A 144,179-nucleotide genomic window follows, 5' to 3' on the forward strand; every position below is an offset into this window, starting at 1 on the left:
CGGTGAGAAACGCCCACACCGCAGAACGCCCTGAGATCCGCAACAGCCACCACGCCCCCTCACTAAGCCGCGAGCGCGGTGATTTAATAGAACTGGCCTTTGCTAAGAGAGCTGTGGACCCATAACATCACAAACCTAACCTGCATGTCTTTGGACTGTGGGAGGAAACCAACGCAGACCCGGGGAGAACATGCAAACTCCACGCAGGGAGGACCCGGGAAGTGAACCTGGGTCTCCTAACTGCCCCACCATTATTAATCATTAGGAAGTTTAAGTTAAACTAAAGAAGAACAAAAAATGGCAAAAAAAGAGAATAAAAATAAAGGAAAAAGAGACTTGCCTGGAAAGAGTCCAAATCCAAATATACTGCAAATGTCTGCAAAAACAGAAGCGAAAATCCAACACAGATGTCCAAACAATACTAACCAAAAAAAAAATGCTGCACTCTGCAATTTCAATGAACCAATGAAGGAGCAGCTCCCCAGATGCACATATAAAGTTCAATGTCAATATCAATTTATTTATATAGCACATTTAAAACATAGGAATGCTGTGGTCAAAGTGCTTTACAATAATAGAAAAACATACAATTAGCATGAATAACAAACAGAAATAAAATAAATGAGCATAAAATAAATAAATAAAGTAATGTTACATAATCACAATGAGGAAACCATCAGTATTACTGAAGGTTATGGAATGCAAGTGAATAGCAATGAGTCTTTAATCTCGTTTTGAACAGTTCAGTTGTAGACGACTCCTTTATGTGACGAGGTAAAGAGTTCCACAGGCGAGGGGCAGCAGCTGTAAAAGCCATGTCTGCCCCCCTTAGTTTTACATTTTTGCCCAGAGGGGACTGGGTGGTCTCTTGGTCTGGAATCCCTACAGATTAATTTTTTTTCTCCAGCCTTTGGAGTTTGTTTTTTCTGTCCACCCTGGCCATCGGACCTTACTTATTCTATGTTAATTAATGTTGACTTATTTTTATTTTTTATTGTGTCTTCTATTTTTCTATTCTTCATTTTGTAAAGCACTTTGAGCTACATTTTTTTGTATGAAAATGTGCTATATAAATAAAATGTTGGATTGATTGATTTGGTATGAGGGACAACAAGAGACAACTGACCAGATGATCTAAGCACTCTGGATGGCTGGTGTAAAGCACACAATTCAGATAAACAGGCAGGAGCAAGGCCATGTAAAGATTTAACAACTAGCAACAAGTTTTTAAAATCAATCCAAAAACTGACAGGCAGCCAGCGTAAAGAAGCTAATATTGGAGAAACAGAATCAGACTTTCTTGCCCCAACCAGAAAGCGAGCGGCCGCATTCAGGACCAACTGTAACCTGCGGATCAGAGCTTTGCTAATCCCAGAATACAGCGAGTTGTAGTAATCAAGGCAAGAGAAGATAAAAGCACGAGTAGATTTCTCAAGATCCCTAGAAGATAAAAAAGGCTTGATCTTACCTAATAGACGAAGCTGGAAAAAGCAACTCTTGACTACAGAATTAACCTGTTTTTTGTTTTTTTTTTAAAGAGAGGCTACTGTCAAAGATAACAGCAAGATTGCAGACTTGAGGTTTGCAAAAGACAAAGAAAGAGCCGAGAAGGCCAAGACCAATCTGGGCTTTAGCTGATGGACCCACGATAAGCACCTCCGTCCTTCAGATAACTTCTAGAGATGGCCCCGCCTCTTGGGAGTTCTACAGACAAAACACAAGGAACAAATTCACCATTAAATACATAATATATAAATCTCAAATAAGAAATAGATGTAACGTTATTAAAAGAAATTACATTGAAACGTGAAAAAAATACAAAAAAAAAAAAAACAAAGAGGAAAACAGATGGTGAACGTGTGTGTAACACGACATGAGCCATCGAGTCGAGGCCGTACAGTTTGGTTGGTCACTGCATGGTAATCGCATATCCAGATCCCAATTAGTATGTGGAGTCTTGCTGAGTGTCCTACCCCTCGTGTGTGTCCCCAGGTTTCTATGTGCAGATCTGTCAGAGATGGTGACTCCACTCCGAGTAATTCTGAGGACAGTGCAGATCTCTTGCACTGTAAACAGTTTGAATGCCAGCAGTCAGTATTAGCTGCTATTCTGGGTGGACTATTAGGTTGATTCAGTTTGATTAGTTAATTGCTTACTCGTATATTAAATATAGGTTAAGTATTGCAATCGTCCAAAAATTAAATGTCAAGATTTTGATGAATCTCAACCTTTTAGACCTCCCTGACTTTCTCGTATACAAAGTGTAGGGAAAGTATTGCAAATCCATCTATCCATTTTCCAACCCGTTGAATCTGAACACTGGGTCACGGGGGTCTGCTGGAGCCAATCCCAGCCAACACAGGGCGCAAGGCAGGAACCAATCCCGGGTAGGGCGCCAACCCACCGCAGGACACACACCCACACAACTAGGGACAATTTAGAGCCGCCAATCCACCTATCCTGCATGTCTTTGGACTGTGGAAGGAAACCGGAGTATCCAGAGGAAACCCACGCAGACACGGGGAGAACATGCAAACTCCACGCAGGGAGGACCCGGGAAGCGAACCCAGGTCTCCTAACTGCGAGGCAGCAGCGCTACCACTGCGCCACCGTCCTTTAAAACGCAAGGTTAAAAATGCAGAAGTTAACAATGCAGTCTCTCACTCCCTCGTTATTCTCTCTGGCCCACCTCCATCTAACTGTCTCCCCAGCTCACCATTACTCGCAGCCGCGGAGACCCAACAGTCACGAGCTCCTTCTGTCAACCTTGGGGCCGGCTCTACGCTGGGGCAAGGGGGGGCAATGCCCCCTTAAACAAACGTCCTCCCCCCTTAGATCAAACTTTTAGAAGCTGAGAGAGAAAATAATAGATTACCCACAAACTGAATATGGACAAGATGTACTACATTATCTGAAAAATCCACTGGAAAAGGCACAAATGAGATGATAGGTTTCACCTCCTGTTTGCTCTTTCCCTCCGTGCACTGTTTGTCCGCAGAGATCCCCCACTCACCTTCCCCCCAGCTAAACATCCAATCACTGTTAGTATGCAAATGACCCGGTGTCAGGTTTCTCAGTAGGCAGGGCTGCGCAACAGCGGCAGGCTTTGAGGAAGCAGCAATCTCTGTCGTCAAAATCATAGCGACTCGCGAAATAATTAACAACAACTAAAAAATACATCTATATTTGTACAGTCAATGTGGGAGTAGTCCATTGTTCTTCTCACAGTTTCAGTCTGGTAGAGAAGTGTTTCTTTTTCGATCCCACAAGCACCACTGCTGCTGCATAGAGCTGACTGGAGGACCCGTGTCTGTCTGTCAGACCCCGACACAAAGCCCCACCCCAGCTTTCAACTCTGCACTCAACAGTTTTCTCGTTTCATATACTGATGTAATCACAGCGATTTTAGTAAAGCTTAATTACTTTCCTCCCCAACTTCCAGCAGTTCACAAAGGGAAAGTTAATGCTGTGAGATGCATCCTTTTTCCCAAGCTTTTAAAAAGTGTGACGCTGCCCCTGCCTGTACCAATAGCAGTAGCAATGATCAGAGACAGCAACTAGCATGTCTACTCCTGTGGCATCAACAGGCACTGCTTCTCCTGTACCTCTGCCAACAATTGCTGCCCCAAAGCAACCCGCTCAGCTACCCAGTGACTTAAATGGCGATACACCATCCCAGCCAATACTTTACCCCAAACGTGTATTTAGTGGTACAACATTAAGATCATTCAATCCTGCCTGGTACCGCACACGACCATGGCTGGAGTACTCTGTTGTGTGGGACACATGCTTCTGTTTCCCATGTCGGAAATATAGCAGCACAGTTAATGATAGGGATGTAGTTTTTACCTTAACTGGTTTTAACAACTGGAAAGCAGCACTTGATCGAGACAAGGGGCTACAGAGGCATGTGTCCAGCCACAACCATGTGCATGCTTCAACAATCTGGACTGAGCATAAAAGCAGAGAGGCCAATTTGGGGGCTGTGGATTCAATGTTGGTTGGTAAAACACAACTTGATAAAAAAAACATTATTATGTCAAGAGTATTGGTAGTGCTATAAGGTTTCTCTGTGTAAATGAGTAGGGGCTCCGTGGGACTGCAGAAACCTTGAGACATGATGCAGCGAGTAATGATGATGACATTGCTTCAGGTATTTTTCTAAAACTGATGGAATATACCTTGGAGAAGGATGTGAAGCTAGCAAGCATTGCTAAGGGTGTCCCAAAAATGCAAAATACACATCTAAGGATATCCAAAATGAAATTATCCAAACACTGGCTGACATGGTGCTTGGAAAGGTCAGGAAAAAATATGAAAGTGCTGATTCTGCAGGGTTTTGCCTCAAAAGTGATGGGACCAGGGATAGGTGCAGTGTGGAAAATGTGTCTGTGATAATATAGTTTGTCAGAAATTCCATGTCAGAGGAGCATCTTATTGGGTTGCTTGACTTGCAACAACTTGATGCGGAGTACATCACCTCTGAGATGCTGTCACACCTTTCTGATGCTGGCCACAGTGCTGACAGTATACTTAGCCAGTGTTATGATGGGGTACAAGCGCTGCTCCAAAAGAAGCTTGACAGATATGTCCCATACATCCACTGCTACAACCACCAACTGCACTTAGTGGTGCTGCATGCCATGCAGAGTGAGCCGTGTGCAAAAAGATTTTTTAGCCTATCTAGTTCACTCTACAACTTTTTTTTTGTTTGTTTTAATTACTATGCCAACCTTTTTTAGTTTTGTAAATATTGGATATATTGAGAGGTTTTATTTTATTCTTACTTTATTTTGCAAATTTATTTGAGAATTAGGCCATCCAATTAAGATAATTTTTATGTTGTTGGTTGTAAAGATCTGGATGGATATTTTATTTTATTCTTTATTTTATTTTTTTATTTTTCAAAACTTGAATTGATTTTTTTTTAAAACTTGGCCTACCCTTTTTAGTTTTGTTAGTACTGGCAATAGTGAGAAGTGTTATTGTTGGGTTCGACTATATTTGATATAGGCCATCCAATTAAGGTAAATGTCATGTTTTTAGTTGTTATAATTTGATGAGGAATATTTTATTTTACTTTTTGTTGTTTTATTTTTCAGTTTTCCTCCTGAGGGATTGCCACCTTATTGTGGTCAGGGGGTTTGCGTGCCTCAGTGACCCTAAGAGCTACACCAGCAGAAGCTTAGCCTTCAGGTGGGACACCCAAGTTGGACAGGTCTTAGGGTAGAGGGCTGACAAAGTGCAATCCAATTACATGACATAAACAGTTATCCAGAGCACCCCCACCCCTTTCCCGCCTCCGTCGTCACCATGTGCCCCCTTCACATTTCTGTCTGCCCCCTCATATATGCCTGTCTAGAACCGGCCCAGGTCAACCTCCGTCTTGGCCTCCAAACGGACGTCACTGCCAGACCGACGAGGTTGGCTCTCCTCCCGTGATCTTTCGCGCACCCGTAGTCGCTCCTCAGATCTGACGGGATGACACCTCTCCTGCTCACCCCACTCGCTAATTGTCAGTGAGGAGAACTAGCCCCCAAGAGCGCCTCCATCCAACACTCCTTCGCGGGGGCCCCGCTCGTTCTGTCTCTATCTTTTAAGGTGGCCAGATCATCCAGCCTAGACTGCCATTGCCGTCCTTTAACCTCCTTCCATATATATATATAAACTGCTCAAAAAAATTAAAGGAACACTTTGAAAACACATCAGATCTCAATGGGAAAAAGAAATCCTCCTGGATATCTCTACTGATATAGACTGGGTAATGTGTTAGGAACGAAAGGATGCCACATCGTTTGATGGAAATGAAAATGATCAACCTACAGAGCCCTGAATTCAAAGACGCCCCAAAAATCAGAGTGAAAAAATGATGTGGCAGGCTAGTCCATTTTGCCAAAATTGAATTGCATCAACTCCAAATTGTACGCAGCACTTTGTATGGCCCCTGTGTTCTTGTATACATGCCTGACAACATCGGTGCATGCTTCTAATGAGATGACAGATGGTGTTGTGGGGGATCTCCTCCCAGATCTGAACCAGGGCATCACTGAGCTCCTGGACAGTCTGAGGTGCAACCTGGTGGCATTGGATGGACCAAAACATAATGTCCCAGAGGTGTTCTGTTGGATTTAGGTCAGGACAGTGTGGTGGCCAGTCAATGGTATCAATTCCTTCATCCTCCAGGAACTGCCTGCATACTCTCACCACATGAGGCCAGGAATTGTTGTGCACCAGGAGCCACTGTACCAGCATAGGGTCTGACAATGGGTCCAAGGATTTCATCCTGATACCTAATGGCAGCCAAGGTGCCGTTGTCAAGCCTGTAGCGGTCTGTGTGACCCTCCATGGATATGCCTCCCCAGACAATCATTAGCCCACCATCAAACTGCTCGTGCTGAATGATGTTACAGGCAGCATAATGTTCTCCATGGCTTCTCCAGACCCTTTCACTTCTGTCACGTGCTCAGGGTGAACCTGCTCTCATCTGTAAAAAGCACAGGGCACCAGTGGTCCATCTGCCAATTCTGGTATTCTATGGCGAATGCCAATCGAGCTGCATGCTGCTGGACAGTGAGCTCAGGGCCCATTAGAGGACATGGGGCCCTTGGGTCACCCTCATGAAGTCTTTCTGGTTGTTTGGTCAGAGACATTCACACCAGTGGCCTGCTGGAGGTCATTTTGTAGGGCTCTGGCAGTGCTCATCCTGTTCCTCCTTGCCCAAAGGAGCAGATACTGGTCCTGCTGATGGGTTATGGACCTTCTATGGCCCTCTCCAGCTCTCCTAGAGTAACTGCTTGTCTCCTAGAATCTCCTCCATGCCCTTGAGACTGTGCAGGGAGACACAGCAAACCTTCTGGCAATGACACGTATTGATGTGCCATCCTGGAGAAGTTGGACTACCTGTGCAACCTCTGTAGGGTTCAGGTATCGCCTCATGCTACAAGTAGTGACACTGACTGTAGCCAAATGCAAAACTAGTGAAGAAACAGTCCGAAAAGATGAGGAGGGAAAAATGTCAGTGGCCTCCACCTGTTAAACCATTCCTGTTTTGGGGGTCATCTCATTGTTGCCCCTCTAGTGCATCTGTTATTAATTTCATTAACACCACAGCAGCTGAAACTGATTAACAACCCCCTCTGCTACTTAACTGACCAGATTAATATCCCAGAAGTTTCATTGACTTTATGCTATACTCTCATTAAAAAGTGTTCCTTTAATTCTTTTTAGCAGTATATATATATATATATATTCTCTCTCACGATTTAAGGTGTACCTTTATATATACACTTCTGCCTCTGTGGGCACAGCGTCTTAATTACACACCGAAGGAAGCCAATGAGGCAAACAAGAACGACACGTGCAGGTGCGACTCGCTCCAATCGCCTCATTAACTCCCCGCGGTCGTGCAATCGCGCCCACGGAGAACGACACGGCTATACGGTTTTTTAAAAAAAAAAAAAACTGACTTTTTTTCGGAAGCCGCGGACCCGCTATAGCACAGCATTAAAGTTCATGTGGGTGTAAAGGTCGGTGTCCCAATACTTTTGGCAATATAGTGTACATACATGGTACAATAATTAGACAAATATTTCAGCTTTTCTTTATAATAAGAAATTATTTTACCTCAGTGAATGTAAAGCGAGTATGGGTGCAGAGGCAAAGAGCGTACTGTAAAATATCAAAGGTCTAAATTACCTTCTCAGACACTGAAAGATGAAATGTTTCAGAAAACCTGACACTTCCCATGAGCGTGAGGATGCCACAATAGTTTCCAGTGGTTTGCCGAGGAAAGTCCTGGAAAGAAGACAATATTGAATAAGTAGAGATGTCAGAAGTGAATGTTGTGTACAATGCCAATCAATGCAACAGATGATGTATAAACGTTAAGCAGGCAACACTCGGAAAGAAAAATGTTCACCCATCTTCTCAGTACATGGTCCGGGGTCAACACGGCATGCAATTTGTCTGAAATATCAGATGGGAAGACAATATTACATTTCTGCTGTTGATGAAACAACCGTGTCTCTAAACCTTAAAAGAACCTTGTACCCAATAGAAGAAGGCCAAAACTGGAACCTCTGACAAAAGAAGGTCCACAACTGAAACTATAGAACAAGAGTGCAACTCGAACCGGTTACCACAGAACAAATAAACAATTATTTGACTTTCAGGGTGTCTTTGAATTCAGCCCTTTGTAGGTTCATCATTTTCATTTCCATCCCTTTGTTCCTCACACATCACCATATCAGTCCATAGCAGTGGAGAGAGCCCGCAGGATTTGTTTTCCATTGAGATCTGCCGTGTTTTCCAAGAGTTCCTTTAATTTTTTGAGCAGATTATATATTATATATATATATATATATATATATATATATATATATATATATATATATATATATATATATATATATATATATACACACACATACACACACACTCACCTAAAGGATAAGGAACAATCAACCAATCAATCAACATTTATTTATATAGCACATATTCATACAAAAAAATGTAGCACAAAGTGCTTTACAAAATGAATACAAAAATAGAAGACACAATAAAAAATAAACATAAGTCAACATTAATTAACATAGAATAAGTAAGGTCCGATGGCCAGGGAGGACAGAAAAAACAAAAAAAACTCCAAAAGCTGGAGAAAAAAAATCTGTAGGGGTTCCAGACCACGAGACCGCCCAGTCCCCTCTGGGCAATCTACCTAACATAAGTCAAACAGTCCTCTTTGTATTTAGGGTTTTCATGGAAGGACCTGATGATGATGGTCATGTAGACTTCTGGCTTTCAGTCCATCAATGTTGGAGCATCAGGATGCTTTGAGTAGGTGGTGGTGGCGCAGGCCGCCAACACAAAGAAACCGGAAAAAGAAACAGAAGAGAGAGTTGGGGTCAGTACGGATTTTAGAGCCACTATGAATAGTTATTATGATGAATTGAACATACAGAGTATCAGGATTAAGTTAAAGTGAAGTTATGAGAAGGCCATCTTAAAGTAATGTGTTTTCAGCAGTGTTTTAAAGTGCTCCACTGTATCAGCCTGGCGAATTCCTATTGGCAGGCTATTCCAGATAGATACTAATACAGTGTTTGACCCCCTTTCACCTTCAGAACTGCCTTAATTCTACGTGGCATTGATTCTTTAGGAATGTTGGCCCATATTGACAGGATAGCATCTTGCAGTTGATGGAGATTTGTGGGATGCTCATCCAGGGCACGAAGCTCCCGTTCCACCACATCCCAAAGATGCGCTATTAGGTTGAGATCTGGTGACTGTGGGGGCCATTTTAGTACAGTGAACTCATTGTCATGTTCAAGAAACCAATTTGAAATGATTCGAGCTTTGTGACATGGTGCATTATCCTGCTGGAAGTAGCCATCAGAGGATGGGTACATGGTGGTCACGAAGGGATGGACATGGTCAGAAACAATGCTCAGGTAGCCCGTGGCATTTAAACGATGCCCAATTGGCACTAAGGGGCCTAAAGTGTGCCAAGAAAACATCCCCCACACCATTACACCACCAGCACCAGCCTGCACAGTGGTAACATGGCATGATGGATTCATGTTCTCATTCTGTTTACGCCAAACTCTGACTCTACCATTTGAACGTCTCAACAGAAATCGAGACTCATCAGACCAGGCAACATTTTCCCAGTCTTCAACTGCCCAATTTTGGTGAGCTCGTGCAAATTGTAGTCTCTTTTTCCTATTCGTAGTGGAGATGTGGTACCCGGTGGGGTCATCTGCTGTTGTAGCCCATCCGCCTCAAGGTTGTGCGTGTTGTGGCTTCACAAATGCTTTGCTGCATACCTCGGTTGTAACGAGTGGTTATTCCAGTCAAAGTTGCTCTTCTATCAGCTTGAATCAGTCGGCCCATTCTCTCCTGACCTCTAGCATCAACAAGGCATTTTCGCCCACAGGACTGCCGCATACTGGATGTTTTTCCCTTTTCACACCATTCTTTGTAAACCCTAGAAATGGTTGTGTGTGAAAATCCCAGTAACTGAGCAGATTGTGAAATACTCAGACCGGCCCGTCTGGCACCAACAACCATGCCACGCTCAGAATTGCTTAAATCCCCTTTCTTTGCCATTCTGACATTCAGTTTGGAGTTCAGGAGATTGTCTTGACCAGGACCACACCCCTAAATGAAGCAACTGCCATGCGATTGGTTGATTAGATAATTACATTAATGAGAAATTGAACAGGTGTTCCTAATAATCCTTTATGTGAGTGTATATATATACACACACCAGATGGGGGTTGATAAATATTTATATCGCTGTACTTTTTCATGTTATTATTTACTAGCTCATTCCTATTTCATTCATTCATTTCAGCTCCTCCACATTATAGATGCAGGCATGTGCATTCCAAATTAAGCCTGTTTATTATTAGTGTGGTAGATGCAAGTTCAAATTGTCTTCATCAAAAATCAATAGTCTGACATGGAAAATGTCAATGAGTCACTCAGTTTCTAACCCTTTTAGCCCTAAACAGGGTCACAGGTTGGGTTTGGGGGGGGGGGGCCTGGGCAGATCCCAGCCAGAATAGGGTGCAAGGCAGGAACAAACCCTGGACAGGGCGCCATTCCGTAGTAAAATGTAAATGAGTGTAATTGAAAATTATGATGTCATTATGCAAATTAAACAGCCAATGACAGAAAGGTAGCCCCGCACAAATAGTTCATTTAAGGTTGCTGAAGACGAATTAGTATTTTCACTGTGAGACTTTTTTCTTCCTCTGCTGCATTGTTTTTTTTTTAACCCTTTCATTATAAATCTACTCACTTAGAATTTGTTAGAGAAGGCTACTGCCAAATATAATATTACGTTCAATTTGTGTAAAACGAATCTAATCTAGACATTGCGCTGTACTGGCTTGAGCAGACCCCTCCTCGTGAGTGTGCGCTCTTAATTTGACTCGTAGCTCTCTACTCCATCTAGTGGATTGAAATAGAAATTGCAATGAAAACTAACGAAAGGTAATAATGTCATTATTGTTCTTAAACTTTTTTGTTTCTTTCCATCCATCCATCCATTATCCAACCCGCTATATCCTAACTACAGGGTCACTGGAGCCAATCCCAGCCAACACAGGGCGCAAGGCAGGAAACAAACCCTGGGCAGGGCGCCAGTTTAATAAAAATTGATCTACAGAATAACAATACAAGTAATGAGTAACCAGAAAAATACATCAATGTATTCCATAAATAAAAGCGACAGAATTTAAAGAGTCAAAAACACAAAATCAGGACCCAAATATAACGAGACGCCTATACGAGCTCAGACTGCAGGGCAATGCAGTTCAAGCGTATTTTACTGAATGGAGAGTCTTCGTGACTGATAAACATTTGTTTGTACAAAGTGATCTGCTTTTTCTGCTCCTTTTATTTTCATTGTCTTAAATGTATGCCTAAATAAAGTTGTTTGGAGATAACCTTGTGCATTTAATTGGTTACAAACAGTTTTAAAAGTGTGTTAAATAAAGCCTATTACAAATAAAACTTACGCTTTCGAGCGCAACAAAATGTTCACTAAAATGACCCTTTTTTAAAGGGAAACAGATTTCCAATAGTTAGCCCAGTCGTAGATATGAGCGTCCCCACCAGGAGATAGAATTGAGGGGCACAGAATAGAAGAATGTACTGAATAAAGTGTTATAAATGACTGTCCTATAATTTCAGTAAATAAATTGTGCACATTTCTTTCTGCCCGTGTTCATTTTTGCGGGCAGCAGACGGGGCCACATTACCATAGCAAAGCCCCAGCTGTGGAAAAGAATGGCCACTTCCGTGTGAAAAGACACTAAATCAGAAGACACAAGGGATTTCACGTGACAACCATGTCTTCATAACTCGTAATTCATCAGAAACATCGGAGTGCGGACATCGCCCCGGCGACTGAGCGGGAAGCAGAGCGAGAGGCTGCGCGTGCACGAGATCAACGATAGGCTAAAGATGCACGGGCAAGAAGACGTGAATACCAACGGCGGCTTAATTTCTGCACGAAACACAACGCGACCATGACTTATCTAACAGTCACTGACATCTACTGAACTCCACAAGACTCCTGCGACTGTAATGGGTAGTAAACTCACGATGGAGCGACTGTCTGCCTCCATCGTGTCACCGTAAAGGCGGCCAACAGGCACCTCAGTACGTCGCCCCGTCCTGACTACCAAGTCTGGCTTTGTCTCATGTTCCGAACTTTTCCTTCTTTTTATTGCCCGAAAGAAACTGACAGAGAACACGTGGAAGTAGGAGAAAGGACGCAAAACGACGTCATCTGTAAGCGACGAGAACTCGTGACCCCGCCCACTCACCCGCAAAGGCTTAGTGTTAGGAATCTCGTCTCTTGGACTGCGTGGACAGCTGTGTGTGGCACGCGTCTGCAAAAAGGAAAGAAGAGAAAGACGGGAGAGAAAGAGTATCGGTGAGCAACGGGAGAATCGGGCAGGGTGGGGTATAACGTGGGCTGGAATACCGGGGAGACGGAAAGGTAACGTCAGCATGAAGGCGATGAGTCCGGAGAGAGTGAGATTAACTGGGTAGAAAGTGACAATGGAGAGTCGCGGGAGTCGTTCCGTTTTAGTTGTGAGCAATACCCCTTTTTGCTCGCCCGTTTACGTTCACGCTGGCCCAGCTTTCCAGACTGTCGTGTAAGCAGCCCGCCCGTCCCGTCCTGTACCGTCGCATACCATGATTGTCATTCAGCCCCAGTTTAATTCATAAAATTGCGATATTCCAGGTTTGAAGTTCCACAGGAACGTTTCCCGAGTGGCATTTACAGTACGACTAGAGTACCGCTGGAATTTCCATGTAGACATGTGGAGGGCTGTGGAAGACCGTAGCCCAGCCTTATGGCACTGGATATTACACAGGAAGACAGCCCCGGACAGAGTACCACAGCATCACAGGCCAAATTCGCAATCCTCACACTCATATTTGATTGAACTTCCAAACTAATCCCTAAATCCAACAGACATACAGAAGACTTTAATGAAGGGTGCAAGAGAAAGAGAAGCCGTATGAGCAGTTTGTCTTGAACAAGGCCGAAGTGACACTGAGGAGGTCAGTTAATGCAGTGTGTGTTAACACAGCAATGTTAGCCACAGTCCTGCAGGTGGAAAACATTTAGTTTAGGTACTGCTAGCCATCCCGCCATTATCACAGACACTTAGTTCAGCGTTACAGTGGACACGAGCAGCAGTGGGTTTAAGACAGGAAGCAGACCTGCAGGGTGTGCCAGTCCATCACAGGACACCCTCAGTCATCATGGGTCAATTTGAGAGCTGCCAGTAGTGGACAACAGGGGGCGCTCCAACTCCCCAAAGGTTTGGACACAAGTGGGAAACTCTTCTCCCAAGCGTTTCCCATGCCACAGGAACAAATCGGCACAATGTAAAGCACAGACTATACATCAGTCATGGTCTTCTTTTCTTGGTCTCTCAATCATTGTATTCTCCTCTCTCCCGACTATGGCTCCATTCAAGTGTGGCAGGAAGCCTTTTTTATCCAGTTCCCGGAAGTGCTTGGTGATATGAAGCTACGGTTTCAAAGCACTTCTAAGTGAAGCATCAGTCCCATGAAGCAGGGCTCCACAGTCCCAGGTGGCACCCTCGGAACCCAACAAGGCTGAGTCGAAGAACTCCAATTCCCAGTATGCCCTGTGGGAATCGAAAGCACCACTGCAACCCAGGGGGAGGTAATGCCCTGTGCGTGCTCCTTCCATCTTGAGGGTGTGCCAGCTGGGCAAGGAGGCTGGCCGTCCCTCATACAGTGAACTGGACATGCGTGTGTTTGGGATGCAAGAGGAAAAATGAAAGAGCGAAAGTAAAACCTGAGACAATGCGTGACCAGGGCAGAAACAGAAACGAGCCTTCTCTAGATATTGGCAGGCAGTGTGGAATAAGGGACTTCAAAGCGTGAGGTTGTGGGTTCAAATCCCGCTACTGATGCTTTGCTCCAACTGGAAAAATAAGTGAAATGTAACTAATTGTGTCATGTACAGTTGTGGGCAAAAGAGAATGACACAAATATGAATTTTCACAAAGTTTGCTGCCTCAGTTTATATTATGGCAATTTGCATCAATTCTAGAATGTTCTGAAGAGGGATCAGATGAATTGCAATTAATTGCAAAGTCCCTCTTTGCCATGAAAATGAACGTCATCCCCAAAAACACATTCCCACTGCTGTTGTGAAGAAGGCTTCAGGGTGCCCCAGAAAGTCCAGCAAGCAGCAGGACCATCTCCTAAAGTTGATTCATGGATCAGGATCGGGGGCACCGCCTGTCTAGAGCTTACTCAGGAATGGTAGGGCAGCAGGCGGTGGAGAGGGCGTTTGCATGCACAGTGAGGGAGGATGGCCTGGTGGGTGTTAAGCATGGCAGCAAAGAAGCCAAAAAGAACATCAGAGACAGACTGATATCCTGCAAAAGGTACAGGGATTGGACTGCTGGGGGAAAGTCATTTTCTCTGATGAATCCCCTTTCCGCTTGTTTGGGGCGTCTGGGAAAGAAAAGGTGAGCGGCGCTACCATCCGTCCTGTGCCACGTCAACAGTAAAGCATCCTGAGACCTTTCATGTCAGCCAAGGCAGTGGGCTCACTCACAATTGTGCCTAAGAACGCAGCCAGAAATAAAGAATGGGACCAAAACATCCTCTGAGAGCAACTCCTCCCAACCATGAGAACTTGTGGTCGATCCTCAAGAGGTGGGTGGACCAACAAAAACCCCCCAATTCTGGCAAACTCCAAGCATTGATTATCAGGAATGGGCAGCTGTCAGCAGTCAAGATTTGGCCCAGAAGTTGATGGCCAGCCTGCCAGGGTGAATTGCAGAGGTCTTGGACTCTGCGCATAAACTTCATGGAATTGTCAATAAAAGCCTTTGAAACATCTGAACTGCTAATCATTCTATACTTCAGTGTACCAGAGAAACATCTGACACAAAGATCTCAAACCACTGAAGCGGCAAACTTGGTGAAAACCAACACTTGGGTCATTCTCAGAATGTCTGGCCATGGCTGTATTGTAAGTCGTCTTGAGTAAAGGTGTCAGTCAGTCAGATAATAAGCAATAAAAATGTGAGGGCATAAAGTGTGTGTAGGATAAACCTTCGGAAATGTGAAATGCGTTACTTCTTAAACATACTGGAGACCAAGAGCAGGCTGTATTCGGTTTTTTAGTTTAATATATAAATTATTAAAGGGCTTAGGGAACTGGAGGAGGCCAAAATGGTGGTTAGAACTGCGGCCTCATGGATTCAGCATCCTCGGTGCTCCATCCTTGACCCTCTGCTCTTCTGTGTCTCTTTGTTTCCCCTTGGCCATATCATTCATAGCTATGGACAGGGTTATTATTTTTATACAGATGATACTCAACTCTATTTCAATATTTTCAGGGTTTTCTCAGCTCACAACTTTCCTCAGTGAAATTAAAACATGGATGGAGTGGAAGTCTTTATAAAATTAAATTTCAACAACACTGAACTCCTGCAGTTTGGCATTAAAGCGCAACTCAAGACAGTGAGCTCCTTCTCGGTCACTCTTGACGGTGATCTCATTAGACCGTCTTCTGTTTCAAGGTGTCATTTCTTATTCCGCCCACATAAACCACATTAAGAAACGTTCTGACTTCCACTTCTCTCGCATATCCCCTGTTCACTCATTTTTCTCCTTTTCTAATGCTGAGACACTTGTCCCTACTTTTTTCACATCCTACATCAATTATTGTAATTCCCTACTGGCAGGTGACCCTTCTTATCTTCTATCACAGCTCCGGCTGATTCAAAACTCTGCTGCAGGAGTCCTGACAGGGAACAGCAATAACGAGAACATCACAGCCATCCTGCTTCGCCTCCACTGGCTCCCTGGATTGAACATACAATTCTATTAATAATCTTCTTCTTCTTTCGGTGGCTCCCGTCAGGGGTCGCCACAGCGGATCAACTTCTTCCATCTCTTCCTCTCCTTGTCATCTTGCTCTTTCACACCCATCACCTGCATGTCCTCTCTCACCACATCCATAAACTTTCTCTCAGGCCTTCCCCTTTTCCTCTTCCCTGGCAGCTCTATCCTTAGCATCCTTCTCCCAGTATACTCAGCATCTCTCCTCTGCACATGTCCAAACAAACACAATCTCACCTCTCTGACTTTGTCTCCCAACCTGAGCTGACCCTCTAATGTCCTCATTTCTATCCTCATCACACCCAATGCAAATCTTAACATCTTTAACTCTTCCACCTCCAGCTCTGTCTCCTGCTTTCTGGTCAGTGCCACCATCTCCAGCCCATATAACACAGCTGGTCTCACTACTGTCCTGTAGACCTTCCCTTTCAGTCTTGCCGATACCCGTCTGTCACAAATCGCTCCTGACACTCTTCTCCACCCGCTCCACCCTGCCTGCACTCTCTTCTTCACCTTCTCTTCCACAATCCCCATTATTCTGTACTGTTGATCCCAAGTATTTAAACTCCTCCACCTTCATCAACTCTACTCTCTTCATCCTCACCATTCCACTGACCTCCCTCTCATTCACACACATGTATTTTGTCTGGGTGGTCCTACTGACCTTCATTCCTCTCCTCTCATATCTCCACCTCTCCAGGGTCTCCTCAACCTGCTCCCTACTATCGCTACAGATCACAATGTCACCAGCAAACATCATAGTCCACGGGGACTCCTGTCTAATCTCGTCTGTCAACCTGTCCATAGCCATTGCAAATAAGAAATTGAACATATAATTCTATTAATAACTTATTTAAATGGTCTCACACCTGACTTACATCAATGACTTGCTCCATCACTCTGGTCCTGGTCACCCACTAAGGTCCTCTGATTCTGTGCCCCTCACTAACCTGCTAACCTGCACTCCATAGCTGACCGGGCCTTCAGCATCCAGACTTTGGAATGACCTCCCGAAATGACTCCATTCACTCCTTTAGAATAACAACTGAAAACTCATCTGTTTAGGAAGGCGTCGAAGTTCACCTGACATTCTGCCTCCTCTTTCAGTCCTCCCATATGTCCAGATGATCAGTGTAATGTGTGTCTCAGTGTTATATCACACATGATGTAAATTGTTCAGGCTTTTCTTTTAGTATTGAATTTAGTATTTTACTCTGGTTTATTGTCCTTTATTCTATTTAATAACTTTTGTATATCCTGTATCTTATCTGTTTTAATGTGCTATTCAGGACACATCTGTATCCAATGTTACATCTACCTGCTGTTTCTTTATGAGACTCTATGAAGCGCCTTGAACATGGGAAAGGCGTTATATAAATACAATTTATTATTATTATTATTATTATTATTTATTATGTTCAAATCCCATTCCTGTTGTGAAGTACAAAAAACCCAGTCAGAACAGATTAAGGGTTGGGGAACCGTCCCCGTTTACTGTGTACCACTCAAGCAGTGAAAACTGACGTACCGGTCATTTGCATACAAAGTACACACAAGACAGAGGGAGGTTTTATGGAGTCGGAACCGGAAGGATTAAACGAGGGTGACATAAACGGAGTGGGATGGAGGTGACATCGTCGCCTGGAGCCTGAAATGATGATGACATCAGTGAGGGACCGGAAATGAAGTCATCACAGGAGGACTGCTAGTGGGTGCGAAAGTGCATTGGGCTTTGTTTGTCAGGGAGGTCGTCTGCGTAATGTCCGTTTATACATTTTCGGACTTCGGGTCTTTGCGTTTTCTGGTAAGGGAGAGAGAATGGCATTAATGCACTGGAGGAAGAGGATCTGAGGGTACAGGAGTGAATGACAACATGGAGGAGATTGGACAGACATGGAGGGGCAAGGTTGTGGAGAGCCTTAAAGTTAGTAGGAGGATTTTGAATTGAATTCGGAACTGATGGATGAGCTTCTTATTTCAAATGGTGGATGAGGCTTGCCTGAAGTAAAGACTCCAGGCCTCACAAAGCTTATTCCGCAAGATTAAAAAGTGGGAAGGATCAGCCATGACCCATACAATCAAACTCTTCTAACGAGGTCTTTCCTTTAAAAAAAATCCACTTTACCCAGTGGTTGTTCTCCCCATGTCTCCAATGTTCACCCCCAAAACTGAGCTTCTCTGGTTTTCCTCCCACATCCAGACAGACATGCAGGTGACCTGAAAGTGGCTCCAGTGTGTGGGCCCCGTGTGTCATGTTAGAGCAGGGTTTACTCCACGGCCTGTTTATTTTCTGTTTTTGGGTTGTTATTTTATGTAATTTCTGTTAGATTCGTCTATGATTTAGTAATTAAAGTGGTGTTTGAAAGTTTGTGAACCCTTTAGAATTTTCTATATTTCTGCATTAATGCACTGTCCTGTACTCCCATCCCATGACTTTTCGCGCTCTGTTGGGCATATTGGGCTGCCCCCACCTAATCGTGCGTGTGAGAGACGCTGGTTAAAGTTTTCCTGTTCTCCTCATTTTAGACACCCTGCTGTTTTCCCACCCCATGCACAAATACACGTGTGTTTGATAAACTGATGGCACTAAGTTGAACTTATGGGTGTTTGTGTGTGAGTAAGTGGGCTCTTTGATGAACTGGCATTCTGAGCAGGGCTGTTCTCTTCTTCTTCTTCTTCTTCTTCTTCTTCTTCTTCTTCTTCTTCTTCTTCTTCTTCTTCTTCTTCTTCTTCTTCTTCTTCTTCTTCTTCTTCTTCTTCTTCTTCTTCTTCTTCTTCTTCTTCTTCTTCTTCTTCTTCTTCTTCTTCTTCTTCTTCTTCTTCTTCTTCTTCTTCTTCTTCTTCTTCTTCTTCTTCTTCTTCTTCTTCTTCTTCTTCTTCTTCTTCTTCTTCTTCTTCCCTTGAATGCTACGTAAGTATTAGAGGAAACAATGGTGTTCTGGATGTTGTAGCGGTGCTACTGGATATTAAAACTGCAATTCCCTGCAGTGGCTCTGATTGGTCTTCTGCTGAGAGTGCAGGTGGCTGTTGGGGTCAAAGGAGGTCAGCACGAATTTTAAAAAGGGGGCCAGAGACCAAGAAAGAAAAAAAAAAAGTATTATGTGTTTAAAGTTCCTTTCTGTCTGCTTTCCGTTGGGTTACTTGTGCCTATTCATTTTTGTCCTGGATCATTTCTTGGTTGGGGTCTCGATTGCCTGTGTACATCAGGACCGTCTGGGGATTTATGGCCATCCTGTGAAGAAAGGAGCGCTCTTGAACCGTCCACCCATCTTCACCATTTCTGGAAATACCGGTAGGACTGATCTTTAGATTCCTATTCAACGTGTGGATATCTGGACTATCTATCTTCATCATTACATTTCATCCGTTGCTGTTTCCGTTGACTTTATAGTGAGTGTTTATTGTTGTGGTTTGTTTTTGTGTTTATTGTACATCACCGTAAAGGCACTGGTGTGGGATCGATGTTTTCATTACATTCTTTATTTGCTGTTTGATTACCAGTCTGCTTTGTTTTTGTCTCTGTTTGTGAGTGCGTGATGGTCGGGCCAAGGCTGGGTGCGTCCGTGGAATCTCCACCATAAAAATAAAAAAAAAATAAATCGCCTTCTCTTCGACGGTGTGAATCTTAGCGGCACCGGACCGCTACAACGTGATGGTTATTGAACCTCCGGTGTGAAATGGGGTCTCCATAAATTGGTGGGGTGCGACAGGAGTAACGTTACCCGTTGGGAATTACAGAGAGAGGGACGGAGTTTGTGCAGATTCCATGCAAAGCTCCCTAAATACAATAACATGGAATGGGATCTAAACAAATCCAAATCATATTATGTGATATCATCATCTATTGTTAAATTTTGTTCCATACTTCTAAATTTTTTATTTTTATACTGTATTGAGGATTTATTCTGTTCTGTGCATTGTACTGTATTGTATTGACCCCCTTCTTTTTGACACCCACTGCACGCCCAACCTACCTGGTCTTTGAACTGCCTTTCCCGAGGTTTCTTCCATTTTTTTCCTATAAGGTTTTTGTGGGAGATTTTTTCTTGTCTTCTTTCGAGAGTCAAGGCTGGGGGGCTGTCGAGAGGCAGGGCCTGTTAAAGCCCATTGCGGCACTTCTTGTGTGATTTTAGGACTTGAGTGAAAATCTGATGATGTTTTAGGTCATATTTATGCAGAAATATAGAAACTTCTAAAGGGTTCACAAACGTTCAAGCACAACTAAATCTCTACAAATGGCAAGAACAGGAGTTTTACTGAACAGTCAGCATGGGCTCAGAAGAGGGAGGTCGTGTTTTACTAACATGCTGGAATTCTATGAGGAAATAACAGAAGCATACAATCAAAGTGGAGCTTAAGAGATTATTTATGTGGAATTTCAGAAAGCATTTGATAAGGTGCCACATGAGAGGGTGGGCATCACACTAAAAGAAGTGGGAGTTCAGGGTGTGATGGTTGCAGAATTGGTTCAGACACAGGAAGCAGAGGGTGATGAGGGTGTGAGGAACCAAATCAGAACTGGCCGATGTTAAGAGTGGTGAACAGCAGGAGGCAGTGCTGAGGCTGCTGTTATTTTTAAAATGTATAAATGATTTAGATAGGAATATAAGTAACAAGCTGATTAAGTTGGCAGATGATACCAAGATAGGTGGATTAGCAGATAATTTGGAATCTGTTATATCATCACAGAAGGACTTGGGTATCAGGCAGGCTTTGGCAGATTTGTGACAGATGAAATTTAATTTCAGTAAACGTAAAGAATTACACATAGGAAGGAAAAATGTGAGGTTTGAATACACTATGGGTGGTCTGAAAATCAAGAGTCCACCTTATGAGAAGGATTTAGTAGTCGTAGTGGACTCTGTTCTATCATCTGCCAGACAGTGTTCAGAAGCCATCAAGAAGGCTAGCAGAATGTCAGGTTATATAGCGCCTTGATGTGTGGAGTACAAGTCACAGGAGGTTCTGCTCAAGCTTTATAACACACTGGTGAGGCCGCATCTGGAATCCTGGGTGCTGTTTTGGTCTACAAAAAATACATAGCAGAGCTAGAAAATGTCCAAAGATGAACAACTAGGCTGATTCAGGGCTTCTTCTTTTAGCTGCTCCTGATAGGAGTTGCCACAGCAGATCATCTTCCATTTCTTTCTCTCCTCTGCATCTTGCTCTGTCACACTCATCACCTCATGTCCTCTCTCATCACATCCATAATCCTTCTCTTAGGCCTTCATCTTGCCTGGCAGCTCTATCCTTAGCACCCTTCTCTCAATATACAGGACACCCGGTGAGGGTGACCGGCACAGTTTCTTCCACAGCGTCTGTGCTAGGAGAGCTCCCTCTTAGAAGAGACAAAATGGTAGATGATTTAAAATTCCTCCTATCTGTTTTGTCTTAGAGGATTTGGGTCACCTAGGGGGGTGACGGTCATTACTACCCCACTATCAACTGGCAGACAGAGTTTAGAGGCCATTAAGAGGGCTAAGAGAATGTCAGGTTATATAGCGCCTTGATGTGTGGAGTACAAGTCGCAGGAGCTTCTGCTCAGGCTTTATAACACACTGGTGAGGCCTCATCTGGAGTCCTGGGTGCAGTTTTGGTCAACAAAAAGGACATAGCAGCACTAGAAAAGATCCAGAGAAGACCGACTAGGCTGATTTAGGGTCTACAGGGGATGAGTTATAAGGAAAGATTAAAAGAGCTGAACCTTTAGAGTATAAGGAAAAGAAGATTAAGAGGAGACCTGACTGAAGTGTTTAAAATGATGAAGGGAATTAGTCCAGTGGATCAAGACAGTGACTTTAAAATTAGATCATCAAGAACACGGGGACACAGTTGGAAACTTGTGAAGGGGAAATTTCACACAGCCATCAGGAAGTTTTTCTTTTCACAGAGGTCCACACACACTTGGAATAAGCGACCACATAGTGGAATAGACAAATAGACTTCAAGGACTTTCAAAATTCGACTTGGTGGTATTTTGGAGGAATTAGATGAATAGGACTGGCGAGCTTTGTTGGGCTGAATGGACTGTCATAGTTTTAAGTTATTCTAATGTGTTAACTACAAAGCAAAAACTAGAATTGATCAGCCATAGCTATAGAGAATGAAAGCAGCCTCCATAGCAGTCATGTGTTGTGTTCACATCATGCGTCCGCTCACACTGATGGAGGTTCTTTCATCTCTTTTGAGTTTGTGTGCCCCGAATGTGAAGCTTCAGCCTTCTGCACTTGTTTTATTAAATTTGTTTTGTTGATGTGAAGGTGGCTTGCATTTTGAGATCACAATGTACTCCTGGAGTGCTGACGATAATAAGTTCTGTAAGGTATGCTCCTGGCATCTTCTTCTAAGTACAGTAACCTCATTTTGTTATTTTGAAAGGAATTTATGGTTTGGCAATAAGGAAAATTCAATTTTTGTTTTCTCCAACTAAACAGGTTGACATTGCAGTCCTAGCCTGGAAAGTTTCTAACTTTGTTTCCTGTTAACATAAGGGTGCGTGGAGGCAATTTCAACTAAAGCTTATGGGTAAGAGATGTCAGTGGTGGCCAGCCACATGTCTGAGGAGCAGAAGCAGAGCTGAACTGAACTGACCAGAAAATAATGATGGGATTTGGCTGGAAGAGTCATCTGGGTTGTGGGGTTTGGGGAGGGATGGGGGTTGTTTACAGTCATCTCCATGTCAAAAGGATATAAAGGAAGTGGATAGGCAAGCTGAAGCACACACTCAACAGTAGGGAGTTAAAGAGACTAAAAAAAGAGGAGTGACAAGAGGAGTGCTTTAGGCAGTGCAGTGGTAGTTGTGTAAGAGTCACCTTTTACTTACAGACGAGTATCAACATCAGTTTAGTCCGGACACTGAGGCTGAAGGTATTTTGTTGATAGTTCTGAATGGCTGAAAAGTGTGACGCAGTACCTCTTTGTGCTGAATTATTTTATCTTCAGTATGTCTTAATGTTGTTTTAATTGTAATTGAAGTTTGACATATTAATACATTACAAAGTGAGTCTCTTTAAAATGGAGGTCTCAGTTTAGGTCACCCTAGCCTTTGGATATTTTACCATTACATTTAGGCCAGCCTTAATTCTACCTGTGTCGCCGATAAAATGTGGTTCAAAAATAAGAATGCATTTTACACCCGTTTTTTTTTTTATCTTTTCCCATTCTTGCTTTATTCTCAATTAGCTGGGATCTCAGGTACAAACAAAAATGTTTCATCCGCTCTTTTCCACGGTCATATTGCGATATATAAAAATTAAGCTTGGCATAAAGCCACTCACATTCTCACAGCAGCTCAATCAATAGCGTACGCAAGTTCTCAGCTCGGTTTTCCAAATTGGCGGCACCCAGCGTCAAAGCAGTGCTACTGTTCCTGTGTGGTTTCCCTTTCTTTTTTAGATCCACATCTCTGACACAGGTTTATCAAATACACCGAAATTAACTGCATATTGTTTATTAGATTAAGTCATCTGATTGTAATTAACCTGAAACAATATAATGGTCCACGGGATGGTCAAACCATTCCAAATACCATAGCTGCTTTAGCGTTGTTTCTCTCAGTGCACCACACCGAGTATTTTAACCCACTGTATCTGAGTGTGGAATCACAGCTCTACAGCAACTGATCGAAAAGCTCTACCTCGGATTGTGTTGAGAGCGTGGAAGATAATCGAGATACAGCCTGTGCCACATGCTGCCTCAGATATGTGCACAGTCTATTTGAATTTCACCCATACGGCAAATACTTCAGAGCCTTTCCTGTAGAGACCTTGTGGTTCAGAAACAGTTTCATCCCAAGTGAATCTCATCGTTCCATACAATAACAATAAAGGAATTTGATTCAATTCAATATAAGAGAGTGCGTATTTACAGATGATGATGACGGGCTTCTAAGTCGATTTAGATTTCCAGGCCCTATGTTCTTGAAGCTCTTTTTCATTTTTTAAGATGAAATGCATTAAAGTATGTATATTACATTATAGAGATACATTTTTTCACTTCATTTAAATAATGTATACTGTTAATAATGAAACATGTGGAGGGACAGTGGCACAGCGGTAGTGTTGAGCTGGCGCCCCGTCCTGAGATTGTTGCTGCCTCACGCAGGTAGATGGAATCATTAAACATGTACTACAAGAAGAGATTTCAATGTCCCTTAAAGTTTGGAAGAATCGGCATTCTAAGCTAACAGATGGTTTCACATTTATTACAGAGCTGATTGTGTGGTGGTTGGTTACGTGGAGAAAGAAAAGGAAGAACAGGAATTGGGGGTTGGTATGTTTGAGAGAGACAGTACTGCTGCAATAAATCATTTCATTGAGGGTCATGCATGGCACAGCAAGCATCTTGTGGCAGGCAGTAACAATCTCTGGATGTGGAACCAGCTCATCGCTACCATTGCACCACTGTGCCCCCTATGTTTAATACATGCTCTAATTCCTATCATCATGAAAATGATATCAAGTGTATATCTCAGTATTTTAATTATTCAGAGAGCTGTAATATCATGAATGTAATGGATTCTGTGTCCTGTCGGAGGAAGAGAAAGCCCGTTTAAGAAGCACGTAGTGATTCACACACACTGAGCACACAATAGAACACATACAATACAACGCATTTAATGTGCTACTTTAGTTACGATGGAATTTGAGAAACTAGTAAATTTAACATTGATTTCAAGATTAAGATTACAACGTTCTACTTTAATAACAAAATAAACCACAAGATCAAAGTGGACATTTTAACCTTTTTTGTTCACAATCCCAATCCACAGCAACCAAACGTTTCCCTTTTTTTTTTTTAATTTCTTTTCTCTGTACCCTAATACGCTTCCATATGACACTCAGACAGTGGGCTAAAACTCACCTTTTCACTTTGACTTTGATATCTGACCACTTCTTTTTTTTATTTAAGGCACTGTGTGACTTTCTGAACTTGAACTTTCGAGTTTCTCCGCCACTCTATGTCACTCAACCAATTTCTTTTTATTGTTTATACCGCTGCTTAAGCCAACAAATAGTACATTTTCCTTGCCTACACTTCACATTCACCAAAAGTGGGACGGCAGGTGCATTCACGTGCATTACTTTTCACGCTGGCTGGGATTTATGCAGCTGAGGTGCGTGGAAGTTGGCTTACGCATGGTTTTGTGCATCTGAATTTTTTTGTGCATACACACATTTCTACTTTTTCCGGCATGCCGTGTTTTAGTGTGAATTCTACACACAGTGTTTTACATGAGGCTCCTGGTCTTGGCTTTTGCATCAGGTAGGTTTTCACTTCGGATCTGTTGTGAACTTTTTAGACTTAAATGGAGTGTTCTCAATATTTCAAATCTGTTCTAAACACCTTAGGTGGTAGTTTTATGTGTTAACCTTAACTTTGATGACACATTATGAAGTTATTCTATCATTTTTCTGTTTACAGATAGAAAGGCGCCTGCTTCCCAGTTCTTATGGTTTTCAATGGCCTCCATGTCAGGGCTGTCCATGTGAGAAGAGAAGGCACTTGGGGAAGAGAAGAGTTTTACACAGAGTACGGCCACAGGCAAACAAGTTGGCATGGATGAAAGACTGGAACACATTAAGCAAGAGGACTGTGAGTGGAATGCACCAGAGAATTTGTGTTTGAAGCTCGAAGATTGTGAGGGAGGAATTTCAGGTTTTAAAGAGGAAGAGTCTGAGGGGGAACTGGTTCAGGTTAAAGTCGAGGATCCGGAGCACTTTTCAGTTAGTTGTGAAGTGGACAACCATGAAACTGGGCACATCTTCAAGCAAGGTTTTTCTGAAGAATCGCACTCCAGTTTACCACCATGGTTCGGTAACTCAGGACAACTACCCACCCAGCCCAATTCTATGGAGATGAAATCTGAGTTATTTGAGCTTGAGGAAAAATTCAATAAAGGAAATGTGAAAAAAGTAGAAGAGCAACAACCATCTGGGAGTGCTGGAATAAGTAAGTAATGTGATTAAATATAGAAGTGCAACTGAAAACACTTACAAATTGTAATGATGGTTGTGTTGCTAGTCTTAGTAGATGGAATTGAGAGTAAGAGACACATTTGAATAAATCTGAATAGAGACCTGACACTCATTTAGATACCTTTTCATAAAGCTGTGATTTTAGCAGTACAATATCGCAGGCCAATTAATGTTTAATGAAATGACAGAATAACATATACTGTTAATTAATTTATGCTTTCTAGATTGTACTTTAGGTAAGGGAAAAGTGTAAACAAAAAAAAACACCAAACTGCTACTTCTATAATAAAATCTGATGAAGGAATTTTACTCATTTCCATAGGCTTCTGGAATGTTCCTCTGCCAAGTTTCATTTGGATTGGCTGGTTCACTTTTAGGCCACCATATCCTGACACACAGACAGATGTTTACTTTGAAAATGGATTCCTAAAACTTGTAAATCACATTCCTTTCAGTGAGATATGACACAGTATCTGCCAAATAATACAAAGACTATGCGACACGTGTGTGTCGCACTTATTGAGGCTCGTCAGGTGTGCACACTTTTGCATCCCCTTACAGAGATTGAACCTCATATGCCAGCTCCTGAGGTGAAACCTATGACACTGCGCCACGGCGGCTGGTTCGCTTATTTGACAGGGTGAAGATTGGAGTAATACATTCTCTTTATTACTTGACAGATTCTTTATCACATATCAATAAACTGCTTCTCACAACTGAGAGGATGTTGTGGATGTTTGCTAACTGGCCAACCAACCACAAGTGTTGCCTGGTAGGTAACCACCTAGCAATCGCATTGCGATTCAGACATAAAAAGAATATATATATTCTTTTTAAGTCTGAATCACTGTCTGATCACTATAGCTCTCTATTCAGATTTAATCACATGTGTTTCCCACTCTCAATTCTATAGATCGATGGTTCCCAAACTCAGTCCTGGGGACCCCCTGTGGCTGCAGGTTTTTGTTCCAACCAGATTCACAGTCGGTGATAATGTTCAATAACAACTGATCTCATTTAAATGGATGGTCATTTTTACTCTTCCCTTATTCTGCATTCAGAAAAACACAACAGTAGGGTTTTTACATTTATTAGACACTAGCAAAATACCTGCGCTTCGCAGCGGAGAAGTAGTGTGTTAAAGAAGTAATGAAAAAGAAAAGGAAACATTTTGAAAATAACGTAACATGATTGTAGGTGATGTTTGTCACTGTTGTGAGTGATGAGTGTTGCTGTCATATATATATATATATATATATATATATATATATATATATATATATATATATATATATATATGTATATATACATACATCCACATATATATATATATATACAAATATACATATCTACATATACACATACTGTACATATACATATACACACACATATATACACAAAAATACATATATATGTATATATACACACACACACACAGCGGAGAAGTAATGAGAAAGAAAAGAAAACCTTTTAATAATAATGTAACATGATTGACATTGTAATTGTTTTGTCGGTGTTATCAGTGTTGCTGGCATATATATATATAGCTATATAGCAAAATACCGCACACACAAATTATATATATATATATATATATATATATATATATATATACACAGTGGTGTGAAAAACTATTTGCCCCTTCCTGATTTCTTATTCTTTTGCATGTTTGTCACACAAAATGTTTCTGATCATCAAACACATTTAACCATTAGTCAAATATAACACAAGTAAACACAAAATGCAGTTTTTAAATGATGGTTTTATTATTTAGGAGAAAAAATCCAAACCTACATGGCCCTGTGTGAAAAAGTAATTGCCCCCTGAACCTAATAACTGGTTGGGCCACCCTTAGCAGCAATAACTGCAATCAAGCGTTTGCGATAACTTGCAGTGAGTCTTTTACAGCGCTCTGGAGGAATTTTGGCCCACTCATCTTTGCAGAATTGTTGTAATTCAGCTTTATTTGAGGGTTTTTAGCATGAACCGCCTTTTTAAGGTCATGCCATAGCATCTCAATTGGATTCAGGTCAGGACTTTGACTAGGCCACTCCAAAGTCTTCATTTTGTTTTTCTTCAGCCATTCAGAGGTGGATTTGCTGGTGTGTTTTGGGTCATTGTCCTGTTGCAGCACCCAAGATCGCTTCAGCTTGAGTTGACGAACAGATGGCGGACATTCTCCTTCAGGATTTTTTGGTAGACAGTAGATTTCATGGTTCCATCTATCACAGCAAGCCTTCCAGGTCCTGAAGCAGCAAAACAACCCCAGACCATCACACTACCACCACCATATTTTACTGTTGGTATGATGTTCTTTTTCTGAAATGCTGTGTTCCTTTTACGCCAGATGTAACGGGACATTTGCCTTCCAAAAGTTCAACTTTTGTCTCATCAGTCCACAAGGTATTTTCCCAAAAGTCTTGGCAATCATTGAGATGTTTCTTAGCAAAATTGAGACGAGCCCTAATGTTCTTTTTGCTTAACAGTGGTTTCGTCTTGGAAATCTGCCATGCAGGCCGTTTTGCAGGCCAGTCTCTTTCTTATGGTGGAGTCGTGAACACTGACCTTAATTGAGGCAAGTGAGGCCTGCAGTTCTTTAGACGTTGTCCTGGGGTCTTTGTGACCTCTCGGATGAGTCGTCTCTGCGCTCTTGGGGTAATTTTGGTCGGCCGGCCACTCCTGGGAAGGTTCACCACTGTTCCATGTTTTTGCCATTTGTGGATAATGGCTCTCACTGTGGTTCGCTGGAGTCCCAAAGCTTTAGAAATGGCTTTATCACCTTTACCAGACTGATAGGTCTCAATGACTTCTGTTCTCATTTGTTCCTGAATTTCTTTGGATCTTGGCATGATGTCTAGCTTTTGAGGTGCTTTTGGTCTACTTCTCTGTGTCAGGCAGCTCCTATTGAAGGGATTTCTTGATTGAAACAGGGGTGGCAGTAATCAGGCCTGGGGGTGGCTACGGAAATTGAACTCAGGTGTGATACACCACAGTTAGGTGATTTGTGAACAAGGGGGCAATTACTTTTTCACACAGGGCCATGTAGGTTTGGATTTTTTCTCCCTAAATAATAAAACCATCATTTAAAAACTGCATTTTGTGTTTACTTGTGTTATATTTGACTAATGGTTCAATGTGTTTGATGATCAGAAACATTTTGTGTGACAAACATGCAAAAGAATAAGAAATCAGGAAGGGGGCAAATAGTTTTTCACACCACTGTATAAGTATGTGTCTATATGTGTGTGTATAGCTGTGGTCACTGAGTGCAAGTGAAATAAAATGTAGTCAATAAGTTATTAAACAGTAAAACATTAACGTTTTAAGAAGTACAGGTACATTGAGCACTACTGGAGTGGTTGCGGGTAAACTACATTTTAAAGACGGTGTAACACAACAGGTAAGTAACTAACAGCAGCTAAAATGTATATGGATCATCTCTCGGTAGTAGATCCCTTTTGAAAGGCGCTACATGACGGCTGTGGTATAGAAATTACATTTTCTATGTGAACTTCCAAATTTCTGCCTTACCGGCATCACCAACAATTAAATAAAATTAGTTTTGTGTCCTCTGCAGTGTTAAGAGTATACGTGCAACGCCAGCTGCTTGACTTTAATACTACTTTTTGCAGACACGTTCACATGATCAAAAGTCTGATCACCCAGTGGCCTCGCTCACAGAGTGGAAGGGAAAAAAATAAAATGTAGTTTATAAGTTATTAAAAGTAAAATATTAACGTTTCGTTCAGCTTCTTGCTACAGCAATTTTAACTCCATTTCAAAGTGATCGAAAGTCTCGTTTATAGCTCGTGTCTTCTCAGTAAACTTGTATCTCGTGAATACCGTCATTCGTGGTAGGCATCACAAACAGCAGCGGGAGTGCGTCTATAAACTTAATGTAAAGTTACGGTTCACGCCGTGCTTTGTTTCCGCAGTATCATGCATTAAGAGAACTTCCCCTTTGCTTGGAATGCAAAGTGTGATTAAATGCGTTATTTTTTTAACACGTTATGGAGCACATGCATCGAAGCTTCTCAGTTGTGCTTGTGCAAAGAAAAGGAAACATTTTAAAAATAACGTAACACGATTGTCAATGTGACCTTTTGTAAGTAGTGTGTAGAGACAGCGTTGTGTGTATTAACTTGTGGATTTTTCTGTGAGTATTGGTGCACAGCCCCTCACCAGCAATTTTAACTTAGTTAAAAAGTGATCAAAACTCTCGATTATATCTTGCGTCCTCTCATTAAACTTGTATCCCGCATTAGTCATGGGCATGACAAACGCCAGCGGCAGCCTGCCTATGAACTTAATTTAAACTTACGGTTTAAACTGTGCGCTTATTGTTTTGCTGCCTTCTCAATTATATAATGCATGATTTCTTCAGTGCTTTTTGGAGCTCTTCCTTGTTTTCTACGTCCTGCGCTCACAGTCAGTTCACGTGATTACGTGGGAGGCGTGATGATGTCACACGATACTCCGCCCCCCACGGCCATCCAGCTGAACTCCATTACATTATATGTAGAAAAATAGGTTCCAGTTATGACCATTATGCATAGAATTTCGAAATGAAACCTGCTTAACTTTTGTAAGTAAGCTGTAAGGAATGAGCCTGCCAAATTTCAGCCTTCTACCTACACGGGAACTTGGAGAATTAGTGATGAGTGAGTGAGTGAGGGCTTTGTCTTTTATTAGTATAGATTTAGAAAATTTTTCTGTTTTTTTTTTTCTAAAGCTCTTAATACTTAACTCTCTTTTATTGTTTTCCTGCTATTTTCCCCTTTTCCTATGTAGTTTGCTCCCTTCATTTTACCCTAATAGTGACAATTAACAAACAGCATAGCAGAAACCCGGGATGATAAAAGCAGCAAGGACTTCACTATCTGACCCTCTAATTAGTAAATAATCAATTAAATAACCTGGAGAAGCAGAATGAAAATAAGGCTGAAATACTGTTAATGACTTAAAAAGACTACATTTTCCCCATTTAGCTGCTTTTACATTTTAATAAAAATATACCAAACTTAGTTTCTAATTTCTAAGTTGACTCCAAAAAAACTCACTTAATTAGGCTAAGAGACCAATGAAAAACGGAAGTTGGTTGGAACAAAAACCTGCAGCTACAGTGGGTCCCCAGGACTGAGTTTGGGAACTACTGCTACAGCTTATACAGTACAGGCCAAAAGTTTGGCCACACCTCCTCATTCAATGTGTTTTCATGACCATTTACTGTACATTGGTAGATTCTCACTGAAGGCATCAAAACTAGGAATGAACACATGTGGAGTTATGGACTTAACAAAAAAAGGTGAAATAACCGAAAACATGTTTTATATTCTAGTTTCTTCAAAATAGCCACCCTTTGCTCTGATTACTGCTTTGCACACTCTTGGCATTCTCTCGATGAGCTTCAACAGGTAGTCACCTGAAATGGTTTTCACTTCACACGTGTGCCTTATCAGGGTTATTTAGTGGAATTTCTTGCTTTATCAATGGGGTTGGGACCAGCAGTTGTGTTGTGCAGAAGTCAGGTTAGTTGGATGATCATTTATTTTTCAACAGGACAATGACCCCAAACACACCTCCAGGCTGTGTAAGGGCTATTTGACCAAGAAGGAGAGTGATGGAGTGCTGGAAATGGTCAAGAAAATAAAGAAAACACATTGAATGAGGTGGTGTGTCCAAACTTTTGGCCTGTACTGTATATATAGACAGATATAGATATATAAACATGCACCAACAGAATATGTGGCAAACGGTAAATGATTTTGAAGACACGTAATATTGTTCTAAGAAAGATTTGGATGGACAGTTTGATAGTAACAGTAGGAACAATGGATAACAATGTTTGTTATTTTCATGGCTCTTAATAAAGAGTTAAGGGGCAATAGAAACCACTGGACACTGGAGGGGCTTGAACTTGAGTTTGGCTGAATCCACATGAAGGCCACACTTCATCTTCATCATCTCCATTTCTCATATCAAACACATCATCTTTACCTGGTGGTCACTGGAAGCCTCAAAATGGATGTCATTCCACAGACATTCACACTCAGTCACCCCTGCAGACACATCTGTGGTCGATGAGAGGACGATGGAGAATCTGAACAGACAGCAGGAGAATATGTGAAGTCCAAACACACACAGTGGAGAAAGCGAGAATGGAACCAATGTGTCAGGCAGCAACATTACTGAAAGTGCAACCCTTTTTTTTAATATATTTATTTTGTAGTGTTATTTAATAACATTTAGCTAAATTCTTTGTTTCATTGCAGATTTCCAGGAGAATGGCATTGTCTTTCCTGAACAGAATCAGAACAACTGGAATATAAATAAATTAACAAAAGAATCAGAGAATTTGACAACAGCCTCTTTGCAGTGCAGTTCTTTTTCTGTTGTGAGTCAAATACAGACAGAAGCCTTTGGCACTGACCAACAAGAAGTTCATAATACAGGTGAAGAGGTCTTGTGTGCGGAAAAACATGGAAAAACTTTCAAAAACAAATCTGATTGTAAAGACCACAAGACGAACCTCACAAGAGTGAAATCTCATTGCTGTTCTGAATGTGACAAAAGATTCTCCCACAGTAGCTCCCTTCATAAACATAGGCGAATTCACACTGGAGAGAAGTCATATTGCTGCTCTGAATGTGGCAAACGATTCTATGAGAGTGGCTCTCTTCAGAAGCACAAACGAATCCATACAGGAGAGAAGCCCTATTGTTGTTCTGAATGTGGTAAAAGATTCCTCTGTAGTGGCAGTCTATACAACCACACAAGCCTTCACAAAGGATTGAAGCCATATTGCTGTTCTGATTGTGGCAAAAGATTCCCTTACAGTAGCCATCTTCAGAGACATGCAAGAATTCATACTGGAGAAAAGCCATTTTCCTGTCCTGAATGTGGCAAACGATTCTCAGACAGCAGCTCTGTTCAGAAGCACACGCGATTTCATACTGGAGAGAAGCCATATCATTGTTCTGAATGTGGTAAAAGATTTCCTTATTACGGTAGTCTTTACAACCACCTAAGTGTTCATACAGGAGAGAAGCGATATTGCTGTTCTGAATGTGGCAAAAGATTTCACTATAACTGCAATCTTCAGAACCATGCAAGAATTCACACAGGAGAGAAGCCTAATTGCTGTTCTGAATGTGGGAAAAGATTCTTCAGTAAAAGCGGCCTTCATAATCATTCAAAAATTCACAGTATGGGAAACCCAGTTGCTGTTTTAAATGTGGTAAATGATTCTCCCTTTTAAATAATTACCATAGGCTCTTAAGAATCTATAGTGGAGAGAAGACTTATTGGTGTTGTGAGTGTGGTAAACGATTCCTAAACAGCAGTCTGTTTCATAATTATATAATAATTCATACTAGTGAGAAGCCTTTTAGCTGTTCTAAAAGTGCAAGCGATTCTCTGACTCCAGGAATCTAAATGACCACATGACAATTCACACTATGCGCTTCATATGAACTCCATAAGGAAGCACTAATAGGGACAATGCAAGTACTATGATGAGCCCTGGCAGCAAATGTAAGAGAATAACAACAGTAGACATGCAAAAATCATTTTATGAAACAAGCAAATGGTTCCCTCCCACACTGAAATTAAGTAATCCAAGCCATTTTGAGAATTGAACCCTGAGAAAAAAGCTGAAGCTGTATGCTGGAGGTTGTAACAGCCAGTCCAAAAAAGGTAAATGTTAAAGGCACTTACGTTTCTGCTCAAGTGGAATTCATTTTCTACAGCTACGTAGATTATAGAAGACTTCTGTTTCCTCCCCTATAAGATGGCATGTTAATGAACCTCCCCAGTACTCAGCCTGTATGTCTGATGTAACGGCAGATGATCTCAGTTATATACAAACATGAACGGTCAGATTAGATGAGATTGTTTGGAGTGTTCTAGAGGCATGTGGTTTTCTGAACGTATGTTGTAGTTCATGTTCTAATACTTGTTATTAACAGCGTAAATACATCAACTGAAAGAAATATAGCTAAGATGTATAAGCCTTAAAATGAAATGTCTTAAACAAGAAGTTAAATTGTGTGTGTGTGTGTGTGTAATATTAATTTTCTTTTCATTTCGATGTTGTGCTTTTGCTTTGAATATCACCAAAACTTAAAAGAAAACACTTGGACTTTGGGGATATGTTTTGTACACGTCGTACTCAAAGCTCAGAACCTTCCAGCAGGATTTTTGTACACCTGAAGAAACGCAGCACCATTTGTAAGTCAGAAAACGGTCAGGAGAAATTTCAGAAAAGAAATGGATAAAGCTAAAGACCTGTGACAAACTAATAGGTGTGAAAAATTATGTGCACCCCATGAATCTATTTTAAACTTATGCGGACATATAAAGATTTCAGTTTCATTTAAACAAGATAAAGGTGATGTAATTTAAATAATAATAATAATAATAATAATAATAATAATGAACATTTCACATTGCATTAATGTTCCCACCTTAATAAAAGGACAAGTGTCGGTGTGTGAGTCTGTATCAGTTTGTCCATCCTTTAGCTATGTCTCTGTTATATGCCATTTGCTTTGTATTTCTTAAAAGCAGTGCTAATCTTTTTTGATGCACCATCTGTTGGAATGAAAAATATAAGGCATTTTATCTCTATGTGCATTACAATAGAGGGTGCACTGCAGATATTAATGCTGAATATGCTGAGGTCTACATTGTTACTTGGATTTCATCTCATTTTAGATGGGTGGCACAACTAAGGGGTGGCACGGTGGCACAGTGGGTATCATTGCTGCCTTGCAGTTAGTGGACCCAGGTTCGCTTCCCGGGTCCTCCCTGCGTGGAGTCTGCATGTTCTCCCCATGTCTGCGTGGGTTTCCTCCCACAGTCCAAAGACATGCAGGTTAGGTGCTTTGGCAATTCTGAATTGTCCCTAGTTTGTGCTTGGTGTGTGTGTGTGTGTGCTCGCCCTGCGGTGGGCTGGCGCCCTGCCCGGGGTTTGTTTCCTGCCTTGTGTCCTGTATTGGCTGGGATTGGCTCCAGCAGACCCCCGTGACCCTGTAGTTAGGATATAGTGGGTTGGATAATAGATGGATGGATGAATGGCACAGCTAGGTCTATGAAAAATGATCAAATGTGCCATTTCCCTCTGTGGAGAAAGTGTTTCGTATGGATGTATTAATTGGCATTGCCACCTCAAGCTGGCATTTCCTCTAAACTGTTAGGCAGTCTGTGACATCAACTAGGATGAAGACGAATCCTTCCAGCTGTGTGATGTCTGCGGGGTGTGTTGTGTCAGCAAACCCCCGACCCCCCAGCATCTCAAAGGAATTCGGATTTGGGCTTTGACTTTGCTATTTTAGAATCTTCCATTTCTTTCATTTTTGCCCTTCTTTATTCTTTGGAGGATATACTGGTAAGTTTAAAGTCATTGCCAGGTGGCAAGATCAATTTTCGGGTCGAGCTTCAATCTTCTCACCAATCGACTCAAGTTATCCTCAAGCACCCACCGGTTCTATGAATAATTCTTAAGTGGTGGCTATGAAGGTGAGATGTCCCGGTCTTAAGGAAGCCAACCAGCTCCAAACCACGACGATGGCACCTCCATGCTTTACAGTTGTTTTCAGGTTCTTCTCATCAAAAGCTGTCTTTGGTTTTCACCTAACGTGTCTCTATATCTTAGCCTTTTGTGGCCAGAGCACCTTGTTGCTGAAGTCCTGGGGGGGTCTCGGATATAAAACCCGCTTAACCAGTTTCGAATATACAGTGGTGTGAAAAACTATTTGCCCCCTTCCTGATTTCTTATTCTTTTGCATGTTTGTCACACAAAATGTTTCTGATCATCAAACACATTTAACCATTAGTCAAATATAACACAAGTCAACACAAAATGCAGTTTTTAAATGATGGTTTTTATTATTTAGGGAGAAAAAAAATCCAAACCTACATGGCCTTGTGTGAAAAAGTAATTTTCACAGCTCCCCCTAGCGGCCAACCGAGCCCCCAACCAGGCTGCAGAGGACTCCATCTCCCATGGAGCCCTGCAGGTGGTTGAGAATCACCGCCATGGAGGCTGCCACCAAGTGTTCCGGGGGAGGTACTGAAGTGTCCATGGTGGCTCCCTCGGAATATACACAACAGGGGCATCCCGGCCGGGCATGGGACCCAGCTGTCCATTACAATATATATATATATATATATATATATATATATATATATATATATATGAACATACGTAACTATCCGAGAAATGTGCTTGCTTTTTAAAGCAAACCAACAAGGTAAATTGTTAAGAAGATGCTATCTTGCTCGTCATGTTTCTCACATGAAGGGAAAGTTTTCGTGAAAACAACAACTATACGTCTTTAACTAACGAAATGAAATACTAGTTATTCATTACGGAATTAATATGCTTTATACTTACACATTCGTAGTAAAATAGCTCTTATTATGGATAAAAGATACAGCTGAATGCATTGTTGTAAAGACTTAGAAATCGATCTAAGAGGAAGTGCAGTGTCATTAAATTTCACTTAAATGTGTTCAGTTCACAGTATAGTTTTTTACTTAGAATAAGTATAAAAAAATGTTTACATTTTAAGAAAAATAATAAGTTAACATTATCCTTAATTATTTTTGACGCGATCCCTGTCCTGTGACAGATTTTAAGAGCTGTACGGGATTTGACAATGTGCCATGACAGTGACCTGAGATGAAGACTGGACTCCTTTAGTAGTGTGTCTCTTCGGAGAGTCCTTGGGCACCGCTGGTTTGACTTTGTGTCCAATGAGCAGCTGCACACGGAGTCCCAGGTGATTGTGAGGGAGCGTCAGTTACGTCACTACGGCCATGTGGCGCGATTCCCCGAGGGTGATCATCATTGTTGAGGACCAGAGAGGCTGGACCAGGCATTGAGACGCCCACGTAACACCTGGTTGTGGCAGATAGTGGGTCATTTCCAGAGGGTGGCACTGCACCGCATGTCTGCCTTGGGGGTTGACAACTGGGATCCTGAACTGTTTCATCATGTGGTGGATGTGGCGATGCGATGTAACCAGTGCAGGCTCCCCAACCTGACCATGATAGGTCATGAATCTAACAGTTATCCCATGGCCGTGTCATGACATCTGCATAGGATAATAAAATTAAGATGCTTCTCAGATACATGTAACACTGGAACAACCTGGAGGAGAACAGGCCATTCAGCCCAAAAAAGCTTGCTGTTCATATCCATGTAATTCTGCTAAAGTAACATCAAGTCCCTAAAGTCCTCCTGTCTACCACTGGTCACTTATTCCAAGTGTCTGTGGTTCTCCGTGTTAAGAAAAACTTCCTAATGTTTCTGTGAAATTTCCCCTTCACAAGTTTCCAACTGTGTCCCTGTGTTCTTTATGAACTCATTTTAAAGTCACCATCTTGATCCACTGGACTAATTCCCTTCATCATTTTAAACAGGTCAGTCAGGTCTCCTCTTAATCTTCTTTTACTTATACTCTAAAGGCTCAGCTCTTTAAATCTTTTCCTTATCTCATCCCCTGTAGCCCTGAATCAGCCTAGTCATTCTTCTCTGGACCTTTTTTAGTGCTGTTATGTCCTTTCTGGAGACCCAAACTGCACCCAGGACAACAGATGAGGCCTCAGCTGTGTGCTAATTCCTGTCAAGTGGGCAAACCAAGGTCAAAACGCAAGAGGCAGCCATTGCTGATTTTCCTAATGTAAACAGCACAATTGACTACACACACGTGGCACTAAAAGCACCGTCACGAAATAAATTTGCTTTTACAAATGGAAGGCACTTCCATTTGATTAATAGACAACTAATAAGTGATGCTCAAATGCTCAAATTCACAAAATTGATTTGCCGTTGAAAACAGAGAGAAGTCACGCCAAATGACTCCTTTTGTTGGTTAACTGAAGAAGGGACCTCAGTTACCTCCAAAGCTTGCATTTTGTAATCTGGTCAGTTAGACAATAAAGGGGTCATTTCACCGGACCTCTCATTGAATCCTACTTTTGTAAACTGAAACACTTTAATTTAATTACTAGGCAGCTAATATGTGGCGCTCAAATGTTCAAATTGACAAATTAATTTGCTTTTGTAAACTGAAACACTTTAATTTAATTACTAGGCAGCTAATATGTGGCGCTCAAATGTTCAAATTGACAAATTAATTTGCTTTTGTAAACTGAGACACTTTAATTTAATTACTAGGCAGCTAATATGTGGCGCTCAAATGTTCAAATTGACAAAATTAATTTGCTTTTGTAAACAATGAGAAGTCACGCCAAATGACTCCTTTTATTGGCTAACTGAAGAAGGGGCCTCAGTTGCCTTGACAGTTTATATTTTGTAATCTGCTCAGTAAGCCAATAAAAGGTGTCATTTTAAATGACTTCTCGTTGCATCCATTATGGCTAACACAGTACAACAACACCCTACTTTTGTAAACAGAAAACACTTAAATTAATAGACAACAAATATGTGATGCTCAAATGCTCAAATTTACAAAATTAATCTGCTTTTGAAAACAAAAGCACTTTAATCTAATTAATAGAGAACTAATATCTGACGCTCAAATGTGTCTGACTTTTGCAAGGTTGTCCAGCTCAGCCCATGTTTATTTAACTTTATTGTTCCTAATATAAATTTGTAATAGCTTAATCAGAATCATATTTATGAACTAAGTATGCACACATGCAAGGAATTTCACTCCAGTTTTTTACCGACTCCTCCAAGTATAGTTCGATTCAGTGATGTGCAGTGAGGTTCATGGCTGGTGAGGCACTCACTCCTTCAGAGTCAGATTTACAAATATAGGAACCCAAAAGAGCGGCGTATTCACTATTAAATTGGCACATTGACTGCTGGTTGTGTTTCAGATCATATCAGCATTCTTTACACACACAAAGGTAAGGCGCATATTTGGATAAGAAAGAATGTTACATTTATAGCAGCGAGAGAGAGCATTTGCTTCTCACCCTCCATCCATTATCTAACCCGATATATCCTAAATACAGAGTCACGGGGGTCTGCTGGAGCCAATCCCAGCCAACACAGGGCGCAAGGCAGGAAACAAACCCCGGGCAGGGTGCCCACACACACACCAAGCAAACACTAGGGACACTTTCAGATCGCCAATGCACCTAACCTGCATGTCTTTGGGAGGAAACCACGCAGACACGAGGAGAACATGCAAACTCCACACAGGGAGGACCCAGGAAGTGAACCCGGGTCTCCTAACTGCGAGGCGGCAGCACTACCCTAACCCTCCATGTGTTGTAAATTTGCCAACGCAGCTCCACAATTCATACTCATTCAATACAAATCAAAGTAGTGAGTGGTGTACAAGAAAAAACAGATTTCAGTTTTGACCTGAACCGAAATATTTTATTGTTTTTAAAAGGTTTTAATTCGCTTTAATCAATTTTAATACAGACAGTTTAACAAAAGAATATTTTATTTAAGGTCAAAATTTAGTTTTTAAATATTGGATTGTTTTTTTTCTTAGTCTGATCCCTTATTTAAAAAAAAAAAAATTGAAAACCGTTTAAGGTCTTACCTTTATTTGTAAATGAAATGCATGCGCCTATCCATCTCCACGAAAGTCTCCTTCACTTTCTTGTAAAAGTCCTCCTTATTTTCCTTTAGTTTTAAAAGTCCTAATCTTCCATTTTGGCAGTCAGTCGGAACAAAAATAAAAATAAACAGCCCGCTGCAGTGCACTTGACTTTCTGATTTCGCTAACGTAGAAGAGCCGCAGCAACTAGCACTTGTTGGGCTCACATGCGCCCCCTTCAGGGCGGTACGGTACTGTTATTCTCTCCCTGTGCCTTTCACTGCGGATTTTATGTCCAATCAGCAAGACTAAATTTGTCACACACATTCATTAAAGCTATTAGCCAGATTATGGGCAGTCAAAGTGTATAATAAACGTGTCTGCAGACATTATATTGGCGACATAAATAGAGACAGCAACAGGCACGCGCCAATTGCAATCATCGACCCAGTGTGTGACGGAGAACCCAGTCCGAGGTGAGGTGAAGCTCGTCGCTGCAGCACCTCGCGTTTTCCCCTTGTATTTGAACGGGGAATGTGCCAATTCAGCGATTTAGAACATTAAGATGATTAAAAGTTATCGGAATCATAAAGAAAACAAACTTATAGCACAGACCGGTGGACACATTTATTTCATCACTAGACATTAAGCCCGTTACAATAACGGGCGCTAGAACAGTAGTGCATGAACATTAGTAGGAACAGTTTATATTAAATGGCAAGGGACCTTGACCTCATTCTGTTTCTTGTCTTAATTTTTTTTTTTTTGTCAAAAATATTTTTGCAAGAAGCCTAAAGTAAAATAATAATAAAAATAAAATAGAAACGTATATGACAATACAGTGAGTATAATTAATATTGCCTTAGTGTAAAACTTTGTAGCAATCTGCAAGACACAATATCTGAAGAAGATATTTAGGTAAAATTTTCTATTTTTTTACCTCATGAAATTTTTCTATACAATTTCATTATAGACATTTCTTGTAAATATTCTGTCTGAGTTTGCAAACAGTTTGCCTTGTTCTGGACCATCTACAACCTTGACAACAACATCTGGAAAACGTCTAACTCATGATAATGCAACAGATAACTGACCGTGGCTGAATACTGGTTCTGGCAAGTAAATGGCAACATTTTCTAAGGTTTGCTCTTCTGAGTCTTTCTCTTTTAGTGTTTTTCTGGCGCTCGTTTTCTTTTTCTTCAATCGATCTATTTGCTCGTATTTTTCTTTGTCTTTCAGCCTTTCTTTTGTTGATGTTTACTTGTTGAGCTGACCGTTCTCCCAGGAGATGTTGCTTATATAGGATTTGATTGTCTGTGTCTTTTGTCCTACTTGACGTGTCCTTTTTTTTGGGTGGCATGTTATTAGTAGATACGTCTGTGATATTTTCTCTTACAGTAATACTGGCTTGTATGTGGCTGTAATATGCATCACTGTATTGTGTGTCATTAATTTTCTCTCGCAGTAATACTGGTTTGTATTTCCGTAAAATTCCTGTAATTTTCTCTGACAGTAATACTGGCTTTGATGTCCGTAATACGACTTTAATTTTCTGTCACAACAGTGGGCAATCAGCAGAGTGTCCCCAGCAACTGATGTAATGTGTGGCGTGTAGCTGATAATTGTGCCCGTGGTGTCTCCCCAGCAAGTACTGTTTAGTTCCCCTGCAAGTATTTTAATCTGTGCTGGTGTGCAGCTGATTATTGTATATGTGGCGTCTCACCAGCAACGGATTTTATATGCGCGGCGGCGATTACCCAATCAGCACTCTCCCCAGCAACGGTGTCCCTTATTTCTTATCATTTGCGGCCGTGGCAAGGCCATTCCCTGTGTGCCCAGCTTCCAGTGTGTGCGCTTTATTTGCTTATCTTGCGCGGCAGCAGCTAGGCCATTTACTGTGTGCCCGGCGTCCAGTGTGTGTGCGTCCACAGAGCCATGTACATGGGCGGGGCACGGTGCAATGCACTGCGCGGCCCGCACATGCGCACTTCACCAGAAGACACACACACACACACAGACACCTGGACGCACACAGGGGTTTTATTAAAGAGAATTATTAGTTAGTTTTTTTTTTTCTTTTACTTTTTATGATGACAGGTGACTCCACTGATCGCAAGTCCCCGGTTGAATTACAGGCATACGCAACTGATAAGTACACACCTGATAAAAATACAAGTCATACAACGTAAACATATGCCTACAAAGCACAGTGCAGGAAATGAATAAATATATATGAGTAACTCATTAAATTAAATTAAATAAATCTGAGTGTAATTGTGGTTATTTTCATAGTTTTGAGTGAGTAATTTAAAGATATAGTACTTTGGGTACCAAACTAAACAAAGGGAACCACAACTTTCTTAACAGAATTCTTGTTAGTGAAAAAACACAATTTATATACACATTGAACCTGATATCATCACATCCAAGTAATCCAATTTAGTGTTGTGGTAACAACAACAACATTTATTTATATAGCACATTTTCATACAAAAAATGTAGCTCAAAGTGCTTTACAAAATGAAGAATAGAAAAATAGAAGGCAATAAAAATAAACCAATATTAATTAACTTCCAACCTGCTATATCCTAACACAGGGCCAATCCCAGTCAGCCCACCGCAGGGTGAGCGCACACCAAGCACAATTTAGGATCGCCAATGCACCTATCCTGCATGTCTTTGGACTGTGGGAGGAAATCAGAGCATACGGAGTAAACCCAGGCAGACACGGGGAGAACATGCAAACCCCACGCAGGGAAGACCCGGGAAACGAACCCAGGTGTCCTTACTGCGAGGCAGCAGCGCTAACACTGCGCCACCTAGCACAGGCTGTTTATTATTAAATTTTGTTATTCCATTTTTCATTTTCATCATCGGAATCCAGTTCAAGGTTAACAGGGAGCCGGAGTCTGACCTGGCAGCATCGCGCACAAGGCTAGAATCAGAGTTGGACGGCATGCCATTTCTTAGCAGGTCCTAAATATTAAATTGTAATACAGCATTCGATTGAAACGGATCTTCTGAGCAGAGAAAACCGACAGGTTTATAAATGATCCTCCATATGTCCAGTAGATGGCAGCGTTTACCTGAAGATCCGCATAGGGACAAGAGTCGCTCGTTGATGACTCGTTTTGTTCCGCTTTGTTTGATTTCTTCAGTCATACGAGCTGCGGGTCTGCACTTGAGGCATAAAAGCGAACAGAAGAAGCGAAAAGAGAGAAGAAGAGAGGGAGCGGCGAGAAAGAGGATGAGTGTCGGTGAGTGACGGGGGCATCCAGCAGGGCGAGGGGTAGAGAGAAAAAGAGGGTAACAGCACGACGGGGATGACAGGATACAGAAAGAAACAAAGACAGCTTGTGGACGAAGAAAGAGGAAAGAGTAACGAGCAGTCTGCCGAGGTGCTTCTGTGCTGATGGTCAGTTGTTATGTCCAGTTCACTTCCCCACCGATTTCAAATCTGTTCTTCAAATGCCATCGATGCTTCAAATCGCTTGAGGTCTTCTGAAGACCATCATTAGACCTCCATCATTACTTCATACTGGAACTGGACACACGTTATGTTTGGGATGTTGGAGGGGAAACCGGAGGACCGAAATAAAAAAACTGAGACGGCTAGCGACCAGGATAGTGTTAGAAATAATCCTTCTGAAGATGTGAGGAAGATTAAGTGTGAGCGGGGAAAAACACATGGAAGTGTCAGATGGGTTTTGGATGAATATTTCTGTGTGAGCAGCCATCATTTGCAGCCATTGGGCATTCAAGCCAGGTGTCTGTAGAGCTAAAGCAGAACTGTACCTGATCCCGAGAAACTGTTTTCAAGCTGAATGATATCTGGAGGCACACTAAGCCATTGACTTAGGAGTGGAGAGATAAGCTGGAGTATGGAGTCAACAGGTAGGAGTAAGAAAGATACAGAGAAAGCAAGAGGAGTGAGAAGAGGAGTGCTTTGGAATGTGGAGAAGTGGGCACTTTTTAGAGCTGCCTCTAATAACAGACAGGATCATTCTGGCAGGCCTACTATTGCCGTGGGATAGCTTGAGAGTATTTGTAATAGCAGTCAAATGTGTGTTTGCACTGAAAGTGAATTTCTGTTGGGTTTATTGTAATTGATGATTGAAATATCAATACATCACAGGCTGAGTCTTTTTAAAATGGTGTCCTAAGTTGAGGTTAAACCTGACCTTTGGATCTCTTCACTCTTATATTTGAGCCCGGTTTGACATATCCATCCATTATCCAACTTGCTATATCCTAACACAGGGTCATGTGGGTCGGCTGGAGCCAATCCCAGCCAGCACAGGGCGCAAGGCAGGAACATATCCTGGGCAGAGCGCCAGCCCACTGCAGGGCACACACCCACACACTAGGATCACCAAACCCGCATGTCTTTGGACTGTGGGAAGAAACCCACACAGACATGGGGAGAACATGCAAGCTCCACACAGGGAGGACCCGGGAAGCGAACCCAGGTCTCCGTACTGTGAGGCAGCAGTGCTACCACTACGCCACCGTGCCGCCCGATTTGACATATATTGGCATGATGAAGAAGTTCAAAGTGGTAAACACACACACACACATATACAGTATATATATATATATATATATATATATATATATATATATATATATATACATACTGCCATGGACTGCTATGGTGAAGTGTTAGGAATGAAAGAATGGTACATCATTTGATGGAAATGAAAATGATTAACCTACAGAGGGCTGAATTCAAAGACGCTCCTCAAAAATCAAAGGGAAAAAATGATACAGCGGCAGACAGGTGAGTCCATTTTGCCAAAATTTTATTGCAGCAACTCCAAATCATACTCAGTAGTTTGTATGCCCCCCAATGTGCTTGTATGCATGCCTGACAACGTCCTAATGAGATGACGGATGGTGTCCTTGGGGATCTCCTCCCAGATCTGGACCAGGGCATCACTGAGCTCCTGGACAGTCTAAAGTGTTGGATGTACCCAAACATAATGTCCCACCCAGAGGTGTTCTATTGGATTGAGGTCAGGCGAATGAGCATGGGGGCCAGGTAATGGGATCAATTTCTTCATCCTCATGCAAAAACATGAAGCCAGGCATTGTGGTGCACCAGGAGGAACCCAGGAGCCACTGCACCAGCATAGGGTCTGACGATGGGTCCAAGGATTTCATCCCAGTACCTAATGGCAGTCAAGGTGGTGTTGTCTAGCCTGTAGTGGTCTGTGCATCCCTCCATGGATATGCCTCCCTCCCCAGATATACATTCACTGACCCACCACCAAAGCAGTCATGCCGAACGATGTCACAGGCAGCATGACGTTCTCTGTGGCTTCTCCAGACCCTTTCATGTCTGTCACATGTGCTCAGGATGAATCTGCTCTCATCTGTGAAAAGCACAGAGTGACTACCAGTGGTGGACCTGCCAATTCTGGTATTCTATGGCAAATGCCAACCAAGCTCCGCGGTGCCCACTTGAGGATGTTGGACACTCAGGCCAACCTCATGAAGTCTGTTTCTGATTATTTGGCCTGAGACATTCACACCCGTGCCATGCCTGCCTGCTGGAGGTCATTTTGTAGGCGCTGTCAGTGCTCATCCTGTTTCTCTTTGCCCAAAGGAGCAAATAGTGGTGGGTCCTACTGATGGGTTAAGGACCTTCTATGAGGGGCCTTGTCCAGCTCTCCTCGAGTAACTGCCTGTCTGTCTCCTGGAATCTCCTCCATGCTTTTGAGACTGTGCTGGGAGACACAGCAGACCTTCTGGCAATGGGAGGCGTGTATTGACGTGCCTACCATCCTGGAAAAGTTGGACTACCTGTGCCACCAAACTCTGTAGGGTCCAGGTATGGCTTCATGCTACCAGTAGTGACACTGACCGTAGCCAAATACAAAATGAGTGACAAAACAGATGAGGCGGGAAAAATGTTAGTGGCCTCCATTCCTGTTTTGGGGGTCTTCTCATTGTTGCCCCTCTAGCGCACCTGTTGTTCATTTCATGAATACCAAAGCAGCAGATCAACAGCCCACAAGTTTCACCGACTTGATGCTATAATCTCATTAAAAAGTGGTCCTCTCATTTTTTGAGCAGTATGTACATATATACAGTGGTGTGAAAAACTATTTGCCCCCTTCCTGATTTCTTATTCTTTTGCATGTTTGTCACACAAAATGTTTCTGATCATCAAACACATTTAACCATTAGTCAAATATAACACAAGTAAACACAAAATGCAGTTTTTAAATGATGTTTTTATTATTTAGGGAGAAAAAAATCCAAACCTACATGGCCCTGTGTGAAAAAGTAATTGCCCCCTGAACCTAATAACTGGTTGGGCCACCCTTAGCAGCAATAACTACAATCAAGCGTTTGCGATAACTTGCAATGAGTCTTTTACAGCGCTCTGGAGGAATTTTGGCCCACTCATCTTTGCAGAATTGTTGTAATTCAGCTTTATTTGAGGGTTTTCTAGCATGAACCCCCTTTTTAAGTCATGCAATAGCATCTCAATTGGATTCAGGTCAGGACTTTGACTAGGCCACTCCAAAGTCTTCATTTTGTTTTTCTTCAGCCATTCAGAGGTGGATTTGCTGGTGTGTTTTGGGTCATTGTCCTGTTGCAGCACCCAAGATCGCTTCAGCTTGAGTTGACGAACAGATGGCCGGACATTCTCCTTCAGGATTTTTGGTAGACAGTAGAATTCATGGTTCCATCTATCACAGCAAGCCTTCCAGGTCCTGAAGCAGCAAAACAACCCCAGACCATCACACTACCACCACCATATTTTACTGTTGGTATGATGTTCTTTCTCTGAAATGCTGTGTTCCTTTCACGCCAGATGTAACGGGACATTTGCCTTCCAAAAAGTTCAACTTTTGTCTCATCAGTCCACAAGGTATTTTCCCAAAAGTCTTGGCAATCATTGAGATGTTTCTTAGCAAAATTGAGACGAGCCCTAATGTTCTTTTTGCTTAACAGTGGTTTGCGTCTTGGAAATCTGCCATGCAGGCCGTTTTGCCCAGTCTCTTTCTTATGGTGGAGTCGTGAACACTGACCTTAATTGAGGCAAGTGAGGCCTGCAGTTCTTTAGACGTTGTCCTGGGGTCTTTGTGACCTCTCGGATGAGTCGTCTCTGCGCTCTTGGGGTAATTTTGGTCGGCTGGCCACTCCTGGGAAGGTTCACCACTGTTCCATGTTTTGCCATTTGTGGATAATGGCTCTCACTGTGGTTCACTGGAGTCCCAAAGCTTTAGAAATGGCTTTATAACCTTTACCAGACTGATAGATCTCAATGACTTCTGTTCTCATTTGTTCCTGAATTTCTTTGGATCTTGGCATGATGTCTAGCTTTTCAGGTGCTTTTGGTCTACTTCTCTGTGTCAGGCAGCTCCTATTGAAGTGATTTCTTGATTGAAACAGGTGTGGCAGTAATCAGGCCTGGGGTGGCTACAGAAATTGAACTCAGGTGTGATACACCACAGTTAGGTGATTTTTAACAAGGGGCAATTACTTTTTCACACAGGGCCATGTAGGTTTGGATTTTTTTCTCCCTAAATAATAAAACCATCATTTAAAAACTGCATTTTGTGTTTACTTGTGTTATATTTGACTAATGGTTCAATGTGTTTGATGACCAGAAACTTTTTGTGTGACAAACATGCAAAAGAATAAGAAATCAGGAAGGGGGCAAATAGTTTTCACACCACTGTATATATATATATATATATATATATATATATATATATATATACACAGTAATCCCTCACTATATCGCGTTTCGACTTTCGCGGCTTCTCTCCATCGTGGATTTTAAATGTAAGCATATCTAAGTATATATCACGGATTTTTCGCTGGTTCGCGGATTTCTACAGACAATGGGTCTTTTAATTTATGCTACACGCTTCCTCAGTTTGTTTGTCCAGTTGATTTCATACAAGGGACGCTATTGGCGGATGGCTGAGAAGCTACCCAATCAGAGCACGTATTACATATTAAATAAAACTCCTCAATGACATACGATATGCTTCCGGCGCGGTGCTTCGCACACTTCAAAGCTCTAACAGCCCGTATTGATTTTTGATTGTTTTCTTTTCTCTCTCTCACTCTCTCTGATATTCTCTGCTCCTGACAGAGGAGATGTGAGCAGAGGGGCGGTTTGCTTAGAAGATACGGACGCTCCTATAAAAAATGCTGAAAAGACTACCTTCACATTGATCCCTTCATTGCGGCCGCTTTATCGTGGTGCTTCATATACTTAAAAGCCCAACAGCCCTATTGATTTTTGATTGTTTACTTTTCTCTCTCTCTCTCTCCAACATTTCCGCTACTGGCGCGCACCTTGAAGATGAAGATATGTTTGCATTCTTTTAATTGTGAGAAAGAGCTGTCATCTCTGCCTTGTCATGGAGTACAGTTTAAACTTTTGACTAAAGGGTGTTATTTTATGTCTAGAGGGCTCTAATAATGTTAAAAAACGTATTTAGAAAGTCGTAAACAGGTATTCTATGCTCTTACTGTGAAAATATTAGATTTCTAAATAAAGAATGCTACTTCGTGGAAATTCATTTATCTCTCTGGAGCGGATCAACTGCTATAAACGAGAATTTACTGTATAACTGTGCAGAGAATATTTATAAACAGTGTGGGAGAGTTTCTAAGGGCTTAAAATATATAAAAATAACCATACAAGTATATGGTTTCTACTTCACGGATTTTCACCTATCGCGGGGGATTCTGGAACACAACCCCCGCGATCGAGGAGGGATTACTGTATACATATATTGTGGCAGTTAGCCCCAGACAGACACTGAATGTTCCAAAACACACACGGTTTATTTACAACAGTCCGGCACACAACACAGTGCTTTTGTACCTTTTCTCTCCCTCCGGACTTCTCCGGCCGCCTTTACTCCAGTCCTCCCACACAATGACTTCCTCCTCCCGACTCCAGCCCTCTGGCTCGATGGAGGTGGCCTCTTTTATAATCACTTGGATGAGCTCTAGGTGCTCTCTGATGACCTTTTGGCAGCACTTTCTGGTGTGGCGGAAGTGCCGCATGAGCACCCGGAAGCACTCTGGGTGTCCCTGGTATTCCTTTCGGTAGCATTTCCGGGTGTAGCAGAAGTGCTGACATCCAGGGCTCGTCAACCCTCTGGGGGCCCCTTTGTGGTGGTCTGGGGGCCTTAATAGGGTTGAGCTTCCATACTCGGTTCCCATGGCCCCCATACAGACCAGGGCGGTCACCCTCTCGTGGCCCTGGGGAGGTATACTAGCTCTCCCGTTCCTTCCAGGCGTCCCAGCTGGGCATAGATCTGCCACAATATATATATATATATATATATATATATATATATATATATATATATATATATATATATATATATATATATATATTTTTTTTTATCTCTTTCCCTGTTTGAGACAGCCTACTGTTTCTGTGTTCAGTTGGTTTTCACTCCAGATGTTCTGAGATCTTCTTCGGCTAACAACATGGGCAGTTTTCAGCCTTTTAAATCCCTCATACCAAACCTAATTTGTAGTTTTCCATGTTTGCTAAAATCAGAAAGTCATCTCTGACATGTGCTCAAATTATTTTGGCCATTGTATTCATTAATTCTGTGACATTTACTTTGACAGATACAGTCGGACCTCGCTAAATCGAACTCAAAGGGACCAGAAAAAAATTCGACTTACGGAGTTTACAAGTAAGGGAAAATGGCGTAATATGCGCGGGTTAATCAAGGACATTATTTTTCCGGCTTAATTATTATACAGTATAGCCGTTTATTATATTGTCGTTTTATACATATACATGTAGGCTACATACTGGTACATCAGCGCTTCCTGATTGGGGGTGCTAGCAGAATCCATCGAGGAAGAAAAATGAAAAACATTATTTGTACAAAATCTTAATTTATCTATCCATTCCTAAATAATTAAATGGGCAGGCCATTTCATATCAGTGCAATACGCTGCTTGTTAAAACGGATTACTTCCGCTCTTACGCGCACTTAGTGCTGCGTGGGTATTATGAACTATCGTATGAACTCATATTTTTTCATACTTCTTCTCAAACCAAGGGGGTGCGAAATCGGCCTCGGCCGTCACAGGGGGTGCGAGTGTAAAATGAATCGGTAAGCGCTGCAGTACATGCATCTACAGTATGTACTATCGAACAGTGCAATGAAACAGGTTACCTTTAGACCTTTGTTAACTTCGCTTGGCGTTGATGTGCCGATGCATCTCGCTCATCAATCTCCTCAATCTCGTCACTGGACCGAAACACATACAATTTTTGCAAAAGCTTCCCGTCAATAGGAACATTCCTATCCCTTGCTTGCACAAACCACTTCAAAATGTATTGTTCAATGGCGGGATACTCACATTCCCTCATCCTCTTCTGATGGCCACATGACTTCTCACTGTACAGTTTCCAAATCTTTTCCTTTTCTTTTAGAAAAGTGGAGAGCGTAATTGTGGGAATGCCAAATTGCTCTGCAATTTCCACTGTCTTCTTGTCGCCCTTTTCGACGGCTCTGATGACGGTAACTTTTTCCGCGATTGACAACGTTTTAAGCTTGCGCTTACCAGTTGTCATTTTCGGGGCACGTACCGTACGGGAGACTATGGAGAAGCACACAGACACGAACACTATTCAAGGCTCCTCCCGACAAGAGACTGACAAAGGTCAAGGAAAAATGGGTTTTAAAACGTCTTTCTTGAGACAATTTGGAAATTCCAGATGCCACCCGGTTGGTTATGACTCATGGAGCACCGAAGGGATGCAGGCTATTCCAGCCACTCACTTTAGTTTTCGGACATTTTTGGTCTCAAAATAGACGTCCTACCCTCAGAGTCGCTTAATCCCTTGTGGAATGCATTAAGATAAGACTTTGCGTCCCTTTTCTTGGTTTTCTGGACCACATGTTCTGAAATGTAGCCTCAGAATAATAACCCAAAGGCCATAGAAAATTCGACTAACGGTGGTTGGGAGCGGAAAAGTTTTCGAGTTGAGATCTAAATACATTGGTCTTATGGGAATTCAGCCGGGGACTAACGAGCAATTCGAAATAGGGAGGTTTTTGACTTAGGGAAGGTCGACCTAGCAAGGTCCGACTGTATAAGGAGACTCCTTTCCAGGTCACATGGTCAGGGAGTGTGGTTTCTAATGGCATGCAGGTCACAGCTCTCCATGTGAGAAGAGGATCTTACAAGAAAGGAGTTGGTACTTGGAGGAGAGAAGAGTTTCCCACAGAACATGACCTCAGCCAAAGAGGATGGCCTGGATGAAAAAGTGGCACCCATTAAACAGGAAGACTGTGAATGGGGTGCACTGGAGGATTTGAGTGTGAAAGAGGAGGATTGTGAAGAACAAATTACAGGTTTTAAGGAGGAGGAAGAAGGCAAGGGGCAGATTGTTGAAGTTAAAGTGGAGGATTCAGAAGGTGTCTCAATTAGTCTTGAACCGCAAAAGCATGAAACCAGGAATATTTTCAAGCAGGATGTCTGTGAAGAGTCTCATTCCAATTTACAGCCCTGGTTCACTAATATGGGACATTAGGTAAGTAATGTAATGAGACATGAACTGAGAGCACTTGTAAGCTCTGTCTGTGTTTGTTTTGGTGTTTTTCATGAGTGGAATTGAGAATGAGATATTCAATCGGAGATGAGCTGCTTGGTTGCATTATGATTAACAGTAGCTGACCTAATAATTCATACAACGTAAACTTTTGTGAGAAATCACAAAAATGGAAAGTGTCCAGAACACAATTTTCCCATGTAAAATTCTGATTTTAGAAGTTAGACATGACTGATATCCTGTCTAATAAAATACAAGAACCATATCTGTTACACCCATCACCTGCATGTCCTCTCTCACCACATCTGTACTGTTGATTCCAAGTTTTTAAACTCATCCACCTTCGCCAACTCTACTCTGTTCATCCTCACCATTCCACTGACCTCCCTCTCATTCACACACGTGTTCTGTCTTGTTCCTGCTGACCTTCATTCCTCTCCTCTCTAGAGCAGATCTCCACCTCTCCAGGGTCTCCTCAACCTGCTCCCTACTATTGCTACAGATCACAATGTCATCAGCAAACATCATAGTCCACGGGGACTCCTGTCTAATCTCGTCTGTCAACCTGTCCATCACCATTGCAAATAAGAAAGGGCTCAGAGCCGATCCCTGATGTAATCCACCTCCACCTTGAATGCATCCGTCACTCCTACCGCAGACCTCACCACTGTCACGCTTCCCTCGTACATATCTTGTACAACTCTTACATACTTCACTGCCACTCCCGACTTCCTCATACAATACCACAGCTCCTCTCTTGTCACCCTGTCATATGCTTTCTCCAGGTCCACAAAGATGCAATGCAACTCCTTCTGGCCTTCTCTAAACTTCTCCATCAACACCCTCAGATCAAACATCACATCTGTGGTGCTCTTTCTTGGCATGAAACCATCCTGCTGCTCACTAATCATCACCTCACTTCTTAACTGAGCTTCCACTACTCTTTCCCATAACTTCATGCTGTGGCTCATCAATTTTATCCCCCTGTAGTTATTACAGTCCTGCACATCCCCCTTATTCTTAGATATCAGCACCAGTACACTTCTTCTCCACTCCTCATCATCCTCTCACTTTCCAAGATTCCATTAAACAATCTGGTTAAGAACTCCACTGCCATCTCTCCTAAACACCTCCATGTTTCCACAGGTATATCATCTGGACCAACAGCCTTTCCATTCTTCATCCTCTTCATAGCTGTCCTCCTTGCTAATCCGTTGCACTTCCTGATTCACTATCTCCACATCATCCAACCTCTTCTCTCTCTCGTTCTCTTCATTCATCAGCCTCTCAAAGTACTCTTTCCATCTGCTCAACACACTCTCCTTGCTTGTGAGTACATTTCCATCTTTATCCTTTATCACCCTAACCTGCTGCACATCTTTCCCATCTCGGCCCCTCTCTGTAGCCCACCGGTCCTTTTCTCCCTCCTTAGTGTCCAACCTCTCATACAATTCATCATAAACCTTTTCTTTAGCCTTCGCCACCTCTCTCTTCACCTTGAGCCTTATCTCTGTGTACTCTTGTCTACTTTCTTCATCTCTCTGACTATCCCACTGCTTATTTGCCATCCTCTTCCTCTGTATACTCTCCTGTACTTCCCCATTCCACCACCAGGTTTCCTTTGCCTCCTTCCTTTTTCCAGATGTCATGCCAAGCACCCTTCTTGCTGTCACCCTTACTACATCTGCTGTAGTTTCCCAGCTGTCTGGTAATTCTTCACTGCCACCCAGTGCCTGTCTCACCTCCTCCCTAAACTCAACCTTGCAGTCTTCCTTTTTCAACTTCCACCATTTGATCCTTGGCTCTGCCCTCACTCTCTTCCTCTTCTTGATCTCCAACGTCATCCTACAGACCACCATCCTATGCTGTTTAACTACACTTTCCCCTGCCACCACTTTGCAGTCTTCAATCTCCTTCAGATTGACTCTTCTGCATAGGATGTAATCTACCTGTGTGCATCTTCCTCCACTCTTGTACGCAACCCTGTGTTCCTCCCTCTTCTTAAAATACGTATTCACCACAGCCATGCTCATCCTTTTGGCAAAATCCACTATCATCTGACCTTCTTCATTCCTCTCCTTGACACCATACCTACCCATCACCTCCTCGTCTCCTCTGTTCCCTTCACCAACATGTCCATTAAAATCCGCTCCAATCACCACTTTCTGTCCCTTGGGTACACTACTCATCACTTCATCCAACTCACTCCAAAAGTCTTCTTTCTCACCCATTGCACACCCAACTTGCGTAGCATATGCACTAACAACATTCATCATCACACCTCCAATTTTCATCTTCATAATCATCACTCTGTCTGACACTCTCTTCACCACCAAAACATGCTCTTCCTTCAGAATAACTCCTACTCCATTTCTCCTCCTATCCACACCATGATAGTACAATTTCAATCCACCTCTAATCCACCTGGCCTTCCTCCCCTTCCATTTAGTCTCCTGCACACACAATATATCAACCTTCCTTCTCTCCATCATATCTACTAACCCTCTCCCCTTACCAGTCATACTGCCAGCATTCAAAGTTCCTACACTCAGTTCCACTCTCTTTACTTTCCTTCTCTCCTCCTGCCTCTGGAGATGTCTCCCCCCTCTTCTTCTCCTTCTTCAGCCAACAGTAGCCCAATTTCCACCAGCACCCTGTTGGCTAACAGTACTGGTGGCGGTCGTTGTTAACATATGGCTTAAATAGATATGTAACACCCCATAATATTCTCAAACACTGTTAATCTGGTTCATACTCTCGCATGGAACAGGAGCAGTAACATCTCACAGCAGGCCTGTAGGAGGTGCCAGTCCAGACCATCTCAGTCCCCTTCACCCCCCCGCTGACAATCACGCTAGACCAGTTTAGAGTCCCCAGTCTACCTAACCTGCACGTTTTCCGAGTCTCCTGAGGGTGACTTGTGCAGACATAGAGGGGACATCTGTGTGCAAGATTTGACCCCGGAATGCTGGACCCTGGAAGCAGCAGAATAAACCAAACTGACCTGCCAGATTCCAGTTGCCATTGGTCATCTGCGCACCCCCTCACCCCTCTATGGTTACTTCACAAAGTATTGGGCTGGAGCGTTGAGCTGCTGTGCCAACCACTGCACCAGTGTGCTTTAACTAATGAAAGAGAAGATACGGATGAACGTATTGCTTAATTTAAACTAGGTATCTAAAGTGTCAAAACTGTATCCAATAAACTGTCTTGGCAGCATTGAGTAGGAGGCAGCGCTGGGCGGTAAGCGGGGTCTAATTATTGAGTTGTGTTGATTCATTCGATAGAAGTGGGCTTCAAGAATAGAGAATGCAATGAGAAGTCAAGCAAAATGGCACCTTTTATTCGCTAACTGAATGGATTAAAATATTTTATTTTATTTTTTTAATTAATTTTATTGCAATCCATACAAAGCAATCAAGTTTTTATAAAAAGAAAACTTGAGTTAAGAACAGATCGATCCCCACCCTTGAGAGAGAGGGCAAGCCAAACGGCGTAAAAAAAATTTACGGCTTTTAAACATACTGTACCTAAATTAATAAATTCTCTGTGCTTCATGAACTTATTTTAAAATATTACTGATGAACAGATTAAAATAAACAAAAATGAAACGTTAATGAACGATCCTTAAATGAGTTATTTGTATGGAATGCTATTTGACTTTTATAAATGCAATAAAATAAATACAGTAAATAAATAAATACATAAATAAAATAATCCTCCCTCCGTACAGTAGATGGCAGGGTCTACCCGACTTTTTAATTTTTTTCAACGCCTTTCCGCCGAGCGGCTCCTGGAGGACTCGTTTCGTTTCTCTTTGTTTGGTTACGTCGCCGACCCGGCTTGTCATACGAGACAACAAAGAGAAAAAGCGAGCAGTAGAAGAAAAGAAAGTGTCGGTAAGCAACGAGCGGGCGAGGGAATGCCGAGCGGGAGGAGAAAGGAGCAGAAAATTCATGTCCATGAGACCGAAATAACAAGGGCGGCGTGGGGAATCACGATGAATCCCCAGCGAGGAAGATGAATGTCGGCTGGCTGTCCGGTCCATCAGTTTTGGGGCTTGAACGGGTTTAAACCGGATTGGGGGTTGGCTGAAAAAGAGGGGAGGAGAGCGCGGCGGTGACGTAAACAAATCGTGACACCTTCAATGTTTCCTGACTCATGGTCGAGTGTGCGCGTTCATTTAAAAGACACGATAACTGCAGTCTGACTCGGTGGGATTCAATACGGGGGCGCTGAAGCGGCTCGACATTAATTTGACATTTGTCGGTTTGTATCTCCGAAATATTATTGATGTCATCGAAACCAGTTGCGACAAAAAGAAAAAAAAAAAAATCGCCGCAATGTATTTATAAGCCTTCCTTTTTTTGGAGAAATGCTCACATTTTTTGTAAAAATGAAAAATAACTCAAAATGCAGTAGAAGTCCGAAATGGATGCTAATTACACAAACATTCGACACCGATGTGAATTTAGTGAGAGCCTGTACATTTTTTTTTGTAAACATTACTTTTTTTTTAATCATACATCCATTCAGTTCAGTTTTATTCTTGCACAGCAGCGCTCGGGTCCTAATTCGGGATCATTTGGTGGTTCGTCGTGTGGTGGGAGCGGCAACGCGCAATTTCAGTGCAGACTCCGTAATGTGAATCAAAATTTGTAATGGATGGCAAGTGTCCAGGAATAACACATAAATGAGCTTTACTGCTGAATCGATACCTTAGAGCAGGGGTCCTCAGTCACGGTCCTGGAGAGCCAGGTTTTTGCTCCAACCCAATTGTTTAATATGAAGTCCTTATTGCTCAAGTAACACTTCTGCTTCACTTTAGTTGTCTGGCTTGTTAAGATTTTGAACCCTTATTGCTTATTTTAGTCTTAAACAGCAGTATTCTGGGGTTTTAATTGCTCCTAATTAGCAATGATAAAAGACACCAGCATTTCTGCATTTAGCTTGTTACCATTGACACCTCTGCGTGTATTGATCATGCACTATTGGGTTTAATTAAATACTTGGAAGGAAAGTGAAGAGAAAAAAGTGATGGACTGAGAATTATTTATCCATTTTAGCCTTCAAATCATTTGAACGATATCCTTAGAAGAAAATCTAGGATATGAGAATGACCTGACATAGCAGAGTTAAAGCACTAACAAGCAATGGAATTAAATTTTTAGCAAGAATTGCTTTCTAATTAAGCAACAGGGTTAGAACAAAAACCTGCAGCCTCCAGGACTGCCTTAGAGCACGGGTTTCGAACTCCCGTCCTGGAGGGCCGCAGTGGCTGCAGGTTTTCATTCTAACCATCTCCTTAAGTTGTTGCTGCTAATTAACTTCTTTTCCCTTCGTTTTAATTAACTTGACTCAGGCCCCTTTGTTGTTTCTTTTTTCTTCATTAGCAGCCAAACAATAATGAGACACTAAACAAGCTGTGATATGACCAGCTCCCCTGTGCCCGTCAAACAATATCTGAAAATAAAGAAAGGGTCTCCGTAAGGTTGATGGCATTCTAAGAAAAAACAGAAAAATCTACAGTTTTGGAAATGTCTGCTGTGGCAGAATGAGAGCAGCAACAAGCCGTGGAATTAAATAACGGGTTTAATTAACAGCAATAATCGGCTTCTCATTGAGAACCTGGTTGGAGTTTGAAGCCCTGACTTAGCTGGTCATCTGTTGGCTCATTTCACATGTCATTTCTGTTTGGCTGTCATTTAATGAAGAAAGAAATGAATTCAAATAAAACCAGGGCTATTAAAATGAAGGGAAAAAATTTAATTAGCAGTGAAAACTGGGCACCGATAAGGAAAAGGGTTAGCATGAAAACCTGCAGCCACTGTGGTCCACCACGGGTCCCTAACTCCGGTCCTGGAAGGCCACAGTGGCTGCAGGTTTTCATTCCAGCCCTTTTCTTAATTATTGACTTGTTTTGCTGCTAATTTAACTTCTTTTGAATTCATTTTAATTGACTTGCTCTTGAAGACTCAGACCACTTATTTTTGTTTTCCTTAATTAGCAGCCAAACAATAATGAGATATGAAATGATCCAAAACAACTGATGTCCATCATACAAGATCTGAAAAGAAACAGAGAAAGATGGAGGCCACCGAAATGTTGATCTGCTCAGGTCCACAAAACAATTGACCAGCGCTCTTAGAAAAGAGAAAATCAACAACTTCAGAAATGTCTGCCATCGCACAATCAGAGCAACAACAAGCCATGAAATTAAAGAACGGGTTTAATGAATAAACAGGACTCAATGCCTAATTGAGCAAATGGTTGGAGTTTGAGGCCCTGACTTGGTTGGTCTTCTGTTGGCTCCCTCACTTCACATTTCATTTCTGTTTGGGTGCCATTAAAGGAAAGAACTGAAGCAATTCAGAGGAAGGATGAAAAGAAATTCAGACGACCGAATCCTTAAAAACAGGGCTATTAAAATGAATGGAAAAGGAGTTAATTAGCAGCAAAAACTGGTCACTAATTAAGAAAAGGGTTAGAATGAAAATCTGCAGCTACTGTGGCCCACCTTCATTAAGAAAATGGTTGAAGTTTGACTTTCCAGTTTAGCTGGTCATCTGTTGGCTCGTTTCACGTCCAATTTCTGTTTGGCTGCCATTTAATGTAGTAAAGAATCAATTCAGAGGAATGAATCCTTAAAAACAGGGCTATTAAAATGAATGGAAAAGGAGTTAATTAGCAGCAAAAACTGGTCACTAATTAAGAAAAGGGTTAGAATGAATATCTGCAGCTACTGTGGCCCATCTTCATTAAGAAAATGGTAGGAGTTTGACTTTCCAGTTTAGCTGGTCATCTGTTGGCTCGTTTCACGTCCAATTTCTGTTTGGCTGCCATTTCATGAAGAAACAAATCAATTCAGAGGACCGAATCCTTAAAAACAGGGCTATTAAAATGAATGGTAGGGGTAGGGGTCGATTTGTTCTTAATTTTATTTTTTGTAAAAATTGATTGGTCTGTATGGAATGATTGTAATAAAATCAATAAACTTTTCAAAAAAAAAAAAATTAAAATAAAATGAATGGAAAAGGAGTTAATTAGCAGCAAAAACTGGTCACTAATTAAGAAAAGGGTTAGAATGAAAATCTGCAGCTACTGTGGCCCACCTTCATTAAGAAAATGGTTGAAGTTTGACTTTCCAGTTTAGCTGGTCATCTGTTGGCTCGTTTCACGTCCAATTTCTGTTTGGCTGCCATTTAATGTAGTAAAGAATCAATTCAGAGGAATGAATCCTTAAAAACAGGGCTATTAAAATGAATGGAAAAGGAGTTAATTAGCAGCAAAAACTGGTCACTAATTAGGAAAAAGGGTTAAAATGAAAATCTGCAGCTACTGTGGCCCACCATCATTAAGAAAATGGTAGGAGTTTGACGTTCCAGTTTAGCTGGTCATCTGTCGGCTCGTTTCACGTCTCATTTCTGTTTGGCTGCCATTTCATGAAGAAACAAATCAATTCAGAGGACCGAATCCTTAAAAACAGGGCTATTAAAATGAATGGTAGGGGTAGGGGTCGACTTGTTCTTAATTTTATTTTTTGTAAAAATTGATTGGTCTGTATGGAATGATTGTAATAAAATCAATAAAATTTTCAAAAAAAAATAAAATAAAATGAATGGTAAAGGAGTTAATTTGCAGTGAAAATGGGTCACTAATTTCAAAACGCGTTAGAATGGAATCCTGCAGCCACTGCAGTACCCCCCAAGGATCGGAGTTGGACACCCCTGGACTCGACAGAAGTAGTCCCTTTTCTTTGCTTTCTGTTGATCGGCTGATCTTTGTCTCCGTATCAAGTAGGTTTTCACTGTAGATCTGCTCAGAACTTCTTAGACTAACATAGCGGGTTCACAACGTTTCAAATCTCACATAATAATTGAATGGATAGTTTTCTGTGTTTGTTAACCCTGACATGTAAAGTTATTTTAGGTGACTTTATGAAGTAATCCTATTAACTTTATTTTGACAGATAGAAAGGAACCCCCTTCCCAGTTCTCCAGACCATGCAGTGAGGTGTCTAACAGTCTCCGGGCTGGGGCTGTCCATGTGAGAAGTGGATCTTAGATGGAAAAAAAATAAAAGGCAAACGCTTAGGTTAGAGAAGAGTTTAACACAGAGCATGGCCTCAGCCAAAGATGACAGCACGGATGGAAGACTGGCACATGAGAAACAGCAGGATTGTGCCTCGGGGGACGTGTGCGTGAAGCTGGAGGACTGCGAAGGAAGAATTTCAGTCTTCAAAGAGGAGGAGTGCAAGGGGGGGTTTGTTGAAGTTAAAGTTGAGAATTGGGAAGATTTCTCGGGTTGTCTTGAAACACAAAACCTTGAAAATATCTCTGTCTTCAAACAAGAGGTTTTGGAAGAATCGCATTCCAGTTTACAGCCCCGGCTCACTAACACTGAACAACTGGCTACCCCGCAGCATTATGCGGGAATGAAAAGCGAGTTTTTGGAATTTGAGGAGAAAATCACTGAAGGAAACGGCACAGAATCTGAAGAGCAGCCGTCATCTAGGAGTGTTGGAATAAGTAAGTAATGTGATTAAACACAAAAGAAAGTGGAAGTGGGAATATTATGTCGTGATGTTTTTTTGTAGGGGGAAACAAGAGTGAGATACACAAATAGAGATGAGTTGTTCGAGTGCATAACAACTAATAAATAATAAAGCGTAAAAGTTTGTGTCAACTCACAACAACCAACTGTCCAGCACATGACTCTCCCATATAAAGCTGTCATATTAGCAGTACAAATGATGTTGAATGAAATGAAATAATCTTATCTTCTTGAAAAGATGTATTCTATCAAATGTGCTCCAATATCAGGACAAATGTGCCCCCCACACAGCTCAAAAAGAAAAACATCATAACATGATTACCTTTGTGCAGTTTAAATGTCCCACCCAAAAGTGGCATTTGTTTTACCATTGGTATTTACCACGTGTGATTTGCAATGATGGCTGAAAAAGATACTTAATCTCATATTTTCTGTGCAGAATGGAGCTAAAAAAGCTGATGCTTTAATGGAAGCGGGCGTTGACCAACATCAGTAAAACAATAGCAAAACATCCATGGAAAAAAAAATCGTATGTTGCACATGTCACATAATCCACATCAAGTCGTACCCGTGTCACACCCTGATACATCGGCCAAGTATGCAGAGTGCTATTCAAACGCAGGATCCTATGTCAAGGGGCTTCAGGTGGTGGGCTGCTTTTGTTTTACCAGAGGAATCAACTTAACAGTATTTTAAGCAAGAAATTCATCTATTGTGCATGATTTCAGCACAGCTCGACATGGATTAAGCGATACAAGTAACAGGAGATTTTATTCAGGGACGTTTTTATATGGTTTGCTGTTAGCCACCGGCAGCTTCCATTAAAGCATCAGCTTTGTTAGCTCAGCTCAGCATGAAAACGTGAGATTCAATTTTTTTTTTTGGCCATCAATACAAACCACGCATGGCAAGTAATATTCAAACAAACTTTTTTTTTGGCAGTAGTATTTCTTTAAATCAACTGGAGTGATTTTGTTCAAAACGATTCTGACATTTTCTAAGGCTATGCCAAGTTTCGTTCAGATTGGGTGGTTAATTTAATTGGTTATCTTGGCCACAATGTCATATCCTGACACACAGACAGACGTTTACTCTGAAAGTCGATTTCTAAAATTTGTACATCCATCCGTATTTTGCTCAGGTCACAGCATTGACCTTGATGTGATCATTATGTCTTATATTCATACAGAATATGTGGAGAAAGTTCAATAATATGGTATGCACTTGGGACTCAACTATCTATCTATCTGCCAATCATTGTATAGTGCCTTTCCCATCTAAAAAAGAAACGTCCTCTGACTTTCAACTGTTTTTACTTTCAGTAAACTTAATGTGTAAATATTTGTATGAACAGTAAAAGAGTCAACATCATAAGACATAAACTACAAATGTTTCACAATGTGTCCCTGAATGAAGGGAGGCTCAAAATCAAAAGTACCAGTCAGTATCTGGTGTGGCCACCAGCTGCTTGAAGTACTGCAGTGCATCTCCTCCTCATGGACTGGACCAGATTTGTCAGTTCTTGCTGTGAGATGTTACCCCACTCTTCCACCAAGGCACCTGCAAGTTCCTGGACATTTCTGGGGGGAATGGCCCTAGCCCTCACCCTGCGATCCAACAGGTCCCAGACGTGCTCAATGGGATTGAGATCCGGGCTCTTCCACTGCAAGGATGATCAGCTGTCCTTCCTGTCTCCCTGTAGTGCTGTCTTAGGCGTCTCACAGTGCGGACATGGCAATTTATTGCCCTAGCCACATCAGCAGTCCTCATGCCTCCCTGCAGCATGCCTAATGCACGTTCACGCAGATGAGCAGGGACCCTGGGCATCTTTCTTTGGGTGTTTTTCACAGTCGGTAGACAAGTCTCTTTAGTGTCCTGCGTTTTTAGAACTGTCACCTTAAATGTCTACTTTCTGTAAGCTGTTAAGGTCTTAACGACCATTCCACAGGTGCATGTTAATTAATTGATTAGGGTTAATTGAACATGCATGGAAAACATTGTTTAAACCCTTTACAATGAAGATCTGGAAAGTTATTTGGATTTTTAAAACATTATTCTTGAAATACACAGTCCTGAAAAAGGGACGTTTCTTTTTTTTGCTGAGTATATATATATATATATATATATAGATATAGATATAGATATAGATATAGATATAGATATAGCTCAGGAATAAACTTGTGCAGCCATATAGAGAACATGTGTAATCCAAATGGACAATTTGACCAAAGCAGGCTGGAAAAAAGAGTCGGCAAGGAAAACCAAACTGGCCTGCCAGATTCCAGTTATGATTGTTCTGCTCACCCCCCAGTGTTTCTATGGTTACTCTACAAAGCACTGGACTGGCACCACAAGCAGCTGTGCCAACCACTGGGCCTTACCATAATAGAAGTGGTGTACTTTTTTTTTTTTTTAACTTTAAATTGTTTTTTTTTTTAAATTGTCTCAATTTTAACAAGTCACAAGAATGAAAAAGGAAACCCCAAATTGCTGCCGCTGTAGGTCAGCTGCCCACACAGTCCCTCTGTGGTTTCTCCATTATGGTGGAGGTGAATGTTAACAGGCCAAACAGGACACGGAGTCTATTGCTGAGGGCGACACATCCATTGCAGTGTCTTGTTAAAGATCAGGGGAATGGTATGTTGAAGAATAACTAGAAAATAACACTTAGTAAGATTAGTGTAGGTAAAGAGTTGAGGGGACAGAAGTGACCACTAGATATGGTGGGGCTAGAAATTACGTTTGGCTAAATGCACATGAAAGACACACTACATCTACTCCACTTGTCGGATCCTGTTCATTCATTTTCCTAACCTGGGGTCACAAACGGACATCAGCCGGAGAATGGATGCCAGTTCACTGCAGGGTAGACTGGCAAACACTTTCACACCAGACAGTGATTAACACAGCAAATGTATCTGGGGGGTACGAAAGGAAGATGGAGAGATTCAGTAGACACCAGGAGAAAATGCAAAGCCCATACACACAGTGGACAGACCAGGAATGGAACTGAGGGGTGAGGCAGCAGCAGCACCAACCATTGTGACAGAGAACTCTCTTATTATGATTTTTAGATATATTTGTTAACTATACTTTTTGTACTATTGTAGATTTTCAGAACTGCGACTTCTCTATGTCTTCATTTGCTCAGCCCTTTCTTCAGTGCAGTCTGCAACACAAACAGAACAAAGAGAAGACAAAGAAATCAACAAGAGGATCAGAGAAATTGACCCCTGTTTCTTTCCAGGGCAGTTCACTACCTTCTGACAAACTGACACAAACAGAATTGATCAAAACTGACCAACAACACGACTACAATACAGATAAAGAGGCTTCGCGTGCCAGTGGACAGTGTGAAAGAACTTTAAAAAACAAATTTGACTGCAAAGAGAAGTCGCTTCATATAATTCAGAAGCCGTATGCCTGCTCTGAATGTGGAAAACTGTTTCCACGCAGAAACAGTCTTCAAGCACATAAAAGAATTCACACTGGAGAAAAGCCCCACCGCTGTCCAGAGTGTGGCAAGCAATTCCCCCGCAACCGTGATCTCCAGCGGCACGCACGTGTTCATACTGGAGAGAAGCCATACAGCTGTGCCGAATGTGGGAAAAGATTTTCACAAAACAGCAACCTTCATAACCATTTAAAAATTCACACTGGAGACAAACCTTATTGCTGTTCTGAATGTGGTAAAGGATTCTCGATTTTAAGTCATTTACGTAGCCACTCGAGAATTCACAGTGGAGAGAAGTCTTACTGCTGTAGCGACTGTGGCAAGTGGTTCATGCAAGGCAGCAGCCTGCGGAGACACATCAGAATTCACACTGGGGAGAAACCTTACTGTTGTTCAGAATGTGGCAAACAATTTGCGGAAAGTAGTGCACTTCAGAGACACAGACGAATTCACACCGGAGAGAAGCCCTATGTCTGTTCTGAGTGTGGGAAAGGATTCACAGACAGTAGCAATCTTCGGCAGCATGCCCAAATTCATCCTGGGGAGAAGCCATATTGTTGTCCTGAATGTGGTAAACGTTTCACTGATAGCAGCGCTCTTCAGAGCCACACAAGGTTTCATACGGGAGAAAAGACAAATCGCTGTTCAGAATGCGGCAAACAATTTACTAAACGTGGCAATCTCCAAAGACATATGCGTGTACATACTGGAGAAAGACCGTGTTCTTGCTCTGAATGTGGCAAGCAATTTTTTGACAGCAGCACTCTTCGGCAGCATATAAGAATACATACAGGAGAGAAACCCTATTGCTGTTCTGAATGTGGCAAACGATTCTCATGCAGGAGCTCTCTTCGGAAACATAGACGACTTCATTAGAGCTTTAGAAAGACTTTGACAAGAATGGGCTGTTGAGCCCAACAAAGTGTGCCAATTCTATCTACTCAATTCCTCCAAAAGAACTTGAAGATGAGTTTTGAAGGTTCTGAAAGTGCTAACATCTACCACACTACATGGTAACTTATTACATGTGTCTATGGTTCTCTGTGAAGAAAAACTTTCTAATGTTTATGTGAAATTTACCCTTAACAAGTTTCCAAATGTGTCCCAGTGTTCTTGATGAACTTATTTTCAAGTCACCATCTTGATCCACTGGACTAATTCCCTTCTTAATTTGAAACACTTCAGTCATATACCCTCTTAATCTCCTTTTGTTTAAATCTATCTATCTATCTATCTATCTCGGTATCATATAGTGCCTTTCACATCTTCATATCAGCCTGTCTGTCTTGGACTTGGACTTGTACTCTACACATCATGCTGTATAACCTGACCTTCTGTTAGCCTGCTTAATGGCGTCTGAACACTGTCTGGCAGTTGATAGTGTAGAGTCCACTACGACTCCTAAATCCTTCTTATGAGGTGGATGTTTGATTTTCCGACCTCCCATTGTGTATTCAAACCTCACATTTTTACTTCCTATGTATAATACTTTACATTTACTGATACTAAATTTCATCTCCCACTATTCTTTCCAAATCTATATGCTGTCCGAGTCCCTCTGTAATGATTTAAGAGGTTCGAGATTATCTACTAATCCACCTATCTTGGTATCATCTGCAAACTTAACCAGACTGTTACTTAGATTCCTATCTAAATTATTTATATATATATATATATATATTAAAAACTAGCCATCTCTCGTGGCTCCGCCTGCATAGTAGTGAAACAGGGCAGTGAGGAGCGCCCTGCCCGGCTCCCTACTCTTGACATCATGCTTACCCCTCTCATCGGCCCGCAGCCTTTGTCTTGGATTAGCGTGAATATATCATTCCTGCAAGCGAACTATGATACTAAGTTAGATGACAGAAGTCGCAAAATCAACTGGAACTGGAATCAAATAAAAAAAAACAAAAACGATCTAAATCCATTAAGTAGTTCTCTCATTCGTTAGCTAACTGGGTGTAAGATAAGCCCCAAGGCTGGCTTGTGAGTGAGGAGGGCCCTGCCCCTTCCCCTTTGCCCACTGCGTCTCTCTCGGATTTGTGCAAATAAATTGGTACCGCAATTGAAATATGATACTTAATGCAATGAGAGAAGTCGCAAAATCAACTGAAATGGTTATAGAAAAAAATCTGATCTAAACCTGTTAAGTAGTGAAAAGCGGACAGATGGACAGACATTGGATTATATATATATATATATATATATATATACACACACTCACCTAAAGGATTATTAGGACCACCATACTAATACGGTGTTTGACCCCCTTTCGCCTTCACAACTGCCTTAATTCTACGTGGCATTGATTCAACAAGGTGCTGAAAGCATTCTTTAGAAATGTTGGCCCATATTGATAGGATAGCATCTTGCAGTTGATGGAGATTTGTGGGATGCACATCCAGGGCACGAAGCTCCCGTTCCACCACATCCCAAAGATGCTCTATTGGGTTGAGATCTGGTGACTGTGGGGGCCATTTTAGTACAGTGAACTCATTGTCATGTTCAAGAAACCAATTTGAAATGATTCGAGCTTTGTGACATGGTGCATTATCCTGCTGGAAGTAGCCATCAGAGGATGGTGGTCATGAAGGGATGGACATGGTCAGAAACAATTCTCAGGTAGCCCGTGGCATTTAAACGATGCCCAATTGGCACTAAGGGGCCTAAAGTGTGCCAAGAAAACATCCCCCACACCATTACACCACCACCACCAGCCTGCACAGTGGGAACAAGGCATGATGGATCCATGTTCTCATTCTGTTTACGCCAAACTCTGACTCTACCATTTGAATGTCTCAACAGAAATCGAGACTCATCAGACCAGGCAACATTTTTCCAGTCTTCAACTGTCCAATTTTGGTGAGCTCGTGCAAATTGTAGCCTCTTTTCCTATTCGTAGTGGAGATGAGTGGTACCCGGTGGGGTCTTCTGCTGTTGTAGCCCATCCGCCTCAAGGTTGTGGCTTCACAAATGCTTTGCTGCATACCTCGGTTGTAACGAGTGGTTATTTCAGTCAAAGTTGCTCTTCTATCAGCTTGAATCAGTCGGCCCATTCTCCTCTGACCTCTAGCATCAACAAGGCATTTTCGCCACAGGACTGCCGCATACTGGATGTTTTTCCCTTTTCACACCATTCTTTGTAAACCCTAGAAATGGTTGTGCGTGAAAATCCCAGTAACTGAGCAGATTGTGAAATACTCAGACCGGCCCGTCTGGCGCCAACAACCATGCCACGCTCAGAATTGCTTAAATCACCTTTCTTTGCCATTCTGACATTCAGTTTGGAGTTCAGGAGATTGTCTTGACCAGGACCACACCCCTAAATGCATTGAAGCAACTGCCATGTGATTGGTTGATTAGATAATGGCATTAATGAGAAATTGAACAGGTGTTCCTAATAATCCTTTAGGTGAGTGTGTATACACACACACACACACATATATATATATATATATATATATATATATTATATATATATGTATATACAGGGCTAAGTCAGTGTGATTGCGGGGGTATTTATTATGAACATGTTCTTCTTAAGTTTGCATGTGCTAGATTTATGTCCAAGTGTCTGTTGATTTATATTTATAGAAAGATAGATAGATAGATATATGGCATTCGTAGTCTGAATCATAATCTGATTGTATAGGTGGTTACCTACCAGGTAACACTTGTGGTTGGTCTGCAAATCGGCTAACATCCGCCACGGTGCCCTCTTTCAGTTGTGAGAAGCAGACCATAGAACGTTGCAAACATTAACCCTAATTCTGGGATCATCAGGCATACACACTCACTGCACCCCCTCTCAGGAATCAAACCTTGGACGTCAGTGCTACAGGCGAAGACTCTTGCGTTGCACCACGATGTGTGGTTCATTTATTTCACAGCATGTAGGGAAAAACACGTGTCGCATACTCTTTGCAGTATTTGACAGTAAAACTTGCTAAATTTGCAGATAAAAATGGGTTTCAGCGCAGAAGACCGAATTTTCATTAAGGGTTACAGCATCCGTCGACTGATAAAAGAGTTCCCACAGAAAGGTTGGAACAAAAACGGCCTCGATGTGCTGCTATGAAAGATTCGCACTTCAAACAACTTCTTTAATAAATCATAAAACACTTACTAAAATTACTGTTCCACATCTTGTTGATAATTTGGAATGAAAAGGTAATCTCATTTTATTTATGTCAAAACACGAAGACTTAAGTTCAATAAGCTAGTGCAGTGATGTTGTTTGTTTGATGTGAGTAATTAATACAACTGTTGTTGGAAAACATATTACATACACTTTGTATCAAACATTAAGTCAATCAGCCGACTATTGTTGAAGATGTGATGAAAAACATTTTGGTGTGTTTTTTTTCCATTCACTGTGTGTATATATATATATATATATATATATATATATATATATATATATATATATATATATATATATATATAAGAGAGAGAGAGAGATAGCAGCAGCCGTAGCACTAACTACTGCTGGACACCACTCTTAGCATCACCCAATTTTGCTTTGGCTCCAACACCATCTGCATCCTGTATTTTAGCTAATTCTGCACCCATCTACACACCAAACTCTTTAGAACAGGGGTGCCCAATACGTCGGTCACGATCGACCGGTAGATCGGAAAGAAAGTGCAGGTAGATTGCGTTGCATTCAAAAAAAAAAAAAATTTTAAATGTTAGTCTATCATACTGTATATCCTCCCTATGGCATCTGCCACTTGATTGACATACAGGGCAGCCAGTCTGAGATCTCTTTTCTGCCAACACACTGGTCATCCTGCACGCACGATCAAACGCGTGAGCTATCAAAACTCCGGCTATCTATGTGATGTAGTCAGCCTTTCAATTTATATCGACTAAAGAAGGGATTTAAAAAAATGAGTTGGTTATGGGCTGAATGTGGAATTGGAAGAGGATTTTTTTCTCTCACAATTGAAGTGTGTTTGTCTGATCTGTCAATCTATCATTGCTATTCCAAAGAAGGAAAATGTGGAAAGGCACTCTCGAACTGTTCATTAAAACTACGAAACTGACTTCCTTCCGAAAAGCGATCTGAGAAAGAGAAAAGAGAGGGAACTAAAATTGCAGTTAATCGGACAGCCGTCATTTTTCACTCGGCTGAATTCAAAAGCAAGGACAGACACACCGAAGCATCGTTCCAGATGAGTCACTCGATCATTAAACATAAGAAGTCCTTCCAAAATGGAGAGATGATAAAAGATGCCTTCATTGAGACAGGTGGCTATAGGGAGAAATTCCTGTTGAGATTTCGAGACCCCTGGCCGGAGAAAAATGAGTTTCTCTTTGTCATTAAATATGCTGAATACAAGCAACTTAATAACGATCAATGGCCGCTAGACTTGGCTTTTTTTTTTTTTCCAATCTGACCAACATGTTGAATGAGCTTAATTTACAGCTGCAAGGAAAAGAGAAAACCAATATGGTCGATATGATTAGCTCAGTTAATGCTTTCAAACGGAAAATGCAACAACTGTCCTCAAAGATGCAGCGCCTTGATTTGGGGAACATCCAAAACCTCGCGTCAGAGCTGGAGACGCAATGGAAGGCGTGTGCGCAACTTGACAGCATCCGCTGCACAGAGCAGACTGAAAATTGTCTGTCAGACTTTATCTAATGGAAAAAAACTAACGAGTCGAGTGTTGCCCAATGTAGCGGAGTAAGAGTAGCATTTCTTCTTCACAAATGTGCTCAAGTAAAAGTAAAAAGTATGGTGCAGTAAAACTACTCTTAGAAGTACAATTTTTTTAAAAAGTTACTCAAGTAAATGTAACTCGTTACTACCCGCCTCTGATACTCAGTATATAGCGTTTTTAATGTATAGGTAGATCATTTTGACCTGGTCGTTTTAAAAAAAGCTCACAAGCCAAAAAAGTGTGGGCACCCCTTCTCTAGAACAATAGAATTTAGAGAGAAGCCCTATTGCTGTTCTGAATGTTGCAAACGATTTTCTAAACATGGCTCTCTCAGCAGCACCCACAAATTCCCACAGGAGATAAACCATATTGCTGCTCTGAATGTGGCAAACGATTTTACAAAGAAGCAACCTTAACTACCGCTCAAATGTTCACACTCTGATTTAGCTGTTGGGTGCCAGACAGCTGAAGTCAGCCGGTCTCTTTAAAAGAAACTTCCGCCATTTCTTGTCTCCTAACCAAATACCATCACTCTGTGTAAACTGGACGAGGGAAGGGGGCATCATTAGGAACAATTTTGGGCGCTACAGCTAATTTCTTGCTATACATTTACGTGATTAACAGTTCTGGTAGTCCAACGGAAATGTCCTGTCTGTACTGTGGCTGTTTGCACATAAAACTCATTTGGAGAAACTCGCCCTCGGTGAATCCTCATTGGTGGTGTCAACGTTGGGAAAAGATTCTTACAAAAAAGTACACTTCAGCAACACATGAGAGTTCAGACTGGATAGAAATTGGGCTCAGGACAGCTCTGTGGTCAACAATGATGCAAAGGAGGATTTTGAGAGGTTCCATTGAATTTTTGAACTACCCCGTGTGTACTTGTCGTATTGTTAGTAAAGTTTGTGTTTGCATTTTACCTGCGAACTTGTTACCGTGGTCTGTGTCTGCACCCAGTGAAAAGCTGGAGGCCTAAATAAAGAACATTGAACTGAAAACCTTCACGTCGTCCCTACTGAGGTAAGGATTCCCAGACGGCAGTGGTCTTCGTAGCCACATACTGGTTTGGGTGTCACGGGATGCTTCATGGTGACGGTTTCTTTTTCACTTGGCCTCTACCAGAATCCTCTCCCCACCCTTTGCTACTGGCAAAGCTTTCCACATGCAGTACCTTGCACGTCAAGACATTGTCTTCTTCAGGACGCAGAAAACCATTTGGCTGCCATAATTTCTTCAGTGGGGGCTTAGCGCTCTCGTACGAATGTTCCTACTGGTGAGAACTTCTGCCTTCTGATGGAGCACAATTGTGGACACAAACTTCAGCAAACTTACGAGGGACTTTCAAGAAATTTCCGCACTTTTGTACAGTCGACCCTTGACATACGACCGGCCTGACATACGAACAACTTGATTTACGACCAAAGTCGTATCCGCTTGTGCGATTGTAAACAAACAGCCGAGAGCGTTCGTAAGCATCAGGCGGAGCCCAGATACGTGTGTTTGTGGACTTAATTTCGGTCAATGCAATGATTTATCTATATATATAATTCACTAAGACCATGGCAAGCTAAGGAAGGAAGAGAAGGTAACGAAGGTAAAGAAAGCGATTGTTAAGGGATGTTAGCTAGCGGGCTGGCGCGGCACATGATGATGTCATCAGGCTGAGTCAGCCCCGGCTTGCGTTGGAGTGTATTATTACAGCAGTTCACAACACGACCAGCTTTGAACTGAGTGCTCGACTACTGTCATTATTAACTTGAGAAACAGCGATCTCAATCGAAACGAAGAAGGAAATTGTGCAGAAATGAGAGTGGCGTTCGTGACCGATCTCGCTAATATGTACAGCATGTCGAAATCCACCATCTCGACAATTTTACAAAGAAAAGATTTGCAGAAGGAGGCTCCTTCTAAACAATAACCACCTTCCGTTTCATTCTTGTGGTGTTATGGGTCCACAGCTCATTTAAATAAATGATCACCGCACTCGCGGTTTCGTGAGGGGGCGTAGTGGTTGTAGCAAGCCGTCCACATCCGTGATTCTTCCCTTGGCTGATGTGCTGCAGCTGCTATGGCCCCTCGCTGTATAAAAGAAGCGCGAGTCAGTTGAGAAGGGAGGATCTGAAAGAACGAAAGGAAAGAGAGGACGGAGGTTACATGGGAGCGAGAGAGGAAGCAGGTCGGTGCAAGAGAGAGAGACACGCGGTGCGTGTGCGTGGACGAGCGATCGAGCGCTCGTGGGCAGCTGCGAGGGCCTGGGTGGTAGGCCTACATCCAGGGTTGTAGTTGATGTCGCTCCCGCTGAGCGAGCAGGTAGCGGGAGTGACCAGGGGAAGGCGACTGGCTGCAGAAGACCGGAAAGGCAGCGGGAGTCGGGAAGCTTGGAGGTGGAGTCCCCAACGTGAGCGACCTGGCCGTTGGTGGAAAGCAAGTCTCGGGACTGAGATGAGTGCCAGACCGAAGCTAGAGATTGGGAGGTCTCCAGTCTCATGTGTGTGTGTGTGTGTGTGTGTGTGTGTGTGTGTTTGTTGAAGAGGGAAGCTGCAGAGAGTGTCTCGCCTGCTGCTAAACCCAAGCGGGATAAGCAGGTGAGACGCTAGCACAGAAGAAGCACCGGGCTTGCTTCCTAAGGAACATTTTAACCTCTGGTTTTAAAGGATTGTTTTTTTTTTCTATTTATTGATTTTAACCTCCACGTTTTCTTTTAATGGATTATTTATTTGATGACTTTTTGAATCACTGCACTTTATGGACACTTTGTTTTTGTTGGATTTTTAATAAAAGCACTTTGCACATCTTTACCATCCCCTTGCTCAAATGTTGTCTCACTGTCTAGCTCACCCCGGTTATATCTATCGACGGTGTTGGGTTCAAGGGCTTCCAAACAGTAATGGGAGCGTGGAGCCAAACCCGCATCGTCACAATTCTCCTCATCCTCCCTTCCTGCAGCCCAAAGATGTCAAATTAAATGGTGAGTACAGTATGAAATTGTTGTTTAAGGTAGGCTAGGCACTTTTTATAACTTTTTGGTTAGTACATTAGAAAAATTATTAGTGTTTTGGTAAATTATGCACATTATACAACTCTTTTTTATTATGAAAAGGTTAAGTAAGTGTTGCTGTGGGAGGTTCGGAGCGCATTCTGGGTACTTCCATTATTTCTTATGGGAAAAATAGTCTCGAGTTACAACCAACTTGAGTTACAACCAGCCCTCGCGAACAAATTGAGTTCATAAGTCAAGGGTCCACTGCATTTTTATTGGAAACGGTGAAGGTGGGAGGAGTAATAATTGGGCATTAAAAAGTTGGTATGACGCTGGGGAAAATTGCATCACAAAGCAAGGTGACAATGTAGAAAAGTGATGTCATTTGTTTTTGAAATTCTTAATAGAGTTAAAAAAAAAAAAAAGTGCAGAAACTTTTTGAACATCCCTCATTGAATTTAAATGTAGGATGAACAGGCAAACATTTCCAGGGAGGTTCATTTTCTGCAGTCTCGCGTCCCCTTGTTGCCATGACTCAGAAATGCACGCTCTCGTACTGAGTCATGGAAAATGAAAACGATTGAGCAGAAAGACAGAGCACGCCTAGACAACATTTAGATTGTAGGCCTTGGAGAGGATGAGGAGGGTGATCATCTCAACTTGTTCCTATCCAGGATTGTTTTGACCCTTTTCTGATTTGGCTCCTGAAATAATGAGAGGACACACGGGGAACACTCTGGCCATGCTGACACAAACACTCACCTCGGTCTATCGACTTATGGGTCAGCGGCACGTTCTGAAATGAGAAGTTCAGGCTACTTCGTTTTTAGGTTCACGTCTTGGGTTTTTCCTGAGTTTAGCCCTGTTACAATACGGTGGAAATGTCTGATGGTCCCTAAACCTCACCCTAAGCCTAACCCCAATGTTATTTCATTTCATCTGTACCTGGCAAGGCAGAAGTTAAGCCCCCGGTTCAGCACACTCCACGTTTGACTGTCATAGCGAGAAATGTATCACCAATGGCACCTTCCTGTATTGATGCTCACCACTTTGCTCTCCTGCTTTTCATGTCGAAGGATACATTTCGTATTTTTCAAGCTAAAGTTATTTCTTCACAATCATGGTGTATATACAGTGGTGTGAAAAACTATTTGCCCCCTTCCTGATTTCTTATTCTTTTGCATGTTTGTCACACAGACTGTTTCTGATCATCAAACACATTTAACCATTAGTCAAATATAACACAAGTAAACACAAAATGCAGTTTTTAAATGATGGTTTTTATTATTTAACAAACCTACATGGCCCTGTGTGAAAAAGTAATTGCCCCCTTGTTAAAAAATAACCTAACTGTGGTGTATCACACCTGAGTTCAATTTCCGTAGCCACCCCAGACCTGATTACTGCCACTCCTGTTTCAATCAAGAAATCACTTCAATAGGAGCTGCCTGACACAGAGAAGTAGACCAAAAGCACCTCAAAAGTTAGACATCATGCCAAGATCCAAAGAAATTCAGGAACAAATGAGAACAGAAGTAATTGAGATCTATCAGTCTGGTAAAGGTTATAAAGCCATTTCTAAAGCTTTGGGACTCCAGTGAACCACAGTGAGAGCCATTATCCACAAATGGCAAAAACATGGAACAGTGGTGAACCTTCCCAAGAGTGGCCGGCCGACCAAAATTACCCCAAGAGCGCAGAGGCGACTCATCCGAGAGGTCACAAAAGACCCCAGGACAACGTCTAAAGAACTGCAGGCCTCACTTGCCTCAATTAAGGTCAGTGTTCACGACTCCACCATAAGAAAGAGACTGGCCGCAAAAATGGCCTGCATGGCAGATTTCCAAGACGCAAACCACTGTTAAGCAAAAGAACATTAGGGCTCGTCTCAATTTTGCTAAGAAACATCTCAATGATTGCCAAGACTTTTGGGAAAATACCTTGTGGACTGATGAGACTAAAGTTGAACTTTTTGGAAGGCAAATGTCCCGTTACATCTGGCGTAAAAGGAACACAGCATTTCAGAAAAAGAACATCATACCAACAGTAAAATATGGTGGTGGTAGTGTGATGGTCTGGGGTTGTTTTGCTGCTTCAGGACCTGGAAGGCTTGCTGTGATAGATGGAACCATGAATTCTACTGTCTACCAAAAAATCCTGAAGGAGAATGTCCGGCCATCTGTTCGTCAACTCAAGCTGAAGCGATCTTGGGTGCTGCAACAGGACAATGACCCAAAACACACCAGCAAATCCACCTCTGAATGGCTGAAGAAAAACAAAATGAAGACTTTGAAGTGGCCTAGTCAAAGTCCTGACCTGAATCCAATTGAGATGCTATGGCCTGACCTTAAAAAGGCGCTTCATGCTAGAAAACCTTCAAATAAAGCTGAATTACAACAATTCTGCAAAGATGAGTGGGCCAAAATTCCTCCAGAGCTGTAAAGACTCATTGCAAGTTATCGCAAACGCTTGATTGCAGTTATTGCTGCTAAGGGTGGCCCAACCAGTTATTAGGTTCAGGGGGCAATTACTTTTTCACACAGGGCCATGTAGGTTTGGATTTTTTTCTCCCTAAATAATACAAACCATCATTTAAAACTGCATTTTTTGTTTACTTGTGTTATATTTGACTAATGGTTAAATGTGTTTGATGATCAGAAACATTTTGTGTGACAAACATGCAAAAGAATAAGAAATCAGGAAGGGGGCAAATAGTTTTTCACACCACTGTATCTTTGAAACTGAATTCTAAAATGAATCATATTTTCTAAATAATAACAAAAAATCAATAGCTTGCTCTTGCAGTTTTTAATGGAGTTCAAGGGTCTACAGGTAAATGAAAAAGCCTTACAACTTAACAAATGTGTCCATTTTACAAGTGAAAAATGTTAGTAAGTATTGATCCAAGTCTTGGAATTACACGCTATAATGGATGGCAGGCTGGGACTGGCATCCCACCCAGAAGGGACGCCCAGGTGGCAAGTAGACATGAGAAGAGGCAAGTGGTTCCCTGGGCGATATAATGCCATCTGAAGAGTGGGTACACTGGCGATTAGACATTACCCCGCCTAGAAGCCAGCTTGAAGGAAGAACGGGGGGGAGCTCAATTGGTCAAGCTACATGCTCCCTCAAACTGCTAGGTGGAATCAGGTAAACCAATGGACACCCACGGGGCTTACTTGGAGTTGTAGTGCTGTAGAGCAGCAATGTTGGTGTCCCAGGGGGTTCTGCTTTTTGGGAAACAGAAAGAGAGAGAAGAGCAATTAAGTCTGTGTATTAGCTACAATCATTTGTCATGATTGAGCTGTTTGGATTAAAAGTCCATTTAATTGTACCCCTGTGGTAGTGGGTCTTATGTATGTGGGGTTTAGGAGCTCGGTGGTGCCCTCTACTGTAATCAGTGCAGGATCCTGGATATTTGGAGTCAACTTGTTGGATGCAAGGCAGGAACAATCGGTGGACAGGATGCACACACACACACACACACACACACAGACCTATTTTGCAACAACGACCTGCATGTGTTTGGACTGTGGGAAGAAATTGGAGCCCCTGGGGAGAACATGCAAACTCCAAGCAAAAACAATGCTAGGTCTATTTCACTACAAGACAGCAGTGCTACAACTGCACCACCTTGATGGCCGCTACTCTTATTATTATTACTAATTGTGCACAATATTATGAACAGATTAATGGATGGAGGATATTGAAGATAGCATTCATTTGTTCATATACTTTTCTCCACTATAGGTACAATAATAATAATACATACATACATAGAGGCACAGTGGTAGCCTCATAGCCGTACTCACCACGGAGTTTGCATGTTCTCCCTGTGTCTGCATGGGTTTCCTTCAACGTGCTCCACAGGTTAGGTGAGCTGATGACATAAAAGTTGGCCCAAGTGTGTGTTTCATCTACAACAGACTGGGGCCCTCCCCAGGGTTTGTTCCTGCCTTGTGCCCCTATACTTGCTAGTTGCAATAGACTCCAGCATGCCCCCCCCAAGAACCTCTGGATTAAGTGGCTTTGAAAATGACATGACACAAATCAGAAATCCATCCATCTTCTTTACCACTTAATCCAGGGTAGGGTTAATGGGGCAGCTGGTGCCTATCCCAGCAATCAATGAGTGTAAGGTAAGAACAACACCTAGACAGGGTGCCAGCCCATCAGAGGGTGACCACGTGCACACACACACACACACAACTAGAGCCCATTTGGCAATGCCAGAGTGAACTGAAGTACGTTTAGATGTGTGCAGAGTGCTTGCTCAAGGCTGCCATTCCTGCCTCACATCATAGGTTCAACATGGAGCTTTCAGTTCACATTCTCCTTATGTACTTGTGGCATGATTGGAGTCAAACTCATAAATATTGTGCTCAGCTCTTTTATCATAATATCCACAGCAATCCATGATGCATAAAAAAATCAATAATGGATTTGAGGCGCATCAATTTATTCTTTCGCACACCATGCCATTTGTTGCTTTTTTTTTTTTGATTGTGCATGCGCAAGACACGCCTTGGAAAAGGTGGCTAACCTTTTCAAATATCTAAACTTTTTTTAATTAAAAATACAATGCAGTGTAATATAATCGGTGCAGATACTGTGTTATGTGTACAATGAAAATTCCGATGTGGTCTTTTAACTACACACAGCATTAATCTTGCTACGTAGACTTTGTAAAGTAACAACACTGAATGTAATGGCGGGCCGCTGCGGTGTCATAACTCCTCTCATGAAAATCGCTTCAAGAAGACAAAGGAGTAAAAAAATAAATTATATATATCTTGAGAAAATAAAACAAAGAATATGTAATCAAGGGTATTTTTTGCTGTTGTTGTCACAAGCGCAAGCACACTTAATCAAAATCTTTCCTACTTTAAATATGAACGAATTTGGTACATTGTAATACTTTTATTTTTTAGATGTTATAAAATATGCGTAACCTTAGAGTGCAATTTCATGTGGAAACTAATGTATATCATGACTGGGCAGAAATGACTTCGAACTGAAAAACACGAAAGGTTTCTTTTTAACCCATACCATGCTCATTTGTTCTTGATTGTTTTATTTTATTTGTAGTCCATGTGCTGTTTTGTAGTTCATCCGGACGTTATTTTCCGGGCCGTTCTACAGTTCTTGTTTTTATATTTACCGACATTGCCTTTATCTATTTCTTTTTCGTTGCCATTACAAACAATAGAGTACTTACTGACTGTCATCCCTACTCAAGCGAAGTGACGAGGGATTGTGGCTCCCGCATTTCCACAGTATCGCCTTGAACCGCTAGTGCGGTTTCATATCCGTCTCCTTTGTGCCGTGTTCGTTTACTTTTGTCAACAAAAGACTCAATGTCCCATAAGTCTTGGCTGTGTATCAGTTTTAAATTCAGAGCAGCCGGATTGGGTAGAAGGTGGGGCCAACGGTTCCCGCCCATCCTATGACTGTTATACTTTGTACGCTGTTTACGTGATTGACAGGGGATTTACGGTGGTTGATTGGTCGCTTGCCGCTTGGGGTGGGGCATAGAATTTGGGGAGACATATTACGTTTTGCCGGAGGATCTGTGGGTGGGATCCAAAGTTCGGAAATATTTAAAGTACTAAATTCAATGATATAGTGAATTTGTGAACCGTTGGGCAGTTTTTTTCTCTCTCTCTTCGCTTGAATTTATTCTGTTATTCATATCGTGATCGTAGTCAATCTTTTTGAGCATCAAAGCCACAAGCTCTGCCCCTGGTTGCCTTTCTCCACCCGCATCGTATAGATCTAACCCTGAATTCCGCTTTGTTGCTTTCCTTTTTAACATTAACATAACATATATATATACTTTTCATATTTGTTTTCCTAGTTTAGGAACTCATTTGTTATATAAGTTCGAATTGATCGTATTCAATTGTTAATGTTTTTAAATACAATAAGTACATCCATAAACAAAAAGATCTAGCCCTAATTCAGGGATCACATTTGCTGAACACTGATGTTCACCGCTGTCCAAACAAAATACTAGCGTTTCGCAGTTTCTTTGTCAGCTTCCTCTAAAAATGGTCTACTCACTCCTTTCCGGAAGTCATTTTTGCAGATCAGCGTCGTCGAAGTACGTTATGACGAAATTAGCCGATTCTATTATGTCTTAGCTGAAATGGGGAGCAGTAAAATGTCGATTGATCTAGCCAGTCGACTTCTTAAATTCGGGGGTTGTGAGTTGTTAGTAGGAATTGACGCCGATGCAGTAAGTAATCCACTTCTAGAGGAAAGAAAAAAAAACGAGGCATTTCTCATACAATTCTTCCTCCGTACAGTAGGTGGCAGTGGTTAGCTAAATGGTAATACTGTTCCAACAACGTCGATGACTTATTTTACTTCCGACTGTCGTACGAGCTGTTTGTCTGCAGATCTAGAACAAACGCGAGGAGGAGAAGAACAGAGATAGAGAGAAAAGAAAGAAAGACGGCAACAAGGGCGAGAATCGGTGAGTGTCGAGGGAATCGGGCAGAGATGGGAATACTGGATGAAAACAGAGAAGGGAGCGGGTTGCGCGCGGGCGTCAGGCTCTTCCGCGCTTTGGCCGCTCGATATTGTCGGACAATCGGGGCATCCGAGTCGGAAATTCAACGTGAACGATCTCCAACTCGGGACAGTTCGTAGAAAACAAAGCTTCCTGAATCTTTCGAGGTGGTACGTGACGCAGACCTTTCACTTTCATTCGAAACCTAGTCAAAATAAAAATAATAAAAAAAATCGTCAGCGGTAAATACGTGTCCACATAAGTTCGTTTCGTTTAGCCCACTACGCCTCCGGGTCGTCGGCTGTACGGTGACATACATGGTAAACGCATAGTTCGTTAGTGAATCGGCCCGGAGCCGGCGTACACGTCACACACTCGACTCAGCACGTAATCGATGCGCATGCGTCCCATAAGCGAGCGTCACGCTGCCACACGGCGCAGGCACGTTCTTCCTTTCTCTCCCTCTCTCTTTCTTTTTCTTTTTATTAGCATGCTGTTTTAGTTGTTTATTTAGCCCACATGCTATTCTAGCCGTCTAGACGTTGTTTAAAATCGTGACTTGCTTCCTACGTCAAGATTGTATTCTCAACGACAATCATTCTGTAATATATACGTACTCTTTCAAACTGCAAATGTCCGCGGTAACCGTTTTTATGATCTGCTGGAACAGATCTAGGATTTGTAGTCTATACTTCTCATTAAACAACTCGCCTTCAGCATGGGAAAGATACTATATAAAATAAAATATGTTTATTATTATTTAAGTTTGCACAGTGGGTATGTTTTTGGGATTACATAATTTAAACTACTGATGCAGTACATCATTTTTACAATATCTTAATAGCTGCTATAGGATAGTGCGCGTTGCTGCTTGCTTTTCTCATATGAATTGCTCAGAACAGCCCTGATTTCTTTTCTCAATAATGGCCTGAAACGAGAGAGACCTTTTTGTACAAATACAATCTTAATCATATATATTTTTAACTTAAGAATGTACTTAAGACTTTATAAATTGGCTCAAGCTTTCAGAGCCCTAGACTGTAACTGGTGACTCTGTTTTTACAATGTTTTTTTCACATAAAATCAAGAAATTCCTCACGATCTTTCCCGTGAATGTGGATCACCAGCACATACCGACTTCCCCTCGTTTGTGCCACTCTAAACATACTGCTCTAAATAATAACAGACCAAAATGACCATAACCCCCTGCCCCCCGAGCCTTTCCAACAAGCCCTTCCACCCAACGTCTTCACATGTTGGACAAAATTTGAATGCCCAGTTTTTCTTGTGCTAATATGCAGAAGGGTCACAACCGTATATTTGACTTTCTATGGCAACCTGACCCACTTTTTTTTTTTTTATGTCTTAACACAAATCACCAGTTTCTAAAGTTGATGAAAGATTAGATGCTGCATGGAGTTCAAGGTCTCGTACGTTTATGGGGTTTCTCAAAATGGGGTCGTCTTCTCTAAACGCAATGCCGGCTTTGCCTTGCTAAAACAAAGCCTTCACCAGCCTTGGCACGGTGGTCTGCCTCATGCCATGCTTTGGAAACCACAGACTTGCTATGTAAGTCTGCTTAACAAAGCTGACCAACTACACCGGCCACTTTAGTAGGTACACCTTGCTAGTACCGGGTTGGACCCCCTTTTGACTTCAGAACTGCCATAATTCTTCATGGCATCGATTCAACACGGTGCTGGAAACATTCCTCAGGGATTATTATTATTACTATTAATCCGTATTATTATTATTATGTCTGCGGTGGGCTGGCCCCCTCCCTGGGGTTTGTTTCCTGCCTTATGCCCTATTTTGGCTGGGATTGGTTCCAGCAGATCCCCGTGATCCTGTAGTTAGGATATAGCGGGGTTGGATGATGGATGGTTTATTATGATGTCCTTATTGATATGATCGCATCACGCAGTAGCTGCAGATTGGTCGACTGCACGTCCATGATGCAGATCTCCCGTTCCATCACATCCCAAAGGTGCTCTATTAGATTGAGTCCAGTGAACTCTTCTCCATGTTCAAAAAACCTGGCTGAGATGATCTGAGCTTTTTTTGTTTGTACGGTGTGTGCTATCCTGCTGGAAGGAGCCATCGGAAGATGTGCACAGTGGTCATAAAGGGATGGAAATGGTTAGCAACAATACTCAGGTAGGCTGTGGCATTTAAACGATGCTCAGTTGGTACAAAGGGGCCCAAAGTGTGCCAAGAAAAATCCCCCACACCATCACACCACCACCACCAGCAGCCTGAACTGTTAATACAAGGCAGGATGGATCCATGCTTTCCTGTTGTTGATGTCAAATTCTCATTCTACATGTCTCGGCCGAAATTAAGACTCCTCAGACCAGCAACTCTTCTCTTCAGAACTGTTGTAATTCTTTGTGGCATCGATTCAACACAGTGCTGGAAATATTCATTATTATTATTACTATTATTATGAATCCTTATTATTATCATTATGTCCTTATTCACATGATAGCATCACACAGTTGCTGCAGGTTTGTCAGCTGCACATCTATGATGCGAATCTCCCGTTCCACCACATCTCAAAGGTGCTCTACTGGTGACTGCGGAGGCCATTGGAGTCCAGTGAACTCCTTGTCATGTTCAAGAAACCAGTCTGAGATGTTCTGTGCTTTGCGATATGGCGTGTTATCCTGCTGGAAGGAGCCATCAGAAGATGTGCGCACTCCGGTCATAAAGGGATGGACGTGGTCAGCGACAACACTCGGGTAGGCTGTGGCATTTAAATGATGCTCAGTTGGTACTAAGGAACCCAAAGTGTGCCAAGAAAGTATCCCTTACACCATTACTCCACCAGCAGCAGCCTGAACCATTGAGACAAAGCAGGATGGATCTCTGCTTTCATGTTGTTGACCCGACCATCGAAACTCGACTCTTCAGACCAGGTGACTTTTTTTTTCCATTCTTCTATTGTCCAATTTTGCTGAGCCCATGTGAATTTGTAGCCTCAGTTGCCCATTCTTAGCTGACAGGAGTGGCACCCGGTGGGGGTCTCCTGTTGCTGTAGCCCGCCTGCTTCAAGGTGTAACATGTTGTGTGTTCAGAGCTGCTCTTCTGAAGACCTCGCTTGTAACGAGTGATTTGTTGAGTTGCTGTTACCTTTCTGTCAGCTCGGACCACTCTGGCCGTTCTCCTGTGACGTCAACAAGGCATTTTCGCCCAGAGATCTGTCGCTCGCTCGATATTTTCACCTTTTCAGACCATTCTCTGTAAACCTGACAGATGGTGGTGGGTGAAAAGCCCACTAGCTCAGCAGTTTTTGAAATACTTTTACAGTCGAGCATTTGCTTGTTTTGCTAAGAACAAGATGCATTTCCGTTTTCTGTTTAAGTCAGTTACAGTAACTAATCTAAGCATTTGGCAGCTAGATGATAAATCCTTTACTAAAAATTACTCATCTTCTCTCTTTTACCCAAAACTGCTTATGATGTAGTTTTGGTGTGCTTTAGAGAGAAACTGTCGGCAACCACACCACGTTCAAAGTCACTTCAGTCCCCTTTCCTATTCTGACTCTCAGTTTGAACTTCAGCAGTCCAACTGTGGGCCGAAATGCATTGAGTTGCTGCCACGCGATTGGCCGATTAGATATTTGCATCAGCAGGTGGTCTCAACAATGTTTACAGGCCGAAATGCATCGAGTTGCTGCCATGCGATTGGCCGATTAGATATTTGCTTCAACAGATTGTCGACGATGTTTACAGGTCGAAATGCATTGAGTTGCTGCCATGCGATTGGCCGATTAGATTTGTCCTTCAACAGATTGTCGACGATGTTAACAGGCAGAAATGCATTGAGTTGCTGCCACGCGATTGGCCGATTAGATATTTGCATCAGCTGGTGGTCTCAACAATGTTTACAGGGCGAAATGCATCGAGTTGCTGCCATGCGATTGGCCGATTAGATATTTGCTTCAACAGATTGTCGACGATGTTTACAGGCCGAAATGCATTGAGTTGCTGCCACGCGATTGGCCGATTAGATATTTGCATCAGCAGGTGGTCTCGACGATGTTAACAGGCAGAAATGCATCGAGTTGCTGCCATGCGATTGGCCGATTAGATATGTGCTTCAACAGATTGTCGACGATGTTAACAGGCAGAAACGCATCGATTTTCTGCCATGCGATTGGCCGATTAAATATTTTCTTCAACAGATTGTCGACGATGTTTACAGGCCGAAACGCATCGAGTTGCTGCCATGCGATTGGACGATTAGATATGTGCTTCAACAGGTGGTTTCGACGATGTTAACAGGCAGAAATGCATCGAGTTACTCATGCGATTGGCCGATTAGATATTTGCATTAAGAAACAGTCGAACATTTGTACCTAATAAAGTGGCCAGGTGAGTTTATGTGGTGTCAAAAGACAGCGGTATGGCCCATCGCTGTGTTCTTGTGTCTACGTGCTCATGACTCATTTCAGACATTGAGGCCTACGATCTGTGCTAATTTTACCCTGGCATAGTCCGATCATCCTCTTCATCTGACCCAAGCAATTCTCAATGGGAAATCCAGACATTAAACCCAATTCGTCACGCATCATGACACCCTCACGCAGAGGAAATCAGCCCATTCACATGTTCAAGACTACATTTTCAGGACCACGGCACTAACTGAGTTGCCCCACGAATGGCATCATTCATCGTCATTCGTAGCCTGGGAACAGTTTTTGAACTTGAACGTTTTGAAAATTGAGACACTTTACCACATAAAAGTATTGCACAGTGGGCCTAGGTACAACACCTGAGAGGACTACCATGCCTGGGTAAGACACATACTGTCGGAAAATCTGCAGCTTTCCGCCTCGGCCTTTCACACACATTTCTGGGTTTACATGCAAGAAGTATGAAGATGATGGAATTTCTTGGGTTGACGGGCTTACTTGAGATTAGCTCGAGGTAGTTTAATCTGTAGTGTGGTGCCTACAAATTTTTAACATGCTGTTGTGCAACCACTGCTGGAAAAAACGGGTCTGGATCTCTCTGTTATGTCAAACTTTAGGCCTATTTCCAAGCTACCTTTTTTGTTCAAACTCTTGGAAAAAGTCATTTACACCCAGCTGAAGTCCTCCCTGGACGGACATGCAATTCTGGAAGTGTTCCAGTCTGGGTTTAAAACTCACCCCAGCACTGAGTCCTCTCTGTTAAGGGTTTTTAATGATATTCTTTTAACAGTGGACTCTGGTGACTGTCTGCAACTTATGCTTCTGGATTTAACAGCTGCCTTTGACACGAGAGACCAGGGGCCGCCAAGTTTGGTCCTGGAGGACCACCATGGCTGCAGGTTTTCATTCTAAACCTTTTCTTAACGAGTGCCCTGTTTGTGCAGCTAATTAAGTTCTTGTGAATTCAGTTTAATTGAATTGTTCCCCTGAATTTCTCCATCATTCCTCTGAATTGCTTCAGTTCGATGCCTTTAAATGGCATCCAAACAGAAATAAAATGTGACGTGAGGGAGCCAAGAGGAGACCAACTAAGTCAGGGCCTCAAACTCCAACCAATTTCACTCCAACCAGCTGCATAATGAGGTGCCAGTTCCTGTCGTTCATTAAACCAGTGGCTTGTTGCTGCTCTTGTGGTGCATTAGCAGACATTTCCGAAATTGCTGATTTTCTCTTTTCTGAGAGCACCGTTTAAAATGTTCTGTGGACCTGAAAAGATCGACCCTCCTGAGACCTTCACCTTTCTTTCAGATATTGTATGATGGACACCAGTTGTTTTGGCTCATTTTGTATCTCATTATTGTTTGGCTGCTAATTAAGGAAAAAGAAACAATTAAGGGGTCTGAGTCTTCAAGAGCAAATCAATTAAAAGGAATGTAATAGGAGTTAATTAGCAGCAAAAACGGGTCACTCATTAAGAAAAGGGTTAGAATGAAAACCTGCAGCCACGGTGGTCCTCCAGGACCGGAGTTTGAGATCCCTTAATTAAGGGGTCTGAGTCTTTAAGAGCAAGTCAATTAAAAGGAATGTAAAAGGAGTTAATTAGCAGCAAAAACAGGTCACTCATTAAGAAAAGGGTTAGAATGAAAACCTGCACTGATGGTGGTCCTCCAGGACTGGAGTTGGAGACCCCTGCTATAGACCATGAGATCCTCATCTCCAGGCTGCAGCAGTGGGTGGGCATCACAGGACATAAACCATTGGAGAGCTGAACATTTTTGTGTCAGCATTGATGATGTTAGTTCCACCTCTAAGGGTGTACCACAGGGCTCCACCCTGGGACCTCTTCTGTTCTTGTACCTGCTGCCGCTCGGCACTATTTTCCGGGCACACGGTATTTCCTTTCATCTTTATGCAGATGACTGTCAGGTTTATTTCCCTCTGAAGAAGCCCCCTGGTCCATGCTCTGCCCAGCCCCTGCTTGATTGCCTTATTGACATAAGGAGTTGGATGGCATAAAATTTTCTAAATTTTAATGAGAACAAGACAGAAGTCATGCTTTTTAGACCCAGGGGCACCAGCGGGACCCCCTAGCATCGACCTTTACACCGTGGCTCAATTTGAGAAATCCGAGATCACAAATTTAGGGGTGAAAATGGATTCTGCTTTAAAACTTGATAGCCCTGTGACCACAGTGGTAAAATCCTCCTTTTTCCAGTTGAGGCGGGTTTTGTCTAAACGCGACCTTGAAACAGTGATCCATGCTTTTATAACCTCTCGTGTAGATTACTGCAATGCGCTTCTCTGTGAAATTAGCCAGGCCTCTATTTCTCGCTGCTGCTCGATTTTTAACTGGCACAAGAAAGCATGAGCACGTTACACCCGATTCTGGCTTCCCTTCACTGGCTTCCAGTTTGTTTTCCAGTCCATTTTAAGATGTTCCTATTTGTTTTAAAATCCTTTAATGGTTGTACCCCATTCTATGTGTCAGAACTGCTGCACCCTTATGTACCGTCTCGCCCTCTCAGGTCAGCAGACCAGATGCTGTTACTTGTTCCTAAGACACGATGCAAACTCCGAGGTGATCGAGCTTCTTCAGTTGCAGCTCCAAAACTATGGAACGATTTGCCGTTGCACGTTAGGCAGGCTGCTTCACTTGCTGTCCTATTTAAAAACACATTTTTACTCTCTGGCTTTTAACCCAGTATGATATGTTGACTATCTGTATACTTTCTTTATTATGAATTTCTTTACCTCTTATGTATTTCTGTTTCTTTTACCCTTTTGGTTATTGTGTGGCTTACAATGCATCCGGAGAGTATTCACAGCGCATCACTTTTTCCACATTTTATGTTACAGCCTTATTCCAAAATGGATTCAATTCATTTTTTTCCTCTGAATTCTACACACAACACCCCATAATGACAACGTGAAAAAAGTTTACTTGAGGTTTTTGCAAATTTACTAAAAATAAAAAAATTGAGAAAGCACATGTACATAAGTATTCACAGCCTTTACTGTGAAGCTCCAAATTGAGCTCAGGTGCATCCTGTTTCCCCTGATCATCCTTGAGATGTTTCTGCAGCTTCATTGGAGTCCACCTGTGGTAAATTCAGTTGATTGGACAGGATTTGGAAAGGCACACACCTGTCTATAGAAGGTCCCACAGTTGACAGTTCATGTCAGAGCACAAACCAAGCATGAAGTCAAAGGAATTGTCTGTAGACCTCAGAGACAGGATTGTCTTGAGGCACAAATCTGGGGAAGGTTACAGAAAAATGTCTGCTGCTTTGAAGGTCCTAATGCGCACAGTGGCCTCCATCATCTGTAAGAGGAAGAAGTTCAAACCACCAGGACTCTTCCTAGAGCTGGCTGGCCATCTAAACTGAGCGATCGGGGGGAAGGGCCTTAGTCAGGGAGGTGACCAAGAACCCGATGGTCAGTCTGTCAGAGCTCCAGAGGTCCTCTGTGGAAAGAGAACCTTCCAGAAGGCCAACCATCTCTGCAGCAATCCACCAATCAGGCCTGTATGGTAGAGTGACGAAAGCCACTCCTTAGTAAAAGGCACATGGCAGCCCACCTGGAGTTTGCCAAAAGGCACCTGAAGGACTTTCAGACCATGAGAAACAAAATTCTCTGGTCTGATGAGACAAAGATTGAACTCTTTGGTGTGAATGCCAGGCGTCACGTTTGGAGGAAACCAGGCACCGCTCATCACCAGGCCAATACCATCCCTACAGTGAAGCATGGTGGTGGCAGCATCATGCTGTGGGGATGGAACTGGGAGACTAGTCAGGATAAAGGGAAAGATGACTGCAGCAATGTACAGAGACATCCTGGATGAAAACCTGCTCCAGAGCGCTCTTGACCTCAGACTGGGGCGACGGTTCATCTTTCAGCAGGACAACAACCCTAAGCACACAGCCAAGATATCAAAGGAGTGGCGTCAGGACAACTCTGTGAATGTCCTTGAGTGGCCCAGACTTGAATCTGATTGAACATCTCTGGAGAGATCTTAAAATGGCTGTGCACCGACGCTTCCCATCCAACCTGATGGAGCTTGAGAGGTGCTGCAAAGAGGAATGGGTGAAACTGGCCAAGGATAGGTGTGCCAAGCTTGTGCCATCATATTCAAAAAGACTTGAGGCTGGAATTGCTGCCAAAGGTGCATCGACAAAGTATTGAGCAAAGGCTGGGAATACTTATGGACATGGGATTTCTCAGTTTTGTTATTTTTAATAAATTTGCAAAAACCTCAAGTAAACTTTTTTCACCTTGTCATTATGGGGTGTAGAATTCTGAGGAAAAAAATGAATTTAATCCATTTTGGAATGAGGGTGTAACATAACATAAAAAGTGATGCGCTGTGAATACTTTCCGGATGCTCTCTATATGTTGGGTTTTATTTCACAGCACTTTGGTCAGCCTTGATGTTGTTTTTTTAAAAGTGCTTTATAAATAAACTGCTTACTCCATTTAGAACTGAATAGATGGCACAGTGAACCTGCGCACAGCCACCCACACAGCACCAACGAAAAGACAGGGGGCGCCAATGAGCCCCCAAACCCCAGACACCACACTAAACATTCTTGGGTACAAACTAAAGGTTTTTACTGTACAAAGAACCTTTTTTTTACAAATCAGTTCCACAGCCTTTCAATAAATGACTCCTCCTTTTTCCTCCTCCAAGTGAGCTTTACTTTCTGCCTCATCCCCTGAGGAGGCTTGAATGGCTCACTTTTATGTCAATCCCAGGAGTACTTCTGGTACCGGGGGCATAGCCTGATGGAAACACTTCTGGGACAGGAGGAAGCCTCTTGAAGCAGGGAGTCCCTTTCCTTGTGGCACCCAAGGACCCCCCAACCCCAATCGGATTTTCCTTCAGGACTACAACTGCCATACACCCATGCGGATGTCCTTACAAGGGTCCATGCTAGCAGAGCCGTGCCACTGAGCAATGCACCAACTCCCCCCCCCACATTATCCATAAATTTATGCTTTTGTCAGAGACGTTGCTTCCGTCCCATACCGGCTGAGTTATGCCTTCTTCTACACTGGCCTTCCATTATGTGGTCCAGCATGGAATTCACACCATGTAATTGTGGAAAAACATGACACCAAATCAAAGGGAACTCCTTTGAGGGCTGAATATTTTTTCCAGAAAACAATGGTTTTACTCAGAAATCCACATAAAACGTCTGTTGCTGCATGCTATGGCTGCCAGTTTGCCAAGAATGTGTGGCAGACTTGCTGCCAGGCGGTCTTCGCATGGCCTGGACAGCAGCAGCGGTCACGGTCGCAGTGCATTATAATCTGGGTGGTGGTTCTTCTTATCATTGGTAAGTGGCAGTCCTCCCTGGCGAACACTGTCATTACCACAATTAGCTGGGGACCGATCAGTTGAAGCTGGAACTTCACATTCATTTTTGATTACGTGTATGAAAAACGGAGTCCGACAGGCCATAGTCCAGTTGAGAGATAATAGGCAAATCGTCATCCACGGAGTATTTTGCTTTACGCATTCGCTTGGATGTCTCGCCAGATGTCAGTGCCATTTTTGCCGTTGTGTGCGCCCTGCTACTCTTGAGAGCACAGGGAATCTCAGTCAAACCAGTGAATCTAACTTTCCTTCTAGCAACGAGAGGCCAACTAAAACATAACAGTTGGTTTTGTCACAGTTTACAGTTGATTACCATCGTCCACTCCTCCTTCTGACAAAAGTCGACATCAGCCCTGAAAGAGTTAAAGGAGATCTTGGCACATGGTGATCCCCATCAAGCATTTGCAGTAGGGAAAGCGATTTCCCTGTAAGCGTTTTCCATAAAAACCACTTTGAATGCATTTACCACTCCCTCGATAGCCAGTATGAGACTTGATCCCTTTAATAACTGCCCGGACCGGAGCATCACAGACTTTTTTTTTTTTTACTTTGATAACAAAACCCCTCGCTGAGCTCTTTCAGTTGAAAAAACAAGATCCTTAAGATAATCTTGGCGAGAACTTGGCTTTGAATTGCCGCAGAAGAGACCGATGACAAGTGGCTTCTTTACAAAACCTACAGGAATCTCCAAGATCGGCCAGAACTGAACTGACAAACTTTTTTACAAAGTGGCAGCCCATCAGAATTAAGCTGGAGTTTGAACAGGTGGCTGATGGGAGTTCTTGCCTCTTTAACATATTTGCACTGACCACCACCTTGAGTTTGAGCACTCTGTGATTGTTTTTTTTTATTTTGAGAAGGGTCCTGGCATCCTTTGTTTAAAAGGGGGTTTTGTTTTGCATTCTCTGGGTCCCTAAAAAGAGCAGTCAGAACAGTTAGGGGGTATTCCAAAAGTAACAGCCCACTTCCCTACCGCTGTCTCCAGCTGGTTGTCTTCATCATCACTTTGATGGTCTTCCGCTTAAAGGCATTTTACAGTTTGACTCGCTGTCACTCACTTCATGGGCTCGGTCAGCTTAAAGGTACAGCACAGGCGTCTCGGAGGGGGCTTCAACACAAGGTCCGGCAACATGGCCTTCACTTTTTTGGAATGGCTCGTTTCCTTGCACTTTTTCTGTCCATACTTGTAGCTGGTGTGGGATACCAAGTCTGTGAAGTTTACTGCTGGGAATAAACCACCAAGTTACAGGTAATGATATTTCATAAATTGTATTTAAAATTGAGTAACACTTTACAGTAAAGCCAAAGCGAACTTTATTGTCATCTCGGCCATATACAAGTACACAGTTAGAAGAAATCGCAAAGCTCACGGTCCACGGTGTAACAACATAAAGTACAAATAATAAATGAAAAATAGAATTAAAATTTTAAATTAAAACACAGACACGACAAAGAAGTAGCAGCAATATTGACGTGTAGTAAGCAATATGAACACTGATGCAATGTATGGTATTTGCAATCTAGATACATAAATAGATAATGTAATATCATAAATAAATAATAGATATCGATAATACAGAAATTATCAGTGTATGATTATAGTTGTTAAAGACTACAGGACGTGACCGTTAATGATAAATTTGTGGTAAGTCACATAGTCGTTACATTAGCTTCCTAAAAGGAGAGTCAGAAATGCAATGTCAGTATTTCCTCGTGGTTTCCGTAAAATCGGGAGAGAAAATCCATCAAGTAACGTCATCAAAACTGGCTGAAAGTTGTTACCCAAGGAGGTTTTTGTCTTGTGTTCGCTAGTTGGCCGAAAAAGATTGAGAATGGTCGCAAACAAAATGGCGCCAAAGCCAACAGTGGTCTTGGTAAATAATATGAACTTCTAAAGGATTGGAACAGCAAGGCCAGTGACTTTTGTTTTTGCGTTGCGCTGAAGACAGTTGTGTGTGAGATTAAATGATGAAGATGAGAAGATAGGTCAGGGTTTCTGATTTTTATTCCTTTGCTGTTTACACCTGGATATGTTAGACAACACAAGACTGAGCACATTTTCTATCAAACCATCCAAGTGAGTAAACTTTTGACGAGCGACAGGTGTTTCTTGTTACCCCCCACATGAGATTGAGGACATAATCGTGAAGCGGCCCTACTTCATCTCCTCTCAGGTTAAGCTTCGAGTTTCATCTGCAAAGACTGCTGCCATAACCCCATTTTTAAAAATAATATATATATAAACTTTTGAAAACCACGCTTATATCAAAAGTGTAAAAAAATAAGTCTCTCATACATCACTTTTTATTTTACAAGTGACGTATGAGAGACTTATTTTTAACTTTTCAGTACACTTTTTAACTTAATATAGGCGTGTTTTTTAAAATATATATACGCCATATTTACACGTGTACCACGCGCACATTTTTTTCCCCGAAAATTAGCATTAGAAAATCAGGTGCACGTCATACACGAGGAAATGTAATTCTGTAATGTTTACTTCTGCTCACGCTGTCTCTCTCTAAACACTTGCTATGCAATCGCAATGGACATCATACACGGGGCAAAATGATTTTAGCGGTTTTCTTGGTAAAAATTGGGCTGCAGCGTCTTACGAGGGTGCGTGGTACACGTGAAAATGGTGTGTGTGTATATATATATATATATATATATATATATATATATATATATATATATACTGCTCAAAAGAATTAAAAGAACACTTTTTAATCAGAGTACAACATAAAGTCAATGAAACTTATGGGATATTAATCTGGTCAGTTAAGTAGCAGGGGGGTTGTTAATCAGTTTCAGCTGCTGTGGTGTTAATGAAATTAACAACAGATGCACTAGAGGGGCAACAATGAGATGACCCCCAAAACAGGAATGAAGGGTTTAACAGGTGGAGGCCACTGACATTTTTCCCTCCTCATCTTTTCTGACTGTTTCTTCACTAGTTTTGCATTTGGCTACAGTCAGTGTCACTACTGGTAGCATGAGGCGATACCTGGACCCTACAGAGGTTGCACAGGTAGTCCAACTTCTCCAGGATGGCACATCAATACGTGTCATTGCCAGAAGGTTTGCTGTGTCTCCCTGCACAGTCTCAAGGGCATGGAGGAGATTCTAGGAGACAAGCAGTTACTCTAGGAGAGCTGGAGAGGGCCATAGAAGGTCCATAACCCATCAGCAGGACCAGTATCTGCTCCTTTGGGCAAGGAGGAACAGGATGAGCACTGCCAGAGCCCTACAAAATGACCTCCAGCAGGCCACTGGTGTGACTGTCTCTGACCAAACAACCAGAAAGACTTCATGAGGGTGACCCAAGGGCCCCATGTCCTCTAATGGGCCCTGAGCTCACTGCCCAGCAGCATGCAGCTCGATTGGCATTCGCCATAGAATACCAGAATTGGCAGATGCACCACTGGTGCCCTGTGCTTTTTACAGATGAGAGCAGGTTCACCCTGAGCACGTGACAGAAGTGAAAGGGTCTGGAGAAGCCATGGAGAACATTATGCTGCCTGTAACATCATTCAGCAGTTTGGTGGTGGGTTAATGATTGTCTGGGGAGGCATATCCATGGAGGGTCACACAGACCGCTACAGGCTTGACAAAGGCACCTTGGCTGCCATTAGGTATCAGGATGAAATCCTTGGACCCATTGTCAGACCCTATGCTGGTACAGTGGCTCCTGGTGCAGGGCAATTCCTGGCCTCATGTGGTGAGAGTATGCAGGCAGTTCCTGGAGGATGAAGGAATTGATACCATTGACTGGCCACCACACTTTCCTGACCTAAATCCAATAGAACACCTCTGGGACATTATGTTTTGGTCCATCCAATGCCACCAGGTTGCACCTCAGACTGTCCAGGAGCTCAGTGATGCCCTGGTCCAGATCTGGGAGGAGATCCCCCACAACACCATCTGTCATCTCATTAGAAGCATGCACCGATGTTGTCAGGCATGTATACAAGAACACAGGGGCCATACAAAGTGCTGCGTACAATTTGGAGTTGCTGCAATTCAATTTGGGCAAAATGGACTAGCCTGCCACATCATTTTTCACTCTGATTTTTGGGCGTCTTTGAATTCAGGGCTCTGTAGGTTGATCATTTTCATTTCCATCAAACATTTCCATGTATATATATGTATATGTGTATATATATGTATATGTATGTATATATATATATATGTATATATATGTATATGTATATATGTATATATATGTATATGTATATATGTATATATATGTATATATGTGTATATGTATATGTATGTATATATATATATATATATGTATATATATATATATATATATATATATATATATATATATATATATATATATATATGTGTATATACATTTCCCTGCCATTCCCCTACTCTGCCCTGCTCATCTTCATGGTGACATGCTGGCTACTAGTATACAGTTTGAATGGCTGACCACCTGTGTGTTGAAACTGTGATGTCACTTGAGCTTTGTGTATTTGTGCTCCTCCACACTTGGGGCAGTGACCTCTGTGCACATGCTGATTGGCACGAGTGCTACCTGCTTTGACTTGACCTCATCTGCTGTGGTGGGGAAATTTGTAAATCGGAGGTTTAACCACACGTGTCATAAAAGTGTTCAATGTTTGGTGGAAAATTCAAGAAATAGTTGGTTGTGACAAACCCAAATTCATTGCTGTGGCAAAGCTGCTTTCAGTAGTGGCCAAAAAGCATTATTTGGCGTGACGGTGCATGCTCTTCACGTAGAGAGATCACATAATGTAAAAGATTTGTCACCACAATTTTCTTGTAGTAGATCAATTTTTTTTTTACAAGTTTCATTGTTTCCCATCATTTCCAAAATGTTAAGCCTTCCCTGGGATGTGTGTGAAAAACTCTTCCTAAACTGAACTTTCTGTCAGCTCCTAGCAAGTTAGGAGAGCTCACAAATTCTTCAAAATTCTGGTGAAGTTCAGTGTTGCTACTTAAATTTGGAACGATAATAACATGCTACTACTCGTATTCCCAAGCGTAGGGCCAAATTTGCAACAAATCTGAGCCGGTTGGAAACATTTTCCTACTCTGAGGCACTTGATAAACACAGACTCTGACCTTCATCTATGTTACAAAAACAATTTAGAAGCTGCCCTGTCTCCATCAAACATTCACAGTAAGTGAACCCTTGAACTTCATGAACCCCCTGGGCAGTTATAAGCTCTGGGAGGCACTTCTGGTAGCTGCAGAATGTTCAGGAGACATTTTGGAACATTTCTTCTTCCAGAACTGCTTCACCTCCGCCATGTTCTTGAGACGTCTGCTGTGAACGGCTCTCTTGAGGTTCGTCCACAGCATCTCTGTTGGCTTAAGATCAGGGCTCTTGAGTGGACCACTTCAAAAGGTTGATTTTTTTTTTTAAGCTCTTCTATAGTAGATTTACTTTGATTTTGTAGAGTTGTCATCCTGCTGCATCACCCATCTTCTATTAGCCACCCTGACTTGATTGAATTTGTTTGCCTGTTAATTGAAAGTAAGCTATCCAGGTCTCAAAGCAGCCCCACGTCATGATGCTCTTTCACCGCTGCGGGTCACATTTTCATGTTGCTACACCATATTGGCAAAAGTATTGGGACGCCTGTCTTTACACACTCATGAACTTTAATGACATCCCATTCTTAACACATAGCCTCTAATATGGAGTCGGCCCCCCCTTTGCAGCTCTAACAGCTTCAACTCTTCTTGGAATGCTTTCCACAAGGTGTAGGAGTGTGTTGATGAGGATTTGGGACCAGGAGAGCATTTGTGAGGTCAGGGCTGATGCTGGATGAGAAGGCATGGCTTTCACAAGGTGTAGGAGTGTGTTGATGGGGATTTGGGACCAGGAGAGCATTTGTGAGGTCAGGCGCTGATGCTGGATCTCTGGTCTCCTAAAGGTGTTCTGTCAGGTTGAGGTCAGGGCTCTGTGTAGCCATACCAAACTCGCTCCTCCATGTCTTTATAGACCTTGCTTTGTCCACTGGTGCCTGCCCAGTCATGTTCCCATCCCCAAACTGTTCCCACAAAGTTGTCCAAAATGGCTTTGTATGCTGAAGCATTAAGAGTTCCTTTGACTGGAACTAAGGGGTTGGCCAACCCTCCACCACACTTTCCACTTGGCACAATGCAGTCAAGCGAGCCCCGTTCTCCTGGCCAGATTAGTCCATCGCATTTCGTGATTCGTCACTCCACATCTGCACTGCTCTCGAGTCCAGTGGTGGGCGGTGGGCTTTACACCACTGCATCTGACGCTTTGCATTGCACTTGGTGATGTCAGGCTTGGCTGCATCTCTATCTCTCTCTCTACGCTGCACTGCTGTTGAGCTTTTGGAGGTCTGTAGGTATGTACTCTGCCGAAAGTTGGTGACTTCTGCACACCTCAGCATGTGCTGTCCCCTCTTTGTGAACTGACGTGGCCTACCACTTTGTGGCTGAGTTGCTGTTGTTCCCAATTACTTCCACTTTGTTATAATACACAGTTGATGGTGGAGTATTTAGTGGAGACGAAATGTCACGAATGGACTTATTGCACAGGTGGCATCCTATCACGGTACCAGGCTTGAACTCACTGAGCTCCTGAGAGCGACCCATTCTGTCCCAAATGTGTGTAGAAGACGTCTGCAAGCCGAGGGGCTCGATGTTATACACCTGTGACCATGGAAGGGATTGGAACACCTGAATTCAATGATCTGGAGGTGGGGTTCCCCAATACTTTTGACAATATTAGTGTAGGTGGTGACCTCTTTACACCACATGTTCTCAAAACATCTCATTAGTTAGGATGGTCTTTGGCAAACTTTACATTGTGCCTCGATGTTTTCTTTGGAAGAACAGTGGCTTCTTCTTTGGTGCCTCACCTTTTCGGTAGAGTCGTGACTAGAAATGTTCACCTGCTCCAATGGGTCCTTCAAGCCTTCAGCTGTTTCTTATGGGAACTTTTTATTTTATTTTATTTTAACCCGACAGAACATTCTGTGATGTGCCTTTCGAGTCAACTTAACTGGGTGCCGCCCACTTTTAACTCTTTCAGGGCTGATGTTGACTTTTGTCAAAATTCAGGAGGATGGTAATCAGCTGTAAACTGCAACAAAACTTACCCTTATGTTTTCGTTCGACTCTCGTTGCTAGACGGAAAGTTACATAGCTTTGTTGATTTAACCTCGATTCCCTGTGCATGCGTGGATAGCGAAGAGCAAACGCCCTCTAAAGTGGCACCGACATCTGGCGAGAGACTAAAGTGAATGTGCAAAGCAAAATACTCCATGGATGTTTTACGTAATTTCGTTGAGTAGGACTCTGAGTCATCTGACTCAGAGTTTGAAGCAAGTGATCTGGAGATGGATATCAGAAACGAAAGTGAGGTACCAACATCATATGATCAGTCCCCAGCTGATCGTGGTGCTGAACACCTACGTGTAGCTGATGCACCTAAAGCAGTGTGTGCCTGGGAGGACCATCACTTACGATGACAAGAGGTTCAAACCATATTGCGTCACACTGCAACTGCCACCACCACCCACCTGCTGTGCAAAGACATCCAGGCAGCTGGCCTAACATGCATTCCTGCTGACCATCAAGGTGCCCCCACGCAGTCAGTGCCACCAGAGATGCCAAACATGTGCCAACAGCAGGCACAGCACATAGCAACGTATACATAGCATAGCGTTTTATATTGACGTATGCGTGAAACCATTGGTTTGTGTGGTTTTCAGAAAACTGGAAAAAATATTCAGCCCTCAAAGAGTTGAGAGAAGCCACATCACTGAAACATCTCCATTTATACCCCGTTTGTCCCTCTGCAGGCCGATGAACATCTAAACACTTTAAAGTGACGTCGTTACCCTTTCCAGCTTTATGCCAGTCGGCAATTCTTGATCTTCTTCTGAGAACTTTTTGGTCAGGCAAGCATCGAATCGGCAGATAAAAATCCTATGAAATTTAACCAATGAAAGTCAGACATTGATTTTCAACCATGCTTCAACAGAATTATTTAAAAAAATAAACTCATGAAACAGGCCTGGACAAAAATGATGGTACCCCTAACTTAATATTTTGTTGCACAACCTTTTGAGGCAATCACTGCAATCAAACGATTCCTGTAACTGTCAATGAGACTTCTGCACTTCTCAGCAGGTATTTTGGCCCACTCCTCATGAGCAAACTGCTCCAGTGGTCTCAGGTTTGAAGGGTGCCTTTTCCAGACGGCAGGTTTCAGCTCTTTCCAAAGATGCTCAATAGGATTGAGGTCAGGGCTCATAGAAGGCCACTTTAGAATAGTCCAATGTTATCCTCTTAGCCATTCTTGGGTGTTTTTAGCTGTGTGTTTTGGGTCATTGTCCTGTTGCAAGACCCATGACCTGCGACTGAGACCAAGCTTTCTGACACTGGCCAGCACATTTCTCTCTAGAATCCCTTGATAGTCTTGAGATTTCATTGTACCCTGCACAGATTCAAGACACCCTGTGCCAGATGCAGCAAAGCAGCCCCAGAACATAACAGAGCCTCCTCCATGTTTCACAGAAGGGACAGTGTTCTTTTCTTGATATGCTTCATTTTTCCGTCTGTGAACATAGAGCTGATGTGCCTTGGCAAAAAGTTCAATTTTTGTCTCATCTGTCCATAGGACATTCTCCCAGAATCTTTGTGGCTTGTCCACATGTAGTTTGGCAAATTCCAGTCTGGCTTTTTTATGATTTGTTTTCAACAATGGTGTCCTCCTTGGTCGTCTCCCATGAAGTCCACTTTGGCTCAAACAACGACGGATGGTGCGATCTGACACTGATGTTCCTTGAGCTTGAAGTTCACCTTGGATCTCTTTAGAAGTTTTTCTGGGCTCTTTTGTTACCATTCGTATTATCCGTCTCTTTGATTTGTCATCAATTTTCCTCCTGCGGCCACGTCCAGGGAGGTTGGCTACAGTCCCATGGATCTTAAATTTCTGAAAAATATGTGCAACTGTAGTCACAGGAACATCAAGCTGCTTCGAGATGGTCTTATAGCCTTCACCTTTGACATGCTTGTCTATAATTTTCTTTCTAATCTCCTGAGACAACTCTTTCCTTCGCTTCCTCTGGTCCATGTTGAGTGTGGTACACACCATGTCACCAAACACCACAGTGACTACCTGGAGCCCTATATATAGGTCCACTGACTGATTACAAGATTGTAGACACCTGTGATGCTAATTAGTGGACACACCTTGGATTAACATGTCCCTCTGGTCACATTATTTTCAGTCTTTTCTAGGGGTACCATCATTTTTGTCCAGGCCTGTTTCATGAGTTTATTTTTTTAAATAATTCTGTTGAAGTATGGTTGAAAATCAATGTCTGATTTTTATTAGTTAAATTTTATAGAATTTTTAGTTATTATTACTTTTGTCAGATTAAAGTTATTTCTGTGACCATTTTGAGTTTTTCTTTCATTGACTGAAGGGTACCAACAATTTTGTCCACGTGTGTAAATGTGGTGATTTCTACGGGTCCTCATATTTTTCCTTGCCACTGTACTGCTGCAGATACGACACGCTGTTTGCAATCTGGCTGTCTAAATAGACCGTGAACTGATTTACTGTATGTATTCACATTCATGTGTGCATTGTTTTTCGATTGCCAGTATGTCAACACTGACCCCATTTCTTTTTCCAGTTAGAAGTTTAAAGATAAGCATGTCTTTTAGTTACACTTGTGCCTGCTCTGTGGTGCTACATGGTTTTATTTGACATTTTTGTTTTAAAGGTAAGGAAGCCATATGAAATCCTATCCACAGTGGAATGTTGACTTGGGAGGTTTTACATGACATATATGATCACTCAGGCCCTCTTCGTCCTTTTTGTTTTTTGAGTTGCTTTTCTTGAATAGGTATACACAATAAATAAAATACAATACAACTTATTTTTTAATAGCACACTTCACTGGTTGTAGGTGGCAGAGCACTGTAAACGACTCTCAGTTAAAGTATAGAGGTAACAATTACTAAATACAGATCTGGTGCACATATTACAACGATCAGGACGAGGACAGGCCATTCAACCCAACACAGCTCACCAGTCCTGTCCACTTAATTCTTTTAAAAACATCAAGCAGAGTTTTGAAAGTCCTTAAAGTCCTCCTGTCTACCACACTACTTGGTAGCTTATTCCAAGTGTCTGTGGTTCTCTGTGTAAAGAAAAGCTTCCTAATGTTTGTGTGAAATTTCCCCTTAAGTTTCCAACTGTGTCCCCGTGTTCTTGATGATCTAATTTTAAAGTCACCATCTCGATCCATTGGACTAATTCAATTCATGATTTTAAACACTTCAGTCAGGTCTCCTCTTCATCTTCTTCTCCTTAAACTGTAAAGGCTCAGCTCTTTTAATCTTTCCTCATAACTCATTCCCTGTAGCCCTGAATCAGCCTAGTCGCTCTTCTCTGGACCTTCTCTAGTGCTGCTTTGTCCTTTTTGTAGACCCAAACTGCACCCAGTACTCCAGATGAGGCCTCACCAGTGTGTTATAAAGCTTGAGCAGAACCTCCTGTGACTTGTACTCCACACGTCAAGGCGCTATATAACATGACGTTCTGTTAGACTTCTCAATGGCTTCTGAACACTGTCTAGAAGTCGATAGCTTAGAGTCCACCACCAGGGTGATGATGCGAGGTATACTCTTAATTCACTCATTAATACACTCATAAGGTATTCTCTCAATTTTCAGACCTCCTATTGTGAATTCAAGCTTCACAGTTTTACTTCCTACATGTAATACTTTACATTTACTGACATTAAATTTAACAACAACAACAACAACATTTATTTCTATAGCACATTTTCATACAAACAGTAGCTCAAAGTGCTTTACATATTAAAGAATAGAAAAATGAAAGACATAAATTATAAAAAATAAATCAACATTAACATCGAATAAGAGTAAGGTTCAATGGCCAGGGGACAGAAAAACAAAAACTCCAGACGGCTGGAGAAAAAATAAAATCTGTAGGGATTCCAGACCATGAGACCGCCCAGTCCCCTCTGGGCATTCTACCTAACATAAATGAAACAGTCCTCTTTGGATTTAGGGTTCTCACGGAAGGGCTTGATGATGATGATGGTCACGTAGACTTCTTCCTTTTAATCCATCCATCATTGTTGGAGCATCATGAAGCTTTGAGTAGGTGGAGGTGGCGCAGGCCACCACCACAAAGAAACCGGAAAAAGAAACAGAAAAGAGAGTAGGGGTCAGTATGGATTTAAGAGCCACCATGAATAGTTATTATGATGAACTGAACATACAGAGTATCAGTTTTAAGTTAAAATGAAGTTATAAAAGGCCATGTTAAAGTAATGTGTTTTCAGCAGTGTTTTAAAGTGCTCTACTGTATCAGCCTGGCGAATTCCTATTGGCAGGCTATTCCAGATTTTAGGTGCATAACAGCAGAAGGCCGCCTCACCACTTCTTTTAAGTTTTGTTCTTGGAATTCTAAGGAGACACTCATTTGAGGATCTGAGGTTACGATTTGGAATATAAGGTGTCAGACATTCCGATATATAAGATGGGGAGATTATTTAAGGCTTTATAAACCATAAGCAGAATTTTAAAGTCAATTCTGAATGACACAGGTAACCAGTGTAGTGACATCAAAACTGGAGAAATGTGTTCGGATTTTCTTTTCCTAGTTAGGATTCTAGCAGCTGCATTCTGCACTAGTTGCAAGTGATTTATATCTTTTTTGGGTAGTCCTGAGAGGAGTGCGTTACAGTAATCTAGTCGACTGAAAACAAACGCGTGAACTAATTTCTCAGCATCTTTCAGTGATATAAGAGGTCTAACTTTACTTATGTTTCTTAAGTGAAAAATGCTGTCCTAATGATCTGATTAATATGTGATTTAAAATTCAGATTACAGTCAACAATCACCCCTAAGCTTTTTACCTCCGTCTTGACTTTTAATCCTAATGTATCCAGTTTATTTCTAATAGCCTCATTGTATCCATTATTGCTGATCACTAAAATTTCAGTTTTCTTTATTTAACTTGAGAAAATTACTATTCATCCATTCTGAGATACAAGTCAGACATTGTGTTAGTGAATCAATAGAATCGGGTCATCAGGTGCTATTGATAAGTACAGCTGTGTGTCATCAGCATAGCTGTGGTAGCTCACGTTGTGCCCTGAGATAATCTGACCTAACGGAAGCATGTAGATTGAGAAGAGCAGCGGACCCAGGATAGAGCCTTGTGGAACACCATATTGGATATCATGTGTCTTGAGTTGTAATTCCCACAACTAACAAAATATTTTCTCCCTGTCAGGTAGGATTCAAACCAATTTAAGACACTGCCAGAGAGGCCCACCCATTGACTAAGGCGATTTCTAAGAATGTTGTGATCAATGGTGTCAAATGCAGCACTCAGATCTAAGAGGATGAGAACAGATAAATGGCCTCTGTCTGCATTCACTCGCAAGTCATTTACTACTTTAACAAGTGCAGTTTCTGTGCTGTGATTTGTTCTAAAACCCGACTGAAATTTATCAAGAATAGCATGTTTATTTAGGTGGTCATTTAACTGCATAATGACTGCCTTCTCTAGAACTTTACTTAAGAAAGGCAGGTTAGAGATGGGTCTAAAATTTTCAAGAGCTGAGGGGTCGAGATTATGTTTCTTAAGTAGGGGTTTAACTACAGCAGTCTTAAGACAGTCTGGGAAGACCCCAGTATCTAGTGACGAATTTACTATGTCAAGAACATTATCAATTAGCACGCCTGATACTTCTTTGAAAAACCTGGTTGGTATCGGGTCAAGGACGCAGGTGGAGGGTTTTAATTGAGAGATTATTTTCTTTAAATCAGGTAAATCTATCCTAGTGAAAGAGTTTAATTTGTTTATAACAGGATTGCTGGGGTTTAGGGGGATCCTTAGTGTTGGGAGATATACTATGTTATTTCTAATATCATTAATTTTTTGATTGAAAAATACAGCGACAGCCTCACAGGTTTCACTGGAAGCACTTAGGAGGCATTCCTTTGAGCTACCTGGGTTTAGTAGGCGATCAATTGTTGAAAATAAGACTCTAGGATTACTAGCATTGTTATTTATAATCTTAGAGAAATAGCAGCGTCTCTCAAGGCGGACAGTGTTATTGTATTATTGTGTTATTGTTATTTAATTTGCCACAAATCTGTCCAGGTCCCTCTGTGATGATTTAACGGATCCCAAATTATCTGCCAGTCTTGGTATCATCTGCAGAAGTAACCAGCTTGTTACTTCTATTCCTATCCAAATCATTATATATATATATATATACTCAGCAAAAAAAGAAATGTCCCTTTTTCAGGACTGTGTATTTCAACAGTAATGTTTTAAAAATCCAAATAACTTTCCAGATCTTCATTGTAAAGGGTTTAAACAATGTTTTCCATGCATGTTCAGTTATCCCTAATCAATTAATTAACATGCACCTGTGGAATGGTCGTTAAGACCTTAACAGCTTACAGAAAGTAGACATTTAAGGTGACAGTTCTAAAAACGCAGGACACTAAAGAGACTTGTCTACCGACTGTGAAAGATGCCCAGGGTCCCTGCTCATCTGCGTGAACGTGCATTAGGCATGCTGCAGGGAGGCATGAGGACTGCTGATGTGGCTAGGGCAAGAAATTGCCATGTCCGCACTGTGAGACGCCTAAGACAGCGCTACAGGGAGACAGGAAGGACAGCTGATCATCCTCGCAGTGGAAGACCACGTGTAACAACACCTGCACAGGATCGGCACATCCGAATATCAATCACACCTGCGTGACAGGTACAGGATGGCCACAACAACTGCCCGAGTCACACCAGGAACACACAATCCCTCCATCAGTGCTCAGACTGTCCGCAATAGGCTGAGAGAGGCTGGACTGAGGGCTTGTAGGCCTGTTGTAAGGCAGGTCCTTACCAGACATCACCAGCAACAACGCCGCCTATGGGCACAAACCCACCTTCGCTGGATCAGACAGGAGTGGCAAAAAGTGCCCTTCACTGATGAGTCACGGTTTTGTCTCACCAGGGGTGATGGACGGATTTTTGTTTATCGTCGAAGGAATTGAGCACGTCTGGGACCTGTTGGATCGCAGGGTGAGGGCTAGGGCCATTCCCCCCAGAAATGTCCAGGAACTTGCAGGTGCCCTGGTGGAAGAGTGGGGTAACATCTCACAGCAAGAACTGACAAATCTGGTCCAGTCCATGAGGAGGAGATGCACTGCAGTACTTCAAGCAGCTGGTGGCCACACCACATACTGACTGGTACTTTTGATTTTGAGCCTCCCTTCATTCAGGGACACATTGTGAAACATTTGTAGTTTATGTCTTATGGTGTTGACTCTTTTAGTGTTCATACAAATATTTACACATTAAGTTTACTGAAAGTAAAAACAGTTGAAAGTCAGAGGACGTTTCTTTTTGATGAGTGTATATATATATAATAATATATATTATTTATTATAATTTATATTATATAAATTATAATATATAATTTATTTATTTATTTATTGAGACGTATGACTGCCGGAGGGAGGGGTGTGCTTTAGAAGGCACGCTGTATGGAGAGTTGGTTAAACAGGGTTCAAAATAAACAGCATTTGAAACGTTACTCTGAGTGCGTCGCTACTTTAATCTAGAGAGCACGACACTCCCCTTGTTTACCTCTCGAGACAAAGCCACGACGGCCCACGAGCGTCAGTTGCTAGCATTCAATGAACATCCCGCGCTGTAACTCTCTGTGAATTGTCACGTGATTTTGTGTTTTTTTCGCGTAAATTTGAATTGATTGCTGAAAAGTATGAAGGTGGCATGCGTATCCGGGACTTGGCTGTTTCAAACCGTATGCCGAGAACGAGGGTATCTATGATTGTGAAAAACAAAGATGTTATTAAAAACTAAAGTGAGGTTAAATTTTTATTTATTTCATCTAATTGCTTTTGCATTTATGTATTTTAGTATTAAGCAGTGTTTAAATTATTTTATACAACCCCATCAAGGTATAATATACCAGTAACAATAGAATTTTTTTCATGGGAACGGATTAATCATTTTCCCTTTATTTCTTATGGAAAAAAGTTGTTTGGTATACGCCCTGTTTGGCATAAGTCAAAGGGTCTGGAACAGATTAAGGACGTATACCGAGGCACCACTTGTATATTTATTAAAAATAGCAGTGGCCCCCACACTGCCCCCTGCTGGTCACCACTCTTAACATCAGCCAATTCTGATTTGGTTTGTCACATCCTCTGCTTCCTGTGTCTGAGCCAGTTCTGCACCCACCACACCCTGCACTGCCACTTCTTTTAGTCTGTTGCCCAGATTCTCCTTTGGCACCTTCACCAGCTTGTTCTTTACAATTCCTATCCAAATCATTTCTATATATTAAAATTGGCAGCAGCCCCAGCACTGTCCCCTGCTGGACGTCACTCTTAACATCGGCCAATTCTGATTTGGTTTGTCTCATCATCACCCTCTGCTTCTTGTGTCTGAGCCAGTTCTGCACCCGCCACACCCTGCACTGCCACTTCTTTTAGATTGATGCCCACCCTCTCAAGTGCTTTGCTAGACAGAAGGTAGAAACTGAGTACACATACATGGAGCCCAACAATATCTGTCCATGAATTAACAGATAAACTATGGCCAGTTAATAATGGAAGAGAGTAAAGTTGTAAAAAAGAAAATCCTAGAGACCTCAGCCTACTGGCCACTACCTGCCCCTGGGTTTTCTATAGCGGAGTCTGTGCTGGCTGTCCAATCTGATGACCGAACCTTTCCAACCAAATAAATAGATAAACATGTTGACATTCCAAAATACCTCAATTGCATAACTGAATTTCCCAATGCATGTAAAAATAATGGCTATGCCTCATACGTACAGGTTAACTTTGGGGTTAGAATTTTTTCCTGTAACGTATCACAGCGTTGATAAGCAGGGGTAGACAAATAAAGAGTTTTCCACGAGTGCCAAAAATCAAACCCACAAGTGGACGCAGCAGTTTGTACTCCTACCTTAACTCAAGAGTGGGAAAGGTCAGGCACAACGGTTTATAAGAGGTGCTTTTCTGTAAACATCACTTCGTTTTGGTTTTTCCGATTTGTTCCTGTTAAGCCCACATCCACTTCGGTGTCCATTGTGCTATGCAAACATTTAAAATATTAAAAAAGAGAAGATAAAAATGGACATTAAAATGTGTTCAGTGCGTGTGGCGTGTATTTGATTGCCATCACTAGACTGTGGGATACGGTCAGACTGTGCAGGCTTGTCTGTAAATTTGAACATAAATGAGAAACCTCCTGTATAATATGCCATATTTATTTGGAAGCAGAAAGTTCCATCCAAACTCCTTAAGTCCCCAGGTCATCAGAATTTGGAAAACAAAGAAGAAAAGTCACACTAAGAGGGATTTTTTTTTAATGGTGGGGATTGTCAGCAAGAACCTCTACCCCAAGAAGTAGTAATCCTGTGCTACAGTGGATATATTAGGACCTCTTTAACGAAACAAAAAGTTAGCCTCTACTCTATTATGGGCCTTTTAAGTGAATGTTCACTAGTGTTTGAACATCAGGGTCAACCAAACCAAGTGTCACAGGAGCAAAACAATATCAGGAAATAGCTTCACGACCAGGCTGGAAGTATGTTGGAACTGTAAATGGAGAGGTAAGCTGGATCACAGCATCGACTGGCAGGAGTGCAAGAGAGTGAGAAGACAGTAAGGGGAAAGAGAAGGAGGGCTGCTTTTGGTTGGGGAGTGGTAGATCAGTGGGAAGTGCAACCCACCCTTACTGACGGGTCAAAAGCTGTTCAGGCCGGAAGTGTTTTCAACGGCTGTCAAACTTTTACTCCATGCATATTTCCTTTAATGTGTGTTTCTGTTGGTTTTACTGTAATTGAGGTGTGATGTATGATTTGGCCAGGGATCCTTGACTGGGATTGGCTCCAGCAGAACCCCCCGTGACCCTGTGTTAGGATATAGCGGGTTGGAAAATGACTGACTGACTGATTAGACCTGTGCTGTCAATATGAAAGAAATTCAAATTGGAGAAAGCAGCGATTTTGAAACTTTTTCCTCTTTCCCTGTTCTCTGCTTTGGCTTGATCAGCCTGACTTTATCTCTTTTTCACTTCAGAACTTCTGAAAGCATCTTTGGCTGCATCCGCATTACTGTGCCTTGTTGGGGGGGGGGAAAAAAAAACCAGTCATTAGTCTCCATTTTGGCCTTTTCTCCACCCTACCCCAGTGCTTTTGACCACCAAAAACTTGATATATTTTAAAATGCCCTCTAGAACCTTACACTTCTGGAAACACCGCCTCAGTGTTTAAATGTGGATGGGTGGAAAATGGAGAGCTTTAAAAACAGACTCTACGCATGCTCTGATTGGTACACACTTATTACGTGGTCCTTTCCTGATTGGATCCTGCTCATTACAACATCTTGTCCCTGATTGGTCACCTTTCACAGAAGAAAACATTCCAACATAGCAGACATTTGGGAGTTTCTTTCCATGGCATTTCTTGTGTTGCTTACCTGTAGTCATCTAAATTGGGTTTTGTGCAGATTGAATGCTGCAAATGGCAACGTCATATGAGGTTTCGGTCATTTTACATGAACACTATTACAGAACGTTAGCGAAGAGGTGTGGACGTAGAGTTCACACAATTTCAAAATCCTCCTGTAAACTTAGTTGGTACTTTTTGTTTTTTAAAACCTGGACATAAACTTCAGGGTTAATTTTTGATAATGTTATGAAGTAATCTTCTCACTCTTATTTTGACAGGAGCGTCCTTCCCAGCTCACATGGTCAAGCAGTAAAGTATCTAATGACCTCCAGGACAGGGCTGTCCCTGTGAAAAAAGGGAACCGTAGAAGAGACGAAGCGGACATTTGAGAGGAGAGAAGCGTTTTTACCCGGAGCATGGCCGCATCCAAAGAGGACAACGAGAACAAAACACTCGAGCACATTAAGCAAGAGGACTGTGAGTGGAGTGCCCCCAGCGCTTTTTGTGTGAAGCAGGAGGATGACGAGAGACCGATTTCGGCCTTTAAAGAGGAGGAGCCCCATGGTTGGGAGACTGCGGACATTAAAATGGAGGCTTGTACAGACTTCTCCATTACTCTTGAACAGCAAAAGCAGGAAGTTGGGAATATTTTCAAGCAAGAAACTTCAGAGGAATCTCATTCCAGTGTACAGCCTGGGGTCACTAATCCGGGACACTTGGCTACAAATCAGAATTTTGCGGAAGTGAAATCGGAGGCAACTGAAGAGAAAATCAGTGAAGGAAATGGGATAGAAGAAGAAGAAGAACAGAAGCCACTTAGGAGTGTGGGAATAAGTAAGTAACGTGACTAAACCTAAAAGAATGTGAAACTGTGTACGTTTATGAAGTTTACCAGTGGTGGTTTTGACATTTTCAGTTGGAGTAAATGATGGTGGGATATACGTTTGTTTGAATGTGATTGGAGACCAGCTGCTTGGCTTAGCTTTACATATAGGAAAGGTAGCTGTCACGTTAGCAGTGAAATTTTACAAAGTAATACTCTTTGCTTTAGTGAGTCGCATTTTAGTAAACAATTGACATATTCACAATTGTTCTGCAGCTGAGAGTCAAGTGTGAACAAAAAATGCAAAATCGATAACCTCTGCACATTATAATCTCCAGGAATGATTTTGTTCAATTAAATGGGCTTCTAGACTTTTCCACAAGTTTCATCTGGGTTGCTGGTTCACTTTTGGGATGTCCTATCCTGACACACCGACTGACGTTTACTCTTTAGGTGAATTTGTAGGACGTGTAAACCTGTCCAAAAGTTTGCTCAGCTCACAGGACAGACTTTCCAGTGAATACACCTACCGAACATGTGGGGAAAGATAAATGATTCAGGGTGCACTTTGGACGGTCCTACACACCATAATATTGCCCTAGTATAAAGTCAGGAGGAACAGTATCATCAAAAGGATAGCAAGATTGTGAAAATGAGGCTAAGCAGTAGCAGTGAAAATAGTGAAGAGTGAGGGAGCAATCGTGGCAGCTGGACATGGAGGGGCTCACATTTGAGTTTCACATCAGTTCCAATTGTCAGATCCCATTCATCCATTTTTTCTCAACCTGGGGTCTGGGGCAGATTTTGAAGTAAGGCAGACATCAACCTGAGAATGGATGCCAGTCCACTGGCACACACATCCATTATTAATGAATTGATTAACATAGCAAGCACATCTGCAACACATAGAGTAGGAAGAAGATTGAGAAATTGAACAGTCCGTGGAAGAACATGTAAAGTCCATACCCACAGTGGACAGGCTGAGGAATGAAGCCAAGGTGTGAAGCAGTAAAACAAATGTGTGCTACCGATCTCTTTTTATTATTTTCTTAAAAAGACAAAACTAAACTGTTTGTGTTAATGCAGATTTACAGGAGGAAGGTGGCTTCTCCAAATCTTCGATTGATCAAACATCCCTTCAGTGCAGACAGCAACACAAACTGGAGGACAAAGAGAAGATGAAGAAGTCAACAAGAGAATCAGACAATTTGATAGCAGCCTCCTTGCAGAGCAATTTATTCCCAGTTGTCAGACTAAGAAGGATAGAAGCTAGCCACACTTATCATCAACAAGGGGATAAGACAGATCAAAAGGCTTTGTATGCGGGACAAGAGTGCCGAAAAACCTTCAATAAGAAATCTGAAAGCAAGAATCATAAGTCAGGTCGTTCAAGATCAAAGCCATATGGCTGTCCTGAATGTGCCAAACGATTCTCTTTCAGTAGCAGTCTCCAGAGGCATATAAGAATTCACACTGGAGAAAGGCCATATTGCTGTTCTGAATGCGGCAAACGATTCACCGCCATTAGCATTCTTCAGAAGCACACACCAATTCATACTGGAGAGAAGCCATATCGCTGTTCTGAATGTGGTAAGAAATTCTCCACCAGCAGTAGTCTTCGACAGCACACAAGAATACACACTGGGGAGAGGCCATTTTGCTGTTCTGAATGTGGCAAAAGATTCACTAACAGCAGTGCCCTTCAGAGCCATGGAAGAATTCATACAGGGGAAAAGCCATATTGCTGCTCAGAATGTGGCAAGCGATTCTCCAAATTCAGTAGTCTTCGGCAGCACACACAAATTCATACTGGAGAGAAGCCATATTGCTGTTCTGAATGTGGCAAACGATTTCTCCATAACTGTAGTTTTCAAAGGCATATGAGAATCCACACAGGAGAAAAGCCATATGGCTGTGCTGAATGTGGCAAAAAATTCATCGATAATAGTGGTCTGCAGCAGCACAGAAGTATTCATAGTGGAGAAAAGCCATATGTTTGTCCTGAATGTGGCAAAAGATTCCACCTTAACACCAAACTTCAGAGCCACTTAAGAATCCACACAGGAGAGAAGCCATATTGCTGCTCTAAATGTGACAAACGTTTCACCCATAGCAATAGTCTTCAGAATCACATGAAACATCACTCTGTTCAGAAGTCGTGATGGTGGCAGATGTACCTATATTAGCAGTCATTTTAATCATTCTAAAAATCGCAGTTGGAGATTTGTTCTTCTAAATGTGGGAAAGGATTTTCACTTTTACTTAATTTTTATTGACACTTAAGAATCCAGGGCGGCGCAGTGGTAGCACTGCTGCCTTGCAGTAAGGAGGTGGTGGGTTTCGCTCTCTGTGTGGAGAGCACTCTATAAATGTAAAGAATTACAGGTAAAATTCCTTTACAACGAATATCTTTACATCGAAATTTTCATTACAATGAAGTATTTTTATTGTCCCGACAGCTTCCCCATATGACACGAGTCTATAGAAATCTCGTTACTACGAAGTACATTCTGCAGATACTTTTATTACAGCGAAGTGACCTTGAAATGCCTGAATGAATCATCTGCAGAGCAGTACTGTGGCTGCAGTTCAGTTGTGCACAACGATCCCCAAACAGAAACATTGTCATTTTTTTTTTCTTTCTTCGAAGTTTCCTCGTACTGTTTTTTTTTTTCTTCGCTTATTGCTCATCAACATTTGAAAAACATCCATTGGAAATGAACACAAAAAAACGATAGCAGTTCATATTAGAAAAACAAAACTCATTTTTTGCAACTCTTGATTGCGGCAAAAATAAAATTGCCAGTGAATTTGGAATTTCGCCATCGACATTGTCAACTTTCTTGAAAGACTGTGCCCAAAAAAAAGAAGTAAAATCTCAGGCTGCAAACGTATGTGAACTACTGCATTTAGAGATGTTGAAAAAGCAATTTTTATGTTGTTCAGTGATGCTCAGTCAATGCGGCACTCATTCAAGAAAATGTGAGGTTTGTAAACTCTCTTGGGACCTCCGTCAACTAGACAGCACTCTGAAGAGCGTCCCAAATTGTGATCTCTTTGTCTGTACGGGGCAATAGCAGGCTCGCAGATATGCTGCGTCTCTCCGCCAAAGTAAACAGAACAGATCTCGATGGGTGATGCAAGATTAGGAGCACGGACGTTATAAATGCAGATAACAGGATTACCTGGACACAACCCTGCCTGACTGCTGTGTCTGTGTATAGCAGAGTGGCAGATCATGCTACAACAAATAACCGTGCCGTTCCTGTTTCAAGCTGACTAAAGCTGGTGTCACTAAAGTACTGAGACTAAGCCTTGTGTTTTGGGGTGCAAGACAGGGATTTATAGTGCGACCCGATCTTTTATGATTTGCTTCTGTGGCGCTTCACTGCAGTGCTGTGAGCCTGCTATTGCCATGCCCCAGCAATGGACAAATATTTTTCTACAGACGCGGCAATAGCACTTCAGGACGCACTTCAACGTGATGTTTCCATTTATGGGGGGGGGTGGACATCCCAAAAGAGTTCACAAAAGACTTCACAAAAGAGTTCACAAACCTCACAATATGAACAAGAAGAAAAGGATGATTCGGCTTCTGATTGATAACTGTGCTGCCCACAACATGCTTCCACATTTAGATAATGTTCGCGTTGAATTCCTCCCGGTTGCACGGCAGTGCTTCAGCCATTGGATTTGGGCTTCATTGGCACCCTGAAAGTGTATTATGACAAGGAAATGCTGAGAAAAATTCTCGTCAGCATAACTTGTAGGCAGGAGGAGATTAAAATTAACACGAAAGAAGCTATTGAAATGATTTCAAAACGCCTGGACACAAGTTAAAGAACTCACCATAGTGACAAATACAGAACCTCATTACAACGGAATATTTTTTTAGGTCCCTGGGTGTTTGTTGTAATGGAATTTTACTTATATTATTATTATTATTAAGGAACCAGTGGGCCTTGTAGGAAATTATGCTTTTATTATTATAGTCTAATGATAACGATTATAGATGATACACTTGAGGAAAGAATATTAAGGAAGCTAATGCGTAGATTATTTTTATTTATACTTGAATTTGTGACCTCTGTAAAAGCAGCCGGTTTTTACCACACAGAATAGGAACCCTTAGTGGACAGATGGCAGATTAGCGAAAAACAAAACTTTCTACAGCAAAGGGGGCAGTATAGCAAAAATATATTCAAAAGTAAAATTGTCAGGTCCTGATGGTCATCTTCAGCATAAAAAGCAAGGCCCTCACACCATCTGACTACCTCTGCGGGTCTGTCAAAACGATGTTGGATACAGGAGGGCTATGGATGTGAACCTTCACCCTGACACGCTTTAAAAAGTCAGCCGCTTCAAGCAGCAAGAAGGATCAGCCACCACACCGTGGGGAGATGTCCGAGACGCGAGTGACTGACTGGTCGACACACCCAAACACTGTCTGTGAACATCCAGGTTGTACGGTGACTTGTCTCGTCCAATCGCTTTTTTGCTTCTGCTTTTGGCACATTAGGAATGTTAAAAGGCTACCACGGCTGAATAAACGTTTACTGCTTCTCTTATTTTTGCTCTGTTTTTTGAGGGTCTGTTGTTGGAGAATGAGAGAAGAGGTGTTCCAGTAATTGGAAAGTGAAGCATTCTGGGTAAGCAGAGTAGCACATGCATTGTGACGTCCGACTGTGGCAGGTGAGTGTAAGGATGAGAGAGGGTAAGAGTGTGGCTGAAGGACGTCCAGCTGTGCTAAGAAGTTTCCATCCACTCCTGTAAGGGACTCGTACACTTACCGGCCACTTTATTAGGTACACCTCGCTACTATCGACTTGGACCCCCTTTTGCCTTTGGAACTGCCCTAATTCTGTGTGGCATCGATTCAACATGGTGCTGGAAGCATTCCTCAGGGATTGTCATTATTATTATTATTATTATTATTATTAATCTTTATTATTATCATTAAGTCCATATTGACATGACAGCATCATGTAGATTTGTCGTCCGCACATCCACAATGTAAATCTTCTGTTTCACCACATCCCAAAGGTGCTCTGTTGGATTGAAATCTGGTGACTGTGGAGGCCATGTTGGAGATACGCTGTGCTTTGTGACTGGATGTGCTATCCTGCTGGAAGGAGACATCAGAAGATGGGGACGCTGCGTTCATAAAGGGATAGTAACAATACTCAGGTAGGCTGTGGCAGTTAAATGATGCTCAGTTGGTACTAAGGGGCCCAAAGTGTGCCAAGAAAAATGCCCCCATGCCATTACACCACCACCAGCAGCAGCCTGAACTGTTGATACAAGGCTTTCACATTGTTGACCCTGCCACCCAAATGTCACAGCAGAAATCGAGACTCATCAGACCAGGTAATGTTTGTCCAGTCATCCAACATGTCCAATATTGGTGAGTCCGTGTGAATTGTGGCCTCAGTTGCCTGGCTTTAGCTGATAGATAGGAGTGTTACCCGGTGTGCTGTAGCCCACCTGCTTCACGGTTTGACTTGTGAATTCAGAGCTGCTCTTCTGCAGACCTCACTTGTAACGAGTGCTTATCTGAGTTCCTGTTGCCTTTCTATCAGCTCAGACCAGTCTGGTCATTCTCCTCTGACATCAATATGGCATTTTCACCAAGAGAACGGCCGCTCACTTTATATTATTCGGACCGTTTCCCCTAAACCTGAGAGATGGTTGTGTGTGAAAATCCCAGTAGATCCGCAGATTCTGAAAAACTCAGACCAACAACCACACCACATTCAAAGTCACTTCAGTTCCCTTTCTTCCTCATTCTGCTGCTCGGTTAGAACTTCATCAGATGATCTTGACGATATCTACAGGCTGAAATGCATTGAGTTGCTGCCGTGTGATTGGCTGGTTAGATATTGGTGGTAACGAGCAGTCGAACAGGTGTACCTAATTAAGTGGCCAGGGAGTGCATGTTAGGATGGTGTATTGGGCTGTCAATGGTTTCTGCTGCTGTGCCAGAAGGATTGTGCAACATAAATACAATCTGAAACATGGCGTACACATTAACCATCACAGGGTGAACAGCATCCATACAACACACCTAATATTTGGTTAATTGTCCTTAAACACGAGAAGCTTCTGGCTGAATTCTGGTTGTCTGACTGCTCTTCTTGATAGCGTTGATGGAGCTCAGTGACCCTTTCTTTTAAGCACAGGCAATAAGGGTTGAGGTCAGGACTTTGAGAAGGCCATTTCAACACCAGCTGTAATGTGTGTTTAGGGTCACTGACCTGCTGGAACACCCCACTACAGGGTGAGTCCAAATTATGTTAACACTGATGGTACCACTATTGTCTATACTTGTGGACCATTTATGTGCCACATATGGTACGTGTGTTGAACATGATGGTGAACAGGTTGAGACGTTCCTGTAAACCATCATGTTTTGTGAATAAATTTCCGCCATTCAAATGTTAACATAATTTTGACTCGCCCTGTATCTCCAAGTTTCAACCTTTCAGGTGAGAGTTTAATGATACGCTGAAGAATTCTGAGGTAATCCTCCTTCTTCCTTTTCTCTGTCCGCTTTGTGCAGTACACCACTTCCAGCCCAACAGCATGTTGCCACCACCACCACTACGCTCTGCTCAGGGGTCAAATGCCTCACTGTTTTTCCTCAAACCATAAGTTCTGGTCATTGCGGCCCCACACCTCAATCTCGGTCTCATCTGACCCATTAACGTTTCTTCTAGAAGAGTTTTTTTTTTTTTTTATCCACATGATGAACTTGAAGGTGTCAGTTTGGGAGCAGGGGCGTCATTCTTGTTCCATGGTGACGTTAAACTCACTTAGTGACACTGGTGCCCACCAGCTTCCAGTTCCTTGGTGGTGGCTCTTGGGAGTGCATCTAACCATCTGGACCAACTTCCTCTCAGCTGAGTGGGACATTTTGGGTCTTGAATAAGCGGCATCAGCTAAAAAAAATGTGTGCTAATAAGCAATTGTTTAAACTGATGATGTTGGAATCTGATGTGGCACCGAGAGACAAATCCCTGACTTGTGTAAATCCGTGATCCTTGTTGTCATGTGTGGACCGAGCTTCTTGCCGCTCGACTTCTTGGAACAATCCAATTAGTGCCACCTAACAAGCAAGCTACCAGGTGGAGTCAGTCATGACAAATCTATGAAAACAGCTGGCTGACACCTTGAGAGAATGGCACCTTAAGACTGTCCACATTGTGCCACATGTCCAAAGTTTTTCCAAACATCAAAGAGCTTACAGAGTTGCACTAACTGCAGCCTTAACTGCACCATATGGCAAATTAACAGAGAGTGGCCATGATAACCCAAGGTCTTTGTTCTCTGTGGTGCATTCTCCTCCCTGTGGTCCAATTACCTCTTCCAATGAAGACTGTAAAATATTCCTTCACTTTTTCTGTGATAAAATGAAAACCCTAAATAACTAATAAAAATCCACCCTCTGCATTGGTTCATGTCCTCCTCTCCCTTCAGTTGCTTTTCCACATTTTCACCAGTTTCGTCTCCATTTATTAATGACTTGATCTGTAAGATGAGGCCTGCTACTTGTGTACTGGACCCCCAACCACACCACACTCCTCAGATCCTGTCTTTGTGCCATAATATACCCAACCCTTAACACCGGTTCAGAGCAGCTACTTTGAAAATCGCTTCTGCTACCTCAACATTTCAAAAGTCCAGTCCTGATGATGACAGTCTCGACAATGTTTGGCTCATCTCTCACTTAACTTTTTCAATGAAAAAGTGCTTAAACATGTTCTGGGTCCTCAACTCACCAGTTACTTACTGTATAATAAGCTGATGGAGTCCTGTGAAAGTGCTCTGCTTTGAGTAACTAATGATTTATGTATGGTGGCAGACCCTGAGCAAACCAGTGCAGCATTTGCTATGGTCAAACATGACATTCTACTGTCCAGAATGGAGAACCTGCCAGCTGTCTCTGAACTGATGGTCTTGGAATCTGAAGTTGTTTAGAAGTGGCTCCAAGAAACATCCCTGACTTGTGTGAATCTGCAACCGACCTTTTTGGGAATGTCCTATTGTAATGCGTGTTGGTCAAACTAGTGAGTGTCGTCAAATGAACAAAATGGAGGAACAGCCAGCAGGAATCCATCATCAAAATCTATGAAAGCATCTGGCTGATACCTTGAGAGAGTGTCACTTTAAGACTGACCTCATTGGAGGTAAGAGAAAGAGAGCAAGCTATTTCTAATTGATCCTTTTTACCCCCTCAATTGTAAGTGTCAACACAATAGGCTTCATAGCCATAACTCCTGGCAAAACTGGAAATTAAGGTCAAAGCTATCTTGTGTAATAATGTACTGCCTTAATTTAAGACTATAAAATGTCAACAAAGCCATGTTTCTATGACCAAACAGTGAACTTTGTGAGCTGGAATGTCAAAGGTCTCAATCACGAATTAAAGAGGAAAAAGTGTTCTGTCACCTAACAGATCTATAAGCCAAGGTAGATTTTTTTACAGGAGACTCACGTATTAAGCAAGGATCAGTTTTAGTTACAAAGAAACTGGACTGGCCAAATATTACACTCTAAAGAAAACTAGAGGTGTGGGAATCTTAATACGTAAAAGAGTTTCATTTGTAGTATCAAATGTAGTATCTGACCCTGAAGAGTGGCCTTACTGTGCCACAAGCCCAGGCTTTGTCTGACCATCCAAAGATCTTAAACCGATGAATGGCAGAGTAATAGAGAAATGGCCAAAATAACTGGAGGGTTATACACTGTGTGCACAATTATTAGGTGAGTATTTAGTGAGTATTTTGACCATATCATCATTTTTAATGCGTATATTCCAACTCCAAGCTGTATTAACTTGAATGCTTATTGGATTTAAGCACGTCAGGTGATGTGTATTTGCGTAATGAGGGAGGGTGTGGCCTAAGGAGATCAACACCCTATATCAAGGTGTGCAGAATTATTAGGCAGCTAGTTTTCCTCAGGCAAAATGGGCCAAAAAAGAGATTTAACTGACTCTGAAAAGTCAAAAATTGTAAAAAGTCTTTCAGAGGGATGCAGCACTTTTGGAATTGCTAAGATATTGGTGTGTGATCACAGAACCATCAAACATTTTGTTGCAAATAGTCAACAGAGTCACAAGAAACGTGTTGAGAACAAAAAACGCAAATTAGCTGCCAAAGATTTGAGAAGAATCAAACGTGAAGCTACCAGGAACCCATTATCCTCCAGTACTTTCATATTCCAAAGCTGCAACCTACCTGGAGTGCCCAGAAGTACAAGGTGTTCAGTGCTCAAAGACATGGCCAAGGTAAGGAGGGCTGAAACCCAACCACCACTGAACAAGAAACAGAAGTTGAAACGTCAAAACTGGGCCAAGAAATATCTGAAGACAAATTGTTTTCAAAGGTTTTATGGACCGATGAGATGAGAGTGACTCTTGATGGACCAGATGGATGGACCTGTGGATCAGTAATGGGCACAGAGCTCCACTCCAACGTGGAGGTGGGGTACTGGTATGAGCTGGTATTTTTAAAGATGAGCTAGTTGGACCTTTTTGCATTGAAGATGAACTCAAAATCAACTCCCAAACCTACTGCCAGTTTTTCGAAGACACTTTCTTCAAACAGTGATACAGGAAGACGACCATGATTTTTATGCAGGCCAATGCTCCATCACTTGCATCGAAGTTCTCCACTGCATGGCCAGTCAGTAAAGGCCTTAAAGATGAAGGAATAATGACATGGCCCCTTCCTCATCTGACCTAAACCCTATCGAGAACTTGTGGGCACTTCTTAAACGCTAGATTTACGGGGGAGAAAAACAATCCACCTCTCTGAAGAGTGTCTGGGAGGCTGTAGTCACTGCTCCACAAAAAGCTGATCGTCAACAGATCAAGGAACTGACAGACTCCATGAATGGAAAGAAATGCTTATGACTGTTATTGGAAAGAAGGGTGGCTATATTGGTCATTGATTGATTGATTGATTTATTTTGAAATGTCAGAGATGTTTATTTGTAAATTTTGAGGTGTCTGTTTATTATTCTCACTATAACAGATGAAAATAAACAAGTGAGATGGGAAAATTTTCGTTTTTCCTTTAGTTGCATAATAAATCTGCACACTAATAGTTGCCTAATAATTGTGCGCACATATGTATTCCCCTGATGATGTTCACACTCACATTTCCGTTGTGAAACATTCAGGTTTCAGGTTAATTAACATTTTGGATTGACTGATAGCACTGTGTTTGTTCCATATTAAAATTAATCCTCAAAAATACAACTTGCCTAATAATTCTGCACTCCCTGTATGTATTATAATTTCAGCCTCCACCTGGGCCGATCATGTCTTCCACTGAAGACTAAGAAATATTCCTTTATTCTTCTATACTAATAAAAGGCAAAGCCCTCACTGACTGACTCACTATCTCACTCACTCATCACTAATTCTCCAACTTCCCGTGTAGGTAGAAGGCTGAAATTTGTCAGGCTTATTCCTTTCCGCTTACTTACAAAAGTTAGGCAGGTTTCATTTCGAAATTCTACGCGTAACGGTCATAACGGTCAACAATGTCCACCATGTTGAACTTTCTTATTTATGGCCCCATCTTCACAAAATTTGGTAGGCGGCTTCCCTGCGCGAACCAAAACCAATGTACGTACTTATTTCAGTGGTATGATGCCACTGTCGGCCGCCATATTGAACTTTCCAACGGTCTTTGTTACTTATGGGCCCATCTTCAAGAAATTTGGTACGCGGGTTCCCAACGCTAACTGAATCCTACTTACGTACATATATACGTCCATAGCCTGCAGTTCGTCACGTGAGGCGGCGTTGGTCCCCATCCCAACGCCTCCCACGTTGTTGGCTGCCTGCCTATATAAGGCCGTCCGTCGCTCCGGTCTCTACATTCCCTTCCTTGCTTCGCCACGGGATTCACGTCTCCCTGCTGGTAACTACAGCCTTTATATTTAATCAACGGCTTCTCCGCTGTTTTATTGTTCATTTATTACGATTATAGTTATTGTGTAGGTATTTTAGACTTACTTTACATTGTTCAGGTACCCATTTCGTTCCAACCGTAACCCCATTAACATGTCTATCAAGGTGATCACCATCGATCACAGAACTGTCACTTACCGAGTGGTGTCCACGCCCGGAGATGGCACCTACCTTTTCCATTCTCTTTGTTACATATTGCACGGCCATATCAGGCTCACTCTTGATATCCAGAGGAACATTGTGTCTTATGTATTGAATGACTAGGACAGGTTCAAGGTGTGGACTGATGACGGTACAGGAGATAATTAGACTACACAGGAGGACTAGAAGAGTGAAATGCTTAAGCCCTTCACCTATGGATCTGCATGTGATTGATGGCTGCCGCTGAATTGTTCGGTTGTCGCTTTCAAGTGTACCGAAATGGCCAAATATTTTACACTTTTGGACAACCGCCAATGCCTCTTAAACATCTTAGATTGACAGGTGACGATTTCAGTAGTGGATACTTTGATGTTTATGAATGTTTAAACTCTCAAAAGCTGGATGTGAAGTTATCGAAGAAACCGGTTGTATACTTACAGCGCTTGACAGATGCTGAATGTCTCTTCAACACAACAAGTCCTACAAATACTGTCGTAATTGAAACAAACCATGAAACTCAAACCGATTATGACAGCAGCAATCCAAGCTGTGAGATTTGAAACAAGATTACTGTTCACATGGCCAACTGTACGTTACATGCTCAAGAGTAAGCTCAGCGCACAGCTTGGTCATATTACAACCGGAGGGCCGAACTCACAATGTGGTATACAAAGAGATCCTTAACAAATAATTATTGGTATATTTTCCCTCAGTTTAAAAAGGTTTAATTTTCTTCTTAATAAAAATTTTAAGGCAGTACTGCGCCACTGCGAAGCGCGGGTATTTTGCTAGTCTATGATAAAATTAAAACTTAAATTAAGCTAATACACCTAAATTCTGTTAAGTGAAAGGCAAACTTTATACCAGCATGTGACCATCATTGGTGTCAGGTAAATGTGGCAGTCTGTGACAGTGTGCTGTTGAGCCCTGGATCCTCTTGGACCTGCCACCATCAGTAACACCACTGAGATGAGCTGGGCAGATGATGACACATATAGCAAAGGGGTAGGTGTCACAAAACAGTGTCTGAAAGTTCAGTGCTCAAACGTTCAGTAAATAATTAAATGATCCGTCAAAACTGTGACAATCCCTGAGTTTAAACTCCAGAGTTTAAAACAAGAATAACACCATCACAATTATCAGGTTCATTGTGTCATCTGATGAGCCGAGCAAAACTCCCTCTTCGTCTACCCGGCTCACTCATTGCTTGCTCTGGTGGTGGAGACACTGGCAGCCGTGGACCTCACCAACCCAACCTCCATCTTGGCTGCCTCAAGTGGCATTGGCCAGACCGCTCGGGCTTGGTTGTCTTCTCATCAGTCCTTCTCGCTCCCCTGGCGTACCTCAGATCACCTGGATCACACCCACTCCTCCAAATAGTCAGTGGGAATGATCTGTCCCTACAGTGCCGATCCTTCACTCCCTCTTGGGGTCAAAGACCGCACCACATACATGTATAAAAGCGGGAGGATTTGTTAGGCACCTTAATGATGCTCATCTCACGCGTGCCCAGTTAGGCAGCAGAGTACATAAAGAGCCTACACGGCATCAGGGGGAAAGACTTAAAATGACCGAATGAGAAAGAGCAAGAAAGAACTGACAGAACGACAAAAGAGCAGAGATGCCGTGAGTACAGTATCGGGAGGGGTGGCAGGCCAAGCCAGCCAGCCAGCCAGCCATTGTGTAAGAAGCAGCGCGGTCATTGGCCCTGTAGAAAAATGTAGGATCTATGCTCTCCCCACTGATCTTCTGGTCGTGGAGTGGGTGCAATTGAGGAGGGGGTCCTACCCTAGGGATCCGAGGCACGCCAGGGGAGCGAGAAGAATGACGGGAGAACAACCGACCCTGAGTGACCTGGCTGACGCCCCTCATGGCAGCCAAGATGAGGGATTGGTTGGTGAGGACCATGGTTGCCAATGTCTCTGCCGACTGAGCTAGAAATGGGGTCACTAGGAGGGAACATTGACCCGATGAGTGTGTTGTGTTGTTTTTACTCCCACTTTAAGTTTTGACTTTAAGCGTCACTGTTTAAAAGGATTATTTATTTATTTATCTATTTATTGATGAAGAGAGTACTGCACTATTTGGACACTTTGACTTGTGTTTTCTTGACTTTCTTTAAAATACTGTATCACTTTCTATGCCTACCCCTTGCTTTGTGAGTGTCCTCATTTGCCCGGCTCATCTTGATAACGTTACAGGTGGTGGTGGGTTCAGGAGGCTTCCGGAAGGAACCAGCCACGTGGAGCTAATCCGCACTCTCACACACACACTGATGGTAAATTCCATGCTGACCAGATTTTTTTAAAGTCTCAAACTGGGACTCTTGTGTCGCATGTATGCCCTGCACGCATAAAGCCCATCCTTAGTTTTATCAGAAAGGGTTAAGGGTTTAGGCGAAAAAATAAAATAAAAAAATGAACACATTGGAGTTCACACCATGCTTGATGTGCTATCAAATAAATGGTAGTGCTGTCTGTTATGTCTTTTTCTTAGTCGTCCTTGTGATGCTGTCCAAATTGAACACAAGTTGTTAATCAACCCAAGTCCCCCTCAGAGGTTTATTACATATTGGAAATGGGGTGGGGGGACTCCCTTTGAGTTTCATATGCGCTGCTCTAAATATATTGTGAGGAAGTTTTATTAGATGGGCGGTCTGATAAAACCAGGCATAATGAAATTCTTTAGTTGTTTATCGGGACACATGGCCTGAAATCAGGACTGTTGCAGTCACTTGGATGTCTGGTCACCCTGACAGTGAAACAGAGAATTGTTATAAACTGCAGATGATGGAGCTGAGAGCTTGGTTTAGTGTAAGTAAACGTTTATATCTGTTAAGCATTGGCATCAGAGAGTGACATTTCAAGCTTACGCCAGGTATGCCATACACCACCAGACCAGAAGGGGGAATGGTCGCAAAAAGTTCCATCTCTTTTTGTCTCCAGTAGTCTGGAGAAGATGCCCACCACCCTAGAAGCCCCACCTCATCAGGTTGAGAACATATAAAGCCGAGAGCTCTTGGAAGATGGCAGCTCATTTCGGGAAGGCAACCCGCACATGACAGAGCTGCCAGAACTTGACCCGCTCGAGAGAGAGATGACTTTGTTGAGAAGCCCATCAGGCTCAAAAGGCATTTCTTGCACCACAGACGTTTTTTGAACTCTGTAAATGGGGTGCCCTGGTTGGCACCCTAAAATTTTGTTGGGTCTCCTTTGCCTGCTTCCTCACTTACAACTGGTGTAGTCAGCAGGATATTCTGGGGTAAGATGGAAGAACTGGTAGATCTGCTAAATCAGTTAGCTGACCAGGTCAATATTTCCCCTTGGGATTGATAAAGTATCTATCAACAATCATGAGCCTGCCAAGGCTCCCTTCTGATTGCTGGGTCAAGCCTCCAGCTAACTGGTAGTCCCTATGAGGCTTAGGGATGATTGGAAAACTAGTAATTTTCAGGAGAACTGCGGCATATCAGTACTGGCCACAACAGAAGTGGTTGCATCTCTTAGATCCTTTTTGGTTGGGTAAGGCGTAATGTAACTGTAACAATATGGGAGGAGCATGTTGCTGCTGATTACCCAACACTGAAAAGTGAGATTCTTACCTGCCAATGGCTTACACCGATCTGTCAGGAACAGCACTGCCAGGACTGGATAGTCAATTGTAAATTCTCTGTGAGGTCTGAGGTATTCAATTTGTTGGGGGCAAACACCCAAAGAGAACACAGCAGAATGGGTAGTGAAAGTGGTGACGACATACTTTCTCATCCCTGCCCTCCTAGACCAGTTGGTCCACCCAATCTGGAGGCAGTCCTGGGTGACCCAGTAGAAGGTGATTGAGATCATGGATTGGTACCGCGTGGCCTTCAAAATGGAGATGAGGGAGGAGAAGAGATGTGAACGAGTGACCTGAGTCAGAAGGAAAGGATCTCAAGTCTCCATCCCAGAGAAGGGCTACCACTATGGAAAGCCAGGGTATGTAATAACAAACTACCCCAGGTCAGGTCAGGTCAGGTTGGAGAGCATGCACTGATACAACGCATTCCCACACCCACCACAGGACAAAATAGCTCAGGATTCTGGTTTGCATCCGCCCAGACAGAAACGCAGTCCAGTCCCACCGTCCAGAAATGACCATCTATCTGCTGTAGCCAGGTGTTACATGGGTGTCCCCTTGGGTCCTCAACAATGAGGGTCTTTCGAGTCAGCCCACCCTCGGTGAATTGCACCGCATGGTCATTGTACCTTAACTGACGCTCCCTCACAATGCAGGTCATGTGCCTCATTCAGGACTCTACGAGCAACAGAAAGTCAAACCAGCGGGGCCCAAGGATTCTCTGAAGAGACACAGGAGTCCAGTCTCCATCTCAGGTCACTGGATATCGTCCATGACTCACAACCGTATAGCAAGACAGGAAGCACCAGGGGCCTCGTGTATAAACGGTGCGTACGCACAGAAATGTTGCGTAAGAACGTTTCCACGTTCAAATCGCGATGTATAAAACCTAAACTTGGCATAAAGCCGCGCACATTTCCACGGTAACTTATACCCTGTGGTATGCAAGTTCTCCACTCGTTGCAGACTGGCGGCACCCAGTGTCAAAGCAGTGCTACTGTTCCTGTGTGGTTATCCTTTCTTTTCCTGACGTGGCTTTATAAATACACTGAAATTAACCGCATATTGTTTATTAGTTTAATGCATCTGGTTGTAGTTAACCTGTAACAATATAATGGTCCACAGAGTGGTCAAACTATTCCAAATATCACAAATGTTTTAGCGTTGTTACTCTCACTGCACCTTCTTCTTCTTTTTTCAGCTGCTCCCATTAGGAGTTGTCACAGCAGATCATCTTTTTCCTTATTACTCTCACTGCACCACTCAGAGAAGCTGATCTGAAAGAGAATTATCGGGATACAGCATCAAGCACATGCAGCCTCAGCCATGCACACAGTCTATTTGAACTGCTTCTCACACGGCAAACGCTTCAAACCTTTCCTGTACGGACCTCGCGGTTCAGAAACAGTTTCAACCCAAGAACTATAAATGCACTCAATCAGTCCATCAACTGCTCCTTGTAGAACTGTCTGTACTTATAAGTACAATCACCTCACTGTAAACTTGCACTACAGTTATAATATTCCACAACCTGAGCCACTTTATAAAGCGCATATTTACATATGATGACGATATCATTTTTAAGATGAAATGCAGCAAAATATGTTTATTATATGTAACAGATAAAACTTTAACTTCATTTAAATAATCTATATTGTTAATAATTAAAGGTTGTTCCTGCCTCGCACTGTATGCTTCACTGGGACTGGCGTGAAGGATAGAATAATTAAACATGTACTACGAAGATATTTCAATGTTACTTAAACGTTTTGAAGAATCGGAGCTCTAAGCTTACAGATGGCTTAACTTTTATTACAGAGCTGATTGTGTGGCGATCGGTTACTTGGAGAAAGAAAAGCACTGACTGCAGTGACGGCTACGCCAATATATATTGAATATAAAACAGAAAGAGAAAATAACAACACAGCTAAAAACGTAGCGACAAATTTTGACAAAAGTTAAATGCTTGTGTCCTGAGCACGAGGTGACTATGCAGTGTCCACAACGGACGAGGTCATCCACCGGGCATAAGCTACCTTACTGACGGGCGGGCGAAGAAGCCACCGATTCTTCCTCTGCCCAGTGCCACCACAAGCCTAGAGCTGCCCCGAGTACTGCTGCAATAAATTATTTCATCGAAGTGAAACCCATGTTTAATAACGTGCTTTAACTCCTATCATCATGAAAATGACATCACGTATACATCTCAGTATTTTAGTTATTCAGAGAGCTGTAATATCACAAATGTAATGGACTCTGTGTCCAGTTGGAGGAAGAGAGCCGGTTTAAGAAGCAAGTAGTGATTCACACACATAGAGCACATACGAGTAGAAGATCAAATACAAAACAAAGCATTTAACGTGCTACTTTAATTACAATGTGATTTGAGAAACTGGTTAATTAAACGATTTTGAGATGAAGTTTATGATGTTCTACTTTAATGACAAAATAAACTACGTGATTAAAGTGGAAATGTCGAGATTGAAGTTGACATTTCGTGCTTTTTCCCCACCGTGTGCCTTTTTTCTCTGTACCCTAATAAACTTTCATATGACACTCAGACAGTGGGCTACAACTCTACAACTTTGATATGTGACTTCTTTTTTATTTCCGGCACTGTGCGATTTTGTGGATGTGAGCTTTCAAGTTTCTCCAACACGCTATGTCACTCGATCAACTTCATTTTGTTGATTATACCACGGCTTATTTGAACAAATTGTATGTTTTTACTTTGCCTCCACGTGGTATTCACTGAAATTCTTATATTTTCCCCGTGCTTTTCCCATTGTCTTTTCACAGAAGGCTGAGCTTAAGGGCGATTTATATTGATTTGCATATTCAAAGAGGCGTAATTCTGGGAGGATTTGGGGCGTTACAAAATGCGCGTGCACGAGCGTTAGTTTTCAAGCTGATCGGGATTTATGTAGCTGAAGAACGTGGAAGTTGGAGTACGCACAGATTCCTGCATCTGGATTTTTCTGTGCGTAAACACATTTCGGCTTTTGTGCTTACGCCATGTTATAGTGCGAGTTCTACGCACGGCGTTATACATGAGGCCCCAGGTCCTCTGATTGTAGTGTAGATCTGTGCCAGTAGACATGTACCGTTCTTTGCGTATTTAATTGTTGCTAAGTTTTTCCATTTTTATTTATCAGCTTGTCCTTCGTGATTCGTTTTGCAGCTGGACGAAGGAGGAGGTGGAGTTTTTTTGTTTTCTTTTCTTTTCACTGTTGATTTGGAAGCCACTATACATATTATAAGTAACATCTGCACTATTTTTTTTTTTTTTTGGTCTTTGCATTGGACTCTGCAAAATATTTTTTTGCAACCCATCTGTTTGTAAAATAATTTCAGGCTCAGCTAGTATAAATCAGAATGCTGTTTTTGAACAGTCTTTTTAGTCTGTGTCTCTCTTACTCCATCCCCTGGTTGCTCAGTTTCATCTACTGGCACCCCAAATTGTGAGTCCTTACCTAGGGTGTCAAAACTAACCCCTTCTTGGTTCCCTTTATAGGTACTACCCAGATTATTGGGTACGATTCCAGTAGCAATATGACCATCCCACCACACCAGTACAATGGAAAACAGGCCAGACTCACCTGTTGTCACACACGTGCGATTGGGAGGCAGCTAGAGGGCCTGAGTAATAGCAGTACCACACCAGGCCAGGGGGTGGCGAGCTGCACTCTCTCCCACAATCCTCTGCAGACCATCCATGGGAAATCGTGCTAGCTTCTGGTGCCATTGATAACGCCACGTCCGGTCCTGATGACATCACTTCTGGTACCAGTGTCATTGATGACAACACTTCCGATTCCAAAGACGGCACTTCCTGCTCCGGTCCCAGTGACGTCACTTCCTGTACTGACCTTTAAAGCCGCCATCTTGTCTCCATTCCATCAGTTCCATTTTGAACTCCAATCTATGCAAATCAGTGGCATAACTTATACCCTTTTGAAGCCGGGGAATAATATATGGGTGGCTGCCCCAAACCTTATTTGAATTTTGTGTACTTATTGGGACACTGTATACATGGCAAGGTCACCCCTCTGGCTGCCAAAGGATAGATACAGTGGTGTGAAAAACTATTTGCCCCCTTCCTGATTTCTTATTGTTTTGCATGTTTGTCACACAGACTGTTTCTGATCAACACACACATTTAACCATTAGTCAAATATAACACAAGTAAACACAAAATGCAGTTTTTAAATGATGGTTTTTATTATTTAACAAACCTACATGGCCCTGTGTGAAAAAGTAATTGCCCCCTTGTTCAAAAATCACCTAACTGTGGTGTATCACACCTGAGTTCAATTTCCGTAGCCACCCCCAGACCTGATTACTGCCACTCCTGTTTCAATCAAGAAATCACTTCAATAGGAGCTGCCTGACACAGAGAAGTAGACCAAAAGCACCTCAAAAGCTAGACATCATGCCAAGATCCAAAGAAATTCAGGAACAAATGAGAACAGAAGTACTTGAGATCTATCAGTCTGGTAAAGGTTATAAAGCCATTTCTAAAGCTTTGGGACTCCAGCGAACCACAGTGAGAGCCATTATCCACAAATGGCAAAAACATGGAACAGTGGTGAACCTTCCCAGGAGTGGCCGGCCGACCAAAATTACCCCAAGAGCGCAGAGACGACTCATCCGAGAGGTCACAAAAGACCCCAGGACAACGTCTAAAGAACTGCAGGCCTCACTTGCCTCAATTAATGTCAGTGTTCACGACTCCACCATAAGAAAGAGACTGGCCTGCAAAAACGGCCTGCATGGCAGATTTCCAAGACGCAAACCATTGTTAAGCAAAAAGAACATTAGGGCTCGTCTCAATTTTGCATCTCAATGATTGCCAAGACTTTTGGGAAAATACCTTGTGGACTGATGAGACTAAAGTTGAACTTTTTGGAAGGCAAATGTCCCGTTACATCTGGCGTAAAAGGAACACAGCATTTCAGAAAAAGAACATCATACCAACAGTAAAATATGGTGGTGGTAGTGTGATGGTCTGGGGTTGTTTTGCTGCTTCAGGACCTGGAAGGCTTGCTGTGATAGATGGAACCATGAATTCTACTGTCTACCAAAAATCCTGAAGGAGAATGTCCGCCATCTGTTCACAACTCAAGCTGAAGCGATCTTGGGTGCTGCAACAGGACAATGACCCAAAACACACCAGCAAATCCACCTCTGAATGGCTGAAGAAGAACAAAATGAAGACTTTGGAGTGGCCTAGTCAAAGTCCTGACCTGAATCCAATTGAAATGCTATGGCATGACCTTAAAAAGGTGGTTCATGCTAGAAAACCCTCAAATAAAGCTGAATTACAACAATTCTCCAAAGATGAGTGGGCCAAAATTCCTCCAGAGCGCTGTAAAAGACTCATTGCAAGTTATCGCAAACGCTTGATTGTAGTTATTGCTGCTAAGGGTGGCCCAACCAGTTATTAGGTTCAGGGGGCAATTACTTTTTCACACAGGACCATGTAGGTTTGGATTTTTTTTCTCCCTAAATAATAAAAAACATCATTTAAAAACTGCATTTTGTGTTTACTTGTGTTATATTTGACTAATGGTTAAATGTGTTTGATGATCAGAAACATTTTGTGTGACAAACATGCAAAAGAATAAGAAATCAGGAAGGGGGCAAATAGTTTTTCACACCACTGTAAGGGAATGGCTGCCCAGCATGACTGTGGTTTGTTGAGGGCGAGGCTGTCAATATGCCTGCAACATTAGTGTGACCTTTGACCTGGTTATGCTGGATGTCCCCCCCTGCCCACCTCATTCAAACACAAGCTGATATCCACAAGCGATGGTCAACCCAGCATAGATTTCATGCCACCCCAACCCAAGACCACATTTGTGTTAAACAACAGCCCTGACTTCCAGGGTGAGCTGCTGAGCCAGTTGATGGAGTACCACCACCAAATCAGAGACCTGGCCAATGTCCACTTATTAGGGATTATACTGAGGGTGGACAACCTCTTGGAGCCCCTTGGCAGTGCTCAGTATCTGCCCACTCTGGACATGAAGAAAGTCCATGGCAGATCCCCTTCATGGCCTCTCCTGGGGAAGCGACCTGAATTCAGGTGATGCAAAATTCCCGAACAAACTAATTGGGGTTGTGGAAAAAAAGATGGTGGCAAAATTGGATACCATTGTGAGCAATTCCACCCTTCACCTCTAGGGGTGCATTCTTGGAGCACTTTTAACCACATGGCACAAAGAAGAAGAAGAAGAAAACCTGGGGATCTTCTCTGCCCGCTGGCATCAGGCACTTCAACGCCTTTTCCCAGCATCCCTTCACTTCCAGCCCAAAGATAATTTAGTACAGACTTCAATCATTGTTGCATAATATTTCTTGAATTTTATGTTTTTCTTCTATTGCCTTATATTGTATTTTAGCTGGTACCTTTGTCATTTATGTTTTGCTGCTGTATGCTGCATTTGAATTTCCTCCTTGAGATTAATAAAGTGAATCTAAACTGATCTAAAACCACAAGAGCCAGTCGGGGAGCACATGTGGGTGACAATTGTGAGGCAGTAGAATCGCCGAGATGGCACAACATGTGAAAATGTGACTCACGTACTGTTTATGCAGGGAGGGAAGGAGCTGCGATGGCAGTCTTTGATATAAATATGCACACATTATGTACAGTGCCCGCCACAAGTATTGGCCCCCTTGGTTAAGATGTGTTGTTATGCTTCTAATAAATTCGTTTTTTTTTTCTCAAAAAATACAGGCTCACAACACAAAAAAGAGAAAAATCCAACCTTTAATTGAAGTACATTTATTCATTAGGAAATAAATCCCACATTCAAAAAATGTTTCCTTATAGTGTAAAGAATTTTCACTTTAGTACCATCTCCAGTCATCAGTTCACCAGGTCACAAACAACTACATAATCCTTTTCTCTCAGAGCTGCAGTCAATTTTATTATTTCGGTTAACATTCCCCGCCTACCACTCTCCACTACGCGAGTCATTTGCATTAGTAAGTTAGCACACAAACATATATATCCATACAAAAAAAACTCTTACTAACTCAAATCATTTTATTAACATGGTCAAAATCTCATTTACGATATTTTACCGTTTTAAAGCTTGTAATGTGCACTCCAATTATGGAAAATTTACTAACCTGTGATAAAGACTAGAGAGAGCACGCGCATTGACCTGGCGTCAGCTCCACACAGGAGAATCCCCCGCCGTCCTGCCCCGCCCCTCTCCTCCCTGTACGGCAAGAAGCAAGCAGCAGGATCACCTCGCAAATGGAGGGCGCCCTTACTCCCCGCAAATGGTTAATAGAACACCAATCCCACATTCAGAAATACGTTTTTTACATGAAATCATGTGTGCCACAATTATTGTCACCCCTGCTGTTAATATTTGGTACAACCCCTTTTGCCAGCAAGACAGGACTTCATCTTCTCCTCTAACATCTCACAAGATCGGAGAATACAAAGATTTTTGACCATTCCTTTTTTTGCACAATCATTCTATATCGTCCAGAGTCCTGAGTCCTCTCCTCTTCGGCTCACCCCACAGGTTTTCAATGGAGTTGAGGTCTGGGGACTGAGATGGCCATGAAAGGAGCTTGATTTTGTGTCTGCTGAGCCATTGTGGTGTAGATTTTGCCCATATGTTTAGGGTCATTATCCTGCTGGAAGACCCGATCACGACCCATCTTCAGCTTTCTGAAAGAGGCCACCAGATTTTGATTTAAAATGTCCTTATCTTTCAAGGAGTTCATGATGCCAGGCACCCTAACAAGGTTCCCAGGGCCATTGGAAGAGAAACCGCCCCACGGCATCACAGATCCTCCACCCGCTGATTCCTGCTGAGACAAACTGCGATGAGGAGCTCTGCGCGAGTTTCAGCTGGGCGGGGCTGAGGCGAGAGCGAGCACGCAGGGGTCACGTAAAGTCCAGCTAAGAGCGGCGCGAAAGTTACAGCGCCTTCGCTACGCAGTGAGGCAATAAACGACGATATCTGTAGAGAGCCCTTCAACTGCGTGGAACTTGAAAGTAAAATTACTAAACAAACTGAACGGCAAGATAAACTGTTATCCCCGTTTGAGCTGTCCTTGACAAACAGTGTTTAAGGAGTTCGGCGTTTTAAGTGTAACAAAGACAACTACTTAAGGAACAGTTCTTTGCTAGTTGCCCCAAAGTAACAGAGTTAGGAGTATACAAGTGCTGGTCATAAAATTAGAAGATCATGACAAAGTTGATTTATTTCAGTAATTCCATTCAAAAAGTGAAACTTGTATATTAGATTAATTCATTACACACAGACTGATGTATTTCAAATGTTTATTTCTTTTAATTCTGATGATTATAACTGACAACTACTGAAAGTACCAAATTCAGTATCTCGGATAATTAGAATATCAATGAAGACGAATGCAAAAAAAGGATTTTTAGAAATGCTGGCCAACTGAAAGGTATGAACATGAAAAGTCTGAGCCTGTACAGCACTCAATATTTAGTTGAGGCTCCTTTGGCCTGGATTACTGCAGCAATGCGGCGTGGCATGGAGTCGATCAGTCTGTGGCACTGCTCAGGTGTTAGGAGAGCCCATGTTGCTCTGATAGTGGCCTTCAGCTCTTCTGAATTGTTGGGTCTGGCGTATTTCATCGTCCTCTTCACAATAAACCATAGATTTTCTAAGGGGTTAAGGTCAGGCGAGTTTGCTGGCCAATCAAGAACAGGGATACCATGGTCCTTAAACCAGGTACTGGTAGCTTTGGCACTGTGTGCAGGTGCCAGGTCCTGTTGGAAAATGAAATCTGCATCTCCATAAAATTCGTCAGCAGCAGTAAGATTGAAGTGCTCTAAAACTTCCTGATAGATGGCTACGTTGACCTTGGACCTCAGAAAACACAATGGACCAACACCAGCAGATGACATGGCACCCCAAACCATCACTGACTGTGGAAACTTTATACTGGACCTCAAGCAACGTGGATTCTGTGCCTCTCCTCTCTTCCTCCAGACTCTGGGACCCTGATTTCCAAAGGAAATGCAAAATTTACTTTCATCAGAGAACATAACTTTGGACCACACAGCAGCAGTCCAGTCGAGACCCTTCTGACGCTGTCTCTTGTTCAAGAGTGGCCTGACACAAGGAATGCGACAGCTGAAGCCCATGTCTTGCATACGTCTGTGTGTGGTGGTCCTTGAAGCACTGACTCCAGCTGCAGTCCACTCTTTGTGAATCTCCCCCACAGTTTTGTTTCACAATCCTCTCCAGGGTACAAGCGGTTATCCCTATTGCTTGTCCACTTTTTTTCTACCACATCTTGTCCTTCCCTTCGCCTCTCTCTCTATTAATGTGCTTGGACACAGAGCTCTGTGAACAGCCAGCCTCTTTAGCAATGACCTTTTGTGTCTTGGCCTCCTTGTGCGAGGTGTCAATGGTCGTCATCTGGACAACTGTCAAGTCAGCAGTCTTCCCCCTGATTGTGTAGCCTACAGAACTCGATCGAGCGACCGTTTAAAGGATTTGGCAGGTGTTTTGAGTTAATGAGCTGATTAGAGTCAGTGTGGCACCAGGTGTCTTCAATATTGAACCTTCTCACAATATTCTAATTTTCCGAGATACTGAATTTGGGACTTTCATTAGTTGTCAGTTATAATCATCAGAATTAAAAGAAATAAACATTTGAAATACATCAGTCTGTGTGTAATGAATGAATCTAATATACAAGTTTCACTTTTTGAATGGAATTACTGAAATAAATCAACTTTGTCATGATATCGTAATTTTATGACCAGCACCTGTATACAACAGTCTTTTGATTAGCCCCTCACTCGACACGATCAGGCATTTGAAATCCGTCCTTTTACTATTCTGTCCCCGAACGCCGTATCAGCGAGGCTTCTCTCCCAAGACCCAGTCCATACGGAGTGTGCGTCGCCCCACTGGTTGTAGTGAACGTGGACAGAAAGTTTTACTCACCAAGAAAGTCACGGCGGAGAATCCATATACTTAAATTTCTGGCAAGAAGTCATAAAAGTACTAGGATGTGAAAACCATTGACAACTCGAATGTAAAAGGACGATCATTTCCTTAACCTAAAATGCAATATGGCGGATGGTAAAGCAAAGGCTACAGCAGCGCCAATAGCAAAAAGGGTGATAGGGACATACCAATATGTGTTAGTTAAATAGGGGGTGGAGGTAGGAATGTACCAAACAGTCTAATTACAATATTATCACAGGCTACTGTAGCAGCACAGTGGGCATGAGGTGCTTTTCTGCATACTCATTTTTGGATTCACGCCAGACCCACTTAGAATGCTTGTTGCCAAAAAGCTCAATTTTAGTCTCAACTGACCAAAGCACACGGTCCCAGTTGAAGCCGCCAGTACCGCTTAACAAATTCCAGACCTTTATGTTTGTGATTGTAGGTGAGAAAAGTTTTTTTTCCTTGCATTTCTCCCAGACAGCTTGTTGGCATGGAGATAGCGTCTTATGGTTGCCATGGAGACTTTGTGACCCTCCCCCCCAAGATACCATTCTTTGGTGCAGTTCTCTAACAGTGAGCTCTGGAGAATGTTTTACTTCTCTTACCATCCTCCTCAAGATAAACTTGGGTCCTCGTCCAGCCTTGTTTGTCACTGTCCCCATTAGTTTACACTTCTTTATTATTCCTCGGACTGTAGACACAGGCAGGTTTAGGCGAGGAGCTATTTTCTTGTAGCCATTACCTGACTTATGAAGGGTTGACACATCTGCCTTACTTGAACGGCATGTTCTCTTGTCTTTCCCATGTTGAAGAGTGGCTAAGAGCAATAGGACTCTGTGTCACGTCATATTTACACCCCAGGGACGCAGGAAGTCATTAATTACTAATTAAAAGTTCCAATTTACTCTGATCAACCTTAAAAACTAAACTAGAAATTACAAAAATGCTTCAATTACATGTATTTTATAGGAATTGTTAGGGATGCCAATAATTGTGGCACACATGTTTTCATGTATTAAGATGTATTTCTTAATGTGGGATTTTTTTTTCCCAATTAATAAATGTACTTCAGTTAAAGGTTGGAATTCTCTCTTTTTTTTGTGTTGTGAGCCTGTATTATTTTTGGGGAAAAAAGCTTAAGGACACATCTTAACCAGGCGTGCCAATCAGGGGCGGTCCTAGCCTGTTTGGTGCCCTGGGCGAACAACCAAGCATTCTAATAAACACTGAACAAAATCATGTAACATCAAATGTAATGTCTAACAGAGACAAAAATCAAATTTTACATTTAAACAGTACCAAAATATTTCCTTATAGTGTAAAGAATTTTCACTTTAGTACCATCTCCAGTCATCAGTTCACCAGGTCACAAACAACTACATAATCCTTTTCTCTCAGAGCTGCAGTCAATTTTATTATTTCGGTTAACATTCCCCGCCTACCACTCTCCACTACGCGAGTCATTTGCATTAGTAAGTTAGCACACAAACATATATATCCATACAAAAAAACTCTTACTAACTCAAATCATTTTATTAACATGGTCAAAATCTCATTTACGATATTTTACCGTTTTAAAGCTTGTAATGTGCACTCCAATTATGGAAAATTTACTAACCTGTGATAAAGACTAGAGAGAGCACGCGCATTGACCTGGCGTCAGCTCCACACAGGAGAATCCCCTGCCGTCCTGCCCCGCCCCTTTCCTCCCTGTACGGCAAGAAGCAAGCAGCAGGATCACCTCGCAAATGGAGGGCGCCCTTACTCCCCGCAAATGGTTAATAGAAAACCAATCGGTGCCCATGCAATCCCAAAAATGTGCTTGCATGATGTTGGGGCAGCATGGGCGTGTGAAAAAAAAAAAAATTCCGAAGCCCAAGATGCCGGGCAACGGCCCATGTTGCCCATATCAAAAACTTCCACTGGTGCCAGTAATTGTGGAGGACACTGTGCGTATACATGGACAAACCTTACCATTTCTTTTGCTGCTGTTATTAATACAGTCAAAGTAGGGAACCCATCAATTATCCATCCTGCTATATCCTAACTACAGGGTCGTGGGGGGTCTGTTGGAGCCAACCCCAGCCAACACAGGGCGCCAGGCAGGACACAAACCCACCACAGATACGGTTTATATCTGGTGAACATTTCAAATATATTCAGATCCATCCATCCATCCATTATCCAACCCGCTATATCCTAACTACAGGGTCACGGGGGTCTGCTGGAGCCAATCCTAGCCAACACAGGGCACAAGGCGAGAAACAAATCCCCGGGCAGGGCGCCAACCCATCGCAGATACTGTTTATATGTGGTGAGCATTTCAAATATATTCAGATCCATCCGTTATCCAACCTGCTATATCCTAACACAGGGTCAAGGGGGGTCTGCTGGAGCCAATCACATCCAGCACAGGGCACAAGGCAGGAAACAAATCCCCGGGCAGGGCACCAACCCATCGCAGATACTGTTTATATCTGCTGAACATTTCAAATATATTCAGATCCATCCATCCTTTCATTATCCAACCCGCTATATCCTAACTACAGGGTCACGGGGGTCTGCTGGAGCCAATCACAGCCAACACAGGGCGCAAGGCAGGACACAAACCCCGGGCAGGGCACCAGCCCACTGCAGGGCACACAGACTGGGGACAATTTAGGATCACCAATGCTCCTAACCTGCATGTCTTCAGACTGTGGGAGGAAACACACGGGGAGAAACACACACAAAGACACGGGGAGAACATGCAAACTCCATGCAGGGAGGACCCGGGAAGCGAACTCGGGTCTCCTTACTGCGAGGCGGCAGCGCTAGGGAACAAAGCAAGAATTAAAAAAAAAAATAAGCACTTTCAAAGTTTGAAAAGGTTGGCGGATATCATCAGCCAATATGAAAAATAAAAATAAAAGAGCAACCACGTGCAATGATCTCACCCCTCTCAAAAGGAATCTCACCAATAACAGTGAAAGTGTTTTTCAAAGGTCAGTAACCATTTGCTTAAACATCGTGTAGCTTAAAGCGACAAATGACAGCAGAGCACATGGGTTAGTTGATTCTGGAATTTTCTGTAGGCCTTGAAGTGTCTGCACTGGCACTCCAGCCACCGTAGAATACCTCCCACTGTTCCACGCCACCTGAAGTAGTGGGGTGCTGAGGCTGCACTCCAGTCCAAATCTGGGGTCCCGAGTTGGTCATGGGGTGGGTGTGGCAGTGTGCTGTCTCAGCACGTCCTCCTAAACCATCAACTGTCACCTTAGCAGGAGTTGTCACGTTGTCATGTTGCACACATTAAACTGGCGAGTGTACAGTACAAAAGGTACACAATTTTAGAAATACATGAAATTTATAGACTTACATAAAATGGGACAAAAGAAAAAAAAAACAAAAATGAAAAGGTAGCTCAACAACTAAATAAAACTAAACAAATAAAATTACAAATTAAGCAAAAACAAAAGCACATCTTAAAATGACAAAAACACTGCTGAAGAAGATGTCTGTCCGAGAAGCGTTTAACACACAACACCACTCAGGTTTTCCTTTTTGCAGTTCCTAGAAGGTTCGACCGGATGCCAAGATGGACCCGGGTGTTCTTTTGAGTCAGACCTATGGATGGCACCACCTCTGGCGTAACTTCAGCTGTTCTCTCCCACAATCTGCTATCTTCCTCTAGGGATGATGCGCGAGATTTCTTTTTAGTTATTTATTTTTTTCATTTTGTCACTTTGTTGAAGCGTCAACGATTTTAAATTGTTTTCTTAAACAGACCTGCCCACAAGGGGCCGTGCTCTCCTATCAATGAAGTAAATCACCCGGTGTGCGGCCCGCTGTCCTGTCCAGCCACAAATTGAGAGACTCTAGTGTGAGGTCTTGTGTGGCTCTTAAGAGTTCTCATTTTGTGAGAATCGATTTCCACTCTGAGTTATCTTCCAGGGTTTATTGGGTGGTAGCCTTTAGGAAAATGACTTTGGGAGCAGGAAGGTCGCCTGTGTTGTGGTTTGTCTTTGTCAGCTGCTCTGCCTTCTTGAATTCATCCATCTGCAAAATTAGTGAGCGCTGCACCAGGCACAAAGTCTACGGTTCTGTCATTCCTTCACTTTCTTCTAACAGGTGAGCAGGTTGTTTTGGGCTTGTCCACCTGATGGTTGAATATTTTTTATACATCCAGATCCTTGGAGTTCATCCAGTCAGTCCGTCATCCAATTACTGCTGATCTAGAAGTGTAGTCGGGTTCAATTAGGCCCAGGTCTCCATCTGGTCTTGGGATATACAGTGGTGCTTGAAAGTTTGTGAACCCTTTAGAAGTTTCTAGATTTCTGCAAAATATGACCTAAAACATCATCAGATTTTCACTCAAGTCCTAAAAGTAGAATAAGAGAAACCAGTTAAACAAATGAGACAAAAATATTATACTTGGTCATTTATTTATTAAGGAGAATGATCGAATATTACATATTTGTGAGTGGCAAAAGTATGTGAACCTTTGCTTTCAGTATCTGCTGTGACCCCCCATTAACTACAACTAAACGTTTCCGGTAACTTCTGATCATTCCTGCACACCGGCTTGGAGGAAGTTTAGCCCATTCCTCCGTACAGAACAGCTTCAACTCTGGGATGTTGGTGGGTTTCCTCACATGAACTGCTCACTTCAGGTCCTTCCACGACATTTTGATCAGATTAAGGTCAGGACTTTGACTTGGCCATTCCAGAACATTCACTTTATTCTTCTTTAACCATTCTTTGGTAGAACGACTTGTGTGCTTAGGGTCGTCGTCTTGCTGCATGACCCTCCTTCTCCTGAGACTCAGTTCATGGACAGATGTCCTGACATTTTCCTTTAGAATTCTCTGATATAATTCAGAATTCATTGTTCCACCAACGAAGGCAAGCCATCCTGGCTCTGATGTAGCAAAACAGGCCCAAACCCTGATACGACCACCACCATGTTTCACAGATGGGATAAGGTTCTTATGCTGGAATGCAGTGTTTTCCTTTCTCCAAACATAACGCTTTTCATTTCAACCAAAAAGTTCTATTTTGGTCTCATCTGTCCACAAAACATTCTTCTAATAGCCTTCTGGTTTGTCCACGTGATCTTTAGCAAACTGCAGACGAGCAGCAATGTTTTTTTTTGTAGAGCAGTGGCTTTCTCCTTGCAACCCTGCCATGCACACCATTGTTGTTCAGTGTTCTCCTGATGGTGGACTCATGAACATGAACATTAGCCAACGTGAGAGAGGACTTCCGTTGCTTAGAAGTTACCCTGGGGTCCTTTGTGACCTCGCCGACTATTACACGTGTGCCTTGCTCTTGGAGTGATCTTGTTGGTCAACCACTCCTGGGGAGGGTAACAATGGTCTTGAATCTCCTCCATTTGTACACAATCTGTCTGACTGTGGATTGGTGGAGTCCAAACTCTTTAGAGATGGTTTTGTAACCTTTAACAGCCTGATGAGCATCAACGACTCTTTATCTGAGGTCCTCAGAAATGTCCTTTGTTGGTGCCATGATACACTTCCACAAACATGTGTTGTGAAGAGCAGACTTTGATAGATCCTGTTCTTTAAATACCACAGGGTGCCCACTCACACCTGACTGGCATCTCATTGATTGAAAACACCTGACACCTCACCTTCAAACTAACTGATCATCCTAGAGGTTCACATACTTTTGCCACTCACAAACATGTAATATTCGATCATTTTCCTCAATAAATAAATGACCAAGTATAATATTTTTGTCTCATTTGTTTAACTGGTTTCTCTTTATCTACTTTTAGGACTTGAGTGAAAATCTGATGATGTTTTAGGTCATATTTATGCAGAAATCTAGAAAATTCTAAAGGGTTCACAAACTTTCAAACACAACTGTAGACGTTTGGCGTGCACCGATTCTTGAAAATGTGTTGGAGTGCGCGCCATAGTTGTCTCGATTCAGTGTGAAGTTTATGAAGCTCATTTGTACCAAAACTATAGCATAGCATTGGGATTGCAAACCGATTTACGTGTTGTGAGGGAGGTCTTAAGAATTCTTTCTGTTGCACAGATGTACTCCTTGACGGCAGTCTGCCTTAGCATCTTGTGGCTAATGGCTGTTTCTTCCTGAACATCCAGGTGTCTCGTCTGAGTTCAAGTTCTTAATTGCAATGCTCTTGATTGAGACTTCCTCATACTGGTAGTGGAGGTTACCTTTGCATTGATGGAAGGAAGCTTTGGCACCCTTGTCAATCCCACATGCCATTCAGATATCATCTATAGATAGATAGTCGCACCATTTAACAAATTCTTTGATTAGGTTCCTGTACTCCTCCTCCTGCCCTCTACTGATGCAGCCCACGATAGCAGTGTTGTCAGCGAACTTTTGCACGTGGCAGGACTCCAAGTCGTATTGGAAGTCTGATGGATGTTGGCTGAACAGGACCGGTGAAAGTCCAGTCCCCTGCGGTGCTCCTGTGTTACCGACCACAATGTCAGACCTGCAGTTCCCGAGACGCACATACTGAGATCCTGTCTGTAAGATAGTCCACAATCCATGCCACCAGGTGTGAGTCTACTCTCATCTCTGTCGGTTTGTCCCTAAGGAGCAGAGGTTTTATTGCGTGTAGCTGCTCCTCCAGTTGCAGGCTGCTCAAATCGCAGATAAACAGGAGGTGAGTGACCACCAGAGGGTCTGGCTGATTATGAGAGCTGATATTAAATCCATGGCCAAGATTATTTAGGATGGAGTTTTAATGGTCAGGCAGAACAGTGAGGGAGATAGAGAGTCTCCTTGAACAAAAATTTGGAACAGTGATGACTCGTTCTTTATCATGGTGAAGAAGCAGGCCGTTTGCCAGTAAGACATGGCACTGGAGATGACAGTTACCAGAACGGGGTGGAATTGACATAGACTTGGACATTTCCAGACCCAAGAGTGAGGTATTCTGAACAATTGCCTTTTGTGTTACAAAGCCGTGCCAGACTCGGGCTTCCCTTCTTTTCCGCAGTATTTCATGAACATCATGATGTTCAGTAGCGGCTGGTCTTTAATTTCATTTCGTTTCCTTTTTCAGGTACTGACATGAAGTTGTCCTGGTCCAGGCGTGTATTTCTCTCCAGTGCAGATCCTTTTGTAGCTTTAAAGATGTGGCGGCTCATGTGTGACACCTGTTTGCTACATTCACATTAGGATTTCTGTTGGGGGATTAAAGTTCTCCAAAATTTTTTGCTACACTTAACCCTTAAATCGTTCTTCCGCCACACTATGCGACTCTTAAATTCGGAGTTAAAACGTTAACATTATACAAAGTTATTGTCTGTTATACCTGCATTGTTATCATTCTTAAATTTAATATTGTTTTTTTATCAGTATGCTGCTGCTGGAGTATGTGAATTTCACCTTGGGATTTATAAAGTATCCATCTATCTAAATTCCCACATAACTTTTTGGGGTTAATGCACCACCGGACGCCAAATACTTTTTTGCTGCACTTTTTAAGGAAACGTCACAATTCACAAAGAACATGTGAAATGTTAATAGAGCACATTTTTTTCATGCAAAGAGCATCACAATTACGGCAACACTGATCATTTTACACACTGCCAATGAACTGTAAAAACTATTTAAAAAAAACTACTGTAACAATCTCTTATTATATGTAGAAGGTGCAACTGACGCCATTGATGAGATTCAGTAAGTCACTGAGCCAACTGCGCTTGAACTGGCTGCACACGGAGGTAAACGCTGATGCTGGCAGGCCAGTCTTGTACAGCGGCAGGGACAGTGAGGCTGATCATTCGCTAGGGGGCGCCAGTGGTCACGAGCTGGCTGGTCAATGAATGGACGACATGGACTGATCAGCCGTGGCGTGCTGGCAAATTGCATTGGGAACCAACTATAGCCGGTTGTGGCGGTTTAAGGGTTAATATCAAGACAGGCGTGACCCTCAGCCTTTAGTCAGGGCAGTGCACTTGTACCGCTTTATTTCTTACTCCCTTAAATTTGCAGCAAGGGTTCAGCACAGCATCTGCAGTTTTCCTAACAGGGCAATTCATCTGGGGTTAGAGTTTTCGGTAGAACGTGAAAATGGACCTGATCGTTTCTCTTTATTAGTCCTGTTGATCCCAGTACTTTCACACCTTCTCTCCAATGTGGATCAATATGTGTTTTTGAAGAGTGATGTTTTTGGCAAATCGTACGCCGCATTCTGAACAGCAATAAGGTTTCTCCCCAGTGTGGATTCTTTTGTGGATCTGAAGATTGCTTATTTGTGAGAATCGTTTGCCACATTCAGAACAGCAATAAGGTTTCTCCCCAGTGTGGATTATTGTGTGCCTCTGCAGATGTCTTAGTAGTGAGAATCGCTTGCCACATTCCAGACATATATGGGGTTTCTCTCCGGTGTGGAATACTGTGTGGATGTTCAGATTGCTAAGTTGTGAGAACTGTTTACCACATTCTGGACAGCGAAATGGCTTCTCCCCTGTATGAAGTCGAATATGCTTTCGCAGAGTGCTACTGTCAGAGAATCCTTTGCCACATTCCGAACAGCAGAAAGGTTTCTCTCCAGTGTGAATTCTTCGGTGGCTCTGAAGATGACTTATTTGCGAGAACCGTTTACCACATTCCAAACAGCCATGGGGTTTCTCTCCAGTGTGAATTATGATGTGTTTTTGAAGACTGTTATTTTTAAGAAAACATTTGCCACATTCTGGACAGCAAAAACGTTTCTCTGCAGTGTGGCATTTTTTGTGGCGTCGAAGATGGCTTTCTTGGGAGAATGGTTTACCACATTCAGAACAGCAATACGGCTTGTCTCCGGTATGAACTTGTGAAGGTTTCAGCGCAAATGAAGGTAGTGAGAAACTGCCATTCTCCTGTGAATCTGCAACAACAAGAACAGACTGATGACATGCTTTTAAACAAACACATTATTGTAAAGAGACAGATGGAACACCAGCAGGTGTTGCTACTAAAACACTGTCATTCAATTCCTGATGTGTTGGGAGATTTTTGAGACCCTGACAAGCCCCCAAGTGCACTGTGTGCCAAAACTCTAACAACAATAAAGCTTAATTTGCCAGAAACTACGGTAAATGGGTAAATATAATGTTTTGGGCACATGCACTGTCCTTTGTATGCAAGAGCCAGATCGAATGTTATTTACCGTCGTCCTGATTTGAGTTTACCTCTGTTATAGCGCGTCTATGTGAAAACAGCAGTGTCAAATGCTTTGGGTAGTGTGGTGTTATCGTGAACGCGATTGAGAGAATACAACTGAATAAAAAGAAAAACAAAACTAACCTTTACGAGTATCATATGTTACACCGGCTGATACAGACTGGAATGAAATGTATGTTTTAATTCTAAAATAGTAAGAATACGAGCAGCTCACTTCTCAAAACAGACTCGTCCGGGATCGAACCTGTGAAGTTTTGATTGCCAGTCAACAGCTGATACCGTTGCACCACCGAAGCGGTCGTAGCAAATGCGTGTCAATGTCGCACCCTAACGCGGGTTCTTTTTCTGCAGTTATATTTTGAATAGAAGCGCACTTGTTCTGTTATATTTGTACCTTTTGTGAAAGTGTTTCTTTGATATTTGGACTTCAGGCTTCACACATTATACATTTCATGTCTACATTTTGTCAATTATTACTAAAACATGAAAAACATTTCTGTTTTAACGACGTGTTTACATAGATCATTGTAGATACGGAACACGCATGAAATCCATGTGTTCCAAATAACAATGTAGTATTTATAAAGGTGTAATTTTGCTTGACTTCTCACTCTATAAAACTCTAAGCAACTGACACGCAGGTAAACAGACCTGAGCTGATAAAACTGTGTGGCGGTTGGGGATGTGACAGCAGGCTGCTGGCTGCTTATCGACACATTTACAGGACAAAAGACGCTGACAGAGAGGTGCGAAGCGTTTTAAGTTGGGACGGATCTACGAGTTTTTTCGTAGGCTCTGGTAATTCTAGTGTTAAGAACATCATTTGTATTTCTACAAATTGTACTTCATATAAAAACATGGGCTAGTATTAGGGTAGCACAGTGGTGAAGCGTTTACCACGGCTACCTCATGGTTCCAGTCTCCCTGCACCCACTGGTGGTCTATCTGGGTTTTGCATGTTCTCACCATGTCCACAATGGATCATCTTAGTAGACTCTGGTTCTTCTCTCACAACACTAGGCTAGGTGGACTGGTGACAATAAATTGGCCCTGTGTGGGTGAACGTGCCCCGAGATGGACTGGCACCAATAGATGGCTGCTGCCTGCCTTGTGTCCAGGGCTGCCTGGATAGACTCTGACCTCCCGAATAGGACTATGGATTGGATTAAATGCAAACTGAGTTACTGAACATTCTCCACACATTCTGTAGACAATTATAGATCTTATTTTAGAGCTTCTTAGTGCCTTCCTGCTGTCAGGTCAGATCACTTCCAAAGATGTCAGCCAAATGATTTGAAGCCTCATACAGAGAAGTAATTTTCAATCCTTAACTTATTTTTCTGTTTGGTTTCCTTCTAAAATATTTTATTAAATCAGATAATTCACAATGAATAAACTCAGCTGTGAACTGAAACAGGCGAGATGGAGAACTGTGGTCTATTTTTGTCATCTGCATCTTGTTACTAATGAGGTGCCCTTCAAAACATCGAATGTAGCAGCTTAAGACTAAAATAAGCAATTAAGGATGGAAAATCTTAACGAGCCGCACCACTAAAATGAAGCAGGAAAACGGGCTTGAGTAGTGAGGGTCTCATCAACAATAACTGACATTTAACAAAGCAACCGGGCCAGAACAACAATCTGCAGCTGCTGCGGCCCTCCGGGAGTAACACCACGGCTCAGCGCCGATATAAAGGCTAAGAGGAGGTGTAGAGCGCCGTCTGACTGTCGATGCGAAAAACACAAATCTTAGATCTTTGGAAAGGTTTCATGTCGCTTCATTTGATTTTAAAGTATATGTGAGGATGTGTGGAGGTTATATGCAAAAACTAACATCTTTAAAGAACAACAACTCCAGAATGTGAAAAGGCAAAAACAAACTCTAAGCTGCAGTCAACTTTTTTTATAAATATTCAATTCTTATTAATAAATGTTTCCTGAAAAAGTTGGTTTCCCTTGTTTTTGATGAACAGTAAAAACCAGAGCCTCTGCTTCATGTGAGACTAAAGGACATTTTCAGATCACAATTTAATTTAAATGTGCTTAACTTGTTATATGACTTCTATGAACTAGAGAGAGAGAGACAGACAAATATGAAAGGCACTATATGATAGAGATAGATAGATAGATAGATAGATAGATAGATAGATAGATAGATAGATAGATAGATAGATAGATAGATAGATAGATAGATAGATAGATAGATAGATAGATAAGGCACGGTATGTTAGATATGAAAAGAACTATATAAGAGACTGAGACAGATAAATATGAAAGGCACTATATAAAAGATAGATATGAAAGGCACTATATAATAGATAGATAGATAGATAGATAGATAGATAGATAGATAGATAGATAGATATGAAAGGCACTATATAACAGACAGATAGATAGATAGATAGATAGATAGATAGATAGATAGATAGATAGATAGATAGATAGATAGATAAGGCACGGTATGTTAGATATGAAAAGAACTATATAAGAGACTGAGATAGATAGATATGAAAGGCACTATATAACAGACAGATAGATAGATAGATAGATAGATAGATAGATAGATAGATAGATAGATAAGGCACGGTATGTTAGATATGAAAAGAACTATATAAGAGACTGAGACAGATAAATATGAAAGGCACTATATAAAAGATAGATATGAAAGGCACTATATAACAGATAGATAGATAGATAGATAGATAGATAGATAGATAGATAGATAGATAGACAGATAGATAGATAGATAGATAGATAGATAGATAGATAGATAGATAGATAGATAGATAGATAGATAGATAGATAGATAGATAGATAGATAGATAGATAGATAGATAGATAGATAGATAGATAGATAGATAGATAGATACTCCCTGCTCTTTTTTTTCCCTTTTATGATAAAGACGTTTATTTATTTGTTAGCCTTGGTATCAGTCAAAGACAGGTGATAAAGTAATTTACAAACATTTGCGCTCTCTTGCCCTATTTGTACCTTCAGCGCCTTTCTTTTGTATTTGCGTGTGTGAAAATCATTTCACCGGAGCTCTGTCTTTTGCGCTCATTCGTGTAAAGCCTGCTTCTCAGATTGTCTCTTTATTTTCGAGGTGCCTTTCTCGCCAGACAGACTTTTTTTTTTGTCCCCAAGGGGAAATATGCATCAGTTCCTGAAAGTTTTAGAAAAGTGTCCATAAAGTGTTCAGAAAGAGTTACACATTTCGAGTATTCAATAAGAACACAAATGTAAATACATTAAGGACTGTTTGTTCAGTAACTACAGTACCTTTAGAGTATTCTGCCCAACACTTATGTCAGTATACATTTAGTGGTAGTATATTGATGCAGTCAAAATGTTAATTTTCACATTTTACGATTCCCAGTCCACTGTCTGGCTGCATTCCCAATGACGTCCGTCTGTGACGCGAAACCCTCCAAGTGAATCCCACCACCCAAAGGCATTTTGGCACAGCATATAAAAGGCTACAGAAGTCTGCTGAGTTTGAATGGAAATGCTTACAGGAACCTTTTAGGCTTGCGTAAACATCTTGAGCTTAGCTGCCAAACTTTCTTCACAAAATATGATCATTTCATTAAACAATCCTAACATAACCAAAGCCGACCCATGCCACACACACACACCCACCCAAATCATTTTTCAATTCAAGTCACCTATTGCTGGGGTGAATGATCCTAACTCAATTTCAATCAAATGTGTGCCCTGCTTTCATTACCACCCATTAAAAACACCCCCCACACCTGCTGTTGTGCTCAGTTTTACTTTCACGTTTAATCCCATTACTTACTTATTCCAACACTCCCAGATGAAGGCTGCTCTTCTGCTTCTTTCCCATTTCCTTCAGTGATTTTCTCCTCCGACTTCAGTTCCACAGAATTCTGCCAGGTAGCCAGTTGTCCAGTATGGCTGGGCCAGGGCTGTAAACTGGAATGAAACTCTTCAGAGACATCTTGCTTGGAAAGATTCCCCCTCTCATGGTCTGGCAGTTCAAAACTAACTGAGAACT

The 144,179-nt window shown here is 42.2% G+C and overlaps 3 protein-coding genes across 3 annotated transcripts in view; 2 read left to right on the forward strand and 1 right to left on the reverse strand.

Annotated features, from left to right (window-relative positions):
- The first annotated feature begins 11,914 nt into the window (after positions 1 to 11,914).
- Positions 11,915 to 34,371, forward strand: LOC120528141 (zinc finger protein 664-like). The gene is made up of 3 exons (XM_039752202.1): positions 11,915 to 12,448; positions 25,345 to 25,872; positions 32,171 to 34,371. The coding sequence occupies exons 2-3, from the start codon at positions 25,479 to 25,481 to the stop codon at positions 33,154 to 33,156; spliced, it is 1,380 nt and encodes a 459-aa protein (XP_039608136.1). The 5' UTR covers positions 11,915 to 12,448; positions 25,345 to 25,478; the 3' UTR covers positions 33,157 to 34,371.
- A 20,439-nt stretch (positions 34,372 to 54,810) lies between these two features.
- Positions 54,811 to 108,731, forward strand: LOC120528893 (zinc finger protein 665-like). The gene is made up of 5 exons (XM_039752970.1): positions 54,811 to 54,892; positions 58,963 to 59,521; positions 62,657 to 63,873; positions 105,866 to 106,304; positions 107,380 to 108,731. The coding sequence occupies exons 2-5, from the start codon at positions 59,113 to 59,115 to the stop codon at positions 108,453 to 108,455; spliced, it is 3,141 nt and encodes a 1,046-aa protein (XP_039608904.1). The 5' UTR covers positions 54,811 to 54,892; positions 58,963 to 59,112; the 3' UTR covers positions 108,456 to 108,731.
- Positions 108,732 to 139,012: 30,281 nt separating this feature from the next.
- Positions 139,013 to 144,179, reverse strand: part of LOC120528146 (zinc finger protein 239-like) — a 30,969-nt gene continuing 25,802 nt past the window's right edge. Inside the window, exons 2-3 of the mRNA XM_039752207.1 lie at positions 143,961 to 144,179; positions 139,013 to 139,864 (exon numbers count right to left, since the gene is read on the reverse strand). The exon at positions 143,961 to 144,179 is cut by the window's right edge and continues 316 nt beyond it. Of these exons, the coding sequence (XP_039608141.1) occupies positions 139,113 to 139,864; positions 143,961 to 144,179 (971 nt within the window). The 3' untranslated portion in view covers positions 139,013 to 139,112. The remainder of the gene's footprint in view (positions 139,865 to 143,960) is intronic.

Source organism: Polypterus senegalus, chromosome 4 (assembly GCF_016835505.1).
Source record: "Polypterus senegalus isolate Bchr_013 chromosome 4, ASM1683550v1, whole genome shotgun sequence".
Taxonomy (NCBI): domain Eukaryota; kingdom Metazoa; phylum Chordata; class Cladistia; order Polypteriformes; family Polypteridae; genus Polypterus; species Polypterus senegalus.

Bases quoted from the DNA above. Each gene is read 5' to 3' on its own strand.
- LOC120528141 (XM_039752202.1), top strand. From the start codon at position 25,479: ATGGATGAAAGACTGGAACACATTAAGCAAGAGGACTGTGAGTGGAAT. The intron at 25,873-32,170 runs GTAAGTAATGTG...GTTTCATTGCAG, and splicing joins ATCTGGGAGTGCTGGAATAA to ATTTCCAGGAGAATGGCATT.
- LOC120528893 (XM_039752970.1), top strand. From the start codon at position 59,113: ATGGCCTCAGCCAAAGATGACAGCACGGATGGAAGACTGGCACATGAG. The intron at 59,522-62,656 runs GTAAGTAATGTG...GTACTATTGTAG, and splicing joins ATCTAGGAGTGTTGGAATAA to ATTTTCAGAACTGCGACTTC. The intron at 106,305-107,379 runs GTAAGTAACGTG...GTGTTAATGCAG, and splicing joins ACTTAGGAGTGTGGGAATAA to ATTTACAGGAGGAAGGTGGC.